This window comes from Mya arenaria, chromosome 3 (assembly GCF_026914265.1).
Source record: "Mya arenaria isolate MELC-2E11 chromosome 3, ASM2691426v1".
Lineage (NCBI taxonomy): Eukaryota > Metazoa > Mollusca > Bivalvia > Myida > Myidae > Mya > Mya arenaria.
In genome coordinates this window covers 27,889,353-28,033,531 of record NC_069124.1, presented here as the reverse complement: position 1 = coordinate 28,033,531, position 144,179 = coordinate 27,889,353, and the positions used below count along the sequence as shown (strand labels likewise).

Here is a 144,179-nt window from a genome sequence, read left to right as displayed (position 1 = left end):
ATGTCTATTGTAGTAGCGGGGAAACCCTTTTTCTAATGTTGTTATAAAATATGACCCAACCCAATTATATAGAAATATTGTTCAATTCGATTTATATGACGTGCGCAAATTATAAAATCATAGATAATAAAATACAATTTAACTTAAATGTTTAAGTCGAAACACGCTCTGCGATATAAGCTTCTTTAAATGTTAAATGAGTATATAATGTACTTCTTTAAGCAAAATAACTGTTTAAATTAATATATAAAACAGACTCGTTAAATAGTGTAGGTCTATGGCAATATCAAATTAAAATTGTCATACTCGTAAACAAACAAAACAGAAGTCAGATCATGTGCTACAGTTTCTTACACGTGCTTTAACCTTGTAATACATATCATGTATGATTTTTAAAGTTTTGCCACGGACAGCTAGATTATATAATTTCAACCAAAGACCATTCCTTTATAAACTGTCAAATGACTCCTTAAACTATATAAATGTATAGGCTAAGCGCTTATTTAAAAAGAAATACTTATGGAAGCATTCAATACATCAATGTATGTACAGTTGAGCGAGCACTCCTCAAACTTAATTCGGCATCGCTACTTATAGCGTGATTTCTGGCCCACTATGTAATGTGTTTATTTAAAATTCCTGTACAGATTTTAGAAAAAAACAGTTTACTAGTATAATACCTATATGGTTTTTAACATTAAAATCGTTTTTCTGAAATATTCCTTTGGAAATATCAACCAATTGAGACGACAAAACGTCGATAGTATGAAAGAAATACCCATTTATCATCAGCAAAATAATTATATTTCTTTAAATCTGTGTTTATTGATTTAATTTCCCTTGCAGTAATTGGCAAATCCAATTCCACAAAAATGCAATCGTTAATATAAAAGTTATAATTATTACAAAACTGCTTTGCGTTATCATTCGCTGCGGTCTCCATATTTTCATTTAACGTCGAAAAATATCGAAAAATACGACGAAATGACTATGAGTAGCTTTCTTCTAACTTGAATGCCTCCAAAATCATTAGGTTCACAATGTTTTAGCTCCTCAATTTATATTATTTTATATTTCACATCGCCTTTCATTCTTTTAAATGAGGCGTTTATAGTATGTTTTATTATCGCAAAATTCTTGACTGTTATTAGAATTTTTGCAACTTTAAAAATATAATCATATTTAATTAGAGCTCTTTTTACACACATTTAACATTAAAACATTCTTCATCAAACCAATCTGCCTTTTTGCAATCACACCGGTCAATATTAGGCTTTTCAGTTATAACAATATCTTTTTGAAAACAAGGGCTTTGCTACAGAGTTAATATCATCGGTAATTTTCGATATACAATCATTAACATCATCCCGACTATTTAAAGACGCATCATTTGTAATCGAATTAAAAGTAGGTTTTTCGCAAAAAGTATTCTAGAACAGATTGGGTCGTGATCAGACCATTCGTTGAACGAACCGATTGTAAAATTCCATGGCTAAGATGACGTCATTTGCATTCAGCAGTAAATAGTCAATAGCACCAGCGCCTGTAGTACATACAAATGTGAAATCCAGATTATTCAATGCGTACTCCATCTGACCGTTAGCAATACACATCGAGCATGCGTTGCATAAATCTAATAGTTTAACCCCATGAGCGTTACAAGTATTATCTTGTGAACGGCGATCAATGGGCAAGTCTGGACAATACTCGTCTTCATCAATACTATGTACAGTGCGATCAAAATTAATATAATCCTTTCATTTCCCGTTTCCGACCCAAGCATTTCAATCGTCAATTTACATAGTTTCACCAAGCAATTGAAAAATACGAGTATCATTTTGTACAATATCAAACTATCTTTCATTTATGAAATTGTATTCCGGGGATCAAGGTTGAAATATGATTTACTTAATGTTTACCAATCCAATTGCATCCAATTGCATCGAAATGTGTTATTTTAACATCAGTAACGCCTACTATATGTTATTGTGAATATAAACAACTCTGCCGCTATTTCCTTTTGCTCGGCGGTTTTGAAATTTCCTCAGAAAAAAAATAACATCCATATACAGTTAACTCAAAGTTAGAATTTTTGTTCCTCCGAGATTCAATTATAAATATAATGTCATGTTCAAAACTTTTTGCAGTAAAATCAATATCATTCAATTTATTACTAGACAAACCATTAATATTCCATGACAGTATGAATAATCCAGACTCGGCGCACCGCTAGTTGGTGCGGAGTGCAGTTCCTATGTTCCTACGCTGCCGGGTTTGAGGTACGTATGTGACTCCTGAAATTCCACTTCCGGTCTCGCCGGTCGCGCCAGCGCTCGATGTAAGGGTAGCGTCACTGTTAGCGACGGTTTTGCCGTCTACGTATAAAGCGTCATTAGACAACCAAGCACGTTTCCCTGAGCACTTGGCAGTCTTCAGAGGCGGGATAGGTGCGCGATAAAGTATCGTTCGGGTGAAAAAATGAAATCAAAGGAGTATGACTGACGTAAGTTCCGTATTGAAATGGTAATCAAAATTAATAGACACTCACAGCAGATCGTTACTCATGCGACGCCTTTATATTTCATTCAAAATTATTGAATTTGAAAAAAATAACAATGTTCATTTATCTCCATTAAAAAGTAATGACAGCACCTTTTCATAAGGTTCTGTTGAAAAATGTATTGATGTGCATGCCTCAATGACTTTTAACGTTCTTTTATAGTTGAGCGAAATAATTAATCAAAAACGATATCATGATTTTAAATACCTTCAGAGAAAGAAACGTATTAAACAGCATGAAAGTCAAACAATACGCATTTTTGATTCGTCAAATTTTAAGCAAAGTTTAAGAATGAAATGGGGAGTTTCGGTGTCTAGATAAGCCTGAAATAATACATTTTTTTTGCTGTAGATTGAGCGCGAACCCTTGTGATAATACTATTTTATGATATAAGAGATATGTCCATATGAGCCGCGTCGCGCGATTTTGGGCCTTCGGACATATATTTGCTATTACAATGTTTTAAGGTATTTGAATGAAGTTTTATTTCAGGAAGATATTCTGAAAATTTCATGATGATATCACTTAAATTGCGTAAGATACGTGCTTACAAGTAAGACCATGTATTGCACATTTTGAATACTAAATTTGACGTCATTCAAATGACGTCGTTACGAAAGCACATTATTCAAATGAGGTGCAAAATTAACATATCAATATCACATTTAGCTTATAATTTAAATTCTTTTCTTATCATAGAATCTTCAATGACCATGAATTATGATAAAAATAATGAATCAGTTTTGTATTTTTAATACATTTGGCAGTTTTAAACACAGACTTTTAATGCAGGCAAAATATGTCGGGACGAAATCCATGGTTGCTATGAAAACATGAGTAAACCACTGGTCATAAATTGTCGAGAAAATGACGCACCAATGCCAAACCTTAAAAAGAAAGAAGTTTGGAAGAAATTGATAAACAAAGAAAAATAATTATTTTTGGCATTTTCTATTAATGATTATTTCATTTGTAATATTAATGTCCGAAGGCCCAAAATCGCGCGATGCGGCTCATATAATACACCATCACTATTTACTGTGTACCTAACATCCAAGTGTACTATAATTATCAATAAGACACGCCTGTTCTGTTCAAGGCCACAACGACTGTGACCTGTGAGGCTATTCACCTCAATATCTATAGGGTTATCTGCTGGTCAAGATAAACCTTACTTTTCCATTTCAAGACCGTATGCTCATGTTTCGTTATCAGACAAGGTTTTTTGTGTTCACAAACACCGTGACATTTAAACTATTTACCTTGTCATACATCGGACAAAATTCGGTCTACCGACCGACCAACAGATCGGCAAACACCTTTGCTGATTTTCGCATAAGCCAAATACAGTACGCCCATTTTTGCAAAAATGTATCCATGTGTAGCCCTTGTATCAAACAGCTCATTCATGGATTCAATTATCCGATGTTTCTTGGAATGTCAGCTTGTTTGATCTTGGCACTGAACAATTAATTAAGATCGCTCTTCTCTCATATCTGAGAGAAAATGATTTTGTCAATCGTGTTTTATATCAGGTTAGTTAACTGATGATCCGGAATTTAAAGGTGGTGATAATTGTTCGATTACATACTTTCTATTTTGGAAAGCAAGCAAGAAATACTTACGCATCATGATACAAACAATACTTATGATTAAATGGCACTGCTTGTAAACACATACATAAGCTTAATATATTTGTGAGTTATTTTAAAAATTAAATCTCAACATCAGCATAATCTGTTTCATCTTAATATAACAAAAGCATGGTTGTATGGCAACCTCTATGCGACTAATGTCTTATATCACCTCACGCTTTAAACATTCAGAGTATCAGCTTTTAATTTTTACTAAGTATTTCAAAGAATCAAACATTCAATTTCTGTTTGTTTCAAAGGGTCACAAATGAAACAATGCCAAAGATCGTGAATGGTGGTGATTCCTGAAATATTCATTTTTAAACTAAGATCAAATTATACAAATCTATAAGAACATTGCTTTTCAAGAAAAGTTCATTGCACCAATGTGTATTAATATTCGGGACAACCTATTTACAAGCTCACCCTTCTGCGTTCATAGTGCATGAACACACAAAATAAATGCAGCCAGTCCTTTCTGATTGGGTGTAAAAATAATATGCATGCTTTCGTTTTCATGCATAAGATAGAATGGATAGATTTTGTTTGTTTATTTCCGTATTTGGAACATTGATTCTGAAGATTTTTTCTGTCACCAATAACTTTAATCTAATATCACTGAAATTGTTAAAATCTAAAAGCTCTTCATGTTGACTCTAAAAAATAAAAATAAATTTATTTTTTTCGGGAACAAACATTTTTTTTCGCTCTATATTTATTTATGAACTTTTTAGAGGTGGCGTGTTACGTGATTGAAAAAAGGCCCAACCCGTCGATAAACCTTGGTTATTTATTTAAAACATGCTCGGAAATAAGTTCTTAGTTTTAACTGATTAAGACATGATACACACTGTAATTAAAAACTTATATTTCTCAATATTTTACTTGCTACTTCTGTTGGTGTACCGGCTTACATCCGAGGTTGTTTTCGATGAAAATTGACCTAAATGTTTATTGCTAAGCAACATATATACATGTTAACGACTTGCTTTTAAAACATACATCTAATAAGCGTAGGTCTTTATATTTGTTCTGTTGTATTTTCAAAAATAGAACTTACTGAGCATTCTATCATAAACCCAAAACAATTAATTCTAAGTAAATGGCGAGTTTCACAGTGTAGGATCTGGTTGATCTGCTGTTCAGACACACCAAAGATGATATTTTCACAGTCTTACAATATTACTAGTATCAGGTTAGTTTTGATATTTAGATTGAAATGTGTTTTATGAGCATGCAGAGATGTTTTTGCAATGTTTGATTATAAGACCCTGGTGTATAATTGAATGCTCAAGCACAATTATTCTGGATACAACGTGTCAGTAAAGTAAACACAAAATCTCGAACGAGAACAGTTTTCATACGATCATAGGATATTGTGTCGTGTTATGTCTCTTCATAGTTGTTTGATTTGTACATGCGTTTCCATGGTCGAGTAAATATAGCTTTTCGGCCTTTTGTAGAGCTCCGTCTCCTGAAAATAATGCAGCAGTATTGGATGCAAACGAGGTGGCTACCGCAGTAATATGGTTAATCAAATTTTAGTATGGCCATTGTTATGTGACTTTTGTTTCGACCTAATGAAATATTATTACAATAAATAAGTTATAAAGGGAAAGTAAAAAGGGTATGGACTCATTACTTACTATACTTAATGTAGGATAAATTTATATTTTTTTAAACTTTTTTATTCTTTAATGCTGAATATATAAAGGTGTCGCAAGAGTATAGATCTGCTGTGATGTTATCGAGAAGCAATATTTCCGTTTCAATGTGAAAACTAATATAATTGCTGTTAAAATTGTCTGGGAAATTAGTTTCTTTGTCCCCAGGCGAACAATAAAACTAAATGCAGTCAGTTGCAAGTTTTAATGCAATGTAAAAGTGACAAACAAGGAGCATTTTCGTCTGGTTTATTAATTACTGGTCACACATGACCCTAAGTGTCTCGTGTAATGTAATTTTCAGTGTTCATATGGGATTTGAACACTTGGTCAATCATACTCCTTTAATTACATTCTTTACCCAAGTGATACATGGTTGATCCAATAATAACATAGAACATCATTTTTATAAATGATACATACATACATTACAAAGATAAATGCTTACTCTTATGCATAGTTTGTCATTGTGTCGCGTTAAACATTATTCCGTAAGAAATAATTATATTTACCTTTTTCCAAAGCTTATCAATCCTTAACTTAAGGTTATCTTCTAAAAGCAAGCTTATTCTATATGTTCCCATGTATGATTCATCCTTATGTCAAGTTATTGACAATTAATCTTGAGTCATTTAAATAGTTTTATTAGGATACATGCTTTCAAAAAAAAATATTCGTGTCTTTCAGTATTCAAAAGTTCAATAGTTATCCTAAGCATACGCTGCGGTAAAATACTATTTTAACGAACACGAGAATAAAAGATGATACTTGTTGTGTCAACAGAGTGGAATACCACTTTTATTTCATTAATAGATATTTTTAAACCACCGGAAAGCATACAGTTAATAGCTTTATCTAACAGAAAATATAAAAAAATGTGTTTTGAAACACATTAAAATTCAAATTATAAACATTCACATTTAAGCTACAATATTGAATAAAGATAAACACACTTTTATATGAACTCCAAAATCTTTTGCGATGAAAACTATTTTTTTCTACATTGTCTCTAAAGCCAATGATACAATATTTATGCGAAAAACAAGCTAAGTAGCAAAAAGTTTAAACATAAACCCTGTTAGATGGCACTGGGTAATAGCCAAAGACATAGAACATAAAACAAAAAAAACACAAACAAGAAACATGGAAGAACAGCACAAAACTTCACAAACATCACAGTGAATACATACTATATATAAACAACTAGGGGTATTTATCAAGGATTGTTAGGTACCGCCTTGGAACGGTCAGTAAAATGTAAATTTACTGGGGGTTTAAACTAGTTTGTGTGCACAACCTCACAAAACAAAACATGACGTCGTTCCGAGCGGTCTAGAAACTAAGATTTGTGAGCTGTTTCACGCTCAAATAGATTTCGTGATAATGACCATACAGAACATTATGGATTTATCATTCGGTATTATTGAATAGTACTTGTACCATCGTCCAAAACATGTATATATCGAAACGCCTATCTTAATTATAATAACTCGTTTTTATAAAAAAGGCAAAACGAAAAGGATGAGCCAACATTTACAATTTGAGTTCTTTATCTTAGGTATGCATTGAAAGTTTATGGTCGTTATAAATCATACATCGGTCGAGACTCGTTCTCTGCACTTTTTTAACCACTTTTGTGGTCATACGTAGATAGTATATCATTGGAGGTAAACGAAAGTGTATCTTGTAACAACAATCATACCAATTTCTTGTCTTCCCTAAAACAAAAAGACATATCCTTTCCTTTCAATTATTAATATTTCTTATTTATTTTTATTCGGGTTAATATCGTCAAAATTCATTACACTTTGTAATGTCCAATTTAAATGAATACATTGTGCGTTTAGTCAGAGATGGTGAATTGTTAGTTCTTTTTGTGCTCGTATCAGTATTGTTTCATGTGTATCATGTGGACACCTTATTGCTAGATGGAATATAAACATGACTGGCTTTAAAACCAATACGCTATTAGCCAAAGATCTAATCTTTGTTGTTGTAAGACTTTTTTTCTGAGCATGTATTCAAAGATAACTTTAGAAGTATATTTTCTGCGTGTGTAAAGTCTCTCAGTTTATAATATGATTACCATGTAGTTCCGATTATTTTCCTAGTCTTTCAATTGAACAGTATATTCTAAAAATATTTGTTTTTTCCTGGTGTTTAGATCAATTTTATCAGATTAAGAAAAGTTTTATGAGCTGTTAGGAACACATGTTGAGATGTTTTTGCACTGTAGAGAAGTAGACATACCGAGAGAACTACAACGTCTAGTTAGTAGATTTGTTTTACCTCCAGCGGCGCTCGTAGAACAAGATTAAATAGATTGTTTATTGTTTCAACACAATACCTTATCATAAGTTACTATTTTTGATCGTAGTCAGCTATCATTCAATGTCGAATACAATTAAGCAGTTATATTCAAATCGAACGCAATTTGTTTTTAAGACTTCCTCAATAACTCTCCAATTGCATTTTGATTGGATGTTTATTTCTCTGAATGATATTGACAAACCATTCAAACCTTAAGCGGATTGGCATCGTGAATTCGTGAAATTAAAGCTATGTGATTATACGGATTGTTTGCCTTGTTTTGAAGTAAATAACGAATACCACAGTTCAAAATATCGCATTATGAATATGAAAACTGTTTATTACTCCTGTTATAAACGACTCTTCTTCACTTTCTGTTATGTGAAATGAGCGATACTTTTTACTCGCTCAGAACCAATACAGAATAAGATACCTCTTGAAATTGAGTCGTTGATTATGTGAGTTTATACCAATACCAAAACACAAATATTTTTTTAAAAGGAGATGAATGACAATACAAATGTTTTTAATGTTTTTATGTGAAAGATTTTATATACGTAAAATCCGCAAAAGGTTTGCTTCATTGGATGTTTGAAATGAATGTATGAAAGTACATCGTAGGGTAAAATTTCATCAAGGCATATTACGCATGAATAAAAATTGACGTTGATGATGTAGAAAATATGCTTCATTGTTTAATCTGAAATGATGGTTGAATGTCATTTTTGACAAAATACTGACATACAACGTTTTCGAACAAATATCTAACTATAAAAAGCGATCAGTATAGATAGAAACACTGGTTCGGAAAGACCATAAAGAATCCTACTTTGTTATCTGTTTTGTTTTACAGCATAATCTCTTTTGAAAATTTGTCACTGAAAGATATAATAGAACATTCCTTTTTAGTTTATTAAACGAGTCCAGTGACGAATACCATTGTTTGTGTAATGGTCCCAATTAGGTAATGCAAAAACTACTACTTTTTACTATAAGCAATAGTAATTTTCTGTACCTTTTTTATGGCTCCTGTATTTAATGTTATCAACTCATGTTATAAAGGGAGTAACACATATTTGCCTATTTACTTTTATCTGTTTATTTGTTGTAAACGTCGTATCGGATAGATTTTATGTGCTCGATATTATATTATTTGAAACATTGACTTCATTGTAAGATTGAATGTTCTTTATACTAAAACGCGTTGAATTGCAAGCAACATTAATCACTTCATTATTTTTATGAATTAAACTTAAACGTGTTTGTAGTAAGAGCAACATTTACAGTATAATCACATAACCCCGCAACAACATTCAACTCACCTCAACATTTTTATGAATTAAACATATACGTGTTTGTAGCAAAAACAACAACGTATGCATCATTCATGACCTTTGACATTTTCCTTGTGTGACCTCTGTATTATCATTGTATTATTTGCTTCAATAATAAGAGACTAATGACATGAAAGGTTTCGCAAACAAAACTCTAATGAGAGAGCTCCTCTCGTTAGAAACATTAATAGGCCAAATATATGTTATCGTATTTGTTTGTAAAATAGTGTACAAATAATACTGTTGTTGGACATTGTTTAACATCACAATAAAACAGATGTGCATACATATTTTTATATATTTATAAATTTTATATTTATGTGCATATACATCGTCGATAATTGTTAATGGTATAAAATGAAAGAATGAACTGGCAATACACCCGAGAAAGAAGACGATCAACATCAGCAAAATCCAGATTCTCTGTTTTGGCCCCAAACGGTGTTGGTTGAACATAGTCGTGCTTTTATGGGGTATTTGAGTGGACGCTCACCAATAACTAAACAAAACAGTAACGCGAAAGTTACACCACTGTTCCAAAGTTTTCATCACATTATTGTTTCCACTTGCCTAAATAACACTCAACTATGATCATGGAGTTTCGTATATGATAAACGCTCAATATTTACTCAAAGCAAAATCAATTTGGTGACTGAATTCCTGAAAAAAAAACACATTACGTTTTAATTGAATGTTTATTTCTCTAAATGATATTGACATAACATTGAAACCTTAAACGGATGAGCGTGTTCATTTGTAAAATAGAAACCTCTTGATCAAAACCCTTTTTGTTCTTGCTTTTCGAATGAATAGGTTCAAATATGGCATCATGAAAACTCATCAGTTAAAAAATTCTACTATGAACACTATTGACACACTCCCATTAACTCTCTGTAATGTGAAAGGAGCGACAAGACAAAACAGTAGAACATTCGTTGGACAACACGTGTATCACAAAGCTTGATCATGGATGATTTTCCAGGAAAAGCGGGTGCAGTGATAAAAATGTATCTTGGAGTTTTAGCTATATTCGTAACGTCGGCAACAGGTGAGCTTCGTATTTTGCTGTTGACAAAATTCAAATATTCAAGTACATAAATAAACCATTTAATCACCACTTAATGCAAGACTGAAGATAGATAAATGGCGAATATTATGTTCCATATTCACATTATGTTCAGAATGAATATTTTTCATTGAGAAATAATCGAAGTGTAATGTTATAAGTCGTATAGAAGTACCACAGTTTATTCACATTTGCTCTAACATTTAAAAAAATCTAGAATCTTCCAAGACATCCATAGGTGAAAGATAACATAATGAGACTACCAAGATTTTAACCTTGTTCTGGTGATAGTAAATACATTTATATCTGGAAGACAATTCTTTGTTATGAGTTCTTTGTTATGGCATTGCCATTACAATGACATTTCATTTTTGAAGAAGCAATTGAGTAAAAAATTATATTTTATTTTTATAAAATACGCGTATGTTCTTCACTATTGTTTAAACATACTTCTGTCATTGATATATGTGTTCACGGTCTCATTAGAATAGCTTTTAAGGCTACCAACCAAATTAGTAACTAATAAGAAAGATATTTCGTTACAAAATTATATGATATTGGCCATCAGTATCATACCCAAAAACGTTTGACGTTAAGTTCTGTCTGTATACCCTTACCTTGATTCAGCTTAAAAAGAAGTTTATGTTTGCCCTGACTCAAACTGGGGAGACTGGTTTGATGTTTCTTTTTCAATCTAGGTACAGTTGTTGTTGTTTTTTAAAAAGATAAATAAAAGTGTAATTTAAACGCCTCTATGAGCACAAACTATACATTATTTGTAAAATGTCACAAAGTCAGCATTATCACTTATTTGTATTGGTTTGAAACGTTGTACATACTTGTATTTGAGATGATATGTAAAAGAGTGAAAAATTTGTTATAAAAAGCTTTTAACAGCACACACTAGTTCATGTTCGCATTGTTAACATATTATGCAATTTGAGATGCTTCAAAACGTATGAAAGCGCCAAAAAGGTGTGTAAGTTTGCGTGTTTGAATGTCATTCCATCCCGGAACCATCTGAAACTCTGGTAATAATTATTTTATAAATAATTGTATTGGCCCATGGCGGGCTGTTAACACTCTGCAACAGCCAGATGAAAGTCACAGTGCTGTTTGATAGAGACAGAGCTAGCCGCATATTCATGCCACTTGATAATAAAATTCAAACATGATACAAAATGGCTCGTCTTTGTATCTTTGCCATGTTCATATGGGAAATGAATACAGTAACGCTTCATTGATAACATTCTTTACTCGAAGGATACATTTGTAACGTATGTGCTTCCTTTATAAACAATTCCTACGCTGCCACCAATATTTGTAACGTGTCTTTTGTTGATTTTTCACCAATGATATGCAGATTATTTTTTATCCTTTTAGTCGTAAAATTAGAAAACAAGAGGGCCATAATGGCCCACAATCGCTCACCTGAGTAAAGGAGTTTAACCTTTGTAATTGATATAGCTTGATATTTGTTCGCAAAGAATATTGAAAAACATATAGACGGCACTACACAAGAGGTCCAGACCTGAAGCCTTTCGGTATATAACTTCGATTGTTGCAAAGACTGCTCCTTTTCCTCTATAATGGCACCAACCCTCAACTGAGCGCCTGTGTTATTTCCAGACAAAAGCCTATACCGCCAAAAAGGTCCAAACGCGGTGACTATGTCACAAAACCCCATTTACTTTGAACTTACTTACTAGTATTAACACTTTAAGTGTCCATGGCCTGATTGCAACTCCAACCACTGTTGTTTGAGATGATCATGTTTAAACATGTCGTGAAGGTTCGTTTATTTATTCGCTTTATTGAAGTTGTACATGTAATAACATCACACAGGAAGTTACGTTACATTAGTATAAATACATTTCGCGCGTTACGTCAATACATCGCGTTACCTTACGTCGCACCCAAATCCCAACAACTATGTAGATTAGTGCCATTGCTGTCATAATCTTCATATACAACCAATGCCAGAAAAACTAGATGAACTAAATTTATTATGAGTATTTAAATATGTTCGTCTTGCACAAAGCTCTCTAGAGTTACTAGTAATTGATAGTGCACTTTAAATTTGCCAAAATTGCTAACCTTATATTTTACAAAATCTCATCACGTCAAATTAAGCAACTTATGGGAATCATTTTTCGTAATTAAATCTAAATGTTGCATGACTATGTCGTCATTCTAATGTCTCCTTTTCAAAGGATCCGCTTCATATGCCAACCAATTTTTGATTCTGTCGTATTTATTTATAACACTTAACCTCTTTAGTGAAGAAAAAATATCTAACTTGTTTTTGATTATGACAAGAGCTGGATACTTTGGAGGCAATCATAAGGCGGTAAATATATATATAATTTGCTTAAAGATTCTAGCAATCCTTACTTTCATACAAGTAATTTTATTTGTATATTGATACCTGTTGAACGACATTTCTTTCCTAAATGGTGTGTGTTTTTTCTGCATTTTAAAGCGTTTGTTAACGATTTAAACAAAAGTTCGGATAGGTGGAAGTGTGCTTGTTCCAAATTCGATTTAACTCCAAGTGGTTTTCCGCACACTTTAAAGGCACACATCCGACTATATGTAAATATTTGGCAAACTTGTAACGTTGTTGTTCAGTAAAAATATTTTGTTTTATGTTTGAAAATGCTAAACCTTTCCATTTATACGCCGAAGTTAATTAAATTTATATACTTATTTAAAGATAAGTTTCCCTGTCTTTGCCTTCCTTTGTTTATGTTAATGCTTGAACCATTGCAAACATTAATTTACGTTCAATGGTGGCTGGGGCGTCAGAAAAAATAAAAATATATTACCTTTCGTTTTTTTTTCGGTTGTGCCCACATCAAAAGCACGAAAAGACAAAAAATACCAAACGCCAAATATTCAATTGTCTTCATATTACCTGCGAAAGTAATCTATACATTGGTGATACGTGGTGTTCAACACAATTTCTTAACTTAAATAGAGTATATAAGAGGTATCTTTGTTAAAAGATACGCTTCAAACGGCTTATTCCAGTTTTATAGATATGATATTATATCAATGTCAAAGCGAACTACTTTTTTCTTATCTTTTATCAAAGTTACATTGTAAATGAAGGTTATTTAAACAAAACACTAGGATAACTCGCGGAACTCCATTCACTTTCGGTTTAACTGTCGTTTGCTATCGATCTAGACTTGCTATCTGCAGTATAGATGTGCAATTCAGCATTTGAGTGTCATCACAGCTTATGTTGCCAATAAACAACAAAAAAGCATTGTAAAATGATAGCTTAATTGTATTGGCCGTCAAAGTTGTATTAACCTTACATCCTTATCTGAGAATATATCAGGTCCTTTTTCAAATTAGAAAATCAATTCCAGACATAAAACGTTGATTAAATTTAGAAATGTTATATTTCTTTCATTGTATATCAGACAAGGGTTTTGACAGAACAGAACGATGTTGAACGTCACTTCGGTGGCGGGAGGCAGGTTGACAGTACAGAACGATGTCGAACGTTACTTCGGTAGCGGAATGTCAGGGATTTGCACCTTAACAAGCAAATTCGACGTTTGACACTTAAGTGTAGTTTGGAGACCGTCAAAGTATTTTATATCGGTATAACCCGGGTTATCAATGTTTATGGTAATATCAATCGAGCAGGTAATGCCCATGAGTCTATTTGAAGATTCCTATGACACTTCTCCAAGGTATCACACTGTCTCTATACATTTTACTGTCTTTCATGGGTATCCCTACACACATATGTACACAATTTATATCTCATTGTTAAATGGGTTATACTGTGAGCTTGAACAAAAAATTAACATCTAGCATATGTTTGCTCCTTCATCGTTTCTTTATACACTCACATAATAACTAATAATGAGTGGTGTTTGACATTTTAATTGTTGCGACGTCTGCATGATTTAATGATATAATTGTTCGAAACATTGCAATGCCTTATCAATTGATTAAAAGAGGCTTAGCGTAATTGAAACATCAATATGAAAAGGTATGTTATTGAATTGTGTCTTTGAAGAGTATGCTGTAGTTTGGTATGTTTTAAAGAAGGAACAGGATTGGTATAGATTATTGTTATAACATGCAACCCGTTCAAATAAGTCATACGTATCTGTACTAATAGTCAAGTACGAAATTCTATATTATTGAAAGAAAAACGTGTTTGAATACGTTTGCAATATATTTACATTATCTAAAACCATTAAGATAATGTTTAACTGGAGAGGAATCATATAGACATTCAAAGCGTGTGGGTATTCTGTTTTAGCTCAAAGGTTCATGCTTGAGCACGAAAATGTTTATGGTGATAGGAATTTTGAAAGACCACTAGCCGATTCCAAAACAGATCACAAAGAAGTTATTTTTGTTTGCTGAAGCTACTGTCATACCATTGTTTCAACTCGCTTAAATAACCATAAACTAGCATTGGGTTTCAAGGTTAATTAATGTCTAATATTTACGCAAAGCTAAAATGCATTAAGTTTAAAGTTGTCTTGAGTAACTCTCAATTATGCCTTAATTGGATGTTTATTTCTCAATACTTTGAAAGGATAAACATGGTGAATTTGTTGATAAAGAAACCTCTTGATGATAAAACAGTCTTATTCTTTTTTTGTAAATGGAAAGTAAATAATAAATGCCAAGGTTTCGAATACCGGATCATGATATGATAACACGCATCCGTTCATTATTTCTGCAAATAAAACACCAATGACAAGTTCGCATTCAATTTTTGTTTTGTGAAAGGAGCGGCGACATTAATTGATAGCTCAGTAACTAGACAAAACAGGAGATATTTGGAGGAACATCTGATAATTGTTTTACTGGTAGTGTTGCCTTATGCTATTAGAACACTATGAATATCTTTTCAGCATACATTGATTCGGTGATTAAGGTGTATTTTGGACTTTTAGTGATATGCGTAACACCAGCAACAGGTATGCATCTTTATTTGTTTTACATGAACTAAATTAACCCTAAATAAGTGAATAAATACGTTAACAATCATAAAAACCCCAAGATCGTATCAAAGTTGTACACAAACCTGTACACAGAAAAGGATTGTTTGTTCCACATTTCGGATTTATTTTCATTGACACATAAACCTTGTTTTACTTTTATTTAAAACAAAAAAATAGTATACGTCCTCTACCATAATTTATTCAGATTTACTTATTCATTTCTGCAGTATTTTGTATGTGATTGGATATCTTACTATAGTTCGACAGTTGTGATTAAATGTGTATACGTTTCTTGAGTGCAAACAGAAACTTCAGCTTCTGTTGGATGATCAAGAATATTCCGTGATATGAATATAATCTTAAATTTGTTTGTTGGCAATTAACAAAATAGTTCACACCAATAAAATTTCATCTGAAAGATAGTAGTGCTTAATATTACTTTCAATCACAGACGGTACAATTGATTCATTTCTTAGAACATATATATTAAACACGATATTGTACGATTTACAACATCACTCTGTTTAACGACTATAATTGATTTATCTATCAAGTTGACAATTTTTATTGTTTATTTTTGAAAAAAAGATAAAACAACAGTTTGGCGGTTTTATCATTGTACAAAAATCAATGTACAGTTTAAACAGTTTACAAGCTCATCTATTAAAAACATACTTATTTTTGTACAATATCATAAAATCTTTGTGGAAGACATTTGCATAAATTAAGCTGGTATTATTATTGTTTTATTATAATAACATTTGAGATTCTGTGTCTAAATTTTTTGTCTTTAAACGGCTGTTTACAAGAAAAAATGAGAAAGGTGTTCACTTAAAATGTTTTGTATTAATAGAGTGCCTTACATGTTTGTTTTATGCACGTTAAATGATTTACAAATTGAAAAGCATCGTCGAGAGAGTGTCGGATCTGTTACGTTCTTTTATGTTTGAAAACCTTTTTTTCAATCTGAAAACTGTGATTGAACTTGTCTGTTAATGATTGCCATGATGAGGCCATAGGCTGGTATTGAAACTGAATGGAACAGTCAGATAAGTTTTTAATTCAGTTGTAGACACCATTTTATCTGACTTAATATTTATAGGCAACACTTGATACCAACGTGACTCGTCTAATAAACTTTTCTAATATGGGAAATGAACACGTTGGCCTGTCATACTTCTTTGATTACGTTTGTGAATCGAAGGATCCTTTATTGATCGACCACATAGCTTACTAATATACTCCAAGGCCGAGAATCGAACCCGGGATACCTTGATGAGAAGCGAGTGCGCTAACCACTGTGCAATCCGACAATAAACTTTATTTTTTATTTTACATTGGACATTATATGTTTCTGATTTTATTTGTATTGCTATATTTTAATTATTTTCTGTTGATATTCACAATTGTCAATTGGTAAGATAAATATTCCAATTAACAAATGTGCTTTAAAAAGTTGAACATTAGTTTTACGGAAGAAACAGGTATCGGTGCATACTTAAATAGTCCTTCCACGACTTTGGTTAAATTGTATTGACTTTTGCCCGACAAACTCTTCAACAAATGGTTTATTGCATGAAATGATAAATTGAAACTAATTACATTTTCACAATACATTATATAATAAAAATAAAGCTAGGGTCCGTTAAAATACGAACAAGGCACTGGATAATTCAGGCGGACAACCTCTCCAATAAACTACTCTCATACTAAAGCTTGATATCTACAATACAAAAAATGCATTCTAAACTTTGAATGTGTGGTTTCACAATACAATTAACTATGACACGATAGGCTTTATTGAATGAAATGACTTTTTGGTCGATAGTACGAATAAAAACTTAAAACGTAAAATATCTACACACCGATAAACGTTTAAAAGTAACGTTAGTATCTGAGCGTTAAATACCAAATTCTATAAACATATTCTAATCATAAACGAATTTATAGAAAGTGTTGGCCGAGAAAGAAGAGCCGTTCCAATGTGTGTCATTCCTTCATAAAATAATTATTATTTCTCATTAGCTTGCACATTTGTTCTGAGTCTAACTAATGATCAAAGTAAAGCAATAACGCCTACAATAGAACACGTTCTACATAACAATATCACTATCATCTAGTAATGAGTGCATGTCATTTTAAAGTGCTCTGGTAATTTATTTCCTATTGTTGTACTTCTTAATTGGTATATTTCCTAGGATCCCATTCTTCCATTCGTTAAAAGTACCCACCTCAGTCAACATTTCAGCTTTGTTTGTCTGAAGGACCTTTGGGAAATATTGTAAATTGTCAGTAGCATGCATTCGCTATTTATCAAAATAGAAAATCAAGATTTAGAAGAAACTAATTATTTATTTTCAGCCAGTAAAATGTTATTTTGCCCACTGGAATTGGCCTTACGTGGAAAACCGAAACAAAAGATATCCAACAGAAATCGTTGTACCTTCTTTAATGCTGGTTTGACCATATTATTCAATAAATATTTAATGAAGTACTATCAATTTTACGCGATATGTTAAACAACAACATGTGACTTGCCTTGACATACTCACTTTTGTCTTCACCGGTAGCATGTACAAACAAATATGATTTTTTAAAATGATTTAAAAACAACAACTATCGTTTGTTTGATACAGCACGGAAACATAATAGTTTATTTGTTACAACACGGATCAATTACATATTATCCAGCACATTCATTTATAGCGGCACGGGACAAATCCCGGTCATGCAACATACTAATTTGTTACAGCACCGAAACATAATAGTTCATTTATTACAGCATAATACACTACCATGTCATGAAGCACATTCATGTGCTACAACATGGAACAAAAAAATGGCATGCAACACATGCATTTGTTAAAGCACGGAATCAAAAGATGTTATCCATTAGATTCATGATCATTTGTTATAGAACGGGACAATAATAAGTCATCAATCACATTCATTGTAGTATCTTTATCTGTATTAAAGGATCGAACATAAATTTCCCTCGTCTTCTACGTAATCTGATTGGTAAAAACGGTAACATAATCAAGTTGAACGTTTCTTGTACCGGTAAATTTCAATTTCTGATAAAATATCGAATATCAAACTTAAAGAGAAATACAATTCAAAATATTGCTTTCCATCAAAGATAAGCTGTACATCTGCATTACGCCTCAAAATGTGCAATGTCGAAGATAAAATTAATCTAGAAATCAAATACATTCCGAAAATTCTAAATAGAAGTTCCATGCATAAAGGAAGCAGCACACATTTTGTTACACATTAATGATAAATCAGTAAACGTGAAACAAAGTGACGTTGTACTTCTCTTATGCCAAACTGATTCTGTTGTTTAGTATAAACAACAAAAAGTTGTGCTGAGTGCTGTAAACTCTGGCACATTGACGTCAAGAAGTGAAGACACGCACAAATGAAAGAGATAATCACGAGAACGCTAAATATTGAACTTTTCTGGCAATATAAAACTTACTGATATCTGGTAGACAAGTCTTCGTTTTAAGATCGTTGTTCAGACATTGACAATACAAGGACACATTATGTGTTTGAGGATGCTATTGAAAGATATTTGATATGATTATTTTATATTATACGAGAATGTTCATCACCATGCACTCATTTTGAATTATACTTATCACCGGTGTATGTTTTCACCGTGTCATTAAATCACGGTGACCAACCAAATAAGTTATAAGTGTTCGTTTCAAACATGTATACTGTTGGTCAGTATAAAATAAAATATAATAAAAAGTGTACTAAACGGTTATATTAAAACTAAGTTTCTTTTTTTTGTAAAATGTCATAACTCGGCATTATCAGTAAATTGTATTGGTTTGAAACGTTGTGTTGACTACATGTATTTGAGTTCCTCTGTCAAATAGTGAACATTTTGTTTTCGAAAGCTTTTGACAGCACAAAATTGTTCATGTTTATCCAACACTATAGATTCTTAAGCATATCACAAAATCGCTTTATAACCCGTGGGCTTTTTCATTTCAACATCCTTCTTTTATGCCACAAACGACACTTCACAAGGAATAAAACTAGAAGCCTTTAAGTATATAACTTGGTTAGTTACAGTTACGGCTCCTTTGCCGCCATAATGGTATGAGCGCTCAACTGAACGCGTTAGTTAGTTTAAGACAAAAACATACAGCGTCAACAATGGTCCAGATCAGAAGACTTTCAGCATATAACTTTAATAGTGAATAGCCTGTCCTTGATTATCGTTGGACCGTTACTCACCTTAATGCTTCCATTGTCTCACAGAACTCTGCAAAGTTCGAAAATCAATTTGCCACAGTCAACGCAGCGTTCTGTAAACCTAACGCCAAACGCGTTGACTGTGGCACAAAATCCCATGGACGTTGGAATAACTTACTAGTATTAACAAATCAGGTGTCCATGGCCTGATTGCTAACGCAAAATATCAGGAGGAGTGAAAAGTAAGGATACTCAATTAATAAGTGAGAGTGCGGCTTGTCCATAGCTCTGTAGAATAACTATTAATGGATAGCGCACTTAAAATTCGCAAAAATTGCCCACTTATTTTAGCAAATCTCATCAAGTAAAATATAGCAACTAATGAGACTTATTTAGGGTATCTTAATCTTAATGTTGCATGATTATATCGTCATTCTAATGTCTGTTTCAATGGATCCGTCCACAAATGTCAACCTATTTTTGTTTCAATCGACTATATTCATAACAGATTTAGAAGAAAAAATAATCAAACTTGTTTATAATATGACAACAACTGGATACTTTGGAGGCAATCATTAGGCGACACATGTAGAAATCATTTGCTCAGTGATTATAGCGATCCTTACTTTCATAGCAAAGTCATGTTTATTTCTATCTGTAATGGTTAAAAAATGGATAGATAACGAACTTTCAAGAGAACATAAGTCAGTTGTCAAATGAATGCTGTTTTGAGGGGTTGTGCTATTCATGTTAACAAGTTATGCTTTTATGTTTTGTTTTATTTTCAAAATGTAATGCTTTACGTCTGAAATTACAAAACGATTGACATAGAAGTAGCTCTTCTTTGTTGAAATTACCGTCACACTATTGTTTCAACTAGCTTTAATCACCATCAACTAGCATTGGGTTTCACGTTTAATTAATGTCTAATATTTACTCAAAGCTAAAATGCGTTAGTTTTAATAGTTTCTTGAGTAACTCTCAATAATAGTTTTATTGGATGTTTATTTCTTAAAATGGTATTGATAAACCAATGAAACTTTCAAAGGATAAACATGGTGAATTCGTTGAAATAGAAGCCTCTTGAAACTAAAACAGTTCGATTTTACTTTGCAAATGGAAAGTAAATAATAAATGCCAAGGTGTCAAATACCGGATCACGATATGATAACACGCATCCATTCATTATTCCTGAAAAATAAAACACAAATAACAATATATATGCAAAAAGCTACAGAAACATGCTCAGTAGCAAAAAGTTTAAACATAAACCCGGTTTAGTGGCAATGGGCAACGCCAAAGACATAGAACACAAATTCACAAACAAGAAACATAGTTCATATTCCATTTCTGTTATGTGAAAGGAGTGACATTAATTAATTGCTCAGTAACTTGACAAAAAAGAGATATTTCGGAGGAACATCTGATAATCATATCATTGGTAGTGTGGTCTTTTGCTCATAGAACACCATGGATAGTTTTTGTACATACATCGATGCGGTGGTAAAAGTGTGTTTTGGACTTTTTGTGTTATGCGTAACATCAGCAACAGGTATGCGTTTTGATTTATTTTACATTGAATTAATAAGCTCAAAATGATAAAACAAATACGCTAAAGATAATCTTAAAAGAAATAAAAATAAAACACCAGCTCGTATCAAAATTGAAGCTATAAATGTACGCAGATGAGGACAGCATAGTTTGTTCCATACAAACATTAATTTTGTGATTTTGTTTTAATAGAACATTAACTTTGTTGTAATTTTATTTTAGACACAAACACGAAATAGTATACGTCCTCTACAAAAATTGATTGAAATTTACTTACTCCCTCAAGTTTTTTACTGTAGTAGTTGGTGTGTTATTATATATCTAACTGTAGTTCGACAATTGTTAATAAATGTGTATAAGTTTCCTGAGTGCAACCAGAAACTTTAGCTTTCATGCAGCCTTTGAACGATCTAGAATATTCCCTGCCATGAAATTTGAAAGGGAACACCACATTGATAATAAATCTTAGATTTATTAAGTTATCGGCAATAAACACAATAGTTTATGCCAGTAAACTTATATCTAAAAGAAAGTAGTTTATAATAATACGTTGCTTGACATACATTATAATTTATTCATGTTTTTGAGCAAATCGATTAAACAAAAATCTAAGTATACAATATACAACATCACCATGTTTTACTTTGAAAGTACACGCCTATCATTGATATATTTATCCAGTTGACACTTACTTATTATTAAATTGTTAATGAGAAAAAGAACGAAACCAGTTTATCGGTTTAAAATTCAACTCTTTGTTCAAGAGAACAAGGCACTGTTTACTAGCTCATCTATGTAAAACTTATATTGTTGTAGAATATCATCGTATTATTTTGCTGGTATAATTATTGCTAATTGTTAAATAAAAAAGGAAAATAGGTGCTATTTCAATATTCCTGGTAGTATTTAAGAATATTGTCTGACGTGAACATATTCTGTTCATTCAGTGCTTTTCAAAATGCAGTAAGGATCGCGAGACAGTCGAATATGTTATTTTATGAAATGTTTGCAATCTGGAAACGTCTTGAATTCTCTACATGAATTTTCATAGACCATAGGCTGAATATTTCACTGAATGCAACAGTCAGCTGAGTTTTGAATTCGATTGTAGAGAAACAAATACCACCTTTTTTATCTTGCTAGATAATTACAGTTCACACGTGACACCAAAGTGACTCGTCTAATATAATTTGCCATTGTCATATGGGAAATGAACACGTTGGTCAATTACACTGCTTTGATTACATTCTTGACTCGAGTGATTCTTTATTGATCGACCAATGTCCGGCTGATGACTTTCTTATAGATTCTAGAGCACGTCCTAACACCCGTAGATCATTTAATGGTCAAGTCCACATTAAAAAATAAGTTTGGAGTGCACTTGCCTTTTGTTTTAAGTTTAGTTTAAACTTAATTAAGAACATCTGTATTATATCATATTTGCTAAGTCAGTCTTGTTGGCTCTCTAGTGAGAGTGAGTGTGTTCGTGTCGTTTGAGGTAAATCAGAAAACCCAGAACAATAAATTCAAGGCTTTGTGACCATATACCAAACTCACTAATACCAAGGCCGGGAATCGAACCCGAAACACTTTTCAGAGTAAAGGTAGACTCTGTGTGTTGAAGGTCACCGTTCAAATGTTTGAATTCCCTTCATAAAATTATTATCATATCTCATAAACTTGCTCATTTGTTCTGAATCTAGCTAATGATAGGAATTAAGCAATAACGACTACAATATTGCACGTGCTTTATTACTATATCACAATCGTCCAGTAATAAGTGCGTGTGATTTTAAAGTGCGCTGGTAATGTGTTACCCTGTTGTTACCCTCTCCTTTTCTCCTTTCATTTACGATACATAGGTCAGTCAACATTTCAGCTTTGTGTGTCTGAAAGACCTTGGGAAATATCGTAAATAGTCAGTAACATTCTTTCGCTTTTTATCAAAATGGTAAATGAAGATTTTCAAAAAACAATTTATTTTTCTAGAGCGAGTAAAATGTGCCTTTGGCCACTGGAAATGACCTGATGTAATTTTGAAACAAAATATATCCAATGTACCACTATGTACTTGTCGTGAAACACTCACTATTGCCTTCACGCGTAAAATGCACAAACAAACATGATACAAAAATGTCGTTTGTATGATACAGCACGGGAACATAATAGTTTATTTGTTACAAAACGGAATAAAAACACGTCCTCGAGCATAATCATAGGTTACAGCACGGAACAGAAACACGTTATCCAACACATTTATTTGTTACAACACAGAATAATAACAGGTCCTCGAACATAATCATAGGTTACAGCACGGAACAGAAACACGTTATCCAACACATTTATTTGTTACAACACAGAACAATTGCAGGTTATACAACACATTGAATTGTTACATCATTTAACAATAGTAAAACGTACTTGCACATATTCGCAAAAATAAACCATTAGACTGAGTACACTATGCCTCAGTTCGAAAGATATACTATGGAATTTATCGGAAGTCTTTGGTCAGCACCAATTCTATGTGAATCATTATAAAATATACATATATTATGAACTGAAAATGTAAAGGAGTCTTGAAAAAATGTCAGCCTTTTTACACATAATAAAAGGTTTCATGTTTTGTGCATGCTTCGTTCTTCATAGCTTGTTTTTCTCAACCTGCATGTACTGCAATATTGGTCCGTCATCACGCTGTCTTGCTGGTTGCTGATTAACAACAAAAGAATGCAGTAACTTCATCCCTTAACTATATTTGCCTTTGTCATTGAATTAACACTCGTCTGACAGAATTCGATTTTTGTTTTACATCTGAGAATGGACCTTTACAATTTGGCTAGACCGTGTCATCCTAAAAAGTGGTTCAATATCATATCTTTTTTTGTTCGATGGAGTATTAGAAAAACAAGTGAAACAACCACGTATTTCATCAATTCGAACCATTCAGGATAATCAATATACTAAAAATACTAAATCATGTATGTTTATATATATTCTTAACATTAAACACATTTGTTTTATTAAGCGGTTTTAATAGTCATTTTTATTTTCTAATAGACCGTGGCATCTCAATATGGTCGACGATTTAGCGTAATGTTTACAGACTGCGGAGACAACTTATGTGTATTTGATTTTTAAAAAAAAGATAAATTTGGTTAATCAAACCTATTTATGACTTTATTTGTACCAACATGTCTATGTTTCTTCATAGTTATGGCGTCATATGAGATCACAACTAGAACTGTTAGGCATGAAACAAAAATTGTCGAAGGCAATAACATCAAACGCGAACATACAACGAAACAAACCTACAGGGAGAAGACCAGTATTTAAAAATGGAATAACCACTTTTGGAAGGCAAAATAACAATGAATAAGGGACAAACACGTACAAATACCACAAACATACCACACACGCATCAAAACAGCTTTAGCGATAAAAGGTGGGATTACCGCATTGGAACGGTCAGTGAAACTCGATCTCACTGGCAAGCGAGACTACCTATGGTTAAAACCATACTCTTCTTTTATATTCATACTCTAAATATTAAATGGCCTTTAATAATAATATATGTCATGAATGATAGGCAATGTAATAGTAATTGATAATAACATAAAACCAAGATTGCTTTTCAAAAGTTTTTGTATTTTTTATTACTTTGTTAATTAATTACAATTGTTCGTTTTCGTTCATGTCATCATTCCGTTTTTTCAGTGTTGTCCACTAAAAGCATCGCCATACAATAGAACATGTTTGTCTCTAAAAGAAAAACCTTGAATAAACGCCCTATTTTGGGAGGGTCATTTTGTTTTGATGCAGAATTAATTTTGTATTCATCGTCGCATGTCGGCATTAAACCAAACTAAAAGCTTTATTTAGTTTCCCAAACGAATGAATCGATTCGCTAGAAATTCAATTTTCTCGAGGTTGAATGAAGATGTACATTTTTACTGTGGAGAGATACCTATACAGGAATAAATGATAACCACATCGGCACGAACAATATGTAGAATATACATGCTTTACGGACTATCACTGACGGAAAATCATATACATCAATTAAAACGGTAAATGTGTTTATCAAAAGAGCATAATTAACTACTTGACGTTACACAATACAAACTCTGATGAAAAGCGATACGACGGAAATGTGAACACATTGAAAAGTGAGGGGTTTCGCAGAAATTCCTTTGTTTGCTCAAACCCTCAATATGTGGACTATTTTAATATTTTATTTAAATAGATAATGTTAAAAAAAACAACATATTTTATTTTCATGCTGAATCATGACGGTTGTATATAGACGAGCGCCCATTTATTACAAATAATAAAATTTGGTAAAAAAGTAAAATAAATCTATATTTGTATCAAAGAATCGTACATAAAATAACCTTCTCTCATACACGCATGACGCATTCCAATTGGTTATAAAAGGTCACATGATCAAGTTTAATGTTCCATTCATCCGATAAACTACATCCTATTTCACTGGAAAATTGCGAATCTATCACATTTAAAGAGAAATACTATTTAAACTATTGCTTTCCATAAAAAATATTGTAATGTAGCTCTGCATTACGCCTGGTTATGTGCAAAATCGCTGATTAATAAAATAATCAGACACATTTCCCACATTCTAAAAATAAGTTCCTTGCATAAATGAGACAGCGCAGAGTTTGTAATACATTTTGATAAATCAGTGTATGAAAAACAAAAACGTAACAATGAACATTTCTTAAAATCAATGCTGACTGTGTTTTTTGTATTTAACAGCAACGACAATCTCTTTCATAACAACATTCAAAATACGTTTATTAGGAACGCGTTTGAAGAACTAAGCATGCATAAACATGAAGTTACTTCTTTGGTTACAATCAACCATTACTTAGTATGATTACGTGGTGAAAACTTTACCGGATTTGTATCAATACATCCTCAGCTACTAACAGTGTTACTATTTCTACCATATTTATATCCTGATCTTTTTTATGTATTTGCCGAGTGTATATGCATATTCATAAACAAAGAGTATTTGATAGTAAATCTTGATATTTCGTTGTAACTTTTTTAAACGATATTTAAAACACAAACTGAAAATATAAAAGATCAGCTGAAGTATAGCTATCGTTTTTCGTATTTGTACTTTTGATCATACTTTTTTCAGTCAAACACGTTTCATTGTTTTTATTTAAACAAAAATACTATCTATCGATTGACATTAATTTTTAAAAGAATAGCGATATATATCATTCTATAAGGATCCTTTTTGATAATCAATTATTTAAAGATAAAGGCGAAACAGCTTATGTTACACGAACTTATTAAAGAAATAAAACGAATGTGAGTTTTGTTTGTGGTCACCAAGCCGGACAACTCCGTTCCCTCAGGGGACTTCGGTTTAACATATAACACAATATCACACTGTCGCGTACATCATAAAGACGAGAGTGATCAATATAATAATGCTATGACTTGTTTAACTTACGGGATGAAAACAAACAAAAACATGCCAACGCAAGAAGGATTATAAAAACTCTCTGAAAAGGAACAGACGCGGGAAGTAATGAACAAAAACAAATTGAAAAAAATTAAACAGCTGAACTGTTGAGTCCCCTAGTCATTAACACCAAACTTTTGTACTATTATGTCTTACAACATACTTTACAGAATTTTCCATCAGAAATACTGGCTTCCTTCCTTTAAAACAACGTTTTGATATTAAAAAACACCATTTCGACAATAAACATTAGCTCTGAAAGAAAACTATGCTACATCCACTTCTTTGTTTTTGTATCTGGATGAATACATTTTAAGTAGTAGGCAATGGTGCCTATTGTTACCAGAGTATACACGTCCTTGTATTTTCAACAGCTTGTTTCGGTATTTTGATTAAAAGTGGTCCATGGCGATGGCATTTAAGACAATTTCCCGGAGGCTTTACAGACAGACAATGCTCTTGAAGGGAACGGTCAAATAACAGCAACAAAACAACCTGGCTGTTGAAGCCGACTGTGTCCCAAGGGACTGCTGCTGGAGGTCTATGTGATGCATGATTCCGATGATATACAATGTTGAGTGATGTTCAATTGAGCGAAAGAACTTCATGTTAATCAAATATACTCAGTCAAAAAAGAAACGATACCTAGAAACTTGTATACTTTATTTCTTCTCTCTATGACACTTTTCTGAAATATTTTTTAAATTCAATGTTTAACAACCATTTAAATACAATTTCATAACATCAGTAGAAAACTATCAATCCTGGCAGATTATTTGCTGCTGTAACAACGATAATGCGAAAACTCAATTCACAAGTAATCGGTATCTGGTATGTCCCCCATGTGCGTCTCTAACTGCAATACAGCGACGTTGCATTGAGCGAATCAGTGTCTTAATCGTCCCCTGTTGTATTGCTGCCCACTTGTCGTGCACAAAACGTGTACGTTCATTAGCGTTTTGAGGATAACACCGTCGAACACGGCGTTTCAACACATCTCATAAAATGCTCGATTGGAGACAGGTCAGGTGAAAATGCAAGCCATGGAAGAACTTCTCTCCTGACGGTAGGTGGTTGAAACTCGTTGTCCTGTTGGAACAGAGTAACGTTCGGATTGACGTTGATAAATGGTGCAACAACTGGCTCCAATATCTCAGTTCGATATCGCTGTCCTGTTAGCCTATCTTGCACTTCCCCAAAATGGGTTTGAGATTGAAAGGATATTCCACCCCATACCATAACGTTAGGTCCCCAAAATCGATATTGCTCTGACGTACACATGCGTCCGAAAATCGATCGTTGCGTCTTCTATAGCAACTAATGCGTCTATCAGTATGATCCAAGCAAAACCGCGATTCGTCGCTAAATAACACGGTGTTCCACTGTTGTTGAGTCCGACGGTGTTGTTGGTCGACCCATTCCCGGCGTTTACATCGACGTTCTGCTGTAAGGCACGGGCCGTTATGAGGGCGTCTAACCCTAAGTTCATGTTCGGCAAGCCTATTTCTGACCATTTGAGCACATATCCTGGCATTGGTACGTCCAGGTGTTATAGCTGCGGTGGTCGTTGCCGGCAAAAATCTGTAACGTAGATGTGATGTCCTCATTTAGCGGTCTTGCACAGGGGTCGTTACTCGCGGCCTGCCATATCTATGGCAATTATTAACTGTGCCAAGTATTCAATAACGACCTGCCAGACGAGATTTTGTCACACGGGACACACCAAAACGTGCAGCGACGTCACTATGACGTGCACCTGCCTGTAGCATACCAATAGCCCGATTACGTTCATCAGTAGACAAACGTGGCATACTTGTGACGAAAGAAACCGGATAATTAATGTGTTTTTCTTCAACTGTACTTCAACCCTTACACAAATTATTATTCACGTTAACTCAACATGTACCATGTACCTCGTACCCCGTGCAGCACGTGAAAATCTAAAGCTATTTCGTTTACTCAAATGCTTCCATGAATTTAGCTAATCCCTATAATTTACATTTACGAACTATAACCACTTAATTTAGTTAACTTTTAAGGATATTTATTTATTTTTATAGAAATAATTGAAATATAAATACGGTATCGTTTCTTTTTTGAGTGAGTATATATGTTTTAACGACCGCTTGGTTATTACAATATATGCGTACTGTTCTCGTGAGTGTCTTTGACAGTCTCCGATTGTTTTTCAACTGTTTAATTCGTAAGCGCTGAAGACGACACTCCATTCACTTATACCATTGGAATACAACTAGCTCAAATGTTGTACCCTTAAGTAAAAAAACAATATAAATCAAGCAATTGTAACATAATGTCTGACAACATAATTTAATAAAAAAGAAAATCTCTTTGAAGTACAGACTTACTGCTGTTAAATCCGCTTTCTGATTACAGGACCACGTTGACAATTAAGATTAAATCTAAAACATAATAATTATGTATGCAGTTTTCTGTTTCTGTGTTCGAGTGAATACAAGTCCAATGGGAAGTGTTGCCATTTGCACTCAAAGAGATACGTTCTTTTTATTTTCAACAGCTAGGTTCTGTGCTTTGATGAAAAGTGCTACATGTTAATGGCAGTATGGACTTTTTCCCTTAGGCTTTGCAGACAAACTCTGCTCTTGCGTTCTATGCTGTAATGGCCTTTAATGAAAGGAACGGTACAATAACAGCAACAAAAATACTTTTATAACCGACCTGTGTCACATGAATATGATGGTGGGGGTGTCTGTGATTAATGTGTCCAATGATTTATAATGGAAAGAAGTACGCAACGCACTGAATGAAACTCATATTATATGTCATCAAACCTACTTCATAGACCGATTGGTTTTGTTTTTCTTGCAATCTCACATACAACCGTTATTTCCATGCCATGTGGTTGCTATTGTGATAACGATAAACTGTACAAGTTATCAAAGCATGTTGGTTCTGGACTGTTCTGTAATGATATTATATTTCTCCAGGCAAGATCTATTTGACCTTGTCTGTATTTCAATGGCAAAAGTGAATTCATGAAATCAACAATGGCAATGTGAACATTCTCCTGCAATATGTCTAAACTAGGCCGTAAGTTATAAACCAAGCTGAAGCGGGTCGAAAATAGCTTGCACTGCTTTATTATAATCTGTTAAATGGTTCCGTATGTATTCAACAACAACTTGGACTGTAAAGATTTCTTACCAACTTTTAAAAAAGAAAATAACAATCAGCCTCAACATAATGAATAAATCGGTATAAGACATTGTCCATACAAGAATACATCATCAAATTTAACAGTATTTTGGTATATAGTTTAAAAAGTTAGTAAACATTTTCAAAACATGAACATTGTTCTTTATACAGATGACAAGGGTTCTCGTTCGCTTTCTTTGAGCTATACGTTAATGCAGGGTAAACAAATTATAAACGCCATTATACGACCCAAAAAGAACTAGATAATGTAATTATACATTTGGGAAATTAAAAGATATGAGATTTTTTCTTTTTTCTTTTAAATTTCATTCCGACAAATAGCGACGAATACAACTAACATTCGGCATAAACATACTGAACATTATGTAGATAATGATTTCAGTTTCGCACAAGAAGAAGTACCTTCTATTGCAACAAGTTTGAGGTTAATTTATTTTCTACCAAAAACGGAAATGATGACGTCTTTATGGATAGCTAAGTACAGACAAAGCGAAAGAGATAACCAATTTGATATTCAGCTGATTCAAATGACTATGCACACGAAAATGCGTACACCTAGCAAAGATAATAATAAGGATTGTTGATTTACTCCCCTTGGTCTGTACTTTAGATTTGTCTATAAAAAAACAATACCAAATAAGTGTATCTTTAAAATATCAAATGGATAAAAACCGACACATATTTGTTGAAAACAATTTTTTCTCGTTACATAAGTATATCTGATGAAAAGTTTTATATGATATTTTTCTTACTCTTTAATGGTAACAAACTGTTTCTTGTACTTTTTGTTCTTTTAGTCGATTAATTTTATAATTAAGATACACATTTGATTGTGATTTTTCGACGTCTTGCTGAAATCCAATCTCTTATGTTATATATGCATACTTCTTCTGGTCGATTGACAGTAAAGCGAACAAAAGGAGGAAAACCAATTCAAAGTACTCAGAAATTACTGAAATTCGTTTTGATTGTGTCTTGCAAATCTGAATAAGTAAACTTTTTATTTTTAACAGTGGTATTTCTACGAATATCCTGACTGGAAATTTGAAGGAGAGAGTTAATTAAATCCTGTTGAACAATCAATACGTTTATAGGCCAAATCAAACATGTGCAGCGTTGTATCAATGGTTTTCATAAAAGAGGAAATAGTTAATGCGAATATATGAGAATGACGTCATGGTCAAAATTGAAAACATACCCTTTCGGTTAATTGCAGAGGTAAAAACGATATAATTGTATTTCTTTCATGCTTTTCGATGAACTATGGGGTTTTATCAGTGAAATTACAACAGTGAAAATATCAATATGATATTTTTACTGCAAAATAAGGAGTGAAAATTTCAACTTTCAGAACTACTTTTAAAATCCTTTGTCGTAACCCTTGATCAAAACAGAACACTACACTTTGAACCAGAAAAGGTTGGCAAAAATGTTTAAAATTTAAGGAAATGTTTAATAAATTTAAATAAATATATATTTGGAAATTAACAACTTACTGTTTATTACCGGTTATCCCGTTTTTCAAACGTTTTCTTCATCATGAAGCTGATCGAATGTTCGAACATTTGCTTTCATACCAAACAAATTACCTTGTTATATTATTTTGTTTTCCAAGGCGGTAAACGATACTGATCAGCCGCATTCACATAATTATCATTATCAAAGAGAATGGATATACATTATTCAGAAATATGCTTTTGTAAAACACCAAAACGGAGAATATTCTATATACATATGCATCATGCCATCTTTCAAAAGTATTTCTTCGTTGAAGCTACTGTATGAATCATAATGACGAGTAATAATAACACGCTTAATTGGATGCCTTAATACAATGGTGCCGTGTTGCCGTTTTCTAGCAGCTTAGATTAAGAGCTTAAAAGCTTATTAATTACTAAATATCTTAATCAACTCATTCTTGCTTCAGCCTAACATGGTTCAATATTAATTTTACACTGTTATGATCATATTCTCTCGTTGATTATATTACTGTAGATTATTGGTCAAATGCAAAAGTGATATTTCAAGCAAAAATATAATACCCATTAATTTTAATTTACAGTTATTAATATCGTTAAGACCCGAGTTATTCACAAGTAATGGTGGTTTTAACCGAGCAGGTAGTACCAATGTATATATTTGAAGATATTACAACTACATTTCTCACTCGTGTCAAAGTATACATCTGTCTACTATCGATCTGCTGCCTCTTTAGCATATATGTACAAATCAAGAACGAATCCTTTCGAAAAGATTGCAGTTCACTGCCAAACATTATCCCGAGCGTAATATTTCAATGAAATGCCTATATATGTATACATATACCCTGTTCACCTCATTGTCGAATATCCTATACTTCTAGCCGGAACGCAATATTCACCTCTAGCGTCTGTTATTTTCTTGATAACGTCTTTAATCAATCGCATCATACGTAATAATGAATGGTCTTTGAAATTTTGTTTGAAACGATGTCTTCCATAATTTCAATGTTTGAAATATTCAAAGGCCTCTTCGCATGTTCCTTGTACGGTATGAATACTTTGATTAATAGACGCTTCCCATAACTTAAACATAAATATGACCAGGTATGTCATAATCTATGTATTAAAATATGAAGATCTGAAAAATATTCAATTGTTGGACATTGGTTTTAAGACACGAACAATATTAAGTCGTATCGATCGTTGAGATAATTTGCAAGCCGTTCAAATAAGTCGTACGCAACTGTACCAACACGTACAAAACGAATAATATTAAAAGCAAAACGTGTTTACAAGATTGTTTTGATATATATGTTTTAAAACCATAAACGACACTGTGAAACAAAGAAGAGGAGTAGGTAAAACCAGATAGATATTGAAACCGATTTACCTCCAGCGTTGCTGCTTGAGAAAGAAATGTTATATTGCTTATAGGATATTTGAACGTTCGCTAGCCGATTCCAAAATAGAATATATAACTGTGTTTTGAAGCTTCATACAACACTTTTGTTTCCACTCGCTTTAATCACCAGCAACTAGCATCGCGTTTCGTGTTAAATTATCGTGAAACATTGTCTAACTATTTTATTTCAAAAATGTCTTGAATAAATAACGATAACACTTTGATTTGAGGTTTATTTCTGATATTACAAACCAATGAAACTTTAAAAGGATAAACATGGTAGATTCGTGAAAATGGAAGCGTCTAGGTGATAAAAAATCGTTCTTTCTTTACAAATGGATAGAAGGTTTAAAATATCGAATCATGATATGATAACACGCATCCGTTGGTTGCTTCTGAAAATAAAACACAAATGCCAAGTTCGCATTCACTTCCTGTTATTCGAAAGAAGCGACATTTACTAATGCGCAGTAACTAGACGAAATAAAATATATTTTAGACGAACACCTGATAACTGTAACAATATAAGTGTGGACATATGCTACTAGAACACCATGGATATTTTTCCAGCATACATTGATGCGGTGATTAAGGTGTATTTTGGACTTTTAGTGACATGCGTAACATCAGCAACAGGTATGCGCCTTTATTTCGTTAACGTGAAATTGATAAGCTCAAACTAAATATTTGAATATGTGAATATACTTAAAAATAACCCAGAGCGTATAAAAGTTGTATGAATACTCGTATATAATCAATAATGAGGAAAGCGTAATTTATTCCAATGCATACAAACATTTGGGTTTTTTTTCCTTGAGACATAGACTTTGTTATAATCTTTTTTGAGACAAAAACAAGATACTTTACTTCTTCGAACAAATTGATTGATTTTGTATGTTATTGTTTATCATTAATAATAAATCTTAAATTTAATAAGTTGTCGGCAATAAAAAAAAATAGTTCATGCCAGTAGATTATATCTGAAAGATTGAAGTCTGAAATATAGGTTTCATAGACAGGCAACACAATTAGTTCATGTTTAAGAGCAATATATATTACACACGATAGTATACGATTGACATCATAACCATTACTACCTCTTTTTTTACACGCCTTTCATTGATATATCTATCAATTTAACACTTTTTATTTGTCTGTTATTGAGACATAGAGCAAAATTCCAGGTTTCGGTTTTAAATTTAACTCATATTAGTAAGTATCACTGTAGAGTTAACCAACTCATCTATTAGAAATACAAATATGTTTGTGAAATATCGTTCCAATAATTTTTACTAGTAAAATAATTGCTATATTATTTGATTTATTTATTATTTGTGATTTTATGTTTTATCTATTTGGCGTTTACCCAGTGCCATTAGACCGGGCTTATACTTTTACTACTGAGCTTGTTTCTGTAGCTTTTGGCATACATATTGAGTCTCAAAACCTTTGTGTTTGAAAGGTTGTTGACTAAAAAGATGCTCGATCAAAAGCGGATTGCCTTGCATGTTTATAATCTTAATCTTTTATGCTATATTAAACTGAAAGTCGTCGTCGTTGGACTGTCAAATTTGGTTTGTTTATTTTGTTTATGTTTGCAAACCTTTACGATCTGGAAACGTCTTGAACTGCGATTTAATTTGTCTCAAAATAATTTTCAAAAGCCATACGCTGGTAATGAAACTGAATTCAGAAGTGCATCTGGCTAGATGATTACAGACCACACATGACACCCAAGTGACTCGTCTTATAGAATTTACCATTTTTATATGTGAAATTAACACGTTGGTCAATCAAACTCTTTAATTACATTCAATACTCGAAGGATTCTTTAATGATCGCCTAAAGTCCGGCTGATGATTTTCTAATAGGTTCTAGAGCAGATGTTACATTTAATGGTCTTTTATTTACTAAGGACTTGGAATTTGCAACACTTGTGGTATACTCAAGTGTTACATGAGCTCTGTAATAAATGTATTCAACATTAAACAAGTGGAAGTCAACATCTGTTAATGAAGTTTGGAGTGGACGTACGTTTTTATTAAGTTAAGATTAAACTTCTTTTAGAATTGATTGTACTTTCTTATATCCTTTTTGCTTAGACAGTCTCGATACGATATTAAGAGCGAGTGTGTTCTTGTGGTATGGTGTAATTTAGGAATTTCTGAGAAAACCAAACTCACATTCTCTAACGCATGGAATCGAGTCCGGGGACAACTAGGTGAGACACGAGTGCGCTAACCACTGCGCAAAGCAGATAACATATTTCAATGCGGTTTGGAATAATCTTTCTTTTTTATTTTACATTTGCATTATATGTTGCTGATTTTATTTTTAAAACTTCTTTTTTAATTGATACTTTATTTTTTTAATATTAATAGTTGTCAATCTCTTAGATGAATATAATTAACAAGTGTAAAAATGTTGTACATAAGTTATACAGAAAAACAGGCATCGGGGCAATTTCTTTACTTGTCCTCTCAGGATTTAATAATTTTGACTATTGCCAGACAGGCTCTTTAACAAACGTTTCATTGCATGACATGTGAATAGAAATAAATTAGGTTTTCACAAATAATTTTAAAATGTAAATAATGCTAATGTCTGTTAAAATTCGATGAGGCGCTTGCCATTAGTACTGAAATGATTAAGGCGGACTACTATTCTACTAAGTTTCTCTCATAGATTGATATTTCCATTTCAAAACAATATTGCATTTTACACTCAGTATTATCGGTTGGATTATATTAATAACCAATATAAAATTCGTTTTATTATGAACAATGAATTTTTGATCAATAATACAGTTGAAATTGGTTTACATAAAATATATATACACCCAGAAACCTTTAAAAGCTGCGTAACGTAATCTGTGGGTTGAAATACGTCTTCTTTAGACATATTTGAATCATTAATGACTACAGAAAGAGTGGGCCGAGAAAAGTACTCAGTCGATAAACCGTTCTAGTTTGTGTCTAACCTTCATAGCATTATCATTGTATCTAATATGCTTGTAAATCCTGCATCTTACTAAGAATCCAAATGAAGTTTTCCATTCATTAAAAGTTCCCACCTTCGTCAACATTTCAGATTTGTTTTTATATACGGACCTTTGGGAAATATCGTTAATTGTCAGTAAGATACTTCCGGGTTTTATCTAAATAGAAAATCAAGCTTTTCAGGAAACTATTTTTCTATCTTCAGCGAGTAAAGTTTTAGTTTGCCCACTGGAATTGGCCTGATTGGGGATATTGAAACGAATTATATCCATTTGTAATGATTCTACCTATCTATAGGTGCTGGTGTGGCCAAACAATTCAATAAAAATATACTTGAGGTATAATAAGATTCCATCAGTGAAACGTATTACGAGAGACAAACATATGTGAGTTACACGATAGATGACATGCTTTTATGTTACTTTTGCCCTAACGCGTATGAACAATGATGCATGTTTCTGGCAAATAGAACAATTTCCCGGAGGCTTAACAGACAGACGTTGCTGTTGTATTCTATGTTGCGACAGGTTTTAATGAAAGGAAAGGTCAACTAACAACAACAAAACAACTTGGATGTGTCACTCGAGTGTGATGCTCCAGGCCTATGGGATGCATGTTTCCGATGATAAACAATATTGCGAGATGTGCAATTCAGCACATTTCAGTTGTCCTTTTCGTATTCTTCGGCAACTAGGACTCTAAAAGTTTCATTCAAGAATATTGTATTTCATCGATTTTAGTGCAATGATTATTTTCGAATGATGATATCAGATATTTCAAATATACTCTGACTTAAAGTTTAATGATTGACCAGGCTGCTTTGTCTTCCTATTTCTTATTGAATTTGCATAACCACACATTGGGTAACCTGACAAACGTTCGTTGTTCCATTCATTCATTTTATTCAATGGATGATTGATATGTTTACAAACTTTCTCTGTGATTATGTTTGAAGAAATACAATCATAACCGAATTATCGACATTAATTATATTCTTTACATCAGATGTATCGAATAAGTTTCTTTCTGAATAGTATTTTTGAACAAAAGTGGCGAGATAGCTTAACGGACCAAATTAATACTCATTCGGTAATAGTCCCATTCATGTTAAAAAAATACAAATGCCCACGAAACAATAATGTAAAGATTACCTAGTAGTCATAAAATACCAGAAATAAAGAACAATTCCGTTAGAACATTGCACCACAAGCGAGTGTCAATGCTTATCTGTGTAAAGGGTTTTGCAAAGTGATCATTTTAGCAGATATTTGGACTTGCTTCATGTATGCGTACTGTGTCTTCGACGCTGAAGACGACACACCATTCATTTGTTCAAATGGATTAGAAATAGCTCAAAGTGTATTTCCTTCAGTACAAATACATAAATCAAGCAAATGTAATATTTTGAATGACAACTTCTTATCAAGAATGTACTTTGAGGTACTGACTTACTGCTGTCAAATGCAAATTCTGATAACAGGACCACGTCGACAATTAAGATCAACTCTGAAAAAAACTCATTTTCCATGCAGTTTTATTCTTTCTGTATTTGAGTTAATACAATTCCAATGGGCATTGATGTCGTTTGCACTCAAAGAGATACGTTCTTTTTATTATCAACAGCTAGGTTTCATAATTTGATGAAAAGTGGTGCATGTTGATGACAATTAAAACTTAGGCAATACAAACAAACGGTGTTGTTGCGTATTTTGCGGCCTTTGATGACATTAACGGTAAAATAATAGCAACAAAACCACTCTCATAACCAACCTGTGCCACACGAGTATGATGATAGAGGTGTCTGTGATAAATGTGTCCAATGATTGATAATGGAGAGAAGTGCGCAACGCACTGAGTGAAACACATAATATGTCGTCAAACCTACTTCATAGACCGATTGGTTTTGTTTATTGCAGCCTCGCATAAACCTGTTATTGCCCTTTCATGTGGTTGTTATTGTGAAAACGATAAAATGTTCATGTTCAGGTTAATAATACATGTCGGTTCTGGACTGTTATATATCTTTTACAAGCAAAGATGTATTTGACCTCGTCTGTATTCCAATGGCAAAGATAAATGTATGAAATCAACAATTACAACGAAATCACCCTGAAATATGTTTCAAATAGTATGCGAATTATAACCCCAGCCTCAACATGATAAAGACATCTGTAAGAAACATTTTTCACACAAGAACTCATTATCAAATTAAACAGTTGTTGACATATATTGTAGAGATAGATATTTCGAAACAAGCATAATGAATTAAACATTTTCAGAACAGGAACATTGTTCCTAAATGCAGACGGCAAAGGTTATTTTTACCTTTCTGAAACAACACGCGTAGCAATATTAACAAGAAATACTTGCCATTATCTCCCAAAAAACAAATGTAATTTAAGACTAGAACTGCACGTCGCGATCTGAAAAGAAGTAAATACTCTAATAGTACATTTGGGTGATTAAAAAATATATGCTACTTCTTTTTCTTTTAAATGGCATTCCAACAAATAGCGGTGAAACCAAAACACAATCGAAAACCTAAACATCCTGAAGATTACGAGTTTCAGTTTCGCACAAAACAAGTGTGAGTAGCGTGGTTATTACCTACAAAAAACGCAATGGTGACGATTTAGTGCAGACAAAGCGAACGAAATAATCAAATTGGTATATAGCTGATACAAATGTTTGTCGGGTGTTCTTGATAGAAGGAAGAAAATAAATCAATAAGGAGCTGAACCGTCTATTTTATATGTTATTGTGCTACAATTGTCAAAACACAATTCAATCAAGCTGTTTCGCAGACTTAAATGGAAACACCGCAAGATTGGAAGAATTTATGTATACCCTGTTTTTGTCATTCGGAGACATCAAAGTGTAAGGAGCTTATGAAAGTTGCTAAACACACGAACACACACATATAGGGCCAAGTGTTATAAGGAAATAATGAGAGCGGTTTGAAGGAGTTCATGCTATTATTTTCGGTTTAAGGCTTTTCACTTTTTCGCAAAATATAAGTCCAGGGTCCATATACTCTATCGTATTGAGTCCGAGGTTTAGAATTTGGCTCAGAAAACTGAATTTTTAAAAGTTTCAAAATGTCTACAATGAAACTCATTCGTCAAAGTATGTATGGCTGATTGAAGAAAATATTATTTGTGACAAATGCAGCAATGTTTATCAATTTATTATTTTGCTGTATAAATATGTCAGATGTACTGCTTTTTATGAAAGACTTCTGCTTCTTTAATGCTTACTAAAATTATATTGTACTTTACGTATGTTTAGTCGATCACTTTATTATTAATATGCACATTTGCTTATTGTTTTTCGACGTTTTGCTAAAATTCAATCTCTAATATAAATATGCATAATCCTTTTAGCCGGCTGACAATAAGCTGAGCGCATCGAGGGAAAAGGCGATATCGAAGTTAACAGGAATAACTGAAATTCGATTTAATTGTGTCTTGCAAATCTGAATAATTAAAATTTCATTTCAAACAGAGACATTTCTGCTAGCAACTTGACCTGAATTTCGAAGGAGAGTGTAAATAAAACCTGGTGAACAATAAATTCGTTCATTACCTAATCAAGCTTGTATATTGATGCAGTATATTATTTTTTTATAAAAGGAAATACCTAATGCGAATATAAGATAAAAGCCATGCTCTAAATTAGTTACATACCTATTTGCTTAAATGCAGCGGTAAAAACGAAAAGATAGTATTTTATTATTTAAGAAAGCACTTCCAACCATAAACAGTCGTGCTCTGTACACTAACAGTAAACTTCCGTTACGGTTGCGCCAGATGAGCTTTGATGGACACTTTTATATTGTGCGTGCTGTCAGAGATCCAGAGTTATTTGAAAGCATAATGAAGAAAGTGTGTTCCGTTTGTGATATTTGAAGCGAAATCTCTTTCAAGTTATATGATAGTTTGCCGTGTGAATAAATATGGTCACAGACGATGTTGACTCCGATAGTACTGCTCGTTTGATTTTCTGTGTATCTTTGATATTTAGTTCATCGTCAGTTCGTGAAAAAAATGTTGTCATTTAAACTCTTAAACGATTAAACTCTTGATGAGAAAAATAGATAGATACTTTTACTTGATAATATGCCCTTTACTTACATCGATTATTAAAGCACTCTGGGAATTGATACACAACAACAACAACATAATGTGCAGATCCGGGCTTTAAGTGCCTACATGGAGTTTCGCCATGTTATATGCAAATGTTCTCAATATAACGAAGATCGTGATCTTGACAATGTTTTGTTTTGTACAAAAACATAGTCATTAGCTCTCTGTTTTCTGAAAAGGTAGGCAGTTTTGATAATGTTTTAGGAAGAGTGAATGCATGTTACTAATAATTTCAGTATTTATCAAGGGAGTTGCTTCAGACAAAGGCTAATGTAGAGTTCGATATTGTATGAGTGTTTTTATTTAAGATTGATGAATCGGATACTGCGCAATGTAGCAGTTGTCAGTAATGTGACCTAGTGTCTTTTAATAAACGACTTGCACTCGTAAATATTATCATTAGACCACTGTGTTTAATATTGTGGGAGGCCTTAATGGATTGATGACAATAAAACTGCAAGATATAACGATTTGTCAATTACGTACGAACTTGCCGTTCAATAATCTATCATTGCGTACGTTGAAAATGTTGCTAGCTTACATTAAAAATAAAGTAAAGACCCCAATCGGTTTAAAAAAATAATAGGATAGGGTTGCTATCATATCTGTAGCAAATATAAAGAATTTCACTTGTTTAAATGTAGTAAAGGCACTGATATTACAATTACCAATGCATAGAATGAAATAACGTTGCGTATATGTGAAACCTGTTTTTTAACTTTAATGCCAAATTTCTTTATACAAAATTCAATAAACATTAAGTCTAAATAACAAAAAGCGTTTATGAATAAGGGACGCATTTGTATTATTATCGTAAACATGTTTCCCAATGTTGTAAACGATACTGAAAACATGCACATATATATTAATCATAAGCGCAGAGAATGGTCATGCAATATTCAGATAAGATATTGTTTAACCAAAACCACAATACTTTATGGATACATATACATCCTACAATCTTTCAAACGAATCATGAGCAAAGTATTTTCCTCGTTAGAACTATTGTTGAACGTTCCAGAATGACCGGTAATAGTAACAAGCGTAATAATACATCTGATACCTTAATACAATTAACCAGTGGATCATGGTGCTATGTTGCTGTTATCTAGCAGCACCGATTCAGGACTTAAAAACGTGTTCAACATTTTCCACTTTAAAGCCTAACATAGTTCAAAATCGTAATTGCTTTTTCTTAGCACTCAAAATGTTTAATGAAACGCCCGATGGAGAATTTTCGTAAAACTGGGGTATCCTCATCAGAACTACTGCGACAGAACACTGTGATAAATATTGTAAAATGTAAAAGTTAGTATTGAACATTATAAATTTATAATTATCGGTTTACATCCATACTTCAACGGCCCTTCTCTTTTACTCTGAACGCTTTTTAATATTGATGTATGTGTGGTCTGTTTGTGTTGTTGGGATGTTTTGTATCTATCGCTTAATGGCTTTCGGGCCATTAACGTGTGCGTCTTAACAGGATGTTTAGTTGCATTTTTGTCTATTGGGCTTGTCCCTCTAGTATTCATTCCGTCATTCGTTGCTGAAAAAACAAAGACAATAATGGCAACATTATCAATATCTTATATCATTGGTTTGCAGTTATTTACGCAAGAATTTGTCCTTTCCAAGACAAAAATTAAAAAAAAAGTTGTAAAAATGGTAAATCTGTGAGAGTGCAGCTTAAATACGTAGAGATGGTTGAGATAATTTGCAAGCCGTTCAAAAAGTCATTAAGACAAGTACTAAACGAACAATATCAAAAGCGAAACGTGTTTAAAATAATACATATTCTTATTTTAAACCATTTACGACACTTTGAAACTTATAAAGCAAGTAGAAACAGATAGACATTGAAAGAATGAAGGTATTTTGTTTCACCTCCAGCGTTGTTTCTTGAGAAAGAAAAGCTATATTGATTATTGGCGCCGCAGTGAAGTGCGCGCCTATTATGGAATGGGAATTTATTTTAGTTAGTGGTAGGAGCGGTTTTTAAGTTGGTTGACAGTTGGGTTTTACTGTTATTTTATAATGATTAAAAATGCAAATGGGTGGCGATTGCATGGGTGTTAAAATGTTATTTATGGTTGAATAGATAGTCTTCAATTTAATTTTAAAGCATCATTTCGGAAGAACGAAAAATAAGTTTAATAACTGTTCCCGATTTGTTTACGCTTTCCGATTGGTTACTTGAAATATCTGAAATGTCATGTGCCGGAAATGTAAAATGTGTGGACCGGTAATTATGTGAATGGGAATAATTATGTTTTGTGTTGTTTTGTTATGTTTACTGCATTGATAAACCATGAGGTAATCTGTTTTCTTTAATCTAATCGATATTGGAATTAAATGTTCACCTAACTTTATTTGCTTATGTGTTGAAGGTGACATTAGTAAAATTTTATTACGATTGTCCCCGAGTCGTAACACATACCGAATGTTGCTATTTTTGGAACCAGAAGGTATTTCCCCGCTATTCATAGGTCAATAATGGAATTTCTACATCGTAGTAGTTGGAAACTCGGGTGATGTTTTTATCATGAATATACGTTTAAAATAAGTAAACACTAAAAGTGCACACTGACAGTTGATTACGATACACCTAACAATTTGAGTCATTACAGTAAAACATGGATTATAAGTGAATTATACGCGTAGGAGAAGATTTTCTGTCGAATAAAACGAATGTCAACAATCGGCATGGAACTGGGATATCCCCCTAAATGATTAGAACTGCAGTGAACAAGAATAATTACTCTATTTCAGCGAATTGCAAGAGTTATTCCCTTTTTTCCTTTTCCTGTCCGTAGCATAACAAGAAAACTACTTTTTGGAATTTCATTAAACATCATTCAATGGTAAAGCACAATAAGAGGAAGTGCAGTGCACAATGACTATAGCTGTATTTCAGCTAATTACAGAATTATTGCCCTTTGCCTCTTTTTCTTGACCAAAGCATTACTTTCAAAATACTCATGGTATTGAAATAAAACTTGGTATATGGATAGGTGGCAATGGCAAATAGTACAGTGCACAAGCACCCTAATTCTGTCGTGTTCATTAATGTACCACACCCCTTATGAAATGTTCAACTTGAAACTCTTCAATTTGAATGCTTTAGCCTATGTTGTTAAGCAGAATACTACAGATATTTTGAGAATTTCATGGATGCGGTTCGATGCATTGTAATATGCTTGTTTACCTTGACATTTCTTGTTTTTCAACATATAACAAATGCATAAACTATTAAACGGCGCCCTTTATGCTTTGCATCAATGGTCTTTCATGTAGGATATTTGTACGGCTGCTTGCAAATTTTAAAATAGTCACGTTCACAGTATTGCTTCTACTCGCTTTAATCACCATCATCTATACTTGAGTTTCGTTTTTAATTAACGTATAGTATTTTTCAAATCATTTGTTTTAAAAGTTTCTTGAATAAATCACAATAACGCTTTAATTGGATGTTTATTTCCTGATATTGACAAAACAATGACACTTTAAAAGGATGAACATGGTTGATTCGTGAAAATGGAAACCTCTTCATGATAACATTTCGTCTTACTTTGCAAATGGATAGTAAATAACAAATGCCAAGGTTTCAAATACCGCATCATGATATTATAACACGCAACAGTTGATTATCCGTGAAAATAAAACACGAATGCCAAGTTCGCATTCACTAGCTGTTAGGAGATAGGAGCGACATTATTTAATCACTCAACAACTTGACATAACGATATATTTTGGATGAATATCTGATTATTGTAACAATAGAGGTGTGGATTTATGCTACTAGAACACCATGGATATTTTCCCAACATTTATTGATGTGGTGACTAAAGTGTATTTTGGTCTTTTAGTTGCATGCGTAACATCAACAACAGGTATGTATCTTTATTTGGTTTACATGAAATTATGAATCTCCATGTATTAAGAGAAAGGGTTATATAGTTAAAATTGAACACATAACATCTTAACAATGGTATGCATATCTGTACTTGCGGATAGCATAGTTTGTTTCAAACAAATATTTTAGATCATTTAAATTGAGACATACAGTTAAATATTTACTTCCCTAAGACATCAATAAAATAGTATGCATCTTCTACTAGTGTTAATAAAGATTTCCCTACACCTTTCAAATTTCTCTGCTGTTAATATGTGTGTTTAATGAAATATAATTTCAGAATTTAAACAGGCATGAGAATTGGGAACTTTAAAATATACTTAAGCATTAATATTTGGTTAATTTGTTCTTTAACGAGACATGAATTGTACTCTAAACAATCGAAACGTTTTGTTTATAAAAGTATGTAGCTTTTGGATAACTTACAAACAAAGGAAAACATCCGCCTAGTTTTGCTAGTTGTAAATCTGCAATTTGACGATCTTAATTTCCCCTGACACGAAAAATCAAACATCAGAAATACTACATCTTAGGCAATAAACAAAATATGTCATGCCAGTTAAAAGATATCTGGAAAACAGAAATATAGTAGAATAATATTATTTCATAGACAGACAATTCAATGAATGCATGTTTTAGAGCAAATGCATGTAACACGATACTATACGATTTACCACATCACCACTCATTAATTTTAAAACAAACGTCGTTCATTGATTTATCTATTCAGTTGACACCTTTTTTATTTGTAGAATAGTATTTTTTATGTCAGTCATTGTAGAAAAAAACATTGTTAAGTTTACTTTCTCATCTTTTTAAAACATGCATCTTTTGTGAAATGTCATGGAATCTTTGTAAAAGGCATATATTTATTGCTATATCAATACATTTTGTCGCAAAACTATTGTCTTTTAGTGACTGCTAACTAAGAGAAGAAGAAACACATATCGAGTGCTAAATAAGTTTGACAAGTTAAAGTAGTATGCCTTTCACGTATATATTCTGCAATCAATGCAATCCATGATAAAAAAGGAAAAGCTTCGTCGCGGGTGTGTCTAATATGTAGTGTTCTGTCATGTGTGCATTCCTTTTCAACATGGAAACGCCTTGACTGCGATTAAAATTGTTTCGAAAATATTTTCTTTCATAGGCGATTTGCTACTATTGAAACTAAAAGCAACACTCACATGTTTACACACAATTTCAGGGAAATTTTCATCTGACTTGACAATTACAGATAACAGTGACACCAAAGTGAAATTGCCATTTTCATATTGGAAAGGAACACGTAGGTCAATCAAATTTCTTTGATTACATTCTTCAACCGAAGGATCCTATATTGATCGACCAATGTCCGGCCAATCTTCCAACAATAATGATGGTAATCTAGTTTTTATTTACTAATAGATTCTGGCGCACGTCCTCACGCTCATGGAACATGTAATTGTCATTTCTTTACTGATTGCTAGGAATTTGCACCTTTTGTCATATAGATAAGTGTTTCGTGAGCTGTATAATAAATGCACTAAATATTAAACATGTAGAAGTCAACATCTTTCAATAAAGTTTGGAGTAAACTAGTTTGCAAAAAAGAAGAATTTTAGATTAAACTTACAATAATTATATAGAACGTTGTAGATGAAGTTGCAAATTCACTCCTGTCGGCACGATATTTGACCGGTGCGTGGTTTTTGGGGAAATCGGAGTATTCTGAGGATAGCTACTTACCCACTTGTTGACCACAAACCAAACTCACATAGTCTAATGTTGGGAATCGAACACGGAGCGTGTGCGCTACCCACTATGCTAACCGAACAACATATTTCAATGCAATTTGGGATACACTTTCTTACTTATTGTACATTTGACCAGACATTTTTTTTATTTTGTTATTTTTGAACCTTGTTTTTCATTGATTTTCGTCTTAAATTTTAACAAAATAAATGTGTAAACATGACGTGATTATTAGTTATACACAATAACCGGAATCGTGGCAATAGTTTGCTGGTCCTTCCATGACATGGGGTGAATATGTATTGCCGACAAGACTTTCAACAACTGTTTTTTCTGTTGGACATGAGAATTTCACTATATATTACACAATGACAAGTTAAAATATGGATGAGGCTCGCGGAATTAGTATTTCATTATTTCAGACGGAAAACCATTCTCATACCCCTCTCTCAAACCAAAATTTGTTCTAATTGAAATCGGTATTGCGTTCAACGCTCTGTTAATCTTAAACAATATACTTCATAATTAGTTGTATTATTTAAGGAATGAATTGCGGGGTTGATGTCATTATCGGGGTATGAACGCAATTGGGCTGGTCCAAGTGTGTGGAGTCCGAAGCACTTTCTTAAATGTTGATTTATATTTTACGGGACCTGCTGACACAATACAAGCACTAACAAGATCAATAGTTTTCATGTATATTGTTATGCGATGAATTGCGATCCGAACATATCCGAAGATGTTGTGTTCATCGATAAATGAATGCAATTGCCAAAAGTCAGTTCATTTAAGGAATGGAAGTTGAGGTGTAAATATATAAAAATGACTCTCGGTAACACGGTTGCAACCAATACACGTAAAATATGTACACAGTGATATATGGTGAACAGTGTGCATTAAATAACATACTATATATACATATTCTGAATATTGATGACCGTACCAATGAGGTAACTAACAATTCTTGATAAACATACCTATTCTTTTTATATTTATATATAGTATGTATGCACCTTGCTATTTGTGTAGTTTTGTGCTGTTTTTCTATGTGTCTTGTTTGTGATTTTGTGTTCTTTGTCTTTGGCGTTTGCCCAGTGCCACTTAACCGGGCTTATGTTTAAATTCTTTGCTACTGAGCTTGTTTCTGTAGCTTTTTGCATACTATAAGAAAATATGAGCCGAGAAAGATATCCAGTCGATGAACCGTTTCAATAATGTGTCATACTTCATGAAATAATAAGTATCTCATAGAAGCTTTGAAATGTATTCTTCTTCATTTAACGTATACTCAGATTTAAGCTATAATGCCAACAATATTACACGAGCTTAATTACAATATAACCATCGTCTAATAATCAGTGCATGTTATTTGAAAGTGCTCTAATAATTTGCTTCCCTAATGTTGTACCATTTCCTTTTTTCCAGAATCGAATTTGTCCATTCAATCAAGTAACCCGCCTCAATCAATGTTTCAGCTTTGTTTGCCTCAAATTCCTTTGGGAAATATCGTAAAATGTCAGTAACATACATTCGATTTATATAAAAAAAAACACCTACTGGCTTTTCAAGAACAATTTATTCATCTTCCGCGAGTAAATATGAACTTTTGTCCTCTTGAATATACTTATTTCGGAAAACAAAAACTAAAGATATGTGATGCTTTGTACCTCCCTATAAGTTCCTATTAAATTCACTAATAAACTCACTAGAAATGAATTGATATCAGATTCCATCAGCTGTTCGCTGTATGTAGACAACAATTTATGCACATAATAGTATGGACTTTACGTAACTAACTCGCTATTTCCATTACACGTAAAAAATGTACAAACATGCCGTAGTTGTTTAAAGTATTTTGAAACTAGTGTTGATTAGTTACATCACGGAACTATAACATTGTTTCAAGTACATTTGATTTGTTACATCACGGAACAGTGGCAGGTCACTAAGAGTATTTCAATTGTAAAAGCCCGAAATATAACAGGTATCAGGAACATTTCATTTCCTACAGCACGAAGCAATGGTATTTGATTTGTTACACGCAAACAATAACAAGTCTTACTCGCACATATTCGCAAGCATCTACCATCAGTTAGTACAATATATTTTGTCTAAAATATATAAAATTATACAATATATCGTAGTTTATCGGGAGCGTTTTTACAGTTTACACCGCAACCATTACGTAAGATTCTTATAAAATCTATATCTAAATAGCATAAAACTGCTGAGGAGTCTGACAAAAATGTCAGACATTTTACACATATATTTGGTTTTATGGTTGCTTTGCATACATAGTTCAAATCCTTCAGAGCTTGTTCTCTGCATTATTTCCGCTAGTTTTGGCGTGTCATCACGTCCTTGTCGCTAATAAACAACAATATAACATTGCAACTTGATCCCTTAATTCCATTTGCCTTTACCATTAAATTAACACTGCCGGTAATCGATTGTTGCTCTACGTCTGGGAAAGGACCTTAAAAATTGACCAGACTGTACCAGCTCAATATGCATTCTTGTAAATTATGCAGTGGTATTTCTGGGCATGTTTTTGTTATAACAAACCGTAATATCAAAACTTTGTTTTTTATTAACACTTGCGATATTGTCGACGGTTCTTTAGTTTTATCAGCATTATGTAGCCGACTGCGGAGACAACCTACGTGGATTTGTTGTTTTCTTCTTACTCTTCTAAATGGGCTGAGCAAAACGATTAATGTCGGTATGTGTACCAACATTCCAATGTGAATGAAATATTGGTGCTAAGCCCAGTAGTGAAAGGTTTCATTCAAACCCTGATTAGAGGCAAAAGATAAGACCAAAATGACCCAAACGACACTGAACGAGGGACACAAAAGTACAAATACAACAAACATACCAAACATTTAAAAAGCATTATCGATAAAAAATGGGATAACCACCTTGGAACAGTAAGTGAACCTGTAGTTCACTGTAAAGAGAAGGAAGGTTCATTAACACCCTCGTCTGTATGCAGAATTATATTTGTATTTACCGTCATATATCGGAATGAGATAAGAAACCAAACTCAAATTTTTCTTATTTTCCATACCAAATTGATATTTCGTTCCGCGGATTTACCGCTCCTATTTTTTTGAAAATGTAAAAAAAATATTTATTTTTTTTGTGCGCCCGCACCTCCATTTTGATAGCCAAGCAGATTTTTTTCAGGTAGTAAAACGCTTAAGATAATCACGTATATTTTTTCTACGCTAGTTTTCGTGTTTTTGTAAAGGGAAGTTACCGATGCGTAGTGTTTTTATACTGTATATCGATCGGTTTAGCATGGGTTTCAATAAATTCAATCAAAATGGCGGCTTCCGGTATAAACAATGTGGCTCGAAGTTTGGAAATTAAATCTTATTTTTGACAATAACTATGTTTTGAGCATGCTTGAAGTCATTTTTGATCGTCTCAAGCACTAAAGGATCATTATTTAAAGCAATCATTATGCAATAAAGCATGTGTATCTAAGACTGGTAGCGATTATATTGCGTAATTAGTGACTCGTTTTGAATGGAAATCGGACAGGTCAACTTAACTGAAACATAAATCATTGTTTGGTCCAAATTGATGTATCGATCTCATTTTTGATCAAATTCTGTCAAAACAACAGTTTTGAACAAATATCTTTTCACAAATAGCGGTATAAACACTGGTCTGGATATACCTCAACATAAGTAAGCCTAAGTTTATCACCTTATATTTTGTTTTTATTTGCAGCATAATCCGGGATTGTAATGCACTTGTCAATTGTAACCACTGCCGTCAATTGTAACCACTGCCGCGCCCATCCCTCGCCCTTGTTCCAGGGGTATACCGGGGACAGCAGAAGCAATGGGCTGTGTTTTTACTTTTCAGGTGGCCCCGCAGTGAAACTTCTCCAGGGGTTGACAAACCCTAGCTGTGTTTAAATATCTTAACGTACTAAGTTTTGCTATTTCAATTTCAAAATATCATTCAAAACCAATTTTTCATTTTATCCCTTTCAGGCATCTGTTAAAGCTTTCCGTTGAAAATCGCCCAAGTGAAAAATTATGACCCTCGGGTAATTATTCTTTCCAACTAGGGCAATTATCAACCAAAAGCCATGGTCAGCCATATATTATTTTATCAATAATATACTTCATGACGGTACACAATACAAATCCTGAAAATGATATGACTGAATTGTCGTTAGCTCATTAATACATGATGTGTTTCAAAATTGTGTTTGTATTTATTATAGGATTTTACACAGGTATACAATTAATTGACATACTTTAATTAAAATCAGTATGTAAACATGACAGAGTGATTAGTTTAGTGTCTACATAATAAAATGTGTTGCCTACAGAAGAGAGGAATTATAGTATATGCTTTAAAGTTTCCTTCTCTTTTCTGTCGTGATTATTTTATTTTGTGCATATTATATCCTTTTGACTATTATTCACGTATTATCGGTATAGTAAAACTTTTTAATTTGCTCAAACTTTGGATATCTCGAAATTGGAAATGTTTTAATTAAAAAGATAGTATTTAAACCAAACCAAACCAGATTTGTATTTGATTATGCTAAATCATTACAGTTGCATACAGACAAACATCGAACTATTACAAATGGTATTATTGGACAAATTGAAAACAATATGTTTCTCTATCTTAAGGATCGTACATGAATTTACCTGTTTTTCTATATACATGTACACGTAATCTGATTTGTTATAAACGGTCACATGATCAAGCTCAATACTCCTTGCGCCCGGAGTAAAGTTCTATACCTGACAAAATGGTGAATAGATCAATTTTAAAAAGAAACACAATTCCAAATACTGCATTCTATCATAGATATATAGAGTTACATTTGCATTACGCCTGCAACATGTGCAATGTCGATGATAAATAAGGAAATCTGATACATTTCGAAAATTCTAAATAGAAGTTCCATGCATAAATGAGACAGCATACATGTTGTAACACATTTTTGATAAATCAGGGTGAAAGAAATACAAGCGTAAGGTTGACGCTTTCTTAAATCAAACCGGATTGTGTATTTTTGTTCTATATTAAACAACAAATACAATCTCCTCCATACAAATATTCACAACGGGCCCAATAAGAAAGCATTTGAAGAACCATGCATCCGTGAGCAGGAAGTTACTTTTAAGATACAGTCAACCATTACTATGATTCGTTGTGACAACTCGACACATTTGTATCAATATATCCTCAGCTTCTAACAGTGTAACTATTTATAAATCTTTAAGACCATGACCTATTTTATAAGTTTGCTGGGGAAATGGGTTTAATTATATTGAAAGAAATATATGAAAGTATTCCTTGACATTACATTGTAACTTATTTCAACGGCCGTTGACTCACTAACTGAAAAATGTAATAACAATCAGCTTTAAACATTGTTTTTACAATATTGATTATTCTTTTTCAGTCAAACTAGTTTCTGTGTGTGTCTATATACAAATAGATCACCTATCGATTGACATTGATCTTTAAAAGAATTGCAATATATAGCAAACATTAATGGTCGTTTATGATAATAAGTTCTGTTAAGATTAAAGCAAACAGCTTCTGTTTCAGGATCATTTATTTGTAAAAATGCATGTGAGTTTGGTTTGTGGTCACCAAGACGGACAAGTTGGTTTCCTCCAGGTACTCCGGTTTTCCCACAACACAAGACCACACTCTCGAGTAACACGTGCCAACGATAATGATGAATATACGATTGTTATAATTTGTTTCACAATCGACGTAGAATATAATATAAAAAACAGCGCAAAATGTTTTCATTATATTACCAAATGAACAAGAACCCACTTATAATACAGCAATAAAAACGCATACCGATCCTTATCTTAGTAAAAGATGCACCCTTACTCCCAAAAAAGATTTACTACAATTAATACTATTGTTTTAATATTCCAAAAAGGATGAATAAATGTTGAAATCAATTGTTCTTATGAATGATCCGGAGTTTGATTTGAAAGAAGTGTGCATTAAAAAGACGGTATTTCTACCTTATGCGACGATAGTAGATCATCTTTACGCATTCACCAATCATTTCATATTTTCGAGATTTCTGTTACTAAATACACGGTTACCAACTTGTTATCAGTTATTAATATTTTCCATAAATGCATTTTTAGTAAGTAGTTAAAGGTTTATCAGTTAACATTTATGTTTGTTTTACCTGTGTATATATTAACTTTGAATAAGAGTGTCACTTTAAGGGTATTGCACTAAATTTTGTAAGGAGTTTTGCACAGTTTTTGAATATAATTCAAGTGGGCAATATTGCCATTAGTAATCAAAGTATATACGTTTCTCGTATTTGCAACAGCTTGGTTCTGTATTTTGATTAAATTAAAAGTGATGCATGATGATGGCAATAAAGACAATTTCCCGGAGGCTTAACAGTGAACGACGGTGCTGTTGTATCCTATGTTGCGACGGTTTTTAGTGGAAGGAACGGTCAAATAAAGTCAAGGAAACATCCTGACTATTATGGCCGACCTGTGTCCCACGGGTTGGATGCTGGAGGCCTATGTGATGAATGTTTCCAATAAAATATAATGTTGAAAGATGTACACATTCGTGAATGAAATACATATTAAATGTGATCAAATATGCTTTAACAACCGCTTGGTTTTGACATTATATTTTTTCATGGAGAGATCTATTTGAGCTCGCCTTTATTTCAAAGGCAACGTGATTAAAATTGGTGTTGTTTTTTTCAGCGCCATATGCAAGCACAAAATGAACTGTTTGGCAACAAACATATATTGTCAAAGGCAATAACATGTAGCGCATAACAAAACATGTATCAAATCAACCCTGACTAAACCAAATTCCTGAAATATGTCTAACAGTTTGTGCCAATTAAACCCCCAGATTAATGGAGATGAAATCCACTTGTATTTCATGTAGTCTGATGTTGTCGCTTTTGTATTCTATGGCAACTAGACTCTGAAGGTTTCATTCTAGAATGTGCTTACCTCAATTATGCTTGTTTTGAAATGATGATATAAAATATTTTAAATATATGCTCCGCTGACTTAATTTTTAATTATTGATCAGGCTGCTTTGTCTTCGTCTTCCAAATTGTATTGGCTTCTACTACCCATTTGGAACATGTCATTCTTTCATTGTTCTACACATTCAATTTTATTCAATGGATTTATATGATATATTTACAAACTAACAATATAACTAATACAGAGTTATCGACATTACATTTAGATGCAAAGGCTAAACTTGAGCTATTTCATTTCATAGAACATGTTGATATTCGACAAAATAAAGATATATCGAATACAACAAAAGCGGTTCTTAATAATAATTCTGAACCGAAAATGGCAAAACAGCCTAACAGACAAAATGAATATTTCTTCGGTAACAGGACCATTCGTGTTAAAAGCTAAATTAGAAAATGAAATGCCCTAGGAACAAGGATGTGAGGATTTTCTTTTAAAAATGGTAGTACAAGCGAATGACAAAGCTTATCTGTATAATGTGTATTGCCCTGGCATCGTTTTGAACAGTCATGTTGACTTTCTTCATTTATGCGTACTGTCCTTGTGTGTGTCTTGGAAAGTTTCCGTTTCGCGTTTCAACTGATTCAAATTCCTGAGCGCTGATGACGACACACCATTCACTTGTGCCGTTGGAATGAAACTAGCTCAAAGTTTGTATCCTTTAGTAAAATATACATAAATCAAGCAATTGTTATATTATGTCTGATATCTAATTTTAAAAAAAATCTCTTTGAAGTACTGACTTATTGCTGTTAACAGGACCACGTCGACAATTAAGATAACCTCTAAAAATAATCAGTATCTATGCAGTTTTCTGTTTCTGTGAATACGAATTAAATGGGTATTGTTGCCACTTGATTTCAAAGAAATACGTTCATTTTATATCCAACAGCTAGTTTCTTTACTTTGATAAAAAGTGGCGCATGTTGATTGCATTTAAAACTGTTTTTCTTAGGTATTACAGGCAAACGGTGCTGTTGCATGTTATGGTGCGGTAAAATGAAAGGAACGGTTAAGTGACAGCAACAAAAACACTTTTATAACCGACCTGTGTCACACGATGCTGGAGGTGTATGTGATTAATGTGTCCAATGATTGATAAGAGAGACGTGCGCAATGCATAAAGCACATTTGTTTGTCATCAAACATAGACCGATTTGTTTTGTTTATTGCAGCCTCGCATAAAGCGGTTATTGCCATATTGTGATAACGATCAACTGTACATGTTCAAGTTAACAATACATCTTTGTTCTGGACTGTTCTGTAATGACAGTATATTTCACAAGTAAAAAATTATTTGACCTAGTCTGTAATTCAATGGCAAAAATGAATATATAAATTCAACAATTATACTAAAAAATCTCCCTGAACTATTTCACAACTAGTGCGCGAGTTATAACCCCAGCTTAATTGGGTTGGAATTAGCTTGCACTGCTTTTTGTACTTTTTTATGGTTCCTGATGTATTCAATATCAACTAAGATTTTGAAGGTTTCATACCAATTTTTAAAAGAGAAAATACTAGTCAGCCTAAACATAATTACAGACATCGATGTTAAGACATTGTTTACACAAGAACACATCATCAAATCAACAGTGGTTTGATATATATGGTAAAGATATAAGTTTCTAAAGAAACACAGTGAATTTAACTTTTTCATACATAAACGTTGTTTCCATATACAAATGGCAAAGGTTCTCCTGCACTTACTTGAAACAATACTTGAAATAATGTAAACAAGTAATACAGGAGTCCATTATGTCTCTTATAATAGTCGATTGCATTCCGTGAACACATCATTAGTCTATTACGGCACGTTGCGACCTGAAAAGAACTAGATAATTTGATCATACATTTGAGTAATTATAAGATATATGCTACTTCTTTTTTCTTTTAAATTGCATTCCGGCAAATAGCGGTCAAAACAAGTAACATTCGGCATTGAAAACCTGAATATCCTCAGGATAACGAGTTTCAGTTTCGCTTAACAAAACGTACTTTTCATGACAATACGTATGCGGTTCGTGGTTATTACCTACGAAAAGGCAATGGTGACGTATTTGCGGATGGTTTAGTACAAAGCGAAATAAATTAACAAATTGATAGTTTGTTGATACTAATTCCTCTCGATATTTTTGATAAAAGAAAGAAAATACATCAATATTGAGCTGAACTGTCTATTCTAGTTGTTTTTGTGTGACATTTGTTGAACATATTGCAATGAAGCTGTTTGGCACACTGAAATGAAAAAAAACGAAAGAGTTGGAGATTTTATGAGCTAACGAAATTTGCCAAAACACACGCGCATACACATATACAGTGACCAGGGTTATAAGGAATACAGTTGTGAAGGGTAGCTGGAAGGAGTTTATGCTAACATATTTCAGTTTAAGGCTTTTCAGCTTTAGAAAAATAAAAGTCCAATGTCCATATAAACTGTCGTATTGAGAATTAGGTTTCAGAATCAGGCTCTGAATTCTTAAGTGTTAAAATATCTATAATGTAACTAATTTTGAAAGGTATGTATGCCTGATTGACGAAAAGATTAGTAGTGACAGATGCAGTAATGTTTTTGATCTCTGCTCTTGTAATAACATTTTACAGCAATATTATGATCTTGCTATTCTGAGTCTGAGTATGAAACTCAAAACGTAAGTGAATATTGGCCGACGTTTTGGATGACCTTGGTTCTATTAGTCGTCACAGTCGTCGGCATATGGGTCGTATTCGGCGAACAAACAAAAATACCTTGGCTATTAGTAAACACACGTAAATATTCACACTAATCTGTGTAGACATACAACCAGTTTCTGTGCGTAAATGTAGAGCAAGGACATTGATAAGGATTGAATAATTGTTGAGTAACATTCCCTGAGTGACTTAAAATACAAAAACAATGCGCTTAAGATTCGTCGATATAAGATCAAGACTTACTAGTTATATATTAAAATGTCCAATGGAAACAAACAGATAATTTTATTGTAAAATGTTGTTTTCGTTATATAAAAATATCAGATGTACTGCTTGTATATGATAGTATTCTTATTGTGTAATGCTTACTAAAATTATTTAGTATTATTCGTACCTTTAGTCGATAAATTTAAAATTAAGACACACATTTGATTATGATTTTTCGACATCTTGCTAAATTCCAATCGCTTATGTTATATATGCATAATCCTTCCGGCCAGCTGACAAAAGGAGAGCAAATCGCTGCGAAATTCTAATATCAAAATTGGCAAGAATAACCGAAATGGGATTTTTTTTGTGTCTTGCAAATCTGAATAATTAAAATTGCACTTTAAACAGATACATTTCTGCTATCATCCTGACCGTAAATTCAAGGAGAGATTTCATAAAACGTGGTGAGCAATCATTCAGTTTATAACCGAATCAAACATGTAGTGGGAATCAGTATATCGATGGTTTCATAAAAGAACAACAACAACAAAGTAATGCGAATATTGAAGAATAACGCCATGCTCAAAATTGTTTACATAACAGTTTGCTTAATTGCATCGGGAAAAACAATAAGATTGTATCACCATTCAATTTTTTAAAGAAGCACTCCAAATCATAAACAGTCGTGTTCTGTTCATAGACAGCAAACTACCGTTGCGCCGTATGAGCATGAACGAGTAGTTTTTATATCGTGCGTGCTGTCACGGATGCAAGCTAGTTTGACGACTTTAAGATAGTGCGTTTCGTTTGTGATCTTTGAAGCGAAATCACTTTCAAATAATATAATAGTTTGCCGTGTGAATTAACATGTTCGCCGTCGCAATTTGATCCGCTATAACTACTTTATTGACTTTCTATGTATCTTTTTATACTCAGTTGATGGTTTGATTGCTAGCCTTTAAACGAAATCGTATGTAAATGATTAAGCTCGAACTAGTCCCTGTCTAAATTTGAATGATATTTTATTTTGGAAATATTTTGACATATATCTGATGACTAGATGAAAAAGTGCGACAAGCATCTTCTTTAAATGATTTTTTATGTATATGTCAATAATTATTCCGTCGTTATTTCGAATAAGCACTATAATGTTATTATAAAACACTCCGTATTTGAAGGACGCGCTTCTTCAGTTATTCTCGTTACAAAATTAAAGGACTATCAATATCAATTCATCCTGGGTTATAACTGGACTAGCATTGATAGGCCGGCCTTATGACTCACACTTAATTTTCATAACGTAAACTTTTCCAATTATTTAAAGACGGTTACAAACCACTGTAATGTATCATTAATATGATGTGCAAAATGAACAATGCATGCATGTCAGACCGTGTAAACATGTGGCCATTAAGACTTTTAAATGTTGAAACCATAAATGAGGAAACCTGACTAATACCCTAACCAGAGCCGATGCCCTTTATACTCCCTTCGATTTTAAAAGCATTCTTGGATCTAAAAACAACAACAACAACTAAAACAACAATAACAACACCATGTACAGACAGGGGCCTATGGTGCGTACTCGGAGCTATGCCATATTATATGCTATTATTTCAAAATAACAAAGAATATATTATATAATATTCTTGATCGTGACTATTATGCCATGACTAAAGATATTACGTACTTTATAATGTGTCAGGGAAGGCGAACGCATGCTACTGTCAATTTTCAGTATTTCTCAAGAGAGTTGTTACAGACAAAGGTAAATGCATAATTTGAAATTGTGGGTGACTTAAATAAATTGATGACTCGGAGACTCAATGTAGCAATATGTCAGTAACATTCTGGCTTTTGATTATCGACTTGCACTCGTTAATGGTCACATTAGATCACTGTGTTCAATATTGTGGGAGGCCTTAATGGATTGATGGCAATGAAGCTGCGAGATATAACGTTTGTCAATTACGTTCCAACTTGCCATTTGATAAGCTATTGCTACGTACACTGGCGGTGTTGCTAGATTATAGTTACTAGAATAAAGTATATTCACCTATCGAAATAATAAAAATGTAATCATAGTGGGCTATCATATTTGTAACAGATAAGAAGAAATGTTCGTGTATAAATGTAGTGAGGACACTCCGATTACAATTTCAAATGTACACAACTGAAAATAACAGTGTGTATATTTGAAACGTATTTGTTAATCTTAATGTCATATTTCTTCACAAAAAAAATCGATACACTTAAAGCCTAAATGAAAAATGACGTTTATAGATAAGACATGGATTTGTAATATGTTCGTATATTTGTTTTCTATGCATGTTAACGATACTGAACACACGCATTCCCAGATTAATCATTACCATAGATAATGACCATACAATATTCAAAGATATTCTTTAAAATAATACTTTTACTTTTGCTTCTTAACAGGATTTTAAGTTCAATTTTGGACACTTTGGCTTGTCCCTGCAGTTTTCGTTTTTATTTGTTGCTTAAAAGCTAAGGCAATGACATCATAAACATTTTGGTTTATTCATTTGTTTTCACCACTCAAATAAAGTGGACATTTATCGGTGCCGATTAATTAAGAATTTTACTTCGGCTAATTAAACAGGCGATATCATTTCAGCATTATGTTACAAGGATCCCTTGTTGTTGGTGCTACATCAACTAGCTTTCGTTGCTACGTTTCAATAAATGCTATAAGTCGTCAACTAAGTTTCGTAAATCTGTATTAACGACTCAAATGGTAATTCAGTAGAAACGCGCTATGTTAAACTGTTTAATCGCGATTTTCTGGTTTGTCGAACCATTTTCGATTGTTTCTTGGTAATGCAAACATGATCGTTATCTAGAATTATTACCTGAGGCAGCAAAAAAATCTGTAGCATGATGTCGAACGCTATTCAGGTGGCGGGAGGCAGTCCAAACGTATTTAACGATATCGAACATCGTTTCGGTGACGGGGGGCAGTCCAAACGTATTTAACGATATCGAACATCGTTTCGGTGACGGGAGGCAGTCCAACAGTAATTTGAACGTCACTGCGGTTGCAGGAGGCGGTCGGACAGTACCGAACGGTGTCGAATTTTACTTCGTAAGTATGAATTAAGTAAGCCTGACACTACAGAGATGACAAGATGTCTCATTGGTTGCGGGAGGCAGTCCGACAAAACATAATTATGACGAACGTCGTTTTGGTTGCGGGAGGTAGATCGACAGTACTGGACGATTTCGAACATCATTTTGTTGGCGTGGGGCAGATCGACAGTCCGTGGCGGAAATCAGTCTGACAGTTTTAAACGATATCGAACATCCCTTCTGTTTCGGAAAGCAGTTCGACAGCACGATGTCAAACGTCTCTGCGGTGGCGGGAGGCAGTCTAACAACATAGCACGATGTCAAAAGTCACTGCGTTGGACAGTACAGAACGATGTCAAACTTTACTTAGGAAGCAGGAGTAAGTCCGACAGTACAGCACAATGTCGAAAGTCACTTTGGCGGAATTTAGTCGACAGTAATTGACGATTTCGAACGCCACGTTGGTGTCGGGAGGCAGTCCGCCAGTATTGAAGGATGTTCGACGCCACTTCAATTCCTAGAGTTAATCCGACAGAACAGAACAATGTCGAAAATAACTTGGGTAACAGGAGTTAGTCGGAAAATACATATTGATGTCGAACGTTACTTTGGTAGCGGGAGCAGTCCGACAACAAATAGCAATGTCGAACCTTTTTGTCAAACGTCACTTTGGTGTAGTTAGGCGGTCTGAAACCACAGAACGATTTCAAACGTTAGTATATTGCCAAAAGACAGTCTGAGAGGTTATCAAAGATGTCGAACGTTACTTGAGCAGAAGGAGGCAGTCCGACAGTAAAAAGCCACGTCAGAAGTTACTTCAGTGGAGGGATGCTATCCGTCAGTACAAAACGATGTTGAATGTCATTAATGTTTCGGATTGTAGATCGACAGTACTGGACAATGTCGAACGTTTGCACTTTAATCGGCAATTTTGAGAGCGTCGGATTACTTAACATCGGTAAAGTTAGTCACAGGTTATGGTGCTCTTAACCGAGCACAGGGTGTACCAATGGGTCTATTTAGGTATTACATGTCACCCTTGTGTCAAAGTATGCACATTTCCTCTAACGGTTTGCTGTCTTTAAAACATATGAACAAATAGGCAGAAACAGATAGACGTTAACATTAAGTGTAGGTATTATGTTTTAACTCCAGCGTTGCTGCGGGAGAAAGAAAAGTTATATTGATTATAGGATAATTGAACGGCCACAAGCCAATTTCAAAAGAGTTCACATGGAAGAAGTATTGTGTTTTAAAGCCACCTCCACACTCTTATTTCCACTAAAATTTAATCACAATCAACTATTAATGTGTTTCGTGGAAATAAACGTACAATATTTATTCAAAACATTTGTTTAAAAAAAAACTTGAATAAATCTGATCAACGCTTTCACTAGATGTTTATTTCTCAATATGGCATTGACGAACCAATGAAACTTTATCGGAAAAACATGCTGAATTCGTGAAAATGGAATCCTCTTGATGATAAAACAGTTTGTTCTTACTTTGCAAATGGAACGTAAATAATAAATGTCACGGTCTCAAATACCGCATCATGATATGATGAGCACGCATCCGTTGATTATTGCGAAATAAAATACAAATGACAAGTAAGCATTCACTTGCTATTATGTGAAAGGAGCTTCTTTAACTAATTGCACAGAAACTAGACAAAACAAAATATATTTCTTGAGAATTTCTGATAATTGGAACAACAGATGTGTGGACTTATGCTACTAGAACACCATGGATATTTTTCTAGCATACATCAATGCAGTGATTAAAGTTTATTTTGGAGTTTTAGTGATATGCCTAACTTCAGCAAATGGTATGTCTCTTTATTTTGTTTATATGGAATTACTAAATATAGATATATAAAGAAAGGGTAAAATAGTTTCAATAGAAGATATATTTTCAAAATTTTCGTTTTCATTGAGACATAAAGTGCGGTATATTTTTGCATCAGAAATAAAGAAAACACTAAACATCTTCTACTAAAGTTAATAAAGATTTTCTTACACCTTTAAGATTTCTCTGCTGTACATTTTTGTGCATAATTATATCTCATTTAAGAAGTTACGCAAGCATGATCATTTAGTTAGTTAATTGTAAATCTTCGGTTCGTTTTCGAGACATAATTTACTAACATAAAAATCGAAATTTGTTTGTATATTAAAACGCTTACCTTCTGTATAATATACGGAGATATTCTTCCAAGTTTGCCGGTTGTTAGTCTGCAATATTGACAATCTCGAATGATCCCTGACATGAAAGAGCAAACCACAAGAAAAATGAATCTGAAATTTCATATGTTGTTGACAATAAACAAAAACATTCATGCCAGTCAAACGATATCTCAAAAACACTAGTTTATATTAACTTCATAGACAGACTTTGCAATAAAATAACGTTTTAGAGCAAATACAACCTGGAAACATCTTGAACTCCGATTAAAATGTTTTGATTTTTTTTCAAAGGCCATAGGCCATAGGTATTCAAACTAAATGCAACAATCAGCTGGGATTTTCATACAATTTCAGAGAAATTTTCATCCTGTTTGACAATTACAGTTTAAAGTGACTCGTCTAATAAAACTTGCCACAAACTCGTCACAATCATTTACATGTCCGGCCGATCTTCCATGAAAAAATGATGGAAATCTAGTTCTCATTTGCTAATAGATTCTTGTGCACGTCCTCACTGAAACATTTGTCATCTTTTTACTGGATGCTAAGATTTTTTGCACCTTTTATCATATAAGTTAGTGTTTCATGAACTGTACAGTAAATGCAATTAACATTAAACAAAAAAATATTCAACATCATTCAATGAAGTTTGGGGTAGAGTTATTTAAAAAAAAATGAAGTTTAGTGAACGATGAGGAAAAAAAGTTATAATAACTGTTGCTCAGACACTCTAGTTAGCACAATATTTCGCCTGAGCATTGTCTTGTGGTGTTTGGGAAATCAAAGTATTCTGAGTATAACTATTTGCCAATTTGTTAACAAAAAATCAAACTCACGTACTCCATTATTTAAAATAGAATAAGAAGCGAGAGCGCGAACAACTAACAAAAATCATATTCTAATGCAATTTGGAATACACTCGCTTATTGATTTGACACCAAACATTTTTTTAGAAATTTGCTTTCATTTTTAGTTCTACAAAAAATAATATACCAAATAAAAAGTTCTATGAATAAACAAATCGGCAATATTAATTTAACAGATAAACCGGAATTGGACTATTTTCCAACAAGCATATCAACAAATATTATATTGCGTGACTTGAGATTTTCACAATATATTACACAATGATAAGTTAACAGATGAACCAGGCGCCTGGAATTAGTTGTGTAATATTTCAGACGGTAAACCATACTTCTTCACTCCTATAATATCAACATTTCATGTTCTTATACAAATCAGTGTAGTATTCTACGCTATGTTATACTAAGACAATATACCTCTTTATTTGATTTTATTATATGAAAATGACTCTCTATAACGCGGATGGAACGTATACACGTGCACTATGTACAGATTGTTGAACATTGAATAGTAACTAAATAGTATTTGTGTATTAAATAACATTCTCTATAGAAATATTCTTAACATTAATTACTTGATCTAAATGCGGGTCAAGGAAAAGTCGATGAATCGTTGTGTCAGACCATCATAAAATATTAATTATCTCTTATGTGCTTTCAAATTTCTTCTGCATATAACTAATGATCAGCTTAAGCGTAACGCCTACAATAGCACACGAACCCTATAACAATATAACCACAGTATAATAAGGAGTGCATGTCATTTGATAGTGCTCGTGTATTTTCCTTCCCTATCATTGTTCTGCTTTGTTTGTCTTTTCACTGGTATTGAATTTTTCCATTCATTATAGTTACCCAACTCAGTCAATGTTTCAGCTTTGTTTGGCTGAGATACCTTTGGGAAATATCACAAATTGTCAGTAACCTACTTTCGCTTTATATAAGAAACACAATTTCACGCTTTTCAAGGACAAATTATTCATCTTCTGCAAGTTAAAATAAGATTATGAACACTTGAATTTACTTTATTCAGGGTAAACTTAAGATATTAAGATATCTATGTGATGCTTGTACTTTCTATAGGAGCCGGTGTGGCCATTGAATTCAATTTGATTTAAACATATTTTATTGCCTTTTTTCTTTCAACAGTGTTTACAACAATGATATAGAGTATACAAAAAGCAAATGGGTTGGACACAAGTTTTAAACACATTAGTAACGTTTTCAACATGAATTCAATAATAAACACACTTAAATGGAATTGATATTAGATTCCATCAGTAGTACGTAGTATGTAAGAGAACAACATACTCAATTTAAACTATGGATTTTTCGCAACAAACTCACGACGGTCTTGACGAATAAAATGCACAAACATGCCGTAGTTGTTAAACATATTTGAAAATGGTGTTGATACGTTACACAAGGGAACAATGACAGTATATCAGGTACATTTAAGTCTTTACATCACGAAACAATAGCAAGTTACTAAGCACTTTCAATTGTAACAACCCGGAAAATAACAGGTCATCAGAAGCATTTTATTTGTTACAGCACGAAACAAAAGCAGGTCATCAAGCACGTTTTATTTATGACAGCACTGACAAAACATGTCATACTCGCGCATATTCGCAATTATCTAAACCAGTAAGTCTACTATGTTTCAGTCTGAAATATATATATGATCGTAATGAATGTGAAGTGTTTTTTTACAGTTAACAGCACAACTATTATAGTAAAGGCTTTTAAAATTCTGTGAATAATATAAAACTGTTCAGACATTTTACACATATACATTCGATTTATGTTAGTTTACTGAAACCGTGCATACAACTACATATAATATAATTATGCATTTCATTATGTGCCTCGATATTTCGTCGTGGCATTTTAAAAAGTTCTTTGAAACAAGAACTGAAACTTGTAAAAGTACTGTTTATCTGTAGGTTTCATATTTATGAAATCGATCATGTCGTTCCAGTCAAACAAGTTTTGTTTGTTTGTCTAAAAACAAATATATCCTATATCCGTTGGTATTGATATTTGAAACAATACTGTTTTATTGCGAACAATAATGGTCGTTATTGACAATCTATTCTGCAAAACTTCCTCGATGACAAAATTATTCATTTTAAAAAGATATACGTCAGAGGAATAAATACTTCAAAATTATGGTTATGGAGATATTTTCTTTGGCGATAATTAACAACAAACGGACAGGAACCAAATTAAAATAGCAATACGAGCAAGCGAATTAAAATGGTTAACTGTACTGTGCTATGGTATTGCCAATGCATTATTAAAAAAAGTTGCTCTATTACAATTTCCTTCAGCCTTTTTATTAAAATAAACAACACTCTAGTCGTGTGTCTTCTCCTTATCAACTACTTTTATCAATAAATTGTCAAAGTGTGTCTCACAACATCCTTTACAGACTTGGCATTCAGAAGTACTGACTTTCTGCTGTTTAGAAAGCTTTTTGATATATGGACCACGTTGACAATTAAGATAAATACTGAAAGCTAATCAGTACAAAAATGTATATATTCATGTTTTCTATTTCTCTATCTAAGTGAAAATAATTCAAGTGGGCAATGTTGCCATTTGTACTCAAAGCATATAGGTTTTTTGTATTTGTTATAGCTTGGTTCTGTACTTTGATGACAGAAGTTAAAACTATTTCCTGAAGGCTTAACATGAAAAAGCGATGCTACCGCTTTTTATGCTGCAACGTTCTTCAATGAAAGGAGCGATACAAAAACAGCAACAAAACCACTTGCACATTATAACAGACTTGCGTCACACGAGTGTTATGGTTACGGTGTATGTTATGAATATTTCAAATGCTATATAATGCTAACAGAATGAGACAGACATTTATTATATATCTAAGTAAAAATACTTCCAAACTCTGCTTGGTTATGAAATTCTTTTTCCGAGGTAGAGCTCGTCTGTATTCAAAGGCAATGTGATTAATTTAAATGCTGTTGTCCCTTTTGTATTTTATAGCAAGTTTAAAACCATAATTCCATTACTTCTAGCTCATTGCGTGTTTTGAAGTAAGGACATCAAATATTAGAACTGAATGCTACGTTGACAAATAGTTGTATTTCTGACGAGGCTGCCTTGACTTCCCCTTTTAAATTTTATTGGCATGAACTATCAGTTTTGTTAACTCGCAAACTTTCATTGTTCAACATATTCACTGATTTCAATGGATGTTTGATTTATGTTTTTACAAACTTCAAAAGGGATATTGTATGAATAAAAAGGAATACAGCGTTATCGACATTATTTTAAAATGCAATGGCTATACCTTAGCTATTCCATTTCATAGAACAAAATTATCATGTTGAATTTTGAAACAATAGCGATACATCGAATGGAAAAGGGTCGTTCATGATAATATCTCTGAACCGAATATGGCAAAACAGCTTAACTTAATAAATAATACTCTTTCATTTGTTTATAAAAATGGAAATGCTAAAGGGAAAAACAATAATGTGATCATTCCCTTTTAAAGTGGTAATTAAACACATCAAATGGATTAAAACTCACTTAACTAGTCCATGCAAGCGAATGCCAATTCTAATATGTCTAAGGGTAGGTGGCCTTGTATGTTTGAGGCAGAGTTTTGAACTTTGCTTTCCTCATGCGAATTGTTATTGTGACATTCTCTGATTTTTGTGTAAACTGTTAAATTTGTGACCGTTGACGACGATAAAGCTTTCTCTGTTGCACTTAAAATAGAAATACCACATCCAGCAGTCATTTTATTATGTCTGACTACGTAGTTTTAAGAATGCTATCTCTGAAGTTCTGACCTACTTCTGTTAAAACAGATTTCTGATAAAAAAAGGACAATGAAGATTAACTCTGAAAGATAATCCGAGATATATTTCTCGGTTTCTGTATCCGAGTGAATACAATGCCAGTGGGCAATGTTGTCATTTGCTTTCAAAGAGATACGTTGTTTACATTTTATCACAGTCAGGTAAAGTACTTTGATAAAAAATTGATGCATGTAAATGTCAATATACACTTTTCCTCGGGGCATTACTGGCACGGTGCTTATGTTTTCTATGCTGCGTCAGACTTTAATGATGGAAGCTGTACAAAAAACAAAAAAACAGACACCACCTGACTTTATAACCGACCTGTGTCACACGAGTGCTATGTTGGAGGTGTCTGTGATTATTGATTCCAATGATTTATAATGGTAAGAAGTGCATAATCGCGCGCATGGAGTACATATTTGAGATAATCAAAAACACTTCATCGGCCGCTTGTTATGTTTATTGCACTCGCGCATACAACTGCTTTAACCACGTCATCTGTTTGTTATGTGAATGATGACCTGTACTTATTAAAGTTAATAAGGCACGTTTAATTGTGTTCTGTTAATTAATGACATTTATTTCACAAGGAGATATCTGTACTAACATGCAAAAAATGAATAGAATTGTCGTAAATCGTTTTGGCGTCATATGCGATCCCATCTGAAAATGTTTAGCATAAATTGTCAAAGGCAGCAGCATCAAACGTAAACAAAATCATAACACACACTACAGGGACAAGCGCAGTAGTCTAATATAAATTATGTTTAGAGGCAAAAGTCAATTGCTTATACTTCAATAGACTAAAGACAAAATTTATAAACACTTCATACATAAATGCAAGCTCCACAAACATGTAACACACACGTTTTAAACGAACTTTACCGATATATGATGGGAACCATAAAACGGTCAGTGGAGCGCGAGTCTACTGGTGGCTCAAACTAGTTCGTATCGTTATGACCTCACCTTTGTTCCAATATTTTTCAATAATTACAAAAGTATAAATTTAGTCTCATTAGCGAATGCTGAACTGTTAAAACAATAGCAAAACCACAACGAACGGATATACTTATCACCTGCATACGAATAATTAAGGCCGGGTGCTTGTTTTAAATGGAACGATACAGTCATTCAAGACATGTATCAAGTATATGCTTAAAAACAAAATCCCTGAAACATGTCTTAAAAGATCCGCGAGTTATTACCCCTTATTATTTGAGATGGGGTTCGGTTCCATTGTTCTCTTGTATTCATGTTCTTGTTTCTTTTGTTTTCAATACGAAACTGTGTACGCATGTAATCTTTAGCAAATGCTATTATAACTATGGAGTAATTGTAGAGTTTCCCTTTGGTTTAAACATAGATCAAGATGCCCTGGAATCCACTTGCTAAAGTCTGGATTCATTCATATAAGATTTAGATTGGCAGAATGATACAGATCTTAACATGACCGATTGATAAATACTGATAGTTTTCTAACGCTGTTTAACATTCAGGTTGTTGGCTCGTAGCAGTCGTTTTGATATTTTTAATATAGTAATATCTCATGCAGTGCTATTACTTGATATTGTTCTTATTCAGCAATGTTTCTTCAAACAACGTAATCTTCTTTTGTTGAATAAGTTGATCCATTTAAATAGAAAGAAAGAAAACACAAATTTAATTATGATTTTCCAACGTCTTGTTCAAATCCAATCCCTTTTTTAAATATGCATACTCCTTCTTGCCGACTGACGGCGAGCAAACATCGAGAGAAAATTGCAATATCGAAGTTGACTGGAAAACTGAAATTGGATTCGATTGTGTCTTGTAAATCTGAATAATAGAATTTCATTTATAACTGAGAAATGTCTTTTTACACCTTGACTGGAATCGGCAACAAAAAGGTTAATAAAACATGGTGAACAATCAATGCGTTAAGTTCACATTGTAACTGAATCAAACAAATGATACAGTCTGTCAATTGTTTTCAAAAATATGATAACCTAATGCGAATATATAATAATAACACTTGTGCATGTTGAAAAAATACCCTTTTCCTTTATTGCAGCCGGGTGAATATCTCTTTCTCTAATGCCTAAGTCACACATTCAGGATTTTTAATGCCGTCCTTGATAGGACCATTCCCGATTAAAATGTGTCAAATGTCTGATCAAGATCCTGTGATTCATGGCTGGAAATTCAAACTTTTATTAAAATTTGTAAAAACATTTATTTAATCACGACAACAATTAGATATTGTTCAGGAGGCGTCCCGATCCAGCCGTTTCCAGCAGAATTCGTCCCGATTATCCCGTTCTCAATCCGATTCTGATCCGATTTGTATCTTTGTCATGGTAAAAAACGACCGAATCTGTCCCGACAGCGTCCCGATTCTCCCGAATGCGATCCGACAGAGATCAGACAGTGACCAGACAATGAACCGACGCTGACGGAAGACATCCGTTAGAAAACCGTTTCACGTGATAGTCCCGTGATGGTCCCGTCCTATAAAAAATCGTGCGACGGCGGAATCTCATTCTAGCCTCAGCAATTCAACAACTTGAAGGAGCATCGCCGTCAGTTATTGGCCGATTGTCTTCATTTAAATTATAAATATTGAACCTAATTATTATAAGGTTTAAGTTACTTCACTATGCCAGCTAAGAAGAAGCCTGTGCCTGCCATGAAGGAAACTGCAAAACAACCAAGGAAAAGGAAGCCTATTTCTATTTCTCCTATGCATTCACCTGCTGAAGAGTCTAGTGATGATGGTGAGCCAGTTGAAGAACTCCAGCAAGTCCACAGGTGAGACTGAGCCCATTACCATTCCTGCAGTGGTCACCACAGTTGGGACTACTGCACCTACTTCTACAGTCACGACTACTACACCTACGGGTTCTACCTTAATAGCTAATTCTGCTTCTCCAGATCATGCCCGTTCCACAGGACACTGACCAGACAACACAGGACATTGTTACGATTTTGATCCGATACAGCAGAATCTGTCACGACATAGTCACGATTGTAATCCGACTAGACAAAATCGGCTGAGTTTCCCGAATGTTACGGGACGCACCTTACTGTCGGGAGGGCTTGGCCGACCTCTCCGGACCATTCCCGATCCGTAGGACTCTGTTACGAACATATACGACTGCGTTCAAACAATGATAGGACATTCCAGATCATTGAGGATAGTAATCCGACTTTTTCGTTTTTCGTGTCGTAGCGCTGTCTGATCTCAAACGGGAGCCATAATCGGCACTGTGTGAACGCCGCATAAAGAAGTACTTTAAATCATAAACACGCATTCAGTACATATTGTGTTAACTACTGTTGTGCCAAATGAGCTTTAATGGGTGTTTTTTTGATGTGCATGCTGTGATGAACACAGTATGTTTACAAGACATTACCAATAAAGAATGTTCTGTTTGCGATAAGTGATTGTTAACAAGCGCAATCTCTTTCAAGATAAATAATATGTTACCGTATGAATTAATATGATGGTCGACGAACTTAATCCCAAAAGCGCTGCTTGTTTGACTGTCCGTATATCGTTTGAACGTCAGGTCAACGTTTGATTGCTGAACCTTTAAACAAAATGTTACACATGTGTCCATGTTTAAATTTCTATTATATTACTATATTATATTGGTGATAGTTTGCATATTTTTTTCAAATAAACAAAATCAGGGAGCGATTCAGGCATCATCTGTGATTTGTTAATTGTTTCTTCGTTAATGCGAATCTTCAATTGATAATTTTCGAATGAACACTTATTTTGCTGAAGAACACAGTATTTTAAAGACGTGCTTCTTCAGATATTCACATTGCAACATCATATGCCTATCAACATCAAATGTCCATTGAAATAATTTTATATAAAGATGTGCAGAAATCAGAAAAGTTGTTTAACAGACACTTGTCAAATTACTGAAAGGCGTTTACAAACGATGCAAGTAATATAAAATGTAATCAAACATGTGTGTCAGTACACGTAAAAGTCTGCAGTTATTAAAACTTTTAAATGCTGAAACCATGCATGAAAACCTAACTTTTACCCTAACCCTTTTGGACATTTCAAACATCATGGATAGGTCATGGCCTTTAATTTCTCTCTGGAGATACGTCATTGTCATATGCCAACGATTTCAGTATAAAACAGGACAAAATATCCCTGACCTGGACAAAACAGACGTGTATAAAAATATGGACGTGAGTTCTTGGTTTTCTGAAGAGATAGACACTATATATTTATTTAATGTTTCAGGATGTGTGAATGCATGCTATTTATAATCAGTATTTCTCGAGGGAGTTGCTACAGACAAAATTGAAGGAAAGTTCAATAGTGTGGGTGACTTTAATAAATTGATGCCTGGGAGACTGCACAATGTAGCAGTCTTCAGTAATGTAACAGCGTGGCTGTTGATAAACGACTTGCACTCGTAAATGTTAACATAGCACGACCGAGTTTGATATTGCCGGAGACCTTAATGAATTGATGACTCGGAAACTGCACGATGAAACACGATGTCAATTATGTCTCAATTTGCCAACTACGTAAACTGACGATGTTGACATTAAGACGAATATTTTAGATCGCTTGCAAGAATGTAGGCATATGAACTAAGCTGTTTTATTCCCGTCTTACCTGAGATGTTCAATAACAGCATGAATTTAGTTGTTCGAAATCAGTGTTAACTGAGGTGTTTGATTACATCTTAAACTTAATTGTGAAATAACAGCTTGACGTTAGTTGTTATATTTCAATCTCAACTGATTTGTAATATTTCAGTCTTAAATGAAGTATTAGATTTCGGTCTCAACTGAGTTATCAAATTCTAGTCTGAACTGATATGTTCGATAACAGCTTGAATTGAAATGTTTCATTTCAGCGTGAACTGCGGTGTTACATTAAAACTTGAACTTAGTTGTAAGATTACATTTTGAACTGAGTTGTTAGAAGACTGTCTGAGATAAAATGTTTAGATCAAAGTTCGATATAAGTTATCAGTATGAACGGATTTGTTAGATGTAAGTTTGAAGTGATTTTGTAGATACAATTTAAACAAAGTTTTTGATTAAGTTATTATCCTGGTCTTGTCATTTTTGTAATTGATTTCAGAATAAGGTTTGTTTTATGCTCTAAGTACCTTGGGTATTATCACATTGAGAGTACGATTTTTATGGTAAAGGACAGCACTGTGTAGCCTTGTCGTAAATATAATCTATTACAAATAGTTAATCAGTACGACTTATATTTTGAATCTGAAGCAGACGGTAACGATTTCAGAACATATTTAACTCTTAAAATGGAATTTTAACGTCCAATATTTGCCCTGAAATGTTACCAGCTCAATAATGAGCGTTATTTTACACGCACTGTTTTTATATTTACGTAACACTTACTAGTGCATGCACAAAAACGTTACATGTCACTGATTGTATGATTACAGCTATTTGTTAACTCTCATGTATTGATTAAGCACAAACGCCTACAACTTGGAATGCGCTCGAACATATTTTGCATTCATTTACTAGTAAAGCTCGTTCAAAATCAATTGTCGAAATGGAACTTAAATGACAGTGCGCATATTTATCGTACAGTCTCCAAGTCATTTATTAATACAAGTAACCTACAGAAACGAATTCAACATATCTTGACATTTGGCACTGAAGTTGGAGTACATACCATTGGTTAAACTCGAGGTATTAACAGGTAATGGCGCCCTTCACTTAGCAGGCAGTACCTATGGGTATATTTGAAGATATATATTACATTTTGCTCTGGTGTCAATGCCTACACACTGTGTATTTACGGGCTCTTGTCCTTATAACATATCGATAATGCAAAAAAGAACCCCTTTGAAAAAGATTGAAGTCAATTGCCAAAACATAAATAAATACCGAGGTAGTATATACCATGTACACTTCAGTGTCGAATGGACTATACTGTTAGCTGAGCGACATATTCACCTCAAGCATCTGTTCTCTTCTTGACAATTTCTTTATACAATCGCTCCATACGTTTTTATGAATAATCATTGACATTTTATTTAATGCGACGTTATGCATGATTTCCTAGTTTGAAATATTAAAAGGCCGATCACATGTTGTGTGTATGGTATGACTACTCTGATTAAATTTCCATTATTAAAACATGATAATATATGTGATAATAGTTGTTTCTTTGTACACATATGAGAATCTGAAGAATATTCTGTTGATGGCCGTCGAAATAATTTGCTAACCGTTCAAATATGTAATACGAAACTGAACCAACACTTAAGTACAAAACGAAATAAATTAAAAAGCAAAACGTGTTTAAAAAATATTTCGAATTATTATCATGAATTTAAAACCATTAGTGACACTGTGGAACTCGTGAGTGGAGTAGATAGAAAGATATAGACGTTGTAAGAGTGTATGTATTCTGTTATACCTCTAGCGCTGCTGCTTGAGAAAGAAAAGTTGTATTGATTATCGGATATTTGAACGGCCGCTAGTCAATTCCAACATAGTTCACATAGAAGATAGTCTTCTGTTTTGAAACCATCTCCAAACGATTGTTTTCACTAGCTTCAAATGACATCGAATATCATTGAGTTTCGTGTTTCATTTTGGTGCAATATTTATTCAAAGCATAAAATGTCATAAAAGTTTCTTTAATACATCTCAGTAACGCTTTAATTTAATCTTTATTTCTAAATATGGAATTGATAAACCAATAAAACTGAAGCGGAATAAACATGGTGATTTTATTAAGATTGAAGCCTGTTGATGATAAAACAGTTCGTTCTTACTTTGCAAATGGAACGGAATTAATAAATGTCACGGTTTCAAATACCGCATCATGATATGATAACACACATCCGCTAAATATTCCTGAAAATAAAACACAAATGACAAGTTAGTATTGACTTGTTTTTATAAGAAAAAAGCGACTTTGATTAATTGCGCAGTAACTAGACAAAACAAGATATATTCCTGAGATACATCTGATAATTGTTTTATTGGAAGTGTGGACATATGCTCCTAGAACACCATGGATAGTTTTCTAGCAAACATTGATGCGGTGTTTAGAGTGTATTTTGGAGTTTTAGTGATATGCGTATCTTCAGCAACAGGTTTGTGTCTTTAATTGGTTTATATGAATTTCGCACAGTGTCATATATCTGAGATTGATTTAAGTTAGACATAAAGATACGAAAATATTTTTACGTAAGAAGTAGAAAAATAGTATATATCTTCTACTAAAATTAATAAAGATTTTCTTGCACCTTTTAAATTTCTTTGCTGAACATTTGTGTGTATAATGATAATTTGTTTTTTTAAGGAAGTGCTTTAGTTCGATAAGGGACATAAACAACGCACTAAACAATCGAAACACGTTCTATATGAAAACGTGTAGCTTCTGTATAACTTACAAAAACAATAAAAACATATTCTTAATATTCCAGTTGTTAATCTGCAACCTTGACAATCTAGAATTTTCCGTGACATGAAAGAACAAACCACAATAATAATTCATCTTAAATTTAAAACGGTTTCGACAATAAACAAAAGAGTTCTTGCCACCCAAAAGGTATCTGGAAAACAGTAATTTTTAATTTTACTTTCGTAGACAGACAATGCAGTTGATTCCTGTTTTCGAGCTTTTAGAGCAAACGTCTGTCGTTAATATATATATTCAGTTGACACATAGAATATTAAAATTTAACTCAGAGTATAACAAAAAAATATACAGTGAACTTGATATTTTTTTAAAACAAACGCCTTTTGTAAAATGTCATAAAATCTTACAACACAATTGCTATTGGAAGTACTATTGCCATATAAAGCATTTGAGTTTCTTTGTCGCTGTTAACTTAATGAAAAAGAATCAAATATCGAGTGCTCAATAATTTTGTTTAGTTTAATTAGAATGCCTTACATGTATATATTCTACAGTCAATGCAATTCATTATTAAAATTAAAAGCGACGTCGCAAGAGTGTCTTATTTTTAGTGTTCTGTCATGTGTTCTTACCTTTTAATATGGACGTGTCTTGAATTGCGGTTAAAATTGTTTCGAAAATATTTTTGTCATAGGCCATTGGTTATATACATTGAAACTAAATACAACAGTCAGATTCGGTTTACACGCAATTTCAGGGAAATTTTCGTCTGACTTGACAATTACAGATAACACGTGACACCAAAGTAAAATTGCCATTTTCATATGGGAAATGAACACGAAGGTCAATCATACTCCTTTGATTACTGTCTTCACTCGAAGGATATTTTATTGATCGACCAATGTCCGACCAATCTTCCAACAAAAATGATGGAAATCTAGTTTTCATTTGCTAATAGATTCTGGCGCACGTCCTCACGCCCATGGAACATTTATTTGCCATTACTTTACTGAATGCTAGGAATTCGCTACTATTGTCATAAAGTTCAGTGTTTCTTGAACTGTAGAAAAAATGCAATTAAAATAAAAAAGTAGAAGTCAACATATTTTAATGAAGTTTGGAGTAAACTAGTTTAAAAATGATATTAGTTTAAACTTTCTTTTACAGCAATTAGTAAGAAACTTAGATTTACTGTTGCTAAGGCTCTCCCGTTGGCACGATGTTTCGCCTGAGCGTGGTCTTTTGGTTTTTGGGAAATCGGATAATACGGACAACTTGCCCACTTGCTGACTTTATACCAAACTGACGAACTCTAATGTTGGAAATCGAACCCGGAGCGAGTGCGCCACCCTCTACGCTTACCGACCATCATGCTTAAATGCAGCTTGGAATACATTTGACTCGATTGTTTTTTCATTTATTTCGTGTTTAGATTGAATAAATAGCTTCCCGAAAAATGTGTTAACAAGTCAGCATTATTAGTTAAACAGAAATACCGGAATTGGTGGAATAGCTTGCTGGCCTTCCACGACATCGGGTTAATAGTTTGACTATTTCCCAAAAAGCCTTTAAACAAATGTTCTATTGCTTTATATTAGGTTTTCACAATAGTTTACGCAATGCTTAGGTAAAACATGATTGAGGCGCCCGGAACTATTTCAGATGGGAAATCATACATTGAATCCCATCTATACCAAAATTTGATGTTCTTATTCAAATGAATATAGCATTTATCGCTCTGTCATATTTAGGCAATATACTTCATAAATAGTTTTATCATAAAACTTCAATCTCGGTATTACGGATGCAACGTATACTATTAAAATATGCATCAATAAACCTCTACGGAATAATTTGTGCGTTAAATAGGATTGCTTCTCTTTTCATATATTCTAATCATTAATAACTTTATTGAAAGTGTGAGCCGGGAAAAATACACTGTCGATGAATCATTGTAATGTTGTGTAAATTTTCATCTTTAAATTCCTTCTGCATTTAACTATTGAACAGATTTACGCAATAAAGCCCTATTACACGAGCTCTATAACAATATAACCATTGTCTAATAATGAGTGCATGTCATTTCATAGTGCTGCGGTAATTTGCTTCCCTATTGTTGTTCTGTTTTGTTGGTATTTTTTCTAATATTGAATTTTCCCAGTAATTTAAGATACCAAGCTCAATCATTGTTTCACATTTGTTTGCGTGAAATACTTTCGGGAATATCGTGAATTGTAAGTAACATACTTTACATCAAAATACAATTCCTAGCTTCTCAAGAGGAAATTTTTCATCTTTTGTGAGTAAAATGAGATTTTGACCACTTGAATTGACATCAGAATACAAAACTAAGGATATCTCTATGTGATGCTTTGTACTTTCCTATTCGTGTTAGTGTGGCCATTGGATTCAATAATAAACACACTTAATTTGAATTCTATCCGGAGTACGCATTATGTAAAGAAACAACATATGCTCATTATTCCATGGACATTTCGTTACTAACTCACTACTGCCCTTACGTGAAAATGCAAAATAAATACGCCGTTTGTGTTAAAAATGCTTTCAAACAGGTGTTGATTTGTTATGTTACGGAACAAAAACACATATCAAGTCCATTTCATTTGTAACATCATGGAACAGGGAAACGTCAGTAAGCACTTTAAAATTGTAAAAACCCGGAAAATTATAGTATATTTAGTTTTAGTTTTAAAGTTGTTTAATTTAACAACGATTGTGAAGCAAGCTTTTGCAACTTATATTAATTATATTAATTATACTCGTTAGCACGAGGTTGCGCGAGAGTGTGGTCTTGTGTTTCGGTGTAAACCGGAATACTCGGAGAAAAACACACTAACCAAACTCACATGCGGAAAATAATAGGTCATAAAAACATTTCATTTGTAACGGCTTGAACTTATAGCAGGTCATCCAGCACATTTTATTTTTTACAGCACTAACTATAACATGTCATACTTGCAAATATTCACAAGTATCTACAACGAGTACTGTAGTCTGAAACAAATATATTGTAGTGTGAGGGAAGCGTTTGTACAGTTTACACTGCATCCATTACGTAAGATTTTTATAAACATATATCTGAACGTCATAAAACTGCTGATGAATCTGACAATAATGTTAGACATTTTACACATGTATTGGATTTATTTGTTATTTTTTATGCATAGTTCCATTTCTTCAGAGCTTGCAATGCAATACTTCCCCCAGCTTTGGCGTGTCATCACGTTCTATTTTGCTGATAAACAACAATTGGACATGGCAACTTGATCCCTTAATTCTATTTGGTACTACCATTAAATGAATATTGCCGTTAATTGATTATTGTTCTACGTCTGTGAACGGACCTAAACAATTGACCAGGCCGTACCAGCTCAATATCTAGGAAGTGTTATTCCATGTCATTTCATCATTTAGATGAAGAATTAGATAACCAAATCCAAAAACGTAGGTCTTTCGTCAATATGAACCATATAGTGTTATGTACTCACTTCACAAACACATTTGTATATGTATACATATTCTTAAATATAATGCATTGGTGTAATTTATGCAGCGCATTTATGAGCATTGATTGTACTTCCAAACCGTGATATCGAAATATTTGTCTTTATTATTCACCGCTCGCCATATAGTCGATTGACTCATACTTCATCAGCATTCTGTATCGGACTGCGGAAACCCCCAAAAGTGTACTTGTTGTTTTTCTTCTCACTCTTCTAAATGGGCTGAGCAAAATAATGTATGCCGTTACGTGTACGAACATTTCAATGTTTCTTTAAAGATATGTTGCTAAGCCCAGTTGTCAAGGGTCATTAAAAAACCCTGATTAGAGGCACACATATCGATCGAAACGACAAATAACGTAGGACACTAACGTACCTTGGAAGAGTAAGTGAAACTGGATTTCACTGTAAAGAGAAAAAACTGTAAATCAACAACATCGATTGTGTGGGTCGTTTTGTTTGAATGCAGAATTATATTTGTATTCACCGTCGTATGCCGGCATGACATTAAACGAAACCGAAATCACATTTTCTAATTTCCCAAATGAATGAATCGACTCGATACGAATCGCATTTTCTTCAAATTGAATAAATTGTGCCGTTTTGTAGTAGCTTAAGTGACAAAGGTACATCGGCATGTGTAATATACATATTTAACGTATCGTCAATTGCTTAAAGCTGCACTCACACAGATTTACCTTTTTTTAACTTTATTTATTTTTTGTCTTGGAAAGAGCAAATTTTTGCGTAAATATCTTTAAATCAGTGAAAAAAGACTTTGTTATGTCTCATTTTCCCAGTTCAGACTTCCAGCTAATCAAATTCATTACTTTTACACACTGTAATTTTCAAAATGTCAATTAATTAACAAATGACAACACAAATGTTTTATACAAAAAAAATACATGGCTGGCCATGGCTTCCCGTTGAAAGTTGCCTGTTTTCCCACTGGGGCAATACTCAACCAAAGCCGTGGTCATGACGGTACGCAATACAAACCCTGGTAAAACGATATGACTGAAATGTCGTTGACACACTGAAAAGTGATGTGTTTCAAATATCAAACCTATATGGAAATACAATACAAATATTTCGTACCACTGCTGAAAAACGTATGTTTTTACATCAACACGTGCAATATGTGGAAATCAGAAACAATTAGAAAACGAAAACAAGTTCTAAGCATAAATGAGACAAGAACATGATGTACCACATGTCGTAATCCAAAACGGAGTGTTTGAATAATATAAAACAACGAAGACAAACTCGTTCATGTAAAACGTTACAACAAATTTAACATCATAGTGCGTGAAGAACAAGGTGAAATTGAACATTTCTACGTCTAAGGTTACAATAAACCGATCAGGGCTCGGGTATGCAATAGAGCCACTCAGAGTCTATATCAATACATCTACTGTTACTAAAAGTGTTACTTATAGATTCGTATAAAGACCGTGATCTTTAATTATAATTTTGCTTACTCCGATTCAAAACAAGGTTTTGAAATTAAGCCTCGATATTTCGTAGAAACGTTTTAAACGGTATTAGAAACATGAATTTAAACATGTACAAGTACAGCTTAAGCATAGCTATAGTTTTCATATTCATAAAATCGATCACGTCCTTTCAGTGGAACAAGTTTTTTAGTTTGTCTGTAAACAAATGTATCATATATCTATTGACATCGATTGTTTTGAAACACTAGTGTTTTATAGCAAACAATAAAGCAAAATATAAGTGAATGCAAAAGCCTCTCTGTGCTAGGGTATTGCCATTGCATTATTTAAAATAATGCTGATCAATAACAGTTCAGTTTTATCATTGAAAGAGTATATATGTTCTTTGTACTTTAATAGCTTAGTTCTGTAATTTGATGAAAAGTGGTGGATGTTGATGGATATTAACACTATTTCTTGGAGGAGTTAAAGAGGAAAACGCTGCTGCTGCCTTCTATGTCGTAACGGTCTTTAATGAAAGGAGCGATAAAATACCGAACAAAACCACTTGTCTTTTATAACATACCTGCGTAATACGAGTATGATGGTTGAGGTGTATGTGATGAATGTTTTCAAAGATTGGAATGGTGAGAGAATATGAATGACATTTATTTTAAATTTAATCAAATATACTTCAACGACAACTTGGTTATGACATTTTATTTCCGAGAGAGAACTCATCTGTATTTCAAAGGCAATGCGATTAAAGTAATTGTTGATCTCTTATGCTCAATATGCCATGACAATTATAACTGTTTGGCACAAAATAGAAACGCAAACAAGACATATATTATGCTAACAATTGCCAGTATCTCTATGTTTTCCTCAGATGTTGTCATTTTTGTACGATATGTACATGTATAAAAGCAGAATTATCTTAATTCCTTTTTATTGCGTATGTTGAAATTATGGACTTGAAATAAATGCTCCGTTAAAAAAAGTTTAATTAGTAACGAGGCTACTTTGTCTCAATTTTTCAAATAATATTGGAATGAATTACCCATATTGTTAACAGAAAATATTTCATTGTTCTAGATAGTCAATGTTTTCAATGGGTGCCTGTTTTATATGTTTACGAAATAGAACCATTGGGATAATGTTTTAATGAAAGGAATAAAGCACACTCGACATGAGTTTTTATATAAAAAGGCTATACCTGAGCTAATCCATTACACAGAACAAAATTGTTATGTTCAAATTTGAAACAATAACGATATATAGCATACAAAAGGGTCGTTCTTGATAATTGTTCTGAAACGATCGGGCAAAATAGCTAAACAATACTACTCTAGTTACAGCAACATTCATTAGCATTTTGTTATCTTTTTATAAAATGGAAATACTTAAAGGAAGCAAAATTCTTAAGATTCCCGTTTAAAGTGGTTTTAAACACATATCTGGACAAAAACCGAATCAAAAATAGCCATATCAGCGAATGCCAATGCTAATCTGTGATAGAAGTATTGCACATGTACGATTGAAGCATCGCTGTGGGCTTGCCTCCGTTATGCGTTTTGTCATTGTGAGTGTCTTTGACATTATCCCATTTATGTCCGAACTGTTAAATGTGTGAACGTTGACGACGAAACGACTTTCTCTTTAATTTGACGTTGAAATAAGAAATACCAAATTGTGTATCCTGATTTCATAAACTTCGAACACCAAGCAGTTGTTAAATTATGTATGACACCACATTATGTTATCTCTTAAATACTGACTTACTGCTGCTAAAACAGTTTTTTTGAAAAAGGAACATGTCGACAATGAAGATTAACTCTGAAAGATAATCATAGATGCAATTCTCTGTTTCTGTATCCGAGTGAATTCAATTCCAGTGGGTAATGTCGCAATTTGATTTCAAAGAGATACTATCTTTAAATTTTAACACGGCTTCGCTTAGTACTTTGATGAAAATTGTCGAGCGTGTTGATGGCAATAAACACCTTTTTTTACCGGAAGCGTTACTGACAAACGGTGCTTCTTTTTTCTATGCTGCGGCAGTCATTAATGATAGGAGCTGTACAATAAAAGCAGAAAACACCACTTGACTGTATAACCGACCTGTGTCACACGAGTTTTATGTTGGAGGTGTTTGGGATTATTGATTCCAATGATTTATAATGGTAAGAAATGTGCAACTCCGTGCATGCACTACATAAAAGTTATATTAAATACTCAAATATACTTCATCGGCCGCTTGTTTATTGCACTCGCGCATACAACTTCATTAACCTTTATGTCATCTGTTTGTTATGCGAACTATGATCTGTGCATATCGATGAGGTGTGCACATATACTTTGAGAGTTTGAGAAGAATGTGTGGTTCGATTTGGTTTGGCAATGACAATTCATTTCACATTGAGTAACTGTATTTCCATGGCAAAGGCGAATGGAAATATTGTTAATCGTTTTGGCGATACCAACGCAAACAATAAAACAAAGGAAATAACAGGTATAAGCACATAAACGACAGTTTAAATATATAAAACTCTGTATAGAGGCACACGGCAATCGCCCAGACGACAATGAACTAGATACACAAACTTGTGAACACCACATACATAGATACAAGCACCACAAACAAACCACGCACGTATTAAAATAGTTAAGTTTAAATAATGGGAACCGCCTTGGGATCGGTCAGTGAAACACGAGTCTACTAGGGTCTTAAACTTGTTTGTTTCGCAATAACCTTTATTTGTTCAGAAAGTTATTATTTATTACAAATATAGAAATGCAGCCTCATCAGACAAAGCATAAACTTATAATCAATGAAGAATAAAGTAAAAAAAGTAAAAAAACAACAACAACATATTAACTGCTAAAATAACGTGTTTTGAATGACTTTATGATTCTATGCTGACAAAAGGAAATGTATGTCGGAAATGAAGCGCGAGTTACAACCCCTGATTATTTGTATTTGCTTGCATTGCTATCATGGTCTTCTGTTCTTGTTCCTTTTGTATTTAATACCATCAGAGATTCTTAGGGTTAAATTTCAACATTTGATATAAAATATAATAGTGAGCCAATGACACTAATCTGCATAACTTGTTTCTCACACAAATAATCATCACCAATTCATCATTGTATGAACATTTCAGAAAAAAAAATATTTTTTTAACATTGACAGTGTTTTTATCATTTTCAAAAAAGAACATTATTCTTCATACATTTCTTCTTAAAAACTTGTATACCGTGTAAACCTGACATTCACGTCATTTAGTCTCTAGGTATGTACGATGTCATTCCGTGAAAAAACAAACAAAAAACGTTTATCTTTTAAGGCTAGAAAGACACATCACGACCCGAAAGGAACTAGAGAATCTAGTCATACATTTGGGAAATAAGAATATATGGGCTTCTTCTTTTCCTTTCGAATGGCATTCCGACGAATGGCGGTAAATACAAATAACATTCGGCATCGAAAACCAGAATATCGTGAGAATTTCGAGTTTCGGTTCAACAAAAAGTACTTACCCTGACAATAAGTATGAAACGCGTGGTTATTACTTACAAAAAAGTAATGGTGACGTCTTTGCGGATGGTGTATTACAGACAAAGCTCAAGAAATAATCAATTTAATATGTTGTTGATACAAGTGCCTTTCGGGTGTTTCTTTGCGCTACAAATACAGAACTAATCTGCAATGCAGCAGTTTGGTAAACTTTAATAGTAACCACCGAACTAGTGTATCTACATATACCGTCTGTTTTGTCTTTCTGAGACATCAAAGTAAACAGAAGTAATGAGTTAATTGTAAAACACACGAGCACACACATCATTGCCCAGGTGTCTGCAGAAGTAACTGGGACAGTCAGTGGGAGTTCATTTTTTTGAACAATAATAATTGAGTTGACCGTTTGATACAAATTGATAAATTTGAAACGCTGTTTACCATTAAGGTTGTTCACAAGTAGCTTAGAGTTGATTTTATACTTTCAAAAATTGATAAAATATGCATTGATATAACATGATACTGTTCGTAATCGTCAATGATACTTTAAACGACGTAATCTTCTTTTGTTACCCTAGTTGATCCATGATCAAATATATATGATGTGTAGCCGTGTGAATTAATATGACAGTCGACGAACTTGGCTCCGAGAGAGCTGCTTGTTTGAATGTAAAGTATCTCTGGATCGTCAATTCAATGTTTGATTGCTGAGCCTTTAAAACAAATGTTATACATATTTAAAATTTAGTATGTCCCTGTCTTAGTTTCATTTCAATATTATAATGTTGGTAATAGTCTGCAAATTTGGTTCAATAATCTAATGTGCAGGAATAAGAACAGCGTTCCAAACAGACGCTTGCTAATTAAATCAAAGGCGGTTTTCAAACCACAAGTCGACTTTAACCCTTAGGCTGCTGATGGCGATTTTAAAGGCTTTGCAAACAGCTTGGAACCAGACCAGACGCCGAGTAACTCGGCGCCTGGTCAGGTTCCAAGCTGTTTGCCACTCAGTCAATATATCCCCAAAGGTTTAAGTAAATTGAAAGAAATTTAGAATAAAGCAGACGACATTTTTGAGCAGACGACAATTTACCCAGCATGCAAAGGGTTAATGATATGATGTAAAGATTGAACTAAACATGAATGTCATTCCGTGTGCAACCGCGAATAAGAAAGCATAACCTTTACCATTGTGGGGTGACTTTAAGAATTGATGACCTGGAAAGTGCACAATATGGCAGTTGTCAGTAATGAAATAACTTTTGGCGTTTAATAAACGACACGCACTCGTAAATGTTAAAGATAGGACGATTGTGTTCGATATTGCCGGAAACCTTAATGAATTGATGACTCCGAGACTGCACGATATAATCATTTGTCAATTATTTTCTAATTTTCCAACTATGTAAACTGATGATGTTAACATTAGACGACTATTTTAGCTCGCATGTCACGATGTAGGCATCTGAACTTTAATTGAGTTGTTCGATTTTAGTTTTAACTGAGTTGTTAAATTACAGCTTGACTTGAGCTGTAAAAGTTCAGTTTGAAATGATTTGTAAGATTTCAGTCTGTAATGATAGTGTCCTCTTTTTAAATACATAGTACGGATATAAACGACAAGCATGGATCGTTGTTGGATCTATTTTGAAATAATTAAAGAACCATACTGTTGCTGTTTCCACAATGACTGTTATTCCAACATGTATGAATCGTATTAATCAAATGTTATATTCAATAAGACCGATCGGAGCTAACATTGACTGGAGCCATATGGTACAAACGTATCTTCATTTCAAAATTGACATTGTTGAAATTGTGACTCAGCCCTTTGAGCCCTGATGTTTGATATAGAAGTGAGAGCCGTCTAAATTGCATTGGTATGTCTATATTCACCACCAGAAAGTAGCATTATTTACTACATGTTTTTAACATGTTAATTATAAAACAACTAAGTCAAATGTTTAAATTAATATGCATTAATACAATGCAGCATTTGGCAGCAGAAATATTGTGTTGATTTATAGTTTTATTGTGTCAATACAGATCAAAGAAATGATAAAACACAAGAACATAAATTAAAGGCTCACGAAATAATGTCCAACAGACAGTAAATGAGAATAATATTTATACCATTTTCGTATTTGTTTGACAACTAATTATCTATTCACTGTAATTGAAACAAGTGACACACAATCGAATTTCATTTCCTTCATTTATTGGTGTAATATGCTGCACTCAACCGCGATATCGCAATTTGCTAGAAATATTTTCAGAGTTCTAGAATACATTTGCATATATAACGTTAGATAATTAATTTTTCTTTTGTCTTCCGAGTAAATACCGATGAGAGAATATTTTTCTTGGTAAGCTCGAATTCAGCTGAAATAATAGATCTTCAATCAGACATGGTTGATTGGTAAACAATTTGGAGTCACATAATAGTTAAAGACTCTAATCTACGAATAGATAAGCGGTGTATCGCTAAGACATCCAATACCTGCAAACAGTTTTAAAGAAAGTATTGGTAAATAGAATTTATACGTAAATTCATGGAATTGCGCTTGCAAACAGATTTTAATCTTCTACATGGTGATTTCATAGACGATGTTTTGAAACTTGCTTGTGTTTCCAAGTGTTTAAGCGAGAATCTATTAGCACATACAACGCGAATGTTCATGAATACGTGAGATATGACTCTAAATGGAAGCGATATAAATACTCTTTTGCTGATATCCATTTATGTCTGCCAAAATTCTTGATTGTTCAATGCTCACAAATAGACACACGGTATATCCGAATATAGATTTATTTTTGTATTTAATGAATTAGATCGAACAGGCATTTTCAGCATTCATTTAGTGGTTTTATTTCTTTTGTCATTGCTTATTCGTTCTCAAAGACGTCATGATTGCATTTCAGTTGGTAATAACTAAACGCCTCGGCATGTTATCAGAAAAAGCATTTCTATTATTGATGGAAACGGCATTTCAAAGCAATGGCATCTTCTATGTTCAATGCAGAAATATATTTGTATTCAACGCTGTTAGACGGAGTTCAATTAAAATATACTGAAAGTGAAAGAAGTTCACACATTCAGTATTTGCCACACGTATCATAAGACCCTCTGGAATGCGTATTTCTTGTTTCGGTTAGAATTGTGTCTTAATAGCTTTATATAACTTCCTTTACCTTTTTAAAATGTATTTTGTCTAATGAGATGGTTGTATTGTTTGGCGTACTGTGTTATTGATAAAACAGCCCTGCGTTCATTTAAGATGTTTACGTTTTTGAATTGGTCCCCCGCTTGCATTTGGTGCTTTGCAATGCAATAGGGATATCGAATGAGACACTTTGCCAACGTTGGCTAACGTTAGCCTTATCTAAACTCAAGGCAGCCGTCAGCCTTTATTTATTTCTAAAGTAAAGCGGTTAATTTTATCAGAGGATATTTGATCATCAAATAGCTAGATACAAGAAAACAGGAACCTTACGATTAACATACATCAATAATAAACATTTATAACATTGACATATCGCGCTTCGGCTGTCGTCTGCTGCAATGACATTATAATTTGCAGATGACATTTAATATGAAGAATTCCTTGTGCTCTAATTCCGACATGGTCTTCAAGTCCATGTTTAGACAGGATAGGCAGAAGTATATTAATGATACATGATATGCCTCATTAAACAAAGTATTTAACTGAACGCTTCCATTACCCATCGACCCTACCCAAGTATTGGTTTTTCAAGCCTGATTACCGTCAACTCTTTAGTCAAGTTTTTTGAGGAATGACTGCATACATTTGCTTCAAAGGCGCTTTAGTTTATATTGTGACTTGTTTATAAGCGCAATGAATGGTTCTTTATAGACGGTGATGTTTGAGATACAATCCCTCGTCGATATATTTAAAATCCTTGCACTAAAACCCATGTCCCTTATGTCTTATTAATTACACAGTTGATGATGTTTTGTTTGCAAGTAAGATATTTGTTCGATGCAGTAGGACTAGCATTGACATTCGGTCAATGCATGTAATCACGACAGTAAGTCCGTCATAGTATTGAAAGTGTTTTATGCTGATATAACAATATATAGGTACATAATCTGGTTGTCAATCGACCATTGAACATAGTTTTGTACCGACATAAACAATTAAACGATTGGTGTTGGGACAAATCATACTTTAATGACAATGGACCAGAAAAAAGAGCAATCGCATATTTGTATAGACCACATCCTGACACGTATATGTGTGTCTTGATCTCCGATGGATACCTCTGTGAGAATGTATTCTCATATAAAAACTAATTGTATGTTAAACATTTATGTTTAACGTTTTCGCAGTTATTGTTGGCAATGTTGGCAGTGCAGTTGTGCACATTTTATTCTATAAATTGAGATGTAGTTAAAATAAGTTTTTCGATAAAAATATTTTTTTGGGTTAGATTCACAAATGTGTAATGTAATTCCGTGCATTTATTACTTTATGTATGAATACAGATTGCAAATGGAATACACCGATGATGAAAAGCTAGCTCATCATACGATTTAAGTTGTCCAATGGGATTGTTGTATAGACGATGCTGATTGATATGCCGTCCCTTGTAGATTTCTATTGCGCATTTAGCACTTAAATGCACTTTTGATTATTTACATATTTGCTGATATTGTACTTTTTCCGCGATAATGATATTTGTTTAATGCTCACTTGTGGAGAAGACAATTTATAGTGTTTTCTAAATATAACTTGTATTTGTCTGTCTACAACAAAGCGTAAATACTTTTAACACATTAATGTAAGCGATCGCTTTATTCAGAATATCAATGTAACTTTTGCGTTAAAGAACTGTTCTCTTATAGCAATGCAATTCATATATTGCAGATAAACAGTGAACAAGGTAATGAATTTTTACGCAAAAGCACTTGCTTATATGTTCATAATATTATTGGTAAACGTCCAATAAATGATGAAGTTATTGTCTCTTTCGGATGATTTATGTTTGTTTCACAATGAAGTGGATCGAAGGGCAGACATTGATACAGAGAGGCAGAACATTAGCACCATAAGCATTTCTAACAGCCTAGCCAATAACATGCTACTTCACTGATATGATTTGTTTTATAGAAGTAACGAAGATAATTTAACACACTGTCGAACATATTATGAGGGTTATTGAAATATTAAATATGCGATTAGTAAAGGATGTTGGTAAAGAAATTGAACAAATTATTGCTATAAATAGTTGACATCATTAGTCTCTTGTTTAGCAAATGGTGTTTTTGGTAATAGCAAAAGGATCTAAAAGCTATTGGTTGTTGGACAAACCATAGGCTTATGACAATGACCTTGTTAAAGATATTCACATATTACAAAACAACTTTGACCGTTATCTGCTTGTTTATGGCATGTTAAACTAATCCTTTATTTGTTTATATATATATCCAAAACTATAAGTTTAAATTAAAAGTATTGAGAGACTTAGATTGCTGTAAATGAACATAGTCTTACTGCTTCGTTCTTTGTATAATGTGGAAGTAAACAATCCAAGAGTAAACAAAAATTACAAAGCCATTTTAAAATAAAATAATGATGCATAAATTTAGACATGTATCCTGTAAACTTTATCGGTATTTAGAAAATATATTAACCAATTCTTAAGGATCAGACAATTATAAGCTACGTTGTGGACAACTGTACAATAAATTACATATTACTTTATATGTTTCCCGGTATTTCCACTTAAGCTATCGTCTGATGCAATGACATTATCACTTTCAGCCGTGATTTTTTCATAATGGAAATGTGTGTCCTTATCACATTGTGGTCTATTCTAAAGACAGGATGAACGGAAATATATAAATGACACAAGATATGCCTCAATAACCGAGGCATTTAAATGAATGTTTACGTGTTGGGTTTGTTATGCTTGATTTTCTGACATGTTTTCCGTGGAAAAACAAGATTGAAGACACATTATACTCAATTTGCCTTAATTACTTTTTTCCAGTTTATTTGTGACTGTTTTATCAGTGCAATGATTTATTTTTATAGACGTGAATGATTGAGATGCCGTCCCTTGTCGATATTTGGCACTTAAATGCCTGTCCCTCACAGATGATTAATTACAAAATTGATGAGCAATTTATTCGCGATTATAAGTTTGTTTGATGGACAACAGTGGACTTGCCTTTGTAAAATGACCAATGACATAACGTTTGTTCAATAACAGTCTATGCTATTTTGTCTAAATTAGACGAAACCATAGGAGAAATATACGTTATGTCTGAACTTATTTTCTTTAGTTGCAACGATAGGCGTTTGCATGGAAAATACATTTTAGGTAACACTAGTGATAGGTTATCGATAGCTACACCCTCTTAAATTCTTCATATTATCCATGAGTTATTGCGAAATGAATTATTTAGAAATTATCTCGTATTGGTTGTTATAAAAATCACAATGCCGAGCCGGATATCAAATGGGAAATAGGGGATACTATGATAGGACGCTTTTCTGGTGACCTGTATCACGCCGAGTTCGGCTCTTTTGCAACTCTTGACATAATGGAGTTGCTGTCAATGAACACTTGTTTTGGAACAGGGACTTTTAGTTTCAAGAATCTAAAGGTAAATAACAATTACTTAGCCATTTAACAATTATAGTTGCCATCGGATTACATGATTATTTGCATGTCTCCTTTAAGCTCCTTCTATACTTGAGGCAGAAGTACATGGTTGTGTGGCTGAATCAAATTGTGTTCGCCTACCACTGGAACCGTTCAAATTCTGAATATAGAATATTTAAATTATTGAAATGGTACATACACTAGTTCAACAACATGCGTTTAAACCAAACTGGCACGCCATATATAAATGCAGACGGTCAGTCGCTCGCCTTTCTAGGGGTAATTTGTGTTCCCCATACCATTTGCATAGTTACAGGACAGAGCAATGGTGCAGCATTTTGTAACAGCTCTTGTGTTCTGTTACGTCTAGAACCCATTCCTTTCCCGTAGTTTAACCTCAACTATATACGGATGCATGTCAAAATGCCATTAGAAGGACAATGATAGTTAGAGGCTCTCGTCTACAAATTTACCAAATACATATGGCCACCCAAACGTCTACGTAAAAAAAGATCACCCATATATTTACAACATATCGACAAGCGTCTTTAGCTATGCTCTCTTTTGACTTGTATTGCTTTGTGTGGTTAACATTTATGCTGTTTCAGACTCGTTTAAACCCATCTTTCCCGAAATGTATATTCTAATGAGAACTAAAGACTGTTCCTAGCTTGCAAGAATGTGTTATTTACAATTTGAAACAATACATTTCAATGATGTTTATGCACACCGTAATTTATCAAACATTCTGTTAATTCTACCTTGCCTGTATTTATACGTAGTTTTCACTTATTCGTACTACTTCCAAATACTAAATGTTAAGTACAAATAACAAAGAATGAGACTGATCTAAGTTGTAGAGATACAAATGCCTGGGTCATACTGCTAACCATTCTTCATTACTAAGATTATTTGTAAATTCAATCTTTTTAGAATTCGAAAAAAAAAACAACAACTATATTTTGTAAAAACAATTCTTGTTACTTGAATTAAATAATGAATTGATGCTGTGTGTTATACTTATTCTGCATAACATATGAAAGTATATATAAGAGAGTGTGCGAACTATTATGTGTGTGTGTGTTTTGTACGTGTAGCTACATGTTCATGTTAAAGATGAAGTTGTAATTAAAAGCCACTTGCGATATTTTACTTAAACTCAGAAGTTGTCTGCTGACTGATTCTTGCACAAATCACTTTTCTAGTACCATAATTGTATAAGCATAAAATTTACACATGACGTATTTAAAACATAGACAAAGTAGTCAACAAGTTCACGTTTTAGCACATGTAGTGTTTCGGATCCGCTCTTTTTACATATTGCCGCAGACCAACAAGTACATGTCTTTTGAATGGTATCTCGAGGGTTGTTTACCGTCCTATTGCAATTAATTATTTATTACTGAGTACCATTCTTGTCAGCGACCTCGCGCAGCGGACGCTACTTCAAGTAAAGGATCCTCTTAGCCCAGAGCTTTTAGAACGTTGTGAATTGTGCCTGTGGGAAATACTGCGAAGTGTGAGCAGCATGCCTCTTGCATTACGTGACGCCCCATGCTTTGTTGTGAAACAAACGAAGCACAGCTCATTTTTTTCCAATAACCCGAATCTATTATGTTTTCGAATTCATGTTTCAATACTTGGCAAATTACTGTAGCAATGTTTTGTCAATCGACGAATTATCCGATGAAAACGACATGTTACACAAGAACAAGGCTTTTGTCGATTACCTGCCTGTTGAAATGGTGTTTTCTCATTGAAAAGAAAACCCTTCATTGCACGAATACAAATATTACATTATTGAAACAGTATGCTGTATAAAAATGACAATGAAAACCCTTATAAAAACGTATTGTTCAAATAATAACACCATTTATACACGCAAATTATTCAAGCAAATAAACTCAGAACTATGTATAAAACAGGGTATAAACATGTCTAAGTAGAATTGTCATTACCCTAGGTCTTGATCTGATAATGTCGATGTTGATATGTTTTATAAAACGATGTTTTTTTATAATCAATATCTGTAAACCATGTAAACAACTGTATTCTCATTAAATGAAAAGCAGTTTTGAATAATGTGTAGAGGCTCTACACTACGATGCCACAATGGCTTGATGACAAAGGCTCAGTGATATTGATTATAAATACTATTATGACTTTAAATTTTACAATTATGAACCTTACGTCAATGTCGCCCTAATCGACTTAATTTATGATATTATTGGTCGCCAGTATGTCCTTAAATAGGCTCTCAAAGACACTCACCTACTCACTAATTATTTTATTGTAGCAAATGAACCTTTCCCGGTTTTATAACTTTCCATTTGTTTCCTTGATAGAACGCGTTAAACAACGAAATAGGCCTGTTCAAATCTACTTCTCACAAAGACACGATGATCAATTGTGATCAGTGTTTACATGTGTTTTATTAATTATTTAGACGTTTTTGAACATCCCTTGTTCCTGAGTACAATTTTTTTCCGTTAATGATCTCGTAATAATTCTATCTAAGACTGCATTGCGTGCCAGTGAATCATTACCATATTCTCGTCTTTGACTATAGTTGGTTGTCCAGCACAAGCCAATGAATGTATCTCATTAACCCGTTTGTAAATGCACACGTCAAGGAATTGAATTAAGAACTGCATATATGTATATTTTGATAAGTTAATCAACCCAGGCGTATGCTTAGATAATGTTTAATATGTTATAATGGATGTTGTTGCTGCCTTTTTAATCGCATTAGCGCAAAATGCCCACTAGGGTTGTAACATTTTCAAATCAAACTTCATAAAACTGTGTGTAAGAATGTCTAGCTCTATATGATCAAAATCGATTATTGATTAAGTCCGGACAAAGAGAAGGTCACTAGGATAATTGTGGGAAAACCGTTGTTTACCCAGTACCGACAACATTTTATACACTAGATAAGCCTGGGCAGAAAGTTTTTATGTTTGATATCAAGTTTACGTATGGTTTTAAAGGGACTGTACCCTGTATGATGAAAAAGTGAGAAAAAAAAGAATATTGTCGAAAACTGACAAACTTTGTATCGATGTATACAATGCATTGAAACTAACGAACTGAAATACCACATAGATTACAATTAATTTATTTTTCGCAGTTTTTTTCGTATTTTCCATTAATTTATTTTACTGGGTATGTCTAACTAGTAGAATTCATTCCTTATGCGGGATTGACTAGTCGATATTATCACGTGATATTTTCAAGTTATGTTTATAGCTTAAATATTCCAGCCGTTTTTGGTAAGCCTTCGTAACACAGTGGATACAATTTTGGCGACACCGGTTCAAACCCGGTCTCCGCCTCGATTGTTTTTACAATTATGATATCAAAGAGTAAAACATTTTATTCAAAAATTGTCCTGAGATTCGTTACAGAAAAAACGTTTTTGGTGCCAATCTAGTGTACAGTCCCTTTAACATGAAAGCTACATGATACTTATGACAGCAATATAACTGTCATTGGCCCTCTTCAAAATTTCAAATACATAAAACTTGTTCATGAAAATTTTCCATGTATTCACTGTGTGATGTTTTCACTAAAACAGTTTAATTATATGGCGAATCTTCAAGTTTCTCAGACCTGTCTTTGTTAGGCTTTTGCCGTGAAGAATCGTTTGGTGCTATAAAAGTCATAATGAGTGCAGCGTTGCGTTTACTGATTCACGTTCCGAGTTCTTGTAAGGGCATGAAGGATACACATACTAGTTGGGAATCGGCAAACAATGAATTTATCAATAGCGTCCTCAGCATGCGCTCTTAGTTTGCACATTCTTGTGTCTTGGAGTTATGCACCTGTTTTTTTTCTATTCCACTAGGTTTAAATGAAAAAGATCACGAGCGTTCTGTTCAGGGTAAGCATGGTTGTTGTATGCATACTCGTATATTGAAGAGTCATTGTCGCTTTTTACATTGAAAAGTATTTAGCTTGACATTATAAAATTCCATACCAACTACCACGTGAAATGTCAACTTATTTGTTTTTGAAATTATAAAATGATTTTTGCATATAATGAATTACATTGTCACTGTCGCTTTTTGTTGCGTTAACATCATTTAGGTTTTTACATTGGTTGTTTCTTGCTATGTATGAAAAACAAGGCTTAGGGAATACAATACTTTCATTTAACACAAGTACAAGGTTTAGACATTGATAGACTCTGAGTAGTCATAAACCATCGATGGTCTGTCATTGTCTTAGGACAAGATCTGTTTGCGTTTGACAATTTGTGACCATCGGTAGTATTTGATTGTCTAGGAGCGAGAATAGTTTATCTTCACTATTGGTAATTAGGCAAATATACTCTTTTTCATTTTTCCTGGTAGTTTCATTGGTACCTTTTTGATATAGTTCGTTCATATTAATTGTTCAAATATAAACATGTAAAATTGATTTTTCACAACAAGGTTTTTATGATATGTCTTGTCTGCGAGACAAAAGTTGTTTTAGTAGAACTAATTGCATCGCAAATTGTCTATTTTTTTAGCTTGTTATATGCCGTACCATACAATTCAAACATGCGATTGAGTTATTTGCTTAAGATACAGTCCATTTTCAACAACAGTTTGTCAGGCAATCAACCAACTTAGTTAAACATAAAACAACAAAACGCACTTTTATGCATAATCGGACTGTTCCCAAACAAACCACTCGACAATGGATTTCCGAGTATGGAACAATAGTTTATTTTCCAAAAAATCAGCAAGTCAGAGTGATTACTTTAAAGCACAAAATACACCAAGATTGAATGTTCTGATTGATCTTGGCATTGGTATAAGCTGTATGTGCAACACTGTCAATGCACACTAGTACCGAGTTTAGAACAATTATGTCATATCCAGTGATCCTTACATAACTACATTGTGGACGACATACCTTCAGACATTTGATGAAAGTCACATATTTTCGTACGCTTTAGACGAACAAAAATGCAATCGTATAAGTGTTATCAAGCGGATCAAGGATGCATTCTCGATTTGATTAGTGCTGTTGATTGGTTTGGGAGATTGTAACAACATCTGCTCTTTCCAAAACTGGTTTTGAAAAGACATTCTTTTCTTGTTTCACGAAAGTCTGCAACGTCATCTCAACAAATAAATCACATTTTCAATTTTTGTGATAATTTCTTATTTTCCTCCACCTTTCAAAAACAAATATAGTGCGACCTTAATGGGGGCTATAAATCCTGTTTATTGACTTTAATAAACATGGTTTTACTGCCAACGCCCCTCTTTGGACTGTTTAAAGTGTGCAAATATGATACATGTTAACATTAGGTTTATCCTTCTAGTTGTAAGACGTATCATTTGATATTATTTGTTTCATTCTTTTATGTATCTCGTAATAAAATGTAATGATAAACATGACAAATTAGGAAGGGAACTTGGAAAAGACAAAACATGGCATGTTGTGTGATCTGTTTGGATGTTCGCAATATGTGTGTGTGTCCACAGTAAGTAAAGAATAACTTACATAGTATAACACCTTTGTTTAGCTGAAACATATTAAGCAAATGTGTTGTTTCATTAAATGACTGTTAAATAATTTACTGATTTGTCTTTGTTCCTAGCAATTGATCTATGCTATTTGAAAAAGGTCAATAAAGCTTATAACATAAACATGCATAAGTTATTTGGTGTTACGTATTAATTGTAATACAATTCATTAGTATACAGAGAAGATTTATTTTATGTTTTAAAATTTGATTGTTAATGTGTTCATATGTTAGCTGGCTTGTTGTTTGCAGAGACGATATATACGATTTGTTTTAAAACAAATCCAAAATAGCAAATAGAGGACGTTGGTGGCCAGTCATCCGCATCATGTGTCGAAACCAACCATTATGATTTATAGTTTAATATATCTGCTAATTAACTGGTGTGTAACAACGCAAAATGTTTTCCGACGATTTGTCAGCCAGAATAAATGAGCTTGGTGCCATTTAAAAATAACTTTGTTTGAGACATCAATCAATTTTAAAACTTGACATTTTAGGTTACACGACAAACAGTTGTTATTCAGGTACAACTTAAAACCGGAAATCGTATATGTATAAAATTCATTTTCATTCCTTTGTCAATTGTACAGTTCGCTCTTAGAACACTTAATTCCATTGTGCAAAGTCAAACATGGTATGTTCATGTCAATTTTGTCTTAATACCTAAAGTCAAGATAAACCAATTTCGTTTCAAGACAAACACAGACTAGCGATGGTTTATGACAATACTTGGTTTATAAAATTTAAAAACCTTGTACTTTTGTGATATTTATTGAAACCATTTAGAGAAAGTCTTGTATTCCCTTAGCCTTGTTCTTCTTCTAAATACAGGTTTTAGGATTTGATTGCGTTACTATTGTGTGGGTTTGAATATCTTGTATGGCCCGTATATCTATCTTATTAAATTACCTGAAATTTAAGGCCATGTATCAAAGTCATAAACAAGGCGTTAGACGTAATGTTGCCAATCAGTACATCGAAAGATATGCGTGGGCAATATGACAGCGAAATTGTTTGGGAATGTGTGTGGAAATCAGTGCAATATTCATGTTTTAATATTATCGGCATTGGTTTTTTTCTTTCTAATCTCCTAATATTTTTTGATTAAAGTATAATTTGGTATATATAATACATGCATGCGCTTTTACAAGTATGTGTAGATAGTTTAAAAGCGTTTCAACTCTTACGAAAGAGGGTTTTATCGGATTAAGACTACAAACATCCATATCTTTATGCAAAATAATAGTAACGATTTCCTGTTTCGAAATGTTGGACACTTTCAAATCCCTTGCCCTATGACATTGTATAAGTCACCTCTAAATGCAGTATGTCTGTCCTATGTAACGTATAGTATCAATATGAAGTATTTGTATGCAATTTCGATATGTAAATATTGTTTATGTACTGTTGAATGTAACGACAAACATTTTCCGAAAGACGGAAATATTTGTTTCAATTTTTAAACCAAGCGTTAAACAATCGTTTATATCAGAGTCAGTAATAACAATGAAGTGTAGTGCCGCTTAGGAAAGGATTAATTTTAAATATGGATCGAGAAGTGTACTGTTATTTTTTATCAGCATAGTGTGCTGTTCACTTGTATCAACATTGAAGCAACGAGTCATTGCTTTATTTAATTCCTGAGTCTTTGTTGGCCTGTGTAGGTTGAAAATAAGCTCAACAAATACTCTATGCCGCTATACAAATATTGATTGTCGACCTCGTAGGGTACGGCAAACTTGAACCAACCTTGTGGCGACATGTATCTCGTTGGGAGATAATTGCACTTTAAACAAGATAAAAAATTACTGGTTTCTGTAGTTTTGATTGTCTTATTGTTCTGAAGAGTATTGTTCTGAAAACACGATCCAAGTATCCCTCTTCTTTAATTAAATTTTAACCTAATGTTCTTTAACAATCTTAGGGAAATTTGTGATTAGCCATTTTGTGTCTGATTCAATGTTTCATTTCGGCATTCTCGTAGATGTACAGAACTTGTTTGCGCATTTGATTTATGTTGAATGCTTAAATGTCAAGAACATTGTTCAATTTGCTTCACAGAAGAGGAACATAAACTTGACGGAAGCACGATAACAATTCCCATCGAGACAAGAAGCAATATTGCATTGAGATTACCCTGAGATTATTTTTTAAATCATTACATGAAATACATACCAAATCCAAATATTTACACCTCAACTTCCATTCCTTAAATGAACTGCCTTTCAGCAATTGCGTTCATCAATCGATGAACGCAACATCTTCGGATATGTTCGGATCGTAATTCATTGCATAACAATATACATGAAAGCTATTGATCTTGTTATTGGTTGTATTGTGTCTGCAAATCCCGTAAAATATAGATAAACATTTTTAAAAGTGTTAGTTTTTTATATTTTAAATATAATGGTACCAGAAGTGTTTCAATTTTACGTTTTAAAATGATTTCAAGTGGCTGATCTTTTCCCGCGTTATTGTGACGTCATTTAAAAAAAATGTTTCCGGTTATAGTCGGGTTGTTCTATTTACAGAATGGGTAAGAACGGATTACTTAAAAGTTTTCTTAAATGAAATGAAGATTTTTTTAACAATTCTTGAATGAATAATGAACTATTGGTGTAAATATAAGGAATGAATTGCGGGGTTGATGTCACTATCGGGGATATGAACGCAATTGGGTTGGTCAAAGTACGCGTGGAGTCCTTCGGACTCCACACACATTGACCAACCCAATTGCGGTCATACCCCTATACTGACATCAACCCCGCAATTCATTTCTTAAATGGAACAGGTCAAACACTGTTGTGGTTAATTTGCAGATTATAATTCCTTAAGTATGTACATTGTGGAAGCCTAGCACCCCATTCATTTTACTTTAGTTACATTGAAAGGGTATTTAATTCAAATTAAACACGGTTTTTGCTTTAAAAAAAATGCTGAATAGGACATGTGACGTTCTTTTTAAATGAAAAAAAAATAAAAAATAACAATTACGTAAGTTATTATGGTGTTTTAAGCGATTTCACATGTTTGTTATTAGAATAAGGCAATGTTTTTTTTTTAAATGAACTGTTTTTTGCTCATCGGATACGCAAACCACCAGTGTAACATAAGCAGTACATATGTCGTCATATTAGAGGAGAACTAACAATCAATATTGCCCTTTTACATTGGAAAACATAATATAAATATATGTATTTTATATTACAGCGGATGGATCTTTATGGGCATTATGGTGGAACTACAATGGCTTCTCTGGTCCTGGCATGTGGGGAAGCATGAACACAGAATGGTACATGTGCAGCAAGGGCAAGAACCAGTCTCCAGTTAATATAGAACCCCGAGAATTACTCTTTGATCCTGCGCTGAAGCATATAGAGTTCCAGGGGGAAATGGTAACACATTTATGTTTCAGGTTTAATGTTCCTCTGTCAATAAAATGTTAAATGTTAAGCACCCAAACACAAGATGTGTTTTTTATATTTTTTAATGATAAGCAATGCATTTTGTATTTGTGCAGAACATGTATCACTTGCTGAGCTTTTTGATAATGCTTGAATAAAAAGAAGGCTCTTATAACTAACTATACATAGATTCAGTTTGTATTTGTGTGCCACGAACATAGCACACTTGATTATCAGTCAGTCATTTCTAAATTAAAATGGGAGAGCTTATATATACGTTTCTCATAATGAGTAACAGGTTATATCTACTGCTACAGCAAATGCTCTAATAGCAACCTTCCGGGAAGGACCTTAAACGTGGGCCACAAGCGCTATACAAGTGAAAGTACCGTTATTAGCGGTGGTTAGCGCACTCGCGTCTCACCAAGGCGACCCGCGTTCGATTTCCGGTCTGGGCGCATGTGAGTTTGGTTAGTGGTCACCAAGCCGGACAAGTGGGTTTTCTCCAGTTACTCCGGTTTACCCCATAACAAAAGACCACACTCTCGCGCAACATCGTGCCAACGAGAGTGACTTGGTATAAGCTATCATAGCTTCCTTCACAATCGTTGTAAAATATATAATTGGTACAGTCATAAATAACGAAAATTACCTTACAGTACAGGTGAACAACACTGCTGAAATTTTTTATTGACCTGAGTATTTTTCACCACTAGCACATTTACAAACATTTGGTTTTTAGATAACGGGTACTGTGATCAACAACGGAGTGGACCTTACAGTGGATGTGAACAACACGGGTCAATACAAACCAGTGAATATCTCACTGGGTCCTCTCTCTTACACCTACACAATTGCTCAGATCAAGCTGCACTTTGGGTTCTGGGACGGACAGGGGTCGGAACATTCGGTAAATGGGGAGTTCTTTGATGGAGAGGTGAGGATCCTTAAATTTAGTCACGGTTATAGTATGAATAACCAAATCTTCAAAAATGTGCTGACGCGTAAGCTTCTGATTAAGAATTATGTTAGTTACGTGTTTCTTGACGAAATTCTAAAAGTGCAAGTATGAAGAAAAGTATTTAAGTATTTTTGCCCATGTTTAATAAGTCTCAATTGTACATTTCTAAAGAGTGATAGTAGTAAATTATACGAAGTGACAATGTGAATGAATGAATATTCCCTAACCTTAAAATCTATTCAGTAACTCCCTGACTTTCGAGTACCTGTCACATGACAGTCCACTAAGCTATTTACGTTCACGCATTACATAACATGTATTATCATCGAGTCTGTGATATATGACAATTCACATGATGAGGTATTGAAAACTAATGGTATCGAAATATTGTATTATCAAATTCGTTACACAAAAAACATTAATTTTCTCAAGGATGTGCCCTGATAAAACTAAAGGCGAATAAATAATTATTTAGAAAGTATATCATTATTTCTCACATATCTCTGCGAAAGTAATCACTTTGGATTTCGAATAATGTGGGTGTTGCAATTATGAAATAACAATACTGTCAGAATATAAATCAATTCATACGTTTTTATTTGTGTCCGATGACGTACTATTTTATGCCAATGCATTTTGCTTCATTCTATTCTTAGTTGTTAAATATTCAAAATATTCATTAATTCTCTGATGGTTTAATATTCAATTTCAAATATAAAACTAAAAGGATATGCCTTGCACCAATCATTTTAAACTTTGTTGAAAATATCTTTTGTACATTGAGATTGTTAGTCGTGATAACCCCATTGTAGTTTTGTATTATTTTAACAGGTTTTATTTGAGGTAAAAGTATACAACAATCTTGGCCTTAAATAGTATTATTTGGCCTAGACAAATTTCAAATATATCATTTTAGTAAGATTTATGTTGAAATGAAGAACAAAAAAGCATTTTATCTATTAAAATTTATTTTTGTGAGCACCGATTACACGAAAGGTATGAAGACAAAATACCAAACAACCAAAGAAAGACACAAAGGCAGCAAACATGATATAACCAAAACAATCATTTATAAACTGTATGTCTTAGTTACTACTTGGAATGGCCAATTTAAAATTGCCTATATTTAATTATCACGTTTTGGCTGAAACTGTTCATCGGAAAAGGTGCTACTGTGGCAGAAATTTGTAATCAGTTCATCTTTAAACATAAAATAGAATTGTTTAAATTTAACACCCAGAAGTAGCACTGGTATAACAATAATTATGACCGAGTCGTTTCTGGGTTTATGAAGTCATACATTTGTCGATGGCGTGTATGAACAGACCGGATTTTGTTGTTTCTGTGCTATACAATTGTAATATAATCCCATGTATGATTCCTAGGAAACAATACACCATTTTCATAATACGAGTCACATTATTGGACTTTTAAATCAGAAGTTTTCCCTAAAGGCATATCATGAAAATGAAATATTAATGGCATCTCTACAATCTTATTATTACATTTTTGACGCAGGTTCATATAATAGCCTACAACTCCGACGTGTATAGCAACCTTACACATGCTCATAAGTCACCAAGGGGAGTTGTGATATTAGCAGCGTTTTTACAGGTGAGATATTATGTGATTTAAACGAAAAAATCTGCAAAATTGAAAATTCACACCTATCAAAACAGGAATCCAAGAGCTCAGATAATCGGATATGTTTGAAAATACTTGTATCAAGCACTTGTGGGTACGTTTAATATTGATGTATTCTATGTGTGTTATTTTAGATCAAAATAATCCGTACAGTAGTAAATATAATAAATCAAATACACTTAGAACACTATTGCATTCCTTCTTTGTAGATTGTTTTTTGCATAAATGAGATCACCAAAGCCTACTATGAAAATAAGTTACGCCTTGTTATGGAGAAATGATGGACTGGCAATTTTGAAACTGTGTTTTTTTAAATTCAAAAGTAAATATGTATAAAAAAATTGTTATTCTACCATAATGAATTACACTATGCTACATATATATGTTTTTGACATTATAACCAAAAGCGCTGTATCCAGATACCAATAATTGACTTATCAACTTTTTTAAATATAAATAATGAATTATAGTCCCCTAAACAAAAATATATAATAATAATACTATATTTTTTATGTTTGTTTTGGAAAATATAATTAAGAATAAGGAATTCTTGGCAAAATTTGAGTACATTTTGAGTATACGTAGATTGTGCACCTTTAACATTTTACCATGACGAATAGTTTTTTATGTTTTCAGATAGGACGGAGGAGTGATACAGAATTCAGTATTATTACAGAGTTGAGCAAGCTAGTTCTTTACAAAGGTAGGTGTAGTATACGCAAAAAATAAAATAAAACATTCTTTGTATGTGTTCTATGTCGTCCTATACACTTACCATTGAGTGTCTCTCAATCATCCTCTTACTGGCAAGTTCCATTGTACGATAAATATTTCCCAAACGTTCTTACCTCTTGTCAAGGAACTCAATTATTGCTCGCAGTCAGTTAATAATATTAACATTAATAAAATGTTATAAAACAGATCGTTGAGGGTTGCACATTTCAGGCCAGAGGGCGAGGTTAAAGAGTCTTGACATCATATCGATGTTGCCAAAAACAGACAATTATATCACGTACGAGGGTTCGTTTACCCAGCCAGGCTGTTATGAGACCGTCACGTGGATCGTTCTGAATCGACCAATCCAAATAACGACGGAACAGGTATAAAAAATGATGCAAAACCTATTTCGGGTACAGTTAAGTTTATTTTGACCTACTGTATTCATTTATTCAATATGACTATGCGCTCTTTGAAGAAAGAGTAAACTAGAGTTTTCAGATGCTGGGTAGGGTTAAGTTAATATGGAACTTCTGCATTGTTAAATATGACTATGTGATCTTTGAAGCATGAGTAAACTAGAATTTTCAGATCCTGGTTTTTTGATAGAGCTTAATAATCCATGCGATATAATAAACGTTTCGCCAGTGCTATGACATTCGTTGAACTTCATTAGTCCTCATATATTATATTTAAAAAGCATCTGGATTAAATATGTGCTCTACCAGGATAAGTTAACTTTTGAATATTATTCCCTGATATATATAATGTCAATTTAGGTTTTTAAAACTACATTTATAAACTGTTAATTAATACATTTCGTTGTTGCTCAACGTTTGTTGCTGGTTTATATTACTCTGCTTTGTTTGGTGGTCGTAACAACATCACCAAATGATCTATTGCCGCATGAAACGTTCTTCAAGAATCAGCCGATACCGTATCTCATTTAAATGGAGTTTTATCCCTAATTAACTTTCCATAAATGTTGCACAAGAGTGCAATAAACATATGGGGACTATAAAAATAACAGGCGAAAGCGAGATCTTAAGTCTGTAGGGATTTTAGAGAGGCGGTTTCCGAATTTCGTCTTGTCCAGTTCAATTTAGTACTATTTAAGATATTTGCTTTTATTACCCAGGAACTCAAAGATAATTCCAAGTCTTTTTGACGTTACTTTTTATAATATGTCGCTAAAAAACTTGGTCTGAATCAGACATTTTGTTATTTTTTTATGTATCATATTGATAGTACAAAATTAAAAATAGAAAGCTATTTTTTTTCAAATTTTAATATTAGGTCATATTAAAACATAAAATGTGGTAAAGACCCATCTAAAGATTGTAACTCAGTTACAACTTTAACAGTAATACTTTGCTATAATCTATCATTTTATTATAGTTTTCAAACTAAAAGTTCGTCTTATACATCACAGACTCTTTTATCACGGGTAATGGTTAATGGTCAAAAGAGAGGATTAATGGTTGGGAGAGTGTTTCTTATATTTGCGAAATGTTACTTTGTTACAGGAACTCATGTCAAATGTATGGTTTTTTAAATAAATGCCTATTGTTAATGGCGGAGTAAGATTCTACATAAGTTGTTAAATACACAGACAACATTGACTCCGCTAAAAGCATTTAGGGGACATGAGAACGATTTATTATCTAGTAAATATTTTCTTTCAACAAATCTGTGAACAATATGAATATAAAACAGCTGTCTTGAACTGAATTGTTCGCAGTTATGTCTCTTTATTCCCACGTTCTTTCAATGTGGTGTGTATGTACATGTATGATAAGCAAAACATACATCTTACAGAAAGAACGGACGACAAACCAAAGTACAGATTGCAATAATTGTATGACAGCTTGGTTCATATAACTTCACAGATAAAGGGTTGTGTTCTTTATATTTGGCTTTATGTGCAGATTGACGTAGCCGATATTCAAAACGTTATGCACTAACTTAGTGTTTGATAGATCTGTCTATAATCTAAAATGCAACAATCGTATAATCTTTCGAACCTTGACATTTTGAAATATTCCTTTAAGATAAGACACATTGATTGGAACATTCAAAAATTAATTGAGAGCTGTCTAAGACGTATTACGTCTTGCATACACTAGGACTCACTTAAACAGATACGAATGTCAACGAACAGATAAAGCATGAATGAATATATAAATACGCTGTAACCCGAACACCCTTAAACTTGAAAAATATTGTATATTACATTTGTTGTCATTTATTACGATACACTGATATATCCTATCCGCCAGCCGGACAACTGAAAGCCCATTTTTCCCTAAAACAGACGCATCTCAAACCTGCACTCTCACAGATTTACCGTCTTTACAACTTTTTCATTTTTTGTCTTTGAAAGAGCAAATTTTTGCGTTAATATCTGCAAACCAATGATAAAAGATTGCTGACAAAAGATCAGATCGAATATTTGCATATTTCTGTTCGAAAATTAATGTTTAATGGCTTAAACCGTTACTAACGGTTTAAGAAAACTGCATGAAACATTAATTTTTGAACTGCAATATAAAATATGAGGTTATATCTTTTGTCAGCAGTCTTATATCACTTGTTGTTTACATGGATTTTGCAAAAAATTGCTCGTTCCAAGACAAAAAATAAAGACGTTGTCAAAACGTTCAATCTGTGAGAGTGCACCTTTAAGGACTAATATCAACTTTGTAAGATTATTATTACGACAGTTTATTTTTATTCAGATGGCGGTTCTTTGAGAGTTTGGACGGAGGACATTTCCTATCGGTAGGCCATCGTTGCTGACAATAGGAAACATATGCCACCTAAACAGAACTTAAGGACTAAAATTAATGAGTTAATAGGTCAGTGTATGTTTATTTTCAGATGGCGAATCTACGAGAATTGCGCCAGAGGGACATTGCTTATCCGCAGGCCTTCATGGCAAACAATAGGAGGCCCGTCATGCCTTTAAACAGGCGAACCTTGAGGACCAATATCAACTTTGTAAGTGATGAAATACCATTTTTTCTGGTAGTGGATAACTACTAATTGACAGATGTATTCTAATTTTAATGATTTTTATACACATAATCAAGGAGCAAATATGGTTATAAATTATTGTCAAATAATCAATTCAACCAACATATGGATTTCCAATTATATAAAAATGAAGAGGATCCTTAATCCGATCAAATAGATGTTTTTAACACGTTAATCAACACAATGACTAGACCAACGTGGACATTCACTATGTCAAAAGCTATTTTATGAATCAAACACATGTAAAATTTCAAACGTTTAATACCAGGAATTAACCAGTAGGTAAAGTTTTAGTAATACGCGTACAATAAGGAATATGGTATAACATGGAGAATTGCATGATAAGCCCCGTTCTTCCAACTTAGATGAACTGTTGTGGCATGTTTTCGGCTTAGAAACGATACTGTTATTTTAAATAATAATGCTGTTGTCAATAAATCCCAATTATACGATGGTGCATTTGAAAAAAAGCTGTAAAATAAACGGAAAAACATACATTTTCCTCAATAAGTTTTCGGTTTTTCGCTTATACAATAAATATTTAGAAAAATTCGGTTAAATGTCAATTAATATCAATATTTACGTCAATAATTCAGTAACAATCCTTTGGAGTAGCAATTTGTGGATCAAGAACAAAGACAACATTATATGTTATTAAAGAATATTGATTGTGAACAAGCCTGCACATTTGATTTAGTGATGTTATTACCTTGATATAGGGTATAAAAATATAAGGAATGGCGCATTTCGATATTGAACAGCACTTGAGCAATAATATCAAAGAGAAATAACGTCATTAATAAATTCAGATTCAGAATTGGATTCGATAAATCTCTATATAATAGAAGAAATACTTTTTAGATTAACCTTAATTCGTTACACAAAAAGATACTACGATAATTACGATTGCGATGTTTTATCAGTTATTGAGATTTAATATTCTGGCGATTAGTTTGGATATTATGATTTGATGCTTACGATTGGTTTGTCTTTACAGAAAAAAGGTTGTACCATGGAACAAGATATGCATTACCAGTGTAAGAAATATATCTATTCGTGTAATTATACTCTGCAGTATGTTGATAAATTAACCTTGGCAGATAATTATAACATAGACTAAACAATTTTTGTACGAATAAGTAGAGGATGCTATTTCACAAAAAAAAAAATATTTTGACTCCAACCTCCTGATTGTAAAGTGATCCCAGGCAAAGTCTAAATCTACAGTTCGAAATTTTCAATACAAATAAAACTAAAGAGACAATTCCAGTGGTAGAAATTGCAATTGGAACTCGATTTGACTAAACAACGAGTCAAATCGTGATTTGTAAACAACTGGATTTTATAGTGATTGTTCAAGGAATTTAATGTATTTTATTTGCTCGCTTAATCATTTTATACTCACGAACAATGTATCAGCATTATTTTGTGAAATGGAAATAACAATATACTTTATTCTACCATAGCGCATCACTTTACTAATATATTGAGAAATAATGTTGTTTATGGTTTCGTTTTTTAATATTCAGATAATTCTCATTTGCGGGTGAAGAAGTAGCGAACCATTTTATACAGCTCAAACAATATCCAACAGCATTTCAATAACTGGTATGGAAGACAATAGCCCTATGGCCTTCCGGTCATGAATAAAAGAAGACTCGACGTGGAACCAAGAAGAGATCGTCGCGGACAACGCTTTTATAAAAATGAATGATGAGACTCGTATCAGTATGGATCAAAGACTTATGTTAAGTCTTACCCGTAACGACAGGTTTCCGAGTGAGCAGTTTTCAAGGAGGATTAAGACATGCCAAACACAGTCAAATGGACAGGCAAAGCAAAAACTTGGAACTGTGGGAAAACATGTTTATAATTCAATGGTGACCACAGAAAAATTGTATGGTTGCAAAATACTACGTAACACTGAACGTTACACAGTCTATGATCACAATGAACCAAATATACTGAAATACTTTCCGTTACGCTAGAAAGCATATACCTGAAAAATTCCGTTACACGTATGTTACAGAATCAACATCAACAAAAACATATTGTTTAGGTTGTGTTTCTCAAAATCAATTAAGGTTGGTTATATCTATTAAATGTATTGATATAATGTGAGCTAGATCCAGGCACATTAATGAATATTTGACCTGAACTCATAGTTTGTCATAATTAAATGCAGACTGAGGATTTAATTGTTTCTTTTATGGCTTGTTATAAAATCAAAAGTTATGCAAACTCTGCTTTTTATTATGTTGCTGAAAGATTACATTATTACATTTAAAAAATAATAATTGGATTTCAAAATCACAGATACGTATGCAATTTATTAACATGTTTGAGCATTCATTTCAGCTTTATGCTTTTAAACTTGCATGATATTTAAACTTGCAAACGATCAAAATTAAATAATGTTTTGATATGATATACTTTCAACATGTCACGTGATCGTCGTTAGAAAATATATTTATTTCTTATTACACTGCTATACTTGTTTAATCTCAACATGCATATATGTTAAGTTTTGTAAGACCATCATGTACAAAAATGCCCTCTATGTTTGCGTAAAGTGGAATTGATCAACTGATGGATTCAAACGATGGTGTTAATGTTATAATCGTTATTGCTATAAAGGAATAAATACTGGCATCTTGATTCATCGAGTGATGTCAAAAAATTGAATGATTTATAGATTACAGCTGTGTACGTTTTTTTTGTAAATAATGAGTTGCATTGCAAAATATAAGCAGTCTTATTGGCAAGAGTTAACGCTTGCTGCTTCAATGGTGCTATATTTTTTCTAGTAAAATAAATTATTTTATTATGTGTTTTGAGTTACTTGTTTTACGAACATTCATGCTTGAACTTCGAAACTCCAAAGGAACTTTAAAATGAAGTCTTACATCTTTATATTGTTAAGAGGTGCCGAAACAAAACCATCCCTCCGTCAGCGTTTAAGGCTAAATATGAAATGTACTGTTTGTTTTGCAAGTTCAAGGTAAAAAGAATAAGGCTGATAAATTATGAAATATTTTTCTTTACTAGAAAAAATATTTTTCAATATCAATACACCGAAAATCGTCGCCATTTCTTTTTGATAGATTGATACGTCTTTCCAGAGCAAGAAACTATTCATATTTAATTCCAAAAGGCGAAAAGAACAGTCATATTAGTTTTTCTCTGCTGGCAGTCAAATAAGTTAGGGTCGTATGCAGTAGAAAAGGGTAGGAGAGAAACAGACAGAATTATATTTGTTATGCTATATGATAGTTTCAAAAAGTATTCTTAAGTCGGAGAACAGTCACAAATAGTGATGTTTAAGAAAAGAACGGGACAAATTTAGATATAAATTTCAATTCAATGACCATACAGAACTTTTTGTTCAGATAATAACATAATCATTGAGTAAATGTAGAAATCAGTTAACAGCTGGTTATCACCCAAGAAACTGTTTATCCATAACCTATCAGTGTTTTGTCTAACACCATGGAAATAACTGTAAAAAATCGCTTTTGATTCAGTGGTTATATGAGCCAAGACTTATGGTCGTGTCACAATCATACTAGACAAAATCCCCACATTCATTTTTTTTTTGTTGGTCATGTGTCTTGCATTGTCATTTTTAGTGATGTCTTCGTTGTGAAATCGAGATTCAATTAATCAGTTTAAACTTTTACTTTAATACAAGCAGAAAATGAACGGGAGAGAAAAAACACTATCTGCGTTGAAAATAAAACAGAGTTGATCAATGTTTGGGTTACAGAATTGAAAATACCAAGCAAGGATACCTGTCCGATGTTAAGCAAATTGGTACTGATTTAAAAGAGTTTTCCAATAGAATTTACAATATTTCCAAACAAAATCGACAATTAAACTTAACCTTTCCTTAAAAAATCAGTCGTCATTTGGAGAAAGGCAGCACAATTATTTCCTTGATGTACATCCACTCTCTCACGCGATGCCAGTGAGTCTCACGAAACGCTTTCAATCCGTGAATATTGTCTATCGCCCCTAATTAAAAGGCAAACCATATCCAAATTAGCGGACATACACGCGATCACCGGATGTCCTGAATGGAACACAAATTTGAAGTAAATCGTTTTAGTATGTATAATTTGAAATATTGACGTGTCCGTGTGGATTGCGATCTTCTTCTAAGTGTTGAATGTCGATTGTGGTTAAAAGAAGCATACATTCATTTTTATGTTAACTGCAGCATTCATTCCTTAGAAGATTGAGATAGTGAGATTATGTTTCGCTAAACATTCAAAGTCGATGACACCAATTTTTGTGAATAATTTTATTTGGATGAATGAAATACCTGTTTTTATTAAATGCCTATCAATTTCCTTTTCCATATCCAACAGTGAAAATACAGCACGCCGTATTGAAAAATCCGTATCACCATACTGTCTTTTTCTGATTCCGTATCATGCGAGTACCGTGTGTAGTCTCAGAACTAATTCCGCGTTGCTAAAAATAACGTGACAAAAAACTGATAAAACCTGTCAGCTTTTATATAAAAAACATATATTATTTATCTTCACTCGCTCTCCAGAAGCATTTCAATATTCAGGAACATGGTTTTTCAAAGAAACATGAGGATAAGTACGAAACAGATCTTCAAATCTATCTAGAAACCTAGATGATTGCTGGGACCAATAATACATGTAATCCTACTCCCAGATGTTTGCCATTTCAAAGTTCATAAATAAGAATTATCATAAACATTGGCAGTTCGCCAATACAAAGAAGAAGGGCGAATTCGCGTCATCGATATAAATAGTAATTGACTCACGAACTTCCCTCAATTCTGCATATAATGACCGTCAAAAAATCCCACGAATACTCACTTCGTTAAAAAAGGCCGAGTTACGTATACAGGAAATGACGATTAGTGTATACTCGTAAAATAAGTGCCATTTTTTGTTGTTGTTTTTCGTGCTGTGACATTTAATAATTGTGTTCGTAATAGCAAATTGATAATTTTGCTAAGATATTAAAATGTTGTCTTCTTATTTTGCTCAATAAAGTGAATTCTGTAACTTCTGATTTCGTTTCGCTGTAGTAGCCTCCCTTGACTTCAATACACTAAAGTACGTAACACATTCATACGCGCAAGCCATTCCATATTTTGACATTTGACAGATGGCGGTAAATTTAAATCAAATTGAACCAAAAAATAAAAAAAAAGTAATAATAAGATAAACAGGTATATAATAAATGGAATATTACGATTTAAAGTTTTTCTGGTGACCTGCATCACGTCTTGTTCGGTGTGTAAACATGTATCCGTCTCGACCTGCGGTCTCGACGGAAACGTGTTTACACACCGAACTCGACGTGATACAGGTCATCTAAAAAGCGTTCTATCCTAATATACCCTATGTATTGTTTTGTATATTTTTTTTTGTAGTGTATTTCACTTTTAAGTGTAGTTTATCACTTAGGCTTGCGCCTTTAAACAGGCTATTAGGCGATGTTTGGTTTCTTGGGATTGTCCCTGTAGATTCAAATGTATTTCATAGTTGTATAGTATATATTAACAATACGTCGACAGTATAGCAGATCTTGGTGACATGACTCAGTTGCTCTGTACATACCAATTGCTCTGTACTTGCTTGTTTTTTGCACGCCTTCTTTTTCCCAGAAAACATTTTCAACTTAATATGTAACAAATGGGGTCATATTTGCCACAGATGTTAAAAATACACTCAATACATTTGCTGTAGAAACTGATATCGATGTAGATTTTTCATGTGAAAAGTAATCGCATTCTTGGCATTTCAATATGAATGAGCGGTATTACCAAAATATTGCTGCAACTCACAGTCACAGCTTGAGGTCAAACATCCTATTCTTCATGATATTAAATCTTTATCAAAATACGAAAACAGAGTACGGATAGTCTCACAAGTTGAACATCTGAAGGAGATAGAACACGGAAAAGACGGTGAGAGAGTAAAACGGGAGAGGTGAGAAGAAAGGAGGCGGTGTAAAAATGCAGACAGAGGGAGGAGTGGGGAAAATAGGAGAAGGTCAGATGATATATAAAAGACGTATACAAATATAAGGTTTGAAAAGTATTGTTTGGTGTTGTCATAGAAAATACCAGACAGGGTCTTTCAGCTAAGTTAAGGTGAACTACTATAGTTCTTCATTCAAACACTGTTAAATGGAGCATTGCACTGGCTAATAGTCTGTTAAAGACACACAAAAAAACAGTAAAAGATGCTCTTCTTCTTGGAGTTTTTCCGTTTACATTGCAATCACACTGTCTTAAAATAATATTCGGTTATATTATAAGCGCCCGGACACCGGTTTTATTCCTCTCTATCTTGCATTCCTAAATGAATTTGTTGACTTTGCGTGTGTTGCTATGTGTTTTGGCAAGAATCTATTAGCACCCACTACGTGAATGTCTATATAATGAAATGCCAATGAATTCGTGAGATATAAATCTAAATGGAAGAGATATAAATGCACTCTCGCTGATATCCATTTATGTCTGCCAAAATGTCTGATTGCACCATCGTTCAGTCTTTGTCGCACTGAAATAGACACACGGTATACCAACATTTAGAAGTATATTTGTTTTATTGAATTCGGACGAACAGGCATTTGCGCTATTCATTTAGTGATTTTAAATCTTTTGGTATTGCTAATTCGTTATCGAATACGTCATGATTGCATTTCGGTAGGTTTAAACTAAACGCCTCGCTCTGTTGCCAAAAAAGCACTTCTATTAGTGAAGAAAACTACATTTGCACACAATGGCATCTTCGGTGTACAATGTGCTAAACGTATCAATCGACATTCTGTAATCTTTTGTTTCTTCCTACGGTTAGAATTGTGTCTTAATAGCTGTATATCATTGCCTTTACTTTTCTAAAAAGTATTTTACCCAACGTAAATGGTTGTATGTTTTGCCGTACTGTTATTTTGCTAAACCAGCTCTGCGTTCAGTAAAGATCTTATCGTTTGTCAATTGGTCCCCCGCTTGTAGTTCATGCTCTGCAATAGAACAGGGATATCATTTTTTTTCTGAAGTAAAGCTTTTGATTTTATCAGTGGATCGGCCGTTATGCAAATGTGTGTTTATATACTTTTGATCACAAAAGCCTCGCCACGTTTTACTATTAAAAAGTTACTTCATATCTGTCAAGAGAATATCCCCTTTTTCGAAAACAGTCCACTCTCATCTGACCATGTTATTTAATCTGTGATTGTTTTTTTTTTCAGTTTAAGCTTATACATTGCGATTTCAAAATGGGAGTGTGTTTCCGCATTAAATGTTGAGAAAAAAACAACAAAAAGGATGCAGAATGTGTTTCTAGGGTCTTTATGATATATCTCATTTGTTATAAACTTGATAAACGTTAAAGAAAAAGAAGAAATTCTGGAAAGACGAGCTTTTGGTGGCACCATTTGATTCATACAGTTCAACAACAAATAAAAAGGAGGTGCAACAATTTCAACGCCGTTCTGTAGCACTTAGTATTATCCTATATTAAACAAATCCCTTACAGAAAATATCTAATGATCCCAAAGGGCTACCGACAAAGTACTGTTTACGTCTCACATACTGCAATACTGGTTAATAGTCAGATACAATTAAATAGGACCTTGTCGATTAAAATCATATCAAAAGTATACATTTTCATTGAATTTTCGTTTACATTTAATAATATTGACACTTCGACTGTCGTCTGATGCGTTGACACTATAATTTGCAGATGACACTTAATACGAGGATTACCTTGTGTTCTCATCCCAGCATGGTCTTCTAGTCCGTAGTTTTATAGACAGGATAGGCAGAAGTATATTAATGATACATGATATGCCTCATCAACCAAAGTAATTAACTAAATGTTTCAATTACCCACCGACCCTACCTTCGTTTTGGTTTTTCAAGCCTGATTACCGTCAACTCTTCAGACAAGTTCTCTGTGGAATAACTGCATTGATGACACACGATGCTCGATTTGCTTCAAATGCTTCCTAGTTTATTTTGTGACTTGTTAATCAGCGCAATGAATGTCTCTTTATAAACGGTGATGTTTGAGATACAATCTCTCGGCGATATATTTAAGACTTTTGCAGTAAAATGATTGTCACTTAGTTTTTATTTATTACACATTTGATGAGGTTTTATTTTCTTGCAAGTATTATATTTGCTTGATGCTTAACAGCAGAATTTGCAATGGCAATCGTTCAACGCCTGTAATTAAGACAGTGTTTCATTACGTCCATCGTGGTATTGAAAGTTATTTATCACACCTCTAAAAGCAGACAGGCAGATACATTCGTGAATAATTTGGTTGCCACGTCGACCACTGAACATAGTTTTGAAATGACAGAAGCAATTAGACGATGGCTGTATAGACATATAATATTTTCTAACAATGAACCACGAAACAAAAATCAATTGCATATAAGTCTAGATCACATCATGACATGTATTGGCGTGTCTTTGTCTCCAATGGATACCTCTGTTAGAATGCATTCTCATAATTATCACATATTCTCATATTAGTTGTAGGTTGCGCATTCCTCGATGTTAAAAGTATTTGCAGTAATTGTTGACTCTGTTGGTAATGAAGTGTGTATTGTATAAACTAAATATTTGGATGTGATTAAAACATAAGGTTTATGATATAAAAAATTAATGATGTAGGTAAGATTACACAAATGTCGAATGTATTCCGTGCAGTTCTGACTTTATTTTTCGAGTTAAGATTGCAAATAATATACACCTATGATGAAAAGCTAGCTCATAACAATGTTAAAGTTGTCCAAAGGGATTGTAGTATCGACGGTCCGGATATATATATACCGTCCCTTGTACAATTTTATTACAGATTTAGCCCTTTAAAGCATTTGTGATTATATACATATTTGCTGATAATGTATTTTTCCGCGATTATAATATTTGTTTGATGCTCACCAGCAGAGTAGACCGTTTAAATCGATCAATGACACAGCGTTTCTATCTAAAATAAATGTAAATACAGGACACAATTAAAAAACTGTTGTTCGCGATCCTTTTTATTCAGCATATCAATATAACCTATGCCTTAAAGAACTTTCATCGTTTTGCAACATTCCTATACAATTCATATATTCCAGATTCCAGATAACTAGTGAAAAGGGAATGAATCTTACACAAAAGCACTGCTTAAATGTTCATAATGTTCTTTGGTTAACGTCCAAAGGAATGATGAAGAATTATTGCGTATGGATGATTTATGTTTACTACACAATGAACCGGATCGAAGGGAAGACATTAATACGAAAACGCAGAAAATAAGCACCATAAGCATTTCAAACCGCATAGCCAATAATTTGCTACTTGACTGATATAATTTGTGTTTACATTAGAAGTAACGAAGATGATATCTAATAATGTTGATCATAGTTTGAAAGTGATTGAACATACTTCATAATATGCAAAGATGCAAAGGGTAGATCAGTACGGTAAATTAATTGAACATGCAGTTCTCTCGTTGACCAAGGACCTATGTTAGTGACAGCAGAAGCATTTAAACACTTGGTTGTTTGGCAAACTATAGCTTTATGATAACGATCTCAAACTATTAATTTCACATTTACACAAACTCTGCTTTTGACATATTAAACTAATGCTGTATTTGTTTGTATGCTTAAATATATATATCAAAATATGTTTCAAATTGATGGTATTAAGAGACAAGAATTGCTGTACATGAACAGAGAAATCCTGTTTTGTTCGTTGCATATTTCGAAAGTAAAGAATTCAAGAGAACTTAAATTACTTAGCCATTTCCAAATATTAAGTGCCATTATGTTACATATATTTAGACATGTATCCTGTAGGCTCTTTATGTACTAAAAAAATGCTGAAAGATCAGACAATTTCAAGCTACGTTGTGGACGAAGTATGTGGCCTCATTTTTATGTCCGTAACATTGTACTGTACAGGTAATTATATGTTATATTCGTGGATAGCAAACTGCAAGATTGGAGTGAAAACGTGTGTATTTATTCAAACTTAATCTTTTGGAGGACAGAATGAGCTTTAGTTTATACATGACACAGAATATGCCTCAACAACCAAAGCATTTAAATGAATGTTTCCTTTACTCGTGATTACCCGTGATTTCTGACATGCTTTCCGCGGATACACAACATTGAAGACACATTATACCCGATTTGCCTTAATGATTATTTCAGTTTTTATCATTCAGCGCAATGATTTATTTTTAAATTGATGGTGCTTAATGAGAAACCATCCCCTGTCAATAGTTGGCACTTAAATGCATGTCTCTCACAGTTGATTAATTATACAATTGATGAGCGATTTATCCGCGAAAATGTGTGTGATGCTTAACAGCAGAATTCCCAATGCAAAACAATTAAAGACATAACGTTTGCTAAATATCGATTCATATTATTTTGTCTAAATTAGACGAATCCAAATAAAAGTATGTCTTAAACAAATTATTGTAGGTTATTAATTCATTTAAGGCTTTTTATTCAGAATATCCATATATGTTATGTCTAAACTTTTTTCCCTAATTGCAGCGATAGCCGGTTGCGTGATGAAACATATTTTTGGTATAACCTATGATAGGTAATCAATTGCAACCCCCGCTGAAATTGTTATAATTATCATCAATGAGTAATGGCTAATACAATTTTTAAGAAATTGTCTCGTATTCGTTGATTAATGTGTACTTTACAATGCCGAGTAGGATATCAAATAGGATAGATAAATTGACAGCCAATATATTGCCACTTGAAAGGTATGATATGTTTCATACATTAGACGTAAAAATGATTCCGTTCCAAATCGTCGATCAGAGTTTGCCGATTTTAAGGTTTATAATAACCGTTTGTCTATGTGTCATATTACAACACACACAGGATGTTTGTTTGACAATTTGACAATTACCAATATCACATTAGGCTACACTACATCCCGAAAGGCATTGTTATTTTTGCTCAACGATGTATCACTATTTTAGAGTAAATTCTTTGGAATCTACGTGTAGGTAGCGAATGTTTTTTTTTGATGTTCTTACTGGCTATGCAATTCTAGTTATTTCAATATCATTCGATAAAGAGATCTTTAATATGAAACATATGTAATACTGATAACAAAAATAAAATATCTGTGGAATTATGACCTTTTTTGCAAATAATAATACAATGAAACAGACAGGAACAAATGCTGTTGTCACAAATTCAAAATAAACCCTGTTTAGAGACACTTGACAATGGTTAAAACGACATTGAACTAGCAATACCAAACGTATTAACTCAACATACACAAATGCGAAGAACACAAACATATGTCACAGGACGTGTATTGATTGTATTGAATACATTAATTAAATATATTAAATTTGCATAAAGTCATGAGTCTTTGTATTTATTACATCCATGATATTCGTATTATTCTTTTTTCCTATATTTCTTCTTTGTCCTACCCTTGATCCAACTAAACTCCGCCCTAGGTGTCCTGTGATCATTATTTTACACTACCATTGTTCATACTAACCTGTCACACGTGATTGGTCATCAGGTGTCGAGTGTGTTTATCTTTGCACTTGACATTCAGATTTTATAGTGACCAGTCACATTATTGTTCCAATAAAATATCTAGGATATTTTGATTTCGTTACAGTGGTTACTCTGCACAAATTGATCCTAATTAAAATTATATGCCGACTGGGCTTAGACACATCCATCACACGCATCAACATAGTTTTACCTATAAATTATTGCATTAACGTCCCTGAACGGTCAGTGAAACAAGGAACACGAAAGCACAAGTTTTGACGGTGCCATTTAATTTTGCCATTAAGCAACAGCACAGTCGTCTGCTAGTCTTGTCCATAAGGTTTTTGTCCATTTCATTATTGGTAACTATTCCTTACGTATCTGCTCTGTCCTGTTCTGGTACCAATTATTACACTTACATATAAAACATATGACTTGGCTATAAACTTGCAGTTTTGAGCACTGAATAAATAATATGAATATACAGTCCTAGTATACTTCAAAGTAGTTGTTTTAAAACAATTGGTCAAACTTTATCAGACATTTTTACTCGTCTTTGTCGCTTATTATCAGGGGTTCAGAAACTGTGTTTTTAACCTAAGGTTATAGTTGTCTGGTGCTGACTTCGTTGAATAATAATTCTGTGTCTTAAAGGGCATTCAGCTTATTTGGACAATATGTACTTCAATATGTATGTGAGCGCATGACATTCTTGCTCTTTTATGTACGTGAAATACAAAGACTGTATGCGGAGAAAGCTTTCCGATGTTAAACGTCCTGACATCATTACCATAATACAGTCAGCCACTAACATTTGTTAGTCAACACTATACTTTTCCATCGGATGACGGCCTGTCTGAAAATAATATAATATGTTAAGTATGCCTCATACATGTTACCGGTAAACCAAATTGGTATATTTCTAATTATACTTGTATACGTTCATTTTATAGTTGGCTGCAAACTACCTCTGCTACCTATACCTGCAGTATTTACTTCTTATTGAATTACAAACAAAATCCAAGTTGTAATATGTATTCAATTTTAATTGTTGACATAATGGTGTTGCTGTTAATGAACAGTTGTTATTGAGCAGAGACTCTCTTTTTCCAGAATTTAAAAGAAGTTAAACTTAGCAATTTAAAAATGATGATTGCCATCGGATAACATAAATATTGGCGTGTCTCCTGTAAGCTCCTTCTAAACTTGAGGCAGAAGTACATGGTTGTGTATCTCGAATAATATTTTGTTCGCCTTCCACTAATAACGTTTCAATTCTGAATATAGAATATGCAAATAATTGAAATGTTACATACAAAAGTTCAACAAAATACGTTCAAACCAAATTCTGTTCAAAAGTACAGTAAGCATTTCTAACATGCCTTTGATAAAGTCAAAGGGTCCATAGCTCGCTCGTCTATGGTTCATTTGTGTTCCGCATACCCTTTGCATGGTTACACGGATTAGGCTAGGATTCAACATGTTGGAACAGCAAATGTGTTTTCTCACTTCTAAAACCCATTCCTGTCCCGTAGCTAAACCATAACTCATTCAGAGTTGTATGTCAAAATGCCATTAGAAGGACAATGATAGCTGGAGCCTTTTATCTACAAATTTTCCAAATACAAGCGTCTACGTAAAACGAAATCTCACTTATGTTTACAAAATATCGACAAGCGTGTTTTGCTCTGCTCTTACAAAACTTGCCATGGCATTAATACTAGTATTTACAAAATATTTCGGTGAGGTGTTTTGTGTGCTTAATGTGGATGCTGTTTCATGACTCTTTGATATCATTTGGACTTATTCGATGTATTGCTTTTACATTTTAATACCTTTTTATATTTTCAATAGATCATAAACCCACCTCGTGATTTATACAAATCAAATATAATCATGAGGACTAAAGACAATTTTATTTACAATTCGAAACAATACATTCTTAATATGTGATAAACTGGTGGAGCAGTTTACATTCCTTGAATTTTTTGGATGACGTATATGCTGACCAGAACTGTCTTATATAGGACATTTATCAAACGTTCTGTTAAGTTTATGTTGTCTGTATCTATACATAGTTTTCATTATTTAGGTCTTCTTCCAGATGCCAGGTGTCATGTATTAGTAGCGAAATTTGAGGCAGGTACGAAATGTAGACACACAAATGCTTCGGTAGTATTGCTTACCTAATATCAATAGTTAATTCAGTCTTTTTGAAAAAAAATATATATAAAAGAAAATACCTTTCTCTTCTATTGAATAAAAGATTGATGTGTGCTATACTTGTTCACCTCATAACAAAACATATGATATACTAGTAGAAAGTGCGTGTATATGTTCTTGTAAGTTAAGCTTCATGTGCATGTTAAAGATGCAGTTGTAACTAAAGGTCGCTTGCGATATTTTACTTGAACTTTGTACTCTGTAGGCTGGCTGATACTTGCACAACTCACGTTCCTAGTATTATCGTTTAAGCATACAACTTACACATGACGTTGTCAAAACAAAGACACGGCAGAGCACAAGTTCACGTTTTAGCACATATAGTGTTTTGTACCCGCTCTATGTACATATGCCACAGACAAACAAGTACAGAGCTATTCAATGGTATTTCGTGAGTAGTTACATTCAACCATGTTATTAACCACCCAATTGTTATTAATTATTTATTACTGAGTACAATATGTGTCAACTCCCTCGTACAGCGGACGTTACTCCCAGTAAAGGATCCCCTCCGCCGAGAGCTTTTAAAACATTGAGGAAGGTGCCTTTGGGAAATACTTCGAAGTGTGAGCAGCATGGCTATTGCATTACTTGACGCCTCGTGCTATACAAGACACATCTCATCATTTTGCCAATAACCCTAGTCTATCAGCTGTTTGAATTCATTTTTCAATAATTGGTAAACTACAATAGCTATGGTTTGTCAAGCGACGAATCATCCGATGAAAACGTCGTGTAACACAAGAACACGGTTTTTGTCGATTACCTGCATGTTGAAAGAATGTTTGCTAAAAAACCCATTCACTGCACGAAAGCATATATTACATAATTTTAAAAGTATTCCGTTTCACGACAATACATATGTCAATAAAAAATCTTTTTAAAAAACGTATTGATAAATTAAGAACACCATGAACATTGCCAAAATTAGTAAAATAAATGTTGTAAATAACTTTCAGAGCTACGTATAAAACAGGGTATAAGCATGTTTAAGTAGAATTATCATAACCCTATGCTTTGAACTGATAATGCCGATGCTTATATGTCGCGATTATAAAGAAACGATGTTTCAATATCTGTTGAATATGTAAAACAACTGTATTCTGATTAAATCAAAAGAAGTTTAAATAATTTGTGGAGGTTTAACACTACGATACCGACACGATCAAGATAATAATGTATGACAAAACAGCTGTTAGCTTTAAGAGGGTTTCCACAACAACACTTTCTACATTCTACTTTAAAGATATATAATCACGGTATTTCTACCTTATGAGACGACCGTTGATCTCCGTAAATCTTTTAGGAACGACCATTCCCTCAATCTATAGTTTTCAGCCATTTAACTAGACTCTTGATATTAGTAATTGATTTATTTCCATAAATGCATCGTTTAGTAAATGGTTAAAGGTTTTTCTTTCGAAAGTCATGTTTATTATATTGTTTATAAATTCGAGTACTTTAAAACTTTCCAATAGTGAACCTTATATCAATGTTGCCCAAATCGACGTACAATACGATAACATCGGTCATCACTAGGTCTTTTGAAAAGCTCTCAAAGACACAAAATGTCACACTTATTATTTTATTGTAGCAAAAAAGCCTTACTCAGGCTCATAACGTTCTATTTGTTTCCTCAATAGAACGCTTTGAACAAAGAAATGGGTTTCTACAAAACTACTTCCAACAAAGACACGATTATCATTTGTGATCAGCGTTTATATGTGTTTATTAATTATTTAGACGTTTTCGAACATCCTTCGTTCCTGAGTACAAGTGTTTTACGTTAATGATCTCGTAATTCTATTTAAGACTGCATCGCGTGCCATGTTATCGGCAATCATTGAAATATTCTTGTATCATATTATAGTTGGTTGTCCAGCACAAGCCAGTGAATGTAACTCATTAACCTGTATGTAAATGCACACGTCTGGGACTGAATCAAAATCCGCATACATGTATTATTTGATAAAATTATCAACTCAGACTTATACTTAGATAATGTATAATATGTTATAATGGATGGTGCTGCCTTTTTGCTCGAATGGGCACAACATGCAAACTATGGATGTCACATTTTCTGATCAAACTTTATAAGACTATATCAGAGTATCTTTCTCTATATATTTAAAATTGATTATGAATTAATTCAAGACAAAGAGTAGGTCGCTAAAATATATTTTGAAAACAGTTGTTTATCCTATACAGACCGCATTTTATGCCCTAATTCGTTGAGCTTGGACAGAAAGTTTACATGTTTGGTATTACGTTCAAGTTTTTATGGTATAACATGAAAGTTACATAGAATATATAAGTGCGATATTATTTGCATTGGCCCTCTTTAAAACATTCAAATACTGTTTAATTTCTAACAACTTATTCATGACAATTTTCATGTATTACTGTGTGTTGTTTTCACTAAAACAGTACAATCATATGGTAAAGCTTCATGTTTCTAAGACATGTCGCTGTACGTTTTTCGCCGTTAAAAATCATTCAGTAATATATAGGTAACAGTTATTACATAGTTTCGTTTGACGATGCCCATCCGACTCACAAAAATACCTGAGTTTTTGTAAGGGCTAGAAAGTTAAACATGTAGGGAACGGCAAACAGTGACTTTATCAATAGCGTTCTCAGCATGCTCTCTAGTTAGTTTGCACAGTCCTGTGTCTTAGATGTATGCCCCTATGTGTTTTTCTCTCTATTCCGCTAGGTTTAATTGAAAACGATCACGAACGTTCTGTTCATGGTAAGCATGTTTGTTGGATGCATACTCGTTAATTAAAGTGTCACTTAAAAATGTAAAAAAGTATTTAGCATGATATTGAATATTCCATACCAATTGTAATAAAAGTCATCAGCATATTGAGAACATTGTTTCAGTTTATGTTTTTAAATGTGATTGTAAATGTTTACATATGTTTGCTGGCTTATTGTTTGCAGAGACTATATGATCGATTTGTTTTAAAACCAATCCAAAATAAAAAGAGGACTATGTTTTCCAGTCATTTAATATCATGTGTCTAAACCAACCATGATGTTTTATATTTTAATAAATCTGCTGATTAACTCGTTTGTAACAACGCGAATACGTTTAAGACGATTGGTCAGCCGGAATGAATGATATAGGTGCCATTTCGTTGTAGTGATCAATCAATTTTATATGCATATTTTGAACGAAGAAAAGTCGACATTTTAGCTTACACGACGAATAATTAATATTCCGGAATTTGTGTATCATAATTTACAAAATATTAAATTATGCCTTTGGCCATATTAGAGCTCGCCCCTAGAACATTAAATACCATTGTACAAAGGCAAACATGGTATTTACATATGTGTCTATTAACCTACAGTCAAGATAAACCAATCTCGCTCCTAGAAAATCACAGACTAGCGATGGTTTATGATTATACTGGGTCTATAAATGTCATAAACCAGGTAATTGTTTGATCTTTATGGAAAACATTGAGAGAAATTCTTGTCTTCCCTTGGCCTTGTGTTTCTTCTTAATATAGTTTTTGGGATTTAATTGCGTTGTTACGGTGTTGGTTTGAAAGTCTTGTACGACCAGATTTAAGGTCATGCATCATAGTTATAAACAAGGCGTAAGAAGAAATGTTGCCAATCAGTACATTCATAAGATATGTTTGTGGAAATGTGACACCAAATGTGACTTGTTTGGGATTGCTTGTGGAAATTATTGCAATATGCATTTGTTAAATTGTCGACATTGTTTTTTTTCTTATCTGCTTTTCCCTGAATAACATTCTATAACCTTCTATCGAAAACAAAAAAAGACATTCTACTTTGTATTTTTTTGGAAGTCTCAGTGAAGCACTTGGGAAACTGATTTACACATTCAGCATGGACAAGCAACATGAGCAAAGAATGTCTAGGTAACGACATGCCTGACGAAAACGTGAAAAGACGTGGTCGACTGGCCGAAAAAAACAACTGAAATAATACCGTCCTTCTGGTGAAAACTCAGAAATCTCTGCCCTTTTGCCACCCAGATTTTAAATTACAGGATTTGTCTCGTATACGTACTTTATCAAGTTAAATGTATATTACATGGTTATGTTCTTAAAAGACAAACGAAACAAATTGATCATTTATATGATGAAAGTGCATAGTATCAGAAAACTTTCACAATAAACATTTTCTTATTAAATTTAACAATCAAGTAAATCGATGTGAACGGATCGGTTACCGAAAGCTGAATGATTTAACATTCATATGCGCACGGATCACTCTTGCTTATAAATCGCTACCTGGTTTTTCTTATTATAAACAAAAAAAAATCATTTCCTTCTAATTTGTTTTACTCAAACGTAGGAAACTGTATTCCATATTCCTTTACTACCAGTCTATTTTGTTAACTATAGTACATGCATGAGTTCTTTCAAGTATATTTGAGTGCTTTAAATGCGTTGCAATTTGTACGAAAGAATGATTCATCCGATTTTGGTTAGAAACATCTATATTTTTGGCAAAAGTGTTATAAGATTAGAAATGATTTCAGGTTTCGAAATGTTGGACACTGTCCAACCAACAATGTATTATGGCTGTTAGTATATTTTAGATATTCTTTCTACTGGAAAGTGAATTAAATCACAATATTTCTCTACTATATCCATTACCTTACTTTTCTGAAAGCGTATCTACACGAAACCACAGGACAATAATAATTTTACAGTCGAGAACATTTTAACACAAAAAAGTAATAATATTGTCAAAATTATTTTTTGTAGAATTTCAAACATAATTTTCACTAATTTGTGACCAAATATTCTTTCATCAATGTTACACTGATTCAAGTTGTAAAGGGTGTATGATTTATATCAATTGTATAAAACTAATTTTAACATGCCATTTAAATATTGTTGTAATATCTGGTCTTCCCCTGCCACAATATTTATGTAGAAGGCACCTCTAAATTCATTACCATCTGTTATGTGTAGAACTATAGTATCAATATAAAGTATGAAGTTTGTACGCATTTTTGATATGTAAGTATAACTAACGTATTGTTGAATGTAACGAAAATCATTCTCATAAAAAGGTATATATTTGTTTCAATCTATAAATCATGCGTTTATTGAGGCTTACATCAAAGTCAGCAAATACAATGGAGTGTAGTGCCGCGAATAAAACGATTAATTTACAATATGGTTCGAGAAGTGTACTGTTAACTTTTATCAGCATAGTGTACTGTTCATTTGTATCAACATTGAGGCGATGAGTCATTGCTTTATTTAAATCACGAGTCTTGTTGGTATGAGTAGGTAGAAAATAAACTCAACAAATACTCTGAAATACTACATTTGTGAAGACAACGCATTATGCCGCTATAGAAATAATGAATGTCAATCTCGTAAGATACGATAAACTTGAACCAACCTTGTGGCGATATGTATCTCGTTGGGAGATTATTGCGCTTTAAACTGTAGTGAAGATAGTCTTATTGTTCTGAAGAGTATTGTTCTGAAAGCACGATTCTAGTATTCCTTTTCTTTAATTTCATTATAGACTTATGTTCTTAAACAATCTTAGGGAAATTAGCTATTTTGTGTCTGATTCAATTTTTCAATTCGAATCATACATAAGTTGACCGCTTAAAGGTCAAGGCTCAATTTCTTTTATAAAAGAGGAACATTAACGAGCGGGAAGCGAGATACCAATTGAGAGAGGAAGCAATATCGCATTCCGTAATTACAATGTAGCATGTTTACAAATATAAACTGATTAAATTTGATTAGTTTTCCCCTTCTGAGAAAAATATTTTTAAATCATTACATGAAAAATTATAAATTCCAAATTGAACAGTTCAAACACCGTTGTGGTCGAATTCCACTTTACGGGGTAACTTACTATGAATATTCGCTCTTTGGCCCTTCTGGGCATAATGTTGGAACTACAATGGCTTCTCTTTTCCTGGCATGTTGGGAGCATGCATACAGAATGGTACATGTGCAGCAAGGAGAAGAACTAGTCTCCAGTTGACATAGAACCCTAGGGATTACTCTTTGACCCTGCTCAGAAGCACATAGAGTTCCAGGGGGATATGCTTACCAATATATTTTGTCAAGGTTAAATGAGGTACTAAGTATATGTTAATGTTTTACTCGAATTCTTCTGTCACTTACATGTTAAATGTTAAAAAAAAAAAACGCACGAATATTACTGTTATCACGAACGTCTTTTGCAGTTTTCATATGCATATACTTCATCAAAGTATTACGCTTTCCTTCGATGGACTTTGATTTCCGTTTTGTACTAGAAATCGATTGTCCCAATTTAAACAATGCATAATGATATTAAGATCAGGAATACTTCTAAGAGAAACAAACACTGTCAGGAACAAGAATTAGTGATAGTTTTATTTTAACATTTAACGAAGACAACTCCGTCGAAGTTGTCTTAGTATGGCTGAATAGTGTCCTAGAGAAATAAGTACCTGTTTGAATTGACCGATTTAAGCCGAACACCATTTTTTATCAACAAACAACATTGTGCATATATGTTTATTTTTTCTGAGAGTGTTTCATCCAATATCATAGGAGAGATTTTTTAGATAATTTTAGCCAGTGTTTGCACTCTTGAAACTTAATAAAGGTACTAATTCGCTCCTAGTATTATTGCTGTAATCCTACCTTGTTATCATTTGGATGATGTACTGTTTTTGTTTTGTTTTTAATTTGACTTATTGTAACTAATATGCTGATATTTTTGGGAAGAGCGTGGATTGAAGTCCTCGAAAAAAGGTATAAATTCCCATTGAAATTCGCTGACCGTTCAAAGGTGCTAAGCTTAATAAATATTATTACAGAGACAATAATGTATATGCAATATTTATTTGTTGTATAGTGACGTTGTGTGTCTCTCATCCAGTGTCTCTTACGCCTGATCAGTGTGCTTCTAAACATTGTTAATGATTAGGTTAAATGGCGTTTTGCATTACTTTTTACTTGCAGGCTGTATATTAATACTTCTTCAGTGCCAGTGCACAAACTTAATACTTACTTTAGTGTTACTCTTATCCGAAAGTAAACGTAGTTAATCCCTTTGTGTTGTGTGATGAAACCGTCTACGAAAACCCAATCTTATGCCCACGCAATCAGTCTTGATTCTTATTAAATCAAGCGAAATAATTAAAAAGTTTATGCCAGTGATTTCATTACAGCTACAGGGAATACAATCTTCCCGAGGAGGTAAATGTTTAAATTTTCTCCATAAAATGTAAGTAATTCAGTTTAGTGAAACATGGTTCTATAGTTTGGTCGATTTATAAGCTGCTTTATATGCTATCAAAGCAAACCTCTTATAAATATAGGACTACGAAGTAAAAATGTCCAAACAGCAGTGTTAGAAATTTAATTGATATTATTATTGCTTTATTGTTTGAAAAAGAAACTAGGATACACCTTAAGTTTGCAAAAACAGTACTATGATATTCATCATTTTATATAAAGGTCATATCTTCTTTCATCTCCAATAAAAGTGTTAGAATACACTTAAACCATTAAACCGTAAAAATACTTATTTCTTTGGAAACTTTTTCTTATATATTATTCAATTGAAACCACTGTGTTGTGTGTCTTTTGCAGATAATTTATCATTTGCTACGCTCTATGATAATATTGCTGTAGAATGAAGCCCTTAAAGGGACTGTACACCAGATTGGCACCATAAAAAGTTGTTGTTTTTTCTGTAACGAATCCTAGGACAATTATCTAATAGAATTTGTTACGCTTTGATATCATAATTGTAAAAAAGTACCAAAATGTAAAAAAATGTGTCGGAGACCGGGTTCGAACCCATGTCGCAAAAATTACAGTTCAGCGTCGTATCCACTAAGCTACGAAGGCTTACTCTAATTAGGTGACATAATTAAGCTATAAACCTACCGCCGTAATATCACGTGATAACACCGACTAACCAATCTTTACCTGCAGCCACCGCATTTCCAATTAAAATTGCATAACTTGAAACGCGAATCTGTTAAAAAACTCAGAAAAAAGGTTAAAAAAAGAAATGATGAACACCCAATAAAAAGGCAAACCTTTTATCACAGTCACAGTTACTGTACCACCAGCGCTTAAAACATGTTTTAATTTCATTAACAATGTTATAATTTGACTGAGCTTATTCAAATTAAAGAAATATAGAAATGGAAAGTAAACATCATATTACATGCACTTTTGTTTGATTCCATGGCATATTTGCATTAACCACTTCAGCATAGAAAAGAACTCCCAGTGTTTCCGAATAATGTTTTTTTTTTTAGTAATAAAAAAGCATTTGTCAACATTTTGTAATAAATCTCACGTTTTATTTTAGTGTCCTGAGGGACTTTATCATGTCACGAAGATTTTAGTTGTATTTATTTTACGTTTCTAGAGTTCTAGTGTTCCAGGCGTTTTCTCCGGCAATCAAAAATCAAACGCTGATTTGAATGATTTTAAATGTTTGATCATATGTCTAACGGCCTATAACAGCTAGGTTTTCATTCGATATGATAGAAATATATGTACCATTCGTCATTAAGACAGTTTACTGTAAAAACTTATACTGTTTCGTTTAGTTCCATTAAATGGTTTCTTCTGTTTTTGTTAACGTTTTGTTGTTCTTCTAAATCCATTATTTCAACATAATAGATTAGTTCACATGCGTTTTATTGTTTTGTCTAAATAGAGACACAATCATGTCATAATGTCACGAAGATTTTAACATACATTCATTTTACAAACGCTTAATTAGATACTAACTGTGCTTGTTTAAGATGAGTGTCTTCCATATGTAAAAAATATTTGAAAAACAATGACTATCTCACTTTGCTTCCCTCATTATGAGCGCCTAATGTGTGTTCCGGATACTTCTAACACTTTCTTTATTCCTTATTTTAGAAGAGGTTCAATCATTGCCAGCGGTGTGTTCCTTACATTGCAGATTAACAAACGGATGAGTACAAACCAATGAGACTACTACACACTAACAATTGCTCAGATTGAGCTATACATTGGATTCTGGGACGGACAGGGGTCAGAACATTCGGTGAATGGGGAGTTCTTTGAATGAGAGGTCTTGATTCTTAAATTCAGTCCCGGATGTAATATAGATAACCAAGACATTTAAAATGTGTTTGTCTGTTCAATGACGTGTATTCTACTGATAAACAAATATTGCTGTTTCGGGTTTCTTGACATGCTAAAAGTACATGTATATAGAAACGGATTTATCTATTGTGTGCCCATTTTTAGTTTGTCTCTAAAGAGTGAAAGTAGTAAATCATTCGAAGTGATAATATGAATATAAGAAAAACCCTGAACCAATTAAATATATCATTAAATCCATAGCTTTTATCCACTATTATCATCGAGGCTATGATATATTGCAATACACATAATTTAGTATTGAAAAATAATGCCATCAAAATATTGTATTATCAAATCAATTTCATCCACAAAAAGGAATCATTTTTATCAAGGATGGTCCCTGATAAAACTGGAAGCGAATACATAATTATTAAGGAAATATATCATTATTTCCCACATATCTCTGGAACGAAATCCCTTTGGATATCGAATAATGCGGATGTCGCAATTATGAGACAACAAGACTGTCAGAATATAAATCATATTATACGTTTTTATTTGTATCTAATGACGTCAGACAAATGCATTTATGCTTTGTTCTATGCTCAGTTGTAAAATATTAAAAAAGAAACAATAATATTCTGCTATTATTACAAACTATCGAATTAAAAAATGGAAATGCCAAGCACTAAACAATCAGTCTGATTGTTTTAACGTATTCTTTGTAAAACGTATGTGATTTTCTATGCTTGGTGACGGCCATGACAGTTTACAATAGGGCATTTTAAGATGTATGTTGAAATGAAAAACAAAAATACCTATTGCAATAACTTTATCTTTAAAAGTGTATTTTGTGTGCAACTGTTACCTTAAAGGCAGGATGACAAAAACTTACCAAACAATCAAAAATGACAAACCAAGCAGCAAACAAAGATTACATGAAATAACAAAAAAAAACACCTTGGCATTTCTAGTTAAGTGTTGCATATATTTAGTTATCACGTTTTGGCTTAAACTGTATATAATATGGGAAAAGGTGCTACTCTGGCGAAAGTATGTAATCTGTAAATCCGTAAATATGTTATAGTATTTTTTAATTTTCAACACTCAGAAGTCGTAAAATAATAATTGTAATTAATACATATTTGGGGTCATGAAGTAATATATTTGTAAATGATAAATAAGAACAGACTGTATTTTATCGTTTCTGGGCATTAAAACCTTAATCGAATCCCTTGTATGTTTCTTAGGAAGCAATGCACAGTTTTAATGAAACGAATCACATCATTGGATTTTGAAATCTGAAGTTTTCCCAAGAAAATCAAAACAAAAATAACGTGATATTATGAAAGATTCTTTGTAAAAACTGGTTTAATTGAATTTATATGTAAGGTCTTCATTTCAAACTTTTTCGAAAATAATTCTGAAAGTGTTGTTGAATTTGATTAGTTCTCAAGTATTATGTTCAATATTGCATCTGGATTAAATCAGTGTTCTACCAGGATCAGTTAACTTTTGGAAAGCATTCTTTATCACAGGTATTAGAATATAACATAACGTATGCATGGTGTCAAACTTAAATATATACATTTCGTAGTTGTTTAAAGTTTGTTGCTGTTTTCCCTTTCTCTGTTTTGTTTTATGGTCGTAACAACATCACCAAATAATTTGTAGCCGATGCAGGATATTCTTCCAGAATCAGCAGATACTGTATTTCATTCTAATGGAGTTTTAACCCAAATTTACGTTCCATAAATGTTGCACAAGAGTGCAATAAACATGTTTGGATTATAAAAAAAATAACAGGCATAAGTGAGAATCTGTTCAATTAAGTACTATGCGAGGTATTTGCTTTATTACACAGAATTCTTAGACAATTTCAAAAATAGGGTTATAACAGTACATAAAAAGTAGTGAATACCCAAATAGAATCATTCTGTGCGTTTTGTTGGAACTGCTATAACCATATTTGATAATTAATGAGTTTTATTGAGTGTATTTTTTAATAAATCAACTTGTTTACACGTTTAAATTATTCTATAAGTTTTATTGAGTGTAATTTATAATAAAAAAAACTTTTTTACACGTTTAAATTATTTATTATTTAGATATTCACAGACAGTGGTAAATCTTCAAAGGACAAGATTGATGGTTGAGAGAGTGTTTCATATATTTGCCAAATGTTACTTTACTTATATTACAAGAACTAATGTCAGATGTAAGCGTTTTGCAATAAATCCCGATTCTTAATGGCGGAGTGAGGTATTCGATAAGCTGTTAAATAATTCACACAAAAAAGTGATTACGCTAAAAGCATGTAGTGGACATGAGAAGGATATACTATCTTGTAAATGTTTTCTTTCAACAAATCTGTAAACAATCTGAATTTATAGCAGCTGTCTAGAACTGATGTGTTCGCAGTTATGTCAAATTCCATGAGCTTCAAATGAAGTGATTATAACAAAAACTCCCGTACACCTTGCATAAAGGCGTCACATCCAAAGTACACATTGTAATACAAGTAATTTTGACAGCTTGGTTCATATATTAACTGCACAGATAAAAGCGAGTGTTCTATTTTTCTGGCTTTATGTGAACATTGATATAGCCGGTTTTCAAAACACGATGCACTGACTTAGTGTTTGTTAGATTTGTCTACAATTTAAAAGGTGCAATAATCATACAACAAAATGTTCAGTATCCCTCCAAACAGACTAATATTGAGAAAATATATCAACTTTGTTAGATAATATTTATGTCATATGTTTAGTTTTCTTCAGATGGCAGCTCTTTGAATGTCCTATATGCAGGCCTTCCTTGCTGGCCAAAGGAAACATACCATGCATTCAAACATACAGATATTGAGGACTAAATTCGAGCTCACAAGTTAATATGTCGCTGTGTATTTTTTGAAGATGGCGAGAATTGCGCCAGCGGGATATTGTTTAACCGCAGACCTTTATGGCAGACAATAGGATGCCCGACATGCTTCTTAACACGCGAACTTTAAGGATCAATATCAACGTTGTAAGTGATGAAATATATTATTTTATACAGTAAATTACTTACGTATGGTTGCTGAGATCGACGTGTATGTATATTTCTGCAATTTACACTTCGGCATATTCCTTTTGTTCTTATCTCTATGTTGTGCAAATTTAGATAATTTCATTGCAAGATCGTTTCTTTTCGACTAGCGTTTTTTTCCGGAAAGTGATGTCTGCTTATTGATACATGTACTTTAAAATAAATGAATTTTTTATGCGCATAATCAAAGAGTACATAGTCTGGTTTGTGCATTTGTTATTAAGAAGAGCTGGGTCTTTTTCTGCTTTACGGACTCGCAAACCAAGCATAATGTTGAAATTTTGGTAAACGCGTTCTAAATGTTTTATTTCGTCCATGTTTCAAACTGTGTGTTATATGCTTAATCAAGCCCATAACGCTCTTGTTGTTATAAATTTAAAAAGTTTAATTATCTAATTAATAAACGCAATAACCATTTTTCGATTTGATCAGAGATACGAACTTTGGCAGGCTAGGCAAATATTGTTAGAAATGTTTTGTCAACTGATCACTTCCATCAATTATTTGAGCCCCAATTAATGCAATTATTTCAAATATATTTGAACAGCACTGGAGCGTTAATACATAAAAAATTGGATTCGATAAATCTCTATAGTAGAAATACTTTTTGCAGTAACTATCATTTCGTTTAAAACAGATATCACGATAATTAAAATTGCAATGTTTTATAAGATATTTGGATTTTGTTTTTATGATTAGTTTGGATAATTTTGTATTATAAATTGATGCTTACGATTGGTATATCTTTGCAGAAAAAGGGCTGCACCATGGAACAAGATACGCATTACCAGTGTAGGTAATAACTTTAGTCGTGATCTTATTCTCTGCTGTAGGTTATTAAATTAAACTGGGTAGATAATAATCAAAGTAGATGACTAACTTTTTATTCGTTGATGCTGCCATTTTACCAGAAAATGACAATTCGAAAGCAGCCTCCTGATTGAGTAGTGATCTCAAGCAACGTCTTAATCTAAACTTTGAACTGATCAATACTATTATAGGGACATGTTCAGTAGACGAAATTCAAATCAAAACACCCATGTAAATGGTACACAGTAAGGGCCAAAAACCATTTACCAGAGACACAAACGTATAAACACCTTATACAAATACACAAACAACATAGACAGACCACATAATCATCAAAAATGCTTTACCGATACTTTACGGATAACGAGTCAAATCTTCAGTATCCAACAACTAGATTTTATATTAAGTGTAATATGAGTACAATGTATGTTACTTTCTCGTTTATTTATCCTCTACTTACAATGAATGAAACAGCATATACTGAGAAATATTATTGTTAACGCTTTTGTTTAATATCCAGATTACTGTCGTGTGCGGGAGAAAACGTGGCGAACCAACTTAAAAAGCTAAAACAATAACAAACAGGATTTCAATAACTGGTATGGCAGACAATATCCCTATTGCCTACTGGTCTCGAATCAAAAATGACTCGTCATGGTACCGAGAAGAGATCGTCCCGAACAAAGCTTTTATAATAATGAATTTTGAGACTCGAATCAGTATGGATCATAAGACTATGTTTAGTCTCATCCGTAACGACAGGTTTCCGAGTGATCAGTTTCCAAGGAGGACTCAGACATGCCCAACACAGTCAAGTGGAAAGACACAGCACATACTTTGAACTTGGGTAAAACATGTTTATAATCCAATGGTGACAGCAGCAAAATGTAAAGGTTGCAAAATACTACTTACACTGGACTGAATAGAAAGACAATTCACAATTAAAACTTAACATCATACAATCACGGTGTACCAAATATACTGAGATACTTTCCGTTACAATAAAAAGCGTATACTTGAATAATCCCGTTGCACGTATATTTTAGAATCCACATTAACAAGAATGTAATGTGCAGGGTCTTTGATTGGTTTTTAGAAGTGTTATAAATCTCTCACAAACTCAAATAAGGTTTGTTATATATATCAAATATATATACTGTAATTTGAGTTAGTTCCAGTCACATTCAAGAGGACTGAGTATTAAATTGTTGCTTTTATTGCTTGTTATAAAATCGAATGTTATGCAAACTCTGCGTTTTAATAATGTGGTTTATAGATAACATTATTTCATTTCTTCTTCTCGATTTCGAAAACACATAAACGTATGCAATTTATAAACATTTTTGAACATACAATTCAGTTCATGCTTTAAGACTCCACTATATTAAACTTGCAAACAATCCGATCTTAAAAGTGTACCTAAAACTTGTACTTGTTAAATGTTATGTGATTGTTTTTAGAAATGTTTTACATTTCTAGTTACACTGCCTTAAATATGATTGAATCCTTACATGCATAATTGTTTACAATTGTAATCATGTACAAAAGAGCGCGTGTATGTTTGCCTTTCGTCGAATACCCAAGCGTAACCCATTCATGAAGGACCATCGGGTTTCATCGAGTGATGTCAAAACATGAAATGATTTATAGATTATAGCTGTGTATGTTTTTTTGTTTGTAAAACAAAATGCTGCATTCCATAAAATAAGCAGTCTTATTGGCAAGAGTTAAGGCTTGCTGCTTCAATGGTGCTATATTTTTAGCAAAATTATTTAATGATATGTTTTGGGTAATTTGTTTTATCAAACTGTGTGATACAGTCATGTTAATGTTTGGATTCCAAAACACATTTTTTTTTTCTGGTAAACAAACATTAAGGGCCGGATAAAAAAGAATAGGGTAGGTCGAGAACCAGAAAGCATCATGTTTGTTATGCTTTATAGTGGTTTCAAAAAGTGATTTTCTGTTGTTGATCTGTCTTTTATAGTGATTTGTTTAGAAATGATGATATCAATCCATTGGCCCTGGAGGATTTTTTTTTTATTTCAGATTACTACATAATTGTTGTGTTAATGTAGAAATTAAGCTATCACCTACGAAACTGTTTATCCCCATCCCATCAGTGTTTTGACTCACATGATGGTACTTACCTTTATAATTCGTCTATATAATGGTTGTTGAATTTGTGTTGATACTATCCTAGACCTATTTAGTCAATTTCCCATATTGAATGGTCGTGTCACCATTTTATTAGACATTGCCTCAACGTTAAACTTTACATACCCGTGTATTTACAATAATATTAGATTTCTTCTTCCACTGAAAACTTCTTAGATAAATATTGGGACAAATGTGGGATAGAGTACCAAAATTTAACCCTGAGTGAACTCTTGGTTCGATTACCGTTCTAAGCTGGTAACCACAATATATATGAATTAATTTTTTTTGATGAATATGCAGTCCGTCTATGTTATTTTGTGACGTTGCATGTCTATCGTTAATTGTGTGTTATGTTCCGCACCATTTAACTCTTAACATGATCTTTGTTGTTGTTTTTCTACTGGGCTATTTTCTTTTTGATTGAAGGTCAATCTCGATATAAAGTACCTTCATCTATTAGTGTGGCGTAAACATATTGAAATATTAACTACATGTGCACGACTGACAGTCACAAATTGACAGTGATCATGGATCGAAAGCCAAAGCCAGACAAGAATGAGAATAGGTGTCCGCCTCGCATCCAAGAGATCGTGGGTTCGAGCCCAGCCAAGGTCTTGTTTCCTCATGACCTCTCACAATTAAAACTGGTACTGTTTTCAAACCAGAAAACGATATCGAGAGTTTTCTTTTAAGCAATGAGATTTCGTCACAATCGAGCTTCAATTAATTCCATAAACTTAAATTTTAGTTCAATCAACGGGAGACAAAAACACCATCGGCATTGGAATTAAAATTGCGGTGATCAATGTTTGGGTTACAGCATTGAAGATGTCAGCGAAAACATGGGAGTATACATGAGACACTCCTCTCTAAATTATTGGTTGAAAGATGTTACTCTGTGTGTGTATATATATATTGATAAAGTTGTTTATCGGCCCATGATAGACTATCAATTATAATTTCAGCAAAAATACTTGTTCCATGTAAAGTAAATTGGTACTGGGTTGGAGGAGTTTTCCAACATAATTTACAATATTTCTTAACACAATCCACAATTAAACTGCAATATTTCTTCAAAAATAAGTCGTAATTTGGAGAGAGGAAGCACAATTCTTTCCTTGATGTACATCCCCTCTCTCACGCGATGTCAATCTATCTCTCGAAACGCTTTCAATCCGTGAACACTGTCTATCACCCCTAATTAAAAGGGAAAACATATCTAAATTAGCAGAAATACACGCGATCACAATCAGAAAACCGGATGTCCTGAATGGAACATAGAATTTAAAGGAATCCGCTTTAGTATGTATAATTTGAAATGTTTAACATGTCGTAGTGTATTGCAGTCTTCTTCTGAGTGCTGAATGTCGATTGTGGCTTAAAAAAACATACATTCGTTTTCATGATATCAGCAGCATACCTTCCCTGGAAGATTGAGACTGAGATTCTGTTTCGCTAAAAATTCAATAGCGATCACCTCAACGTTTGTGAATAATTATATTTCAATGCATGAAAGACCTGCTTGTGTTGTTTGGTATACAAAATATAATTTGTTGTTAAGTGTAGTTTAACCCTAAGGCTTGCACTTATAAACAGGCCACTCGGCGATGTTTGTTGTGGGTCTGTCCCTGTAGGTTCAAATATATGTCATATTTGTATAGTATTTTTTAACATTACGTAAAGAGTTTAGCAGATCCTGGTGACATTAACGCAGTTGCTCTGTGAGCCTATTTTCCCCAGAAAACATTTTCAACATCTGTAACGAATAGTTTCCTATTTGTCACAGATAAGAAAAAACATATTCGTATTATTCACTCAAAACATTTGCTGTAGAAATTGAGATCGATGCAGGTTTTTCAATATAAGTGTGCGGTATTACCAAAATAAAAGCTGCAACTCACAGTTACAGCTGGAGGTCAAACATCCTATTCTTCAATACATTCTTAAATCTTTATCCAAATACGAAAACTGGTTTAGGATAGTCTCACAAGTTAAACATTTGAAAGGGATAAAACACGGAAGAGGAGGTGAGGGATTAAAACGGTAGAGGTAGGTATGAGAAGAAAGGAGCCGGTGTAAAAATGCAGAAACAGAGGAAGGAGTGGGAGAAGGTGAGGAGAACATCCAGGGAAGAGATGACGAAAAGGACAGAGTAAGGAAAGGGGTGGATGACGAGGAGATATGTCAGAAAAGAGATTAAGAAGAGATGCCAGTAATGAGACTACAGAAATAGAGATTCTTATGAAGAGAACATTCAGAAAATCACTGAAACAGGAGCAAAAATCAAATCGAGAAAACAATAATTTAACAAACCTTCAGTCATAACAACTCACAGTCAGATATAGCTCGTAAAAAAGAACTTGAAACAAACAATAGTTATAGCAACCAACTCAATGAAAAAATGTAATTGTAACAACACGAACACTAAAAAATGCTAATAAGAGCTACTTCGGCACACTATTTCTATTCGGTTGGTATATAAAACCGGGTCTTTTTTATCATATATGGCATTTTTAAAACAATATGTTGGCTAGACGTGGAAAAGAGTTTTACCTTTACAAATTTGTATATAGAGGATAGATATTTTAGTTGCAAGATCGCAATATCTCAAAGAGAGAGCTTCAAAAAATATAATTCACGATTATCGTAGCCACGGGTTAAATAGTTATAGATGTTGTACAAGAAGAAACAAATAGTGTGGTGTTACAATGTAGCAATTTTTATTTTCATTTTATTATTAGCCTAAATAGACCCTCAAATGGTTGTATTTCGAAATGCGAGCTAGATTGTACGTTAGAATTGACGTCTTTGACATTATTTCACAGCCCTGTGAGATTTGAAGTTTGATGTATACGTCAGAGCGGGCAAATATTTCAAAACGGTGAACACAAATTAATGAACAATCATTTCAAACAATGAAATATCGTTACTTCGCTGACAAAATTCGAAAAACCGCCGGAAAGCAAATTAAAGCAATATTATTATACTTATCCGTACTAACTTTTATATATTGTGTATGATGATACACAACATATCTTTAACGTTTCTATATTTTTTCGATTTCTTATTTTCCATAAACAAATTGCTTTCTTCTATAACTAAAGCATCTCTTAGGTTGTGAATTTTTGCCATGGCGTTTAAATTTGTTTTGTGTACCAAAAACGTACATTCGTGTTTTGTTTGCTTTATTGAAATGTTAATTCAAAGACAACCAGATTAAATTGCAAAGAAGTTATATAATTCTGATGTTTTATTAATATTTTCTGCATATAACAATGTCACATATTTTCGCAAAAAAGATTGTTGTAATATAAAGCTTTGTTTTTTTCCTTTTCGTGTAATTAATCAATTACTATTTTATAAAAAATATGCATTATTTATTTTGTAGTTCACAGAGAGTACGAAAAGCCTTGAACCGAAATATAACAATACATATTATTAATGACATATTGATCCAGGTCAAACAAACAGAGAATGCAAATTATATGTAAACCTCCTTCGTTTTTGTTTGACAATTAAATATATATTTACTGTAATTTAAGAAAGCGAGATATAATCATAATTTTCTTGTGATATATTTAAAAGTCGTATGTATATATAAAGTTAGAAAATGATTTTTTGGATGTTGACAGAGTCTTTTCTGCTAAGTTAAGGTTAACTATTATAGTTCTTTATCCAAACATGGTTGAATGGAACATAATACTAGATAATAGTCTGTTTTGGGCACATAATAACCGTAAACGAAGCTTATCTTCAAAGAGATTTGCCGTTTACATTGCTATCACATTGAATGGCTACCAACTGTCTTAAAATAATAATCGGTTAATTCAGTCCACACGTAATTGCATGGTTACAGAAGCAAATAAGCTTAGTAGTCGGAAACCGATTTTATTCCTCTCTATCGTGTAATCTATTAGCACCCACGTCGATATCCTCAAAATGAAATGTGAAAGAATACGTGAGATCGAATCTAAATGGAAGACAAATAAATACACTCTCGCTGGTATCCATTTATGTCTGCCAAAGTTCTTTATTAAGCAATCCTTCAGTCTTTGTCGCACTCAAATAGACATACGTCATGTCCAAATATTGATTTACATTTGTTTTTAATGAATTACACTGAACAGGCATTTGTAGAATTAAATATTCATTCAGTGTCTGTCTTTCTTTTGTAATTGCTAATTCGTTCGCAAAGATGTCATGCTTGCGTTTTAATGGTATCAATTAAACGCAATGCTCTTTTGTCGTAGAACCATTTCTAGTATTGAAGGAAACTGAATCTCAACACATTTGGCATCTTCGGTCTTTGATACAGAAAGCTATTTGTATTCAACGCCGAAAGGCGGAGTTCCATTAAAATAGATAGAAAAAGAAAGGAACTCACCATTTCCTAATTTCCCAAACGTATAGTTCGACCTTCGATAATGCTATATTCTTATTAGGGTAGGAAGTGTAGATTAACAGTGTCAAAATACAAAAGCCTTGCTCACGCCAGATAAGTGAATGAATTAACAATATTTATCGAATATACATATTAAACGCATTGTTCATGTAGTCATTATATTTGGTTCTTATTTTAGCCTTAAAACTTACAATTGAAAAATAATTTTAGACTTACTCATTTGTCCGATAACCAATGTCGTCCGAAATATTTTAATAGGTGGGTCCTAATTATCACAAGGACTAAACATAAACACCGTCTAAGAACTTCTTTTAGTGTTTTAATTAATTGCTTGTCGAATGAGATTGTAGAATTTCTTGCTAAACAGTTAATGTTTTTCCGTTCTCGATTTGGTTCCCCCACTTGCAGTTTATGTGTTTCGATGCAGCAGCGATACCAGATAAGACAGTTTGCAAACGTTGGCTAACATTATTTTAGAACACTGTGTCGGTTGTGTGTTGGTCTTGTATACGTTTAAATAAGTGAGATGCAATATGTGCTTGCATGTTCTTTGAAATAAACGTTATTTGTCGTTTATATTATATCTGCGAAATAAACAAATAAGAACGTCTGAAAAAATTGATTTGTCAAGCTCAAATACAGTAAAAAGTGCAACATGTTCTATTTCTTCGGTAGGACCTGCTTTAACACTAAGCGATGCCCTATTTTTAACGAATCACAAAGATATCTTATGACCCCAAAGGAGTTCAGACGTAAACATTGTATATCTCACATTCTGTATGAATAACATATGAGGTCATCAGACAGTAATATACAAGAGCACTGGAACACCTTGATAATAAATAGCAATAGTATATTTTTATACGATTTCAATGACACAAATACTTCCCACTTCGGCTGCAGTCTACTGCAATGACGTAATCATTTGTAGACGAGATTGGATAACTATTATACCGGTTGTCCTTTTTTTGATGAGAGAATGGGCAGAAAGCTATTAATAGTACATGATATGCATCAACAACCAAAGCATTTAAATGAATGGTTCCATTACCCACGAAGCTAAACTACGTATTGGTTTTGCATGCCTGATTAGCGTCAACACATCACATACGACCTCCATGGAATGACTTTATTGATGTTACACGATGTTCGATTTCCTTCAAAGGTGTTTTAGCTTATTTATGATTGGGTTATCTGCGCGACGATTGATTCTCTATTGATGTTTGTTGGTGTTTATTGGGATGCCGTCCCTTCTCGATATAATAAGGATTTTGCAACAAATGCATGTCGCTCACACAATTGGTGTGGTTCTACTTTTCCTACGAGGATAACATTTTTAGCTAATCTTTACCTGTTTCGATCAAACAACTTTAATCATATGGAATATTTGGGACGTTTTTTTTAGTACAATCCTCAACAGTATATTTCCAATTTCAATGATAACCGTTGACATGAATAACATGTACTTGAAACTATTGGCGAACAGATTATCTATTTTTAATTTAATTTTCATACCATCTTGGACTACGCCCAATGGAATGGTCAAGAATTAATCTCGTATGGGATGGTTTATGTTTGCCGCACAATGACTAGCCGGATCAAATGACAGACATATATACAGTGACGCAGAATATTAGCATTATTAATTTGTCATTGACTTTACAAATATAATTTGTTGTATGCTTTGCATCATACGAAAACAATGTTTCAAAACGTGCATGTTAGTTTTAAAAGCTACTGATCATACCACCCAATGCAAACCCACACTTTTGTGAGTATTGGCTTTGTTACTCAGTCGTTCACTGGATATCAATCTGTAACGACATTGACAATTAAGATGATGGATTTTTTTTGCAAGTCATTACTTTGTCTAAATATTGGCTCATGCTATTTTGTCTAAATTAGACAAAACTATAGGATATAATTCCTTCAGTGTGTCCTTATCCCAACGTGGTCTATTTTGAAGACTGGATGAGCGCAAGTATTTTTAAGACACTGATAAGCCTAAACAACCAAAGCATTTAAATTAATGTTTCCATTACCCACATACCCTATTTACGCAGTGATTCTTTATGCCAGACTTTAGACAAGGTTGCCATGGAATAACTACATTGTAGTAACATAAGGTTCGATTTGCCCTAATTATGTCTTCAGTATATTTGCAACTAATTCATCAGCGCAATCATTGCCGGGATAGCGCTGATTGAGATATTGTCGATATTGTAAAGCATTTGAAACTAAAGTGCATACTCCCCACAGTTGATTAAAAAAACACTTGATGAGCAATTTATCAGCGGAAACTAAATTTGTTTTGATATTTAACAGCAGAGTTGACAATGTAAATCGATCAATGAAATAACATTTGCTAAATAATAGTTCATGCTGTTTTGTGTAAATGGCATTTTACCACAATTCATCTCTCCAATTATTGTACGCTATCCGTCTTATTCAGAATATCAATATTATTTTATATCTCTAATTGCATCGATAGCCGTTTGCATAAACGCCATTTTTTAAATAAAACGTATCTAGTGAAAATGTTATTAATTTTTACCTCCGCTTAAATTGTCATTTCATCCATGGGCAGAGGAATGAAATTGCGTGGTATTGGATAATTAATATTTGCTTCACTATACCGAGCCGGATTTCAAATTGCAAATCTCATAGAGCCTTGCTAATAACTTACTGCTTGACAGATATGATTTGATTTCATAACTTTGATGTTTGATTTAATACTTTTTTACAACGTCAATAATAGTTTAGTTTGAAGTTGTCAGGCTTTCGATGCACATCTGTCTGTTTTACATAGTACAACCCACATAACATATTTGTATGACAATGAACAATTAAACATAAGGCTGCACTACGTAATGAAACTTATAAGTGTTCTTTGCTCTGCGATGTATCATTCGTTCAGAGTTTATTCGATAGTACTTTTATGATACGTATGTCTGTTTAATGTATTTGCTGACAATGCAGTTGTGCATAGTATATTTCCAGATATTGAGATCTCATTAGATGACATTCAATATGAAAACATATGTTCATAGAATAAAAAGAAATACATGAAAAGTGTAATTCTGTGGAATTATGACCTTTATCTTGGCAAAGAAGTCGCATGTTTGGATGTTGCTTTATAATTCGAGTACTATAAACCAACAACACGGTATGCTTCCATTCATGTCCATATAATTTCCATTGCATTATTGATAACTATTACTTACGTTATCTGTTGTACTGGGTTCTATTATCAATACACAAGCACTTGCAGTTTCAAACACTTAGGAACAATAAGCGGTACATGCATATACTGTTAATTCCAACGTATTTGTCCAATACTATTGATCTGATATAATTATGTCTTCAGCATTTGCTATGACATTATACATTTAATTATTTTTATTAACTAGAAAGAGTCCTGAGTGCTTCCGACTTATGTTGACTTAGTTCAGCAAATTAAACAGAGAAGTACCCTATGTCTTCTTTTAGTCCCGGTGAAAGTCATATTGAAAAATCCTTTCTAATTTTAAGTCAGGCTAGTTATATGAAAAGGTGCTCTTGGCACTTTTTAAAACATGTCATCATCGAAATAAGTGGATGGAGCTTGCGTTATTTAAGTTATGACTATAGATGGGTAAATGTTGATTGAAATCCCTTGATGTGTCGGGGTTTATTTCCTTGAAATGACGAGGGTTTCGATTCATTTTGAAAGTTGATACTAGTGCCAGAAGAATACTGGTATACTAGACTGAGTTATGATTCATTTAAAATACAATTTCTTGTTAGATCTGAGATTGTTCATACTACAGAGTATTGTTATAAATGTTCATATATTAAGCTTTATTGAATTGTATTTATGGCAATTCGGAATTGATTTTCATTTTCAAGATGTCATAGAACGTTAAATGATTAAACAAATAGTACAGACCACTGACAATAAAACGACGTTAAAGTTTGCTCAGTAAGATGCCAAAGGCGTGTATAAACCAAGGCGTTATAATTTGTGATTTCTTGGAGATTTTATCTAGGGGCGAAGATAGGCAAAGTGCATCATCCATTTCATTGTCAAACTCAAAGTGATATGATCCATCCCCATGCCTTTAATTTTAACATTGCTTAGTGATTCTGTTCAATGTTTATGCATTTACTTTTTCTACCGATAAATTATTAAATTAATTTATTCGTACAAAGTTTTGCTGAATTGGACATTCAAAATATCGTTACCTAAACACTTCGTATAACACATCATCGCTTAGGCAGAAATAATCCCATCGCCTTTTAAAGAACGCTGGACAGTCCTGCTCGTTTGACGTACATGAAAGTCATCTCAATACCCTTTTTTATCTGATGACTGCTCGACCTGAAAATAATTAATTATTTCAAGTATGCGTCATAAATGTTTCCTGTAGACCAATTGAAATATGCTAACTCGTGCTTGTCAATAATCATTTCACAGGTGGTTGGAAGTTACTACTGAAAATTATTAAATTATAACAATTGTAAAGAAAGTTATACGAACTTATCCTAAGTCATTCTGGTTAGCACGATATTGCGCGAGAGTGTGATTTTGTGATTTCACGTGGAGAACCCAGAGACCTCTTGACCAGTTTGGTGAACAACATCCAAACTCTCATGCTGCAAACATCATACTTGCTAAAAGATACCATGTTTAGTTCATGTCCCCTGAAAGTTCACTCCGTACCGCAGGCAATAATTAATTATGCGTAGCTCGAACCTAGTTTTAATCGCTTACAGTTAAAATCTGAATATAGAATATGTACATTATTGATTTTGTTCCAATTTTAATTAAAAAAATACGTTCAAGCCGAACTCTGGTCAGAAATACAGCAAACATTCTTGATATGTCATATATCGGTATCTTGTGTTCCGCATCACCTTGTCTAATTTCATGGATTAAGCTATGACTCAACATGTTGTAACAAGAACATGTGTTTTTGCACGTTTAAAACCCATTCCTGTGCTTGAGCAAAACCGTGAGTCTAAAACAAATTCTTGGAACATATGCCGATCCCAAGCGTCTATGTTGAAAGATCTCACAAATATATATACAGAGTATTGATAAGCGCCCTTGGCTCTGCTCTTACAGGACCTGCACTGACATTTACAATAGAATTTTCTATGAACTTACACTTAGGTGTGCTAGATGTTAGTGTTCGCTGTGTACTTCTAAGGTATGGTTTTCATGACACTTAGATACTAATTGCAAATATTCGAGGTAAAGCTCAAACAAGCATTGACTTCCAGTAGGTCGAACTTAATTCTCTTAAGATTAATACAATTCAAGTACTCTTATGAGAACAAGAGACTGTTTCTGGTTTGCAATAATTCCTTATTTACAATTCCAAACAATGCATCTTTTAGGTTTGAGAATTTCCGTGACTTAAACTTGTGGAAAGAAAAATTATACAGTTGAAGTATATGAGTTTATTCCCAGAACGTTTTGAATGACGTTTAGGGAGGAAAATTGCTTATAGTTGACATTTATCAAACGAACTGTTATGTCTTCTTTGTCTGTAAGTATACATAGCTTTCAATATTTATTTTCAAAATCAAGATACCAAACGTCAAGTACATATAATGCTGACAGGTCTAAATTTTGAACATGCAAATGCTAAGATCATATTGCTACCCTGTTATGACTAACATTACTGGAAAATTTAGAAGGGGGCGAGGGCGTTGAATCGCCGTTAGTATATTTTTTATATTAAATTTAAAAATCTTATTTACTTGAATTAAAGAGGAAATTGTTGCTCGGTGCTATACTTATCTTTGTTTTACATAACACGTAAACTAATATATCAGAGAGCTTTGATTCTCTCTTATTTACATGTTGCCGTAAACTACCAAAAATACAAAGCCATTTAAGCATCTCGTGAATTTTTTCTTCTACCAAATTATTAACAAACTCATTGTAAATGATATTTCATTACTGGGTACCAGTCTTGTCAGCGCCCTCGCAAATCGGCTTTCACTATCCGTAAGAGATCATTTGCGACAAGAGCTTTTTAGAACTTTGAGAACTGTGCCTGTTGGAAATACAGCATATTGTTGACATGCTCCTCTTGTATTCCTTGACACCCGATGCTTCGTTATGAAACAAAACAAACACACCGTTCCGTTTTGCCAATAACCGCAGTCTATTATATGTTGGAATACTTTTTCAATTATTCGTAAATTAGCACAATTATATTTTGTCAAGTGAGTCTCGTTTTCCGATGAAAACGGCATGTAACACATGAACGTGGCTTTTGTCGACTACTTTTAGTTGAAAAAGTGTTTGCTCAAGTAAATAATTTACAACACTTATGCAAGTATAACAAGGTATCTGTTTATGCAAGTATTACAAGTGATCTGTTATCAAGTTATCTATATTCATTAGGGTATAACTATGTTAAAGTAAAATTGCTCATGTCCTTAGCCTTGAACTGAAGATGTCAATGTTGATATGTTGGATATCCAGTGATGTTCCATAATCAAAAAGCAGTTAACAAACTTGTAAACTACTGCATTCTGAATAATCAAAAGCAGTTTGAATTATTAAGGGGGACGTTACAATGCCAAGCAGACGAGATCAAGAGATTAATGTCGAATGCCAAAACAGATGTTAGCCTTAAGGGAGTTTCCGCTACAACAATTTCTCCATTTCATTTTTATAATGTTATAAATATCAAATTTGTGAATTACATGTATCATCAAGATCTATTTCTTGCACAAATTTATTTCCCTATCAATTCAATGTAGCCCTAATCGACGTAAAATACGATAGCACCAGTCGTCAGTGTATCCTTATAAGAACTAATTATTATATGCAACTAAGTAGTTTCTAAGGTTGAACACTTAATAAATGGCTCTGAAAGACAAACAAGGTTTGTACAAACATCCTTTTCACAAAGTCTCTGTTCGGTGTTTACATGTGTTTTATTATTTATTTAGATCATTTATAACATCCTTCGTTCCTAGGTTCAACATTCTCACGTTAGTGATCTACTAATAATTCCATCTAAGACCTCATTGCGTGTCAGGAATTATTACCAAATTCTTGTTCAAAGGTCGCCTATATAAACCTATAGTGTTTTTAGCGAAATCCAATAACTGTATTTTATCAACCCGTATGCAAATGCTGAAGGTTAAGGACATAGATGTATTATCTGACATCATCATCAACTCAGACGTATACAATACATACTTTCGTTTAATGGTTTCTGACTGACTCACCAAAATACTCGAGCTTTTTGTAAGGGCTAGAAATTTAAACATGATAGTATGGAATCGGCATACCCTAATTGTAGTTTGTACATTCTTGTTCTGTCTTAGATCTATGCACCCATGTTGTTTCTATACTCTTTAAGTGTAAATGAAAATGAACACGAGGAGTTCAGGGTAAACATGTTTGTTGTATGCATGCAAGTATATTTGAGTGCCATTGTCGCTTTGT

General features: G+C 33.1%; 1 protein-coding gene across 4 annotated transcripts; it reads left to right on the top strand.

Annotated features, from left to right (window-relative positions):
• Nucleotides 1–33,360: 33,360 nt before the first annotated feature.
• LOC128228839 (carbonic anhydrase-related protein 10-like) lies at nucleotides 33,361–106,137 on the top strand. Of its 4 annotated transcripts, XM_052940351.1 has the most exons (10): nucleotides 72,333–72,725; nucleotides 91,952–91,987; nucleotides 96,842–97,026; nucleotides 97,778–97,972; nucleotides 99,515–99,610; nucleotides 100,277–100,343; nucleotides 100,586–100,740; nucleotides 103,238–103,357; nucleotides 104,391–104,430; nucleotides 104,923–106,137. In XM_052940351.1, the coding sequence occupies exons 1-10, from the start codon at nucleotides 72,644–72,646 to the stop codon at nucleotides 104,949–104,951; spliced, it is 1,005 nt and encodes a 334-aa protein (XP_052796311.1). In that variant the 5' UTR covers nucleotides 72,333–72,643; the 3' UTR covers nucleotides 104,952–106,137. The 4 variants fall into 4 exon arrangements, with proteins under 4 accessions (XP_052796313.1, XP_052796312.1, XP_052796311.1 ...); XM_052940353.1 differs by lacking the exons at nucleotides 72,333–72,725; nucleotides 91,952–91,987 and adding an exon at nucleotides 33,361–33,530; XM_052940352.1 differs by lacking the exons at nucleotides 72,333–72,725; nucleotides 91,952–91,987 and adding an exon at nucleotides 60,338–60,559.
• The last annotated feature ends 38,042 nt before the right edge of the window (nucleotides 106,138–144,179 follow it).

Bases quoted from the DNA above. Each gene is read 5' to 3' on its own strand.
- LOC128228839 (XM_052940351.1), top strand. From the start codon at position 72,644: ATGGATAGTTTTCTAGCAAACATTGATGCGGTGTTTAGAGTGTATTTT. The intron at 91,988-96,841 runs GTAAGCATGGTT...TTTATATTACAG, and splicing joins TCACGAGCGTTCTGTTCAGG to CGGATGGATCTTTATGGGCA. The intron at 100,741-103,237 runs GTATAAAAAATG...GTTTATTTTCAG, and splicing joins TCCAAATAACGACGGAACAG to ATGGCGAATCTACGAGAATT.